The sequence below is a fragment of the Calliphora vicina genome, chromosome 5 (assembly GCF_958450345.1).
Source record: "Calliphora vicina chromosome 5, idCalVici1.1, whole genome shotgun sequence".
NCBI classification, from domain to species: Eukaryota; Metazoa; Arthropoda; class Insecta; order Diptera; family Calliphoridae; genus Calliphora; species Calliphora vicina.
The window spans coordinates 7949871-8067895 of NC_088784.1; the positions used below are offsets into that span (position 1 = coordinate 7949871).

The 118025-nt window shown below is 27.5% G+C and overlaps 3 protein-coding genes across 7 annotated transcripts; 2 read left to right on the plus strand and 1 right to left on the minus strand.

The window, feature by feature from the left end:
• The first annotated feature begins 834 nt into the window (after positions 1–834).
• dpn (deadpan) lies at positions 835–4146 on the plus strand. The gene is made up of 3 exons (XM_065512282.1): positions 835–1013; positions 1580–1675; positions 2957–4146. Exons 1-3 carry the CDS (start codon positions 852–854, stop codon positions 4115–4117), a joined length of 1419 nt encoding a protein of 472 aa, XP_065368354.1. The 5' UTR covers positions 835–851; the 3' UTR covers positions 4118–4146.
• A 5916-nt stretch (positions 4147–10062) lies between these two features.
• On the minus strand, positions 10063–10461 carry LOC135959851 (uncharacterized). Its single transcript, XM_065510946.1, has one exon. It carries the CDS (start codon positions 10459–10461, stop codon positions 10063–10065), a length of 399 nt encoding a protein of 132 aa, XP_065367018.1.
• A 22738-nt stretch (positions 10462–33199) lies between these two features.
• Positions 33200–106956, plus strand: Ehbp1 (Eps15 homology domain containing protein-binding protein 1). Of its 5 annotated transcripts, none has more exons than XM_065510773.1 (14): positions 33200–33433; positions 45586–46014; positions 80415–80622; positions 89026–89207; positions 89281–89480; positions 92249–93317; positions 97496–97698; positions 97807–98270; positions 98454–98546; positions 100338–100709; positions 100776–101481; positions 101996–102092; positions 102162–102350; positions 105276–106956. In XM_065510773.1, the coding sequence occupies exons 2-14, from the start codon at positions 45902–45904 to the stop codon at positions 105355–105357; spliced, it is 3978 nt and encodes a 1325-aa protein (XP_065366845.1). In that variant the 5' UTR covers positions 33200–33433; positions 45586–45901; the 3' UTR covers positions 105358–106956. The 5 variants fall into 5 exon arrangements, with proteins under 5 accessions (XP_065366845.1, XP_065366849.1, XP_065366847.1 ...); XM_065510777.1 differs by having other exon boundaries at positions 100776–100896; XM_065510775.1 differs by having other exon boundaries at positions 92318–93317.
• The last annotated feature ends 11069 nt before the right edge of the window (positions 106957–118025 follow it).

Genomic DNA, 118025 nt, shown 5'->3' on the forward strand with positions numbered 1-118025 from the left:
ATCACACATATCATAGTCAAAAAAGAACCACAGGAAACGCTAGATCTAATAAAAACTCAAGAGCTAAAGCTGGCTTCTTAAGAAAATATATTTTTAAAAATTTTTAAATAACAGAAAAATACTACTCTCTCTTATACTAAAGAAGAAACTTCCCTAAAACAAAGAAAAGTGCTCAATTTGTGTTTTATTTAATGTTGTTGCTTTTTACCTGATAAATTGAGTAGTTTTTAAAAGGGAATATTATGATGATGATCTCTACAACAACTACAGGTAATAATAAAAAGAAACTACAACAACAATGAACACAGTGTTAAGCGTGAGAATATTTAGTTTTGTGTGTGAAGCAAAAAGGATACTTTGAGTAGAACTGGAACTGTGTGTATTTGTATGAGATGGTGGTGTTTTTGAAGCGCTTCGTTAAGTAGCGACTTAATGTATGTCTCGGCCAACTAAGGATCAGTATCCTTTAGACGTTCATCCTGAACACACTAACGCGAGATCTTCGGGTTTTTAAGAAAACTAAAATTCTTAAAAATATATAAAAATTCGAAGATTTTTTAAAACATTTCTTGTTTTATTTAAATCTTTATAAAAAAAACTAAAGTGCAATTTTCAAAAAAGAACTATCTATCTGTTAACAAAAAAACCAAAGTTGTTTTTTATATCTATCTCAAAAAAAATCAAGTGTTGTGTTTGTTATAATTTAATAATACCTACAAAAAAACCTTATGGATTGCTGCTGTTATTGATTTTATTATCAATATAATTTGGATTATTTAACATCACCTACAAACATTTTTTGGATTATTAATTTTCTGTTGAACCTATAACTAAAACGCTACTTTATCATTATGGATTACAAAAATGAATTTCAATCTGATGATGACTTCGATTGCTCGAACAGTTACAGCGATAACTTCCAGCAACAATCAAATGGAGCGCAAAATCAATTTAATACCTCTCAAGGCCGTTTAAATAATGCCTCGGGTTTATCGAAAGCCGAATTGAGAAAGGTAAGAAGAAAGTGAAAGAAATTTTTTTTAAAAATTTAAATTTTTCAAAATTTTATATTTTTAAAAATAGCAAGAAATTCTATTGAAAAGCATATAAGTTATAGTTAAAAAAAATTTTAATTTTTTTCTATTAATATTTTTCAAAATTTTTTTAAACATAAAATTTTTCAAAATTTTTTATTTTTTAAGAAGATTAATAAATTCTATTGAAATGTATATAAAAATAGTTTAACAAAATTTTAATTTTTTTCTCTTAATATTTTTCAAAATTTTTTAAAAATTTAATTTTCCAAAATTTTAAATATTTAAGAAGAGCAATAAATTCTATTGAAATACATATAAAAAACAAAATTTGATTTTATTTTCTTAATATTTTTTTTTAAATATTTTTTTTTAATTTTTTGTTTTAATTTCCAATTTCATTTCTTTTATAAATTTTAAAGTTTATTTGTTATTTCCTGCTTTTAAATTTAAAATTAAATTCAAAAATTTATTTTATTTTTGTTTTAAAACTGAATTTTTTTTAATAAATTTATTAATAATTTTTTTTCTTTTAATTTTTTTAGACCAATAAACCTATTATGGAAAAACGTCGCCGTGCACGCATTAATCACTGTTTAAATGAATTGAAATCTTTGATATTGGAAGCCATGAAAAAAGACGTAAGTATTAAAAGAAATTGCAAAAGTTTTTATACAAAAACAAAAAATTCTTAACAAAAAAGTTTAAACTCCCTTTTTTCCTAAAATTACTTTCTGCCAATTCAAACTTAAGCGGCTTAAATCAAAGTGATCGACAACAACTAATAAAACAAGATTTTTTTTAAAAGTTTGTATTAAACAAACCTGTTTAATCCTGCTGAGACAAGCTTGTTTACACTTATAACCTTAAAAAACCCAACTCCAACGCCTCCCTTCTTCTTTCTTACCAAAAAAATGATCTGTTTTTGGTTTCTTTTCAACAAAAAAATATTAAAGATCATTGATCAATAAAAAAATATAAAAAAATTATGTTTTGTATAGACAAAAAACCTACCTGCGTGGGAATATATTTTTGCTGGCGATAATTCATTAAAAATCAAGAGTGTTGAAGCTCGCTATATTTGTACAAACATTTAAGATCATGCTGCTCATGATTGTCTGTCTGTCTGTCTATCTGTTGCTTGTATTATGAGTAACACGAACTGGGAATGTCTGCAAAGAGAGTTAAACAAAACAAAAATAAAAAAACGATCATCCATCCATTTATCGTTTTGGGATGATCATTTAAAGTAAAATGAATGAAATTTTTGCTGGTTTTTATATATATTCCCACCTTAAAGGTGGTTGGTTGTTTGGATGTTAAGCTTCTTTGGCAACAGATTTTGTTCTCATCACATTTACTGTGGCCTTAAATCCTCTTAAAACACAAAAAGTTAAAAAAAATCAGCTTCATAAACTTGTTGTCGGTATTGTGGTGGTGGTGTTTACAATCTGAGGATCTGTCTGCTTTAGTTTGTTAACTGATGTCTGGCCAATATATTTTTTTTCTGTTGTTAAGCCCTTTATTTTCTTTTTATTTCTTTTTACCAAGTTTTCGTTAAGAAAACAAATTGCTATCAATTAGATGTTTTCATGTTGCCTTGTAAAATGTTGGCAACATGATCATATTTTTTTTGTAGCATTTTTATCAAGGCAACAACAGTTTTGTTAGGTTTAAAGAGAAAAAATAAAAATGTGCGAAATTTTCTTGAACAGCGTGAGCAAAACAAAAACGAAACGTAACAAGTTTAAGAACTCAAACAGAAACAGGCGGCTTTTTAACAAAGACTTTGTGGAAGCCTGGGAAAATTTTCAGTTGAGCAAATATTTTAAGCATAGCCTCTAGCAATTAAGAGTATTAAGAAACTATATAAATTTACCAGATCACTAATTTCAATTTTTCTTTTCTCTCTCTCTTTTTAGCCGGCCCGTCATACCAAATTGGAAAAGGCTGATATCTTGGAAATGACTGTTAAACATTTGCAATCTGTGCAACGGCAGCAGCTAAATATGGCCTTGCAAACCGATCCCACCGTTATACACAAATTCAAGACTGGCTTTATGGAATGTGCCGATGAGGTGAATCGTTATGTTGGCCAATTGGATGGTGTGGAGGATGGTGTACGCCAAAGACTAAATAGCCATTTAAACAATTGTGCCACCAGTCTGGAACAAATCGGTTCTATGACCAATTTCTCCAATGGCTATCGTAATGGTGCTTCCAACAACTTATTTGGTAATAATATGCCTCTCAATGTACCCACCGCTACATCTCTGTTTCCTGCTTTGCCACAAGATTTGAATAATAATCCTGCTGCCGGCATACAAATGGGTGGTGTTCAATTGATACCCTCCAGATTACCCTCGGGAGAATTTGCTTTAATTGTGCCAAATACTGCTAACAATACTACTACAGTCAATGCTGCCCTAATTAACAACAATTCCAATCCTGCTTTTCCCGCTTGGCCATCTAATGCCTCCAACTCAGCCGCCACTTCTAACAACTCAGCACAAATCAATGATTTTGCCGCCAATTTTAAGAGACTAAGTGCTTTCTCTAAACCCCAAAATACGTTAATAAATCCTCTTAAAGCTAATGCTGTGAATAGCTTTCCTCAACAAACTTTAAACACCAATGCCAACTATCAACATCCAACACACAACCAACAGCATCAGCAAGCTTTCCACAGCACCACCACCACCAGTCCCCCCTTAAGTCCGATTTCTTCTGTCTCTAGTCATAATGAGGACTCTATAATGCATACTAGCTCCGATTTCGCCACTTCGCGTTCGGTTTCACCACGCCAGGATAAACACAACAATACCTTTTCGGGTGTCTTTGCCTCACCGCCCTCAAGTGCCGAGAATTCGTTTGTCTTTACAGCTGCTGGAAATTTGCAACAGCAACAGGTTTCCTCCACCAGCAGCAGTGATTTGAATACCAGCTCTAGTTCCTCATTGAAAAGATCCTTTTCGGAAACAGCCGATTCAAGTATTTGCTCGGAAGATGAGCACTCCAGCAAGAAATATCAAAAGCAGCAACAAGATGAAGAAGATCAGGATAGTATGTGGAGACCTTGGTAAAAACAAAAGATCAAAAATATTGACTTAAAAGACAACAATTACATTTGTAAATCATGAAAACTTTGCTATTTCGAAACCTTTTAAAAGATTCCTAAGATCGTTTGGGAAATTATTTTTAAAATTTTAAAATTGTTTAATTAATAATTTTGTTCAAAAACTTTTTAAATTTATTACATCCCTTAACTGTACATTATTACTAACACAGAAATCTATTATAATTTATGTTGAAATCTTACAAAATTATTAAGTTTATTTTAACTGTTTTTTTCTAACGATTTTTTTTAAGAATTTGTTTCTTTTCATTTTATTGTAATTATTATCTTATTATTTCCTTTTTTTATTAATTAATCTTTTTTTATATATATTTATCTGTGATTTGTACATAATTTGATTTTTTGTAAAAATATTTTGTTTAGTTATGTTTTAATTTTAATTATAATTATTTTTTTATTTTCATTTATAAAATTATAATATTTCTATTAAGTTTTTGTAATTTTAAGTATTTAAATTTTGATTTTCTTTTTTCATTTAAAAAAAATATTACAAGTTTTGTTTGTGCTCTTTTCGAAAAAAAAAAAATTATTAAAGTTTATAAAATTGTTTAAGTTTTTTTTAAAAAGCATAATGATGAAAAAAATATGATTGAAAATATGGCTGCAATTTTCTAATAGTTTAAAATAAAATATAAGAATATAACTGAAAAATAATTGAAAATTTTTTATTGAGATTATGGGAATTTTGGATTGTTGGGAGAGTAACGATGAAAGTGGTTGAACTCAGTGGTTGGCACTCATAGCCACCAGGGGCAAACCCGATATATTCAGTCGGATGTACACAACCCTTCACGAAATTATTCTTTAAAATAAAAATTTTAAATTTTTTTTGTAAGAAAAATGTTATTGCAAAAATTGTTTGCTCAAAATTTCTTCAATTTTTAAAAATTTATTAGTGAAAGCAATTTTATCACAAGAAAAAAGTTGTATGACAAAACAAGCAAGAGAGCTATATTCGGCTGTGCCGAATCTTATATAACCTTCACCAAATTATACTTTAAAATACAAATCTTAAATATTTTTAGGTTTACAAAATTAAAATTTCTTTTTCGAAATTGTTTTTTTAATTTTTTTTTTAAAATTTATTAATGAAAACAATTTTTGACAAAAAAAAAATTTTTGGTGAAAAAAAATTCAGGATAAAAAATTATTATTTTTTATTATGACTCATTGTAGTTCCAATGTTTATATTAATGTCTTTGTAATCCAGATATAGATACAAAAATCAAGGTTGTCCTGGTTTTTTCTTTATATCTCAGCCATTTGTTGCCAGATTTTCTCGATTTTAAATAGCAACTGAACTGGATCTTTAGCGGATATATTGATAAATGAATGTAAGTTATTTGAGGAGCTACAAAAAATTTAAACATACAGACGGACATGGCTATATCGACTATATCCAGAATATATTTACTTTGTGGTGTCACAAATAAAAAATGTAGAATTTAATAAAAACGGAATGACTTAATCTCAAAATAAGTTTTATGCTACTTTACAATATATTTGCTAATGGGACAATGTCTGTTTGTACCGGCCACCGATCTAAATAGATGTGTGAAGTCTAATAGGTTTTTGTTTCCAGTTGCTAAAAAGAAGCACTTTATTCTAAGCATTTTTTGAACACACCACTTTTTTGCCTCCATTTCTATTATTGGGAGCAAATGGCTTCCACAAAGCATCTCCATCTTACTCGGTTTGCTGCTGTTGTTTTCGCGCCTTTACACGTAAGATTGCATTGTCTTAGTTCTTGGAGTATCGTGCTCTTCCAGGTATTCTTGGGCCATGAAGATTCCACTCTAGCGCCATCCTTGTAATACTATCGGGCATCTTCCTGATAGTATGGCCGATCCAGCTCCATTTTCTGCGTTTGATTAGTTTCAGTATGGGTTCCTCATTGGTTAAGTTCCAGAGATCCACGTTGCTGATGGAGTTGGGCCAGAATATCCTGCATATGATTCTGAGGCATTTATTGATGAATAACTTCTGTTGTTTTCGCGCCTTCCCCAGTAAGATTGCATTGATTTAGTTCTTAGAGTATCATGCGTTTTCAATTGTTGTTAGGGCGACCACGGCTTCTTTAGTCTCAATGATTCAACTCTAGCGCCATCCTTGTAATATTATAGGCCATCTTCTTGATAGTATGGACAATCAACCTCCATTTTCTGCGTTTGATTTGTTTCAGTATTGTTTAGTTTCGGAGAGCCATGTTACTGATGTTGTTAAGCCAGAATATCCTCAATACGATTCTAATGTGCTAATTGATAAATACATGTAACTTTTTCATGATTCTGTCAGGTTTCACTTCAGAACAACAGATATTTGAGAGTTTCTCTATACTGCATCCAGTCATCCGAATGCCGCCCTGACTCTGTTGAGCCTGTTTCTGCTCCGCCATTTGTTGTTGCTATACTGCCTAGATAGTAGAAGCTATCTATGAATTTAACTGTTTCTTTGTAGCATGATGTTCTATATGCTAACATTGTAAATTCTCATGACTTTGGTTTCCTTGATATTTATCTCAAATCCAATATTACGCGCTAATCTTTCCAGATCTTGTAGTTTCATTTGCATGTTGGAGATTTTATGCGAGAGTAGTAGACAAATATCATCCAAAACCTCGTGTTGGCCTAAGAGACTGCATGTAATTCCTTTTCTCTCTAAATAGACTTCGCACATTTTATCATCCAGCTCGATGGTGATAAAGAGCATCCTTGTTTTACTCCAGCGTTAGTATGAAATGATTGAATGATGTTCCCATTGTGAAAAGTAGAGAGTTCTGGCATCCTCGTATATAGCTCTTATGATCGAATTATTTTCTGGGATACTCCTTTCCTCAATGCTTTTCATATGGTATCGTCTGAGGGTATCGAAGGCTTTCTTGAAGTCTATGAACAGTAAATACAGGGGGTACTCCATTCTATAGAATGCGTAAAGTATTGGCCTCATCTAAGCAGCATCTATTTGGCCTTAAACCTGCCTGTTAATCTCACAGATTGTTCTCTATTTTGTTTTTTGGATTCTTAAGCAGAGTAATTCTTCTGTAGTTGTTGCAATCTTTGCTATCTCCAAATTGGATGCAGACTCTCACACCATTAAGTCATAACAAGTTCATACCAATATACACGATCAACTTTAACTTTAACTTCCGGAATAGTTATATGACTAAGGACAGCAGATCGGGCTTTATTTCTGATATCCTTGCCCTGTTGGTATCTTTCAGGCTGCCAAATATATGAACCGTCTTCCGGGAGATATTTTACGATATCGCTACAACGAATACTTAAACATGATTTCGTGAAGTTGGCTATTGAATTCTTGGAGCAATGAAGTCAGTTTGCACATGCTGGGATCAAAATATTTCCTATCCATAGAATCGTTGGAATGTTGGGGTAAAGAGGATAACAACAATAGAAGGATTAGAATGCAAACTCTGACTTCCGGAATGATTTAAATACAAAAATGGCCAGCAGATCGTTTGTTATCGTTTATGACTTTGATATCTTCCAATCTGCGCAATACCGGCACCATCTTCCAGCAGCAAATGCACACCATCAATACAACGAATCATTGAACTTGATCTCACGGCTTCGATCATTGCACAGTGGGAGAAATGGCCAATCTGGTGGCGCTTTAATTATATCTTTACAATTACTGATCTGATCTATTACAAATGTTCAGTGAAATTATAGCCAAGGATATGCTCTTTCAAAAAAATGCATTGGTAAGAGCTGTTGTCAAAATGTTTATTTAACTGCATAAATACTCTGACCTCTATTTGGTATATCTACATTACCATAGAACTTTTGGGAGTCAGGATAATAACAAGAGATGTCTGGAATGTAAACTAAGTATGTCTTTCGGAACGTTTCTAAGATGAAAACGATGACTTTGTCAGTTTTGTAACTTCTAGACTGCCCAATATCTGCAACGTCTTCCAGCAAAAATTTTACATCATCAATTCAATGAAATATTTAACATGATATTAAGAATTCTAGTATTGAAATCTTCCTGGAAAGTCTTGTGCAAAAAAACTGCATTTATTCTTTAGTTAGTTTTAATTTCGGAACATTAATTGGCTCAAAAAACGTACTTATCCCTTGAATTTTGAATTGTGTTGAATAATTGCAAGTTTAAAAAGGACATACCACATAACTAGTTTAAATGTTATACTAAATAAATGCTGTTATACTCAAGATCTATATATAAAAGTGAATGTGGTTTCTAAGTATGTTTATTAGAGTTCGTTTGTGACCAGGTCACTTCATTTGTTTTTCGGGTATCATAATTTTTCTGAAGGTTTTTGCGTAAATAAAAATAATGGCGTTCTTTTTATACCCTTCACCTTCGTGAGAAGGGTATATATAAGTTTGTCATTCCGTTTGTAATTTCTACATTTTTCATTTCCAAATCAAATAATTCTGTCAGACATGCTTTCGAGAAGTTTGCTATTTAAAATCAGCAAAATCGGTCCATAAATAACGGAGATATGAGCAAAAAACCAGGACAACCTCGATTTTTGACCTATTTTTTAGCTATATCTGGATTACTAAGTCATTAATATAACATTAATAATATGGATATCTAATGATAGATATTTCAAAGTCCATTGCAACGATGTAGATAAGGCTGGACCTACAATGGGTCAAAATCGGAAAAAATATTTTTTGACCCGAATTTTTTTTTCATCAAAAAATTTTTTTTTTCAATAATTTTTTTTCCAAAAAAAAAATTTTAAAAAAAATTTCAAAAAAATTAAAAAACAATTTTGAAAAATAATTAAAAAATTAAATTGTGTTTACCTAAAAAAAATTATTTTAAAGTATAATTTGGTGAAGGGTATATAAGATTCGGCACAGCCGAATATAGCTCTCTTACTTGTTTTTTGAAAAATTTCTCTCCTTGTGGTGGTTCAACGCACCTAAAGACGCGGATTTTGAGCACATTTTTCTGTAGAGCAAAAATTGCAAATCTGATTTCACCAATGGATTCTGCTGCATCAAAAACTAATACAATTGATGTTTTTGAATCCTTAAGAATAGTTCCACAAACCCACTACAAGGGGCGCAAATCTCATAAAAAAATAATTTTTGTTTTTTAAAAATGCACGATGAAAAGGCATTGTAGCTTAGCAAAACGGCACCAATATTTCCTTTCTATCACTAACCATTAAAAAGTTATGAGCATACAAAATTTTTAGTATAACAGTATTCACTCAAGAAAATCCTCAGTATAACAGTATTTTCTATAGAAAATCTTGTGATTAACAGTATTTTCTATAGAAAATCTTGTGATTAACAGTATTTTCTATAGAAAATCTTGTGATTAACAGTATTTTCTATAGAAAATCTTGATTTTTTGTTTCTGAATGCCTGGAAGGAACTATAGCATTTTGTTTTGGGAGGCGTGGTACCTCCCATACAAAATGTTTAGTATAACAGTATTCACTCAAGAAAATCCTCAGTATAACAGTATTTTCTATAGAATATCTTGTGATTAACAGTATTTTCTATAGAAAATCTTGTGATTAACAGTATTTTCTATAGAATATCTTGTGATTAACAGTATTTTCTATAGAATATCTTCAGTATAACAGTAGGAAAATAAAAACTGTGGGTTATAAATTGCATAATATCAAAATCCTTTAAAATAAACACTTAATTTTCTTTAATATTGTTTCATACATATTGGATTTATTTTAAAAAAAATACACTTTATATACTTATATATAAAAAAAGACTATTAATTTAAATAAAAATAATTAAATACAAATGCTATTTAAAATTCAAAATTTCACATTTATTTTTATTAAATTAATAATAGGAACTAGGAATTTTAAATATCACAGTTTCTCTTTATAACAAACTTGACATAACTTTGGAATAAATTTTATTTTCAATTCTTTTCATTAACCTCCAACGTATAACCGAATAATTTCTTCAGCATATTATATAAAATCAGTTGTCTCGTTACCTCCGCCTCATATTTCATGTAATCCTGAAGTCTTTCCTGTTTAAACAACGAGTCCAATTGATCAAATAATTCCATTTCCAATTTACGCATGCGCATATCCAACTCGGGAGTATGAGTGCCCGAAAATAAGGCCTGCATATAAACCGTGGATATCTGAGCCAATGAATCATCGAGTTGATTTAAAGTAACATCATTGTTGGCATGCGAGCTCTTTAAAGGCAGCATTAGTTTGGGGGAGGCACGATAATTAAGTAAATCATTGCACTTGATTAAATTTAAACTAAAGCATATAGTAGACAATACAATTAAACACTTGAACATTTTGTTTAAAAAAATTTTATTGTTTTCTTTAAGATATTTTCTAAATTTAACGCCTGCTTTTTCTTTATTTCACACTGCGTTTGTTTGCTATTTTCTTTTTAAATTTGATGTGAAAACTATTGCAAATTTCTCTCTAGTTTTGAGTTTTTATAGCAAATTTTTTTAGTTAAATATTAGATTTATTTATTTATATGTATTTATTTATGTTTTGTATGTTATCAGCTTGTTGTATATAGAGTTTTATTATTTGTTTGATGAATTTGTTTGCCTTTTAATCATGCATTTAATAAAAATTTATTTTCAAGGTGATTTCCTTAATTGCAATTTACAAAATGTTTTATTGTGCTCGCGCGTTTATAGCAAAATAGCGCAAAATTAAACTATCACTATCAGTTAAGGTCATGTTTATGCGTGTGTGGTCATTCATTTGTTTTCATTTCCGATTTAGATGTTTGTTTGGAGATTTTCACTTAAAAGATATGAAAAACATCTGGCTGTAGAGGAATTTCTAGACTAAGAGACGACAAATGTTTTCTATTGAATTGATAATTAGCTTATTTATTTCTTATTTAGACACTGGACAATTTATTTCTAAATGGAATTCAGTTATAAGCTTTGTAAGTTCTTATACCAATTTTAGAGAGAAAAAAGAATTGATACAAAACACAACTCGTTCCTAAGTGGTTGTGGCCGGTTTTGATTACAACACTTTATATGAAGGGGGCCTGTCATTTCAACACGGCTTTGTTGTCTTTTGAGAGAGTTAACTGTCGCCACTTAAATATGCCTCCAATCAAAACTTAATGATCTTGTTACTATGATACTACTCTGAGTTATTTATGCAAGCATTCTTTCATAAATTGTCTATTTTTTAATACATTTAAACTAGTATCACGTAACCGTGCCCTTTTTAAACTTGGGATTATTCCAAACAAGTCAAAGGATTAGTTCATTTTTGAGCCAACTAATTTTCTCATCATGTCCCAAAATCCAAACTAATTAAAGAATAAATGCAGTTCTTATGGAAACTTGGAGACTTTCCAGGAAGATTTCAGTGGTAGAATTATTGATATCGTGTTAAAAATGTATCACTGTATTGATGACATCAAGCTTTAGCTGGAAGTCGTTGCAGATATTGAACATCCTGGAAGATACAAAACTGTCAAAGTCATCAGAAATAATAGCCGCAGCTGTGATGGTTTTCGTCTTAGAATCATTCCCGAAAACATACTCAGTTGGCATTAAAGACATCTCTTGTTAATACCTTGAACCCAAAGTTGGGCCAAAGTATAAAAGCAGTTAAACCTACGAAACAGGAGATTTGATTGTCCAAGCCTTGAGATCAAGTTCAATGATTCGTTGTATTGATGTCGTACATTTCCTGCTGGAAGACGTTGCCGGTATTCAGCAGGCTGAAAGATATCAAAGTCATCAACGACAATAAAATATCTGGTGACAATTTTTATCTTTAAACCATTACGGAAGTTAGCGTTTTCATTCTAGTGCTTCTATTGCTATTATCCTTATACCCCAACATTAAAACTGTTCTACGGATAGGAATTATTAAGACGCCAGCATATGCAAACTGAAAGATTTCATTGCAACAAGAAGTCAATAGAAAACGACTCGAAATCATGTTTCAGGATTCGTTGTTGCAATGACGTAAAATACCTCCTGGAAGACGGAATGATATTCACAGGACATGGAAATCAGAGATAATCCCCGATCTGATGCCCTTAGTCATAACCATTTCGGAAGTTTGAGATTACATTCCAGTCTACTCTTGTTATTATCCTGACTCCAAAGGTTTTATGGTAATGCAGATATACTAAAGATGGACCATAGTAAAAATGCAGTTAAATAACATTTTGACACTAGCACTTACGAAACGGGAGATTTGATTGTCCACATAGATCCATAGAGATCAATTTCAATGAATCGTTGTATTGCGCAGGTTGGATGATATCAAAGTCATAAACGATAACAAACGATTTGGTGCCCATTTTTGTATTTAAATCATTCCGGAAGTCAGAGTTTGCATTCAAGTCCTTTTATTGTTGTAATCCTTACATCAACATTCCAACAATTCTATGGATAGGAAATATTTTGATACTAGCCCGTGCAAACTGACTTCATTGCTCCAAGAAGTCAATAGCCAACGACTCGAAATTATGTTTAGGGATTCGTTGTTGAGATGGCGTAAAGTACCTCCTCCATATTTAGCAACCTAAAAGATACCAATAGGTCAAGGACATCCGAAAATATTGGTATATTGGTTCCATTTTCATATTTTTAAATAGATGCGTGCAAACTATCTAAATTGAAACTGTTAATATCTTTAGAATTGTTAGTCAGATTTTATCATCTCATATTAATCTTATATTAAAGCAAATGAATCGCAGATTTAAATTTTTTTTCCTTGAATGCTTCCGGAATGATTTAACCCTTTACATTCCAGTTCCACTTAATTTTAGACGAAAATAAGCTTGATATTAATTCAGGTTCTCCTTCAGCAAAATCAAATGGATTACGAAAAGTTTCAGCTAAAGAAATTCTAAATGAAACTAAAGCTAAAGGAAATTTAATAAACTAGCTGAACCGGTGCGCTTCGCCACCCTAATTAGAAGCAAGAAATAGTACTATTAAGTCTCACTTTGTGAATATAATTGCAAATGTCTAATTTCATATTTCTGAGTCCATTATTATAGAAAATGCAAAAGAAAGTCACCTTTTGTGAATTCAAATTTATTTCAATTTTTTAGGTTTATTATTATAAAATATTCGAAAAAGTACCATTGCAATAAAGAAATAGTACCATTGATTATCACTTTTGAATTTGCATTCAATAAACCATAACCCGTTAAGAAAATTCAAAAAAGTACCCATGAGAATAAAGAAAAAGTACCATGAAGTATGCCCTTGAATTTTCACTCACTTGGGAGCATATATTTCATATTTCTATGTCCATTACTACAGAAAATTCATAAAGTACCATTAAAAAGTACCAAAAAGCCCCCACTTATGGGTTTCCACTCACTCGGGTCCACATAAGCTTAATTCCATGTTTTTAGGTTCATTGGTGTAGACATTACAAAAAATACCATTCGAATAACTCACTGAGGACCACATATGCTTAATTTCATGTTTCTAAGTCCGTTGTTATAGAAAATTAAAAAAAGTACCATTAGAAGAATAAAAAAGTACCTAGAGTTCAATTCTCACATTTTGGTACCTAAATATAATCCCCTATTTTTAACACTAACCTCACTCAGATACATATCAGCTAACTTTAATGTCGATAAGTGAAATAATTTAAAATGTTAAAAAAGTACCATTAGGAAAAAAGTATTTTGCAAAAATTGTTAATGCTACAGACATATCTAAAACGATTAAAATCTGTGTAAATGTGCCCAAGAATAAATATGTTTTAAACAAAGTTACCAAATTGTTTACCCGGATTTGGCCCAATATACACCTTGGCACTCGAGTTCTAAATAACAACCTGTTAGTTAATTTTTCTATAAATCGAGGAACCAATGTTAAAAAATTAGCAAAATTGGCTCAATAATTAGCAATAAAATGTATTTTTCCGATTTGATCCCCTTTTTGGTGCCTTTTTTATCCCCATTGCGGTGGTAAAATTTTATTCAAATAAATTTCTGTATCGTGGTAGAAGCTCATAGTAAAATATTCGTATGGCTATGTCAAATTATAGAAAAACATATTTTATGAAAAAGTACCAAAAATAAACAAAATTTTTATCCCTTAAGGGTTTGAATTTCCAAAAAGTACCAAACTTGTATTTTTTATTTTTACCGAATTTACCCGTTTTTACCATTTTTACCCCCTAAACGTTCGAATTTCTAAAAATTCCTTCTTAGTGGATCCTTTTTTGGGAGGAAGAAACCCACAGTTAAAATTTCATGATTCTAGCTTCAGTCGTTTGGGCTGTGCGATGATGAATCAGTCAGTCAATCAGTAACGTAAGGTCCGATGTCTTGTCGAAAATGTTTATAAATCATCTGAGTCTAAAGGAATTTATAAATTTGTCCTCATACATAAAATAATGAAAATTGTTTGGAGTACTACCGTTCTTTTGAATATGAAACAGTAACAAAAAAAAATACAACATTATCAAATTTTCCATCCGTTGTTGTAGCTTTAAATTGTCTCGCATTAATATTCCGAGTGCTACTCCTTTGAATTCAAAAAAAGTAAAGGTTTTGGTATTCGCAAACAATTTTAACTTATTAAAAAATTTAAATAAACCAACAATTTTGAAATAGTTCAGATACATACTTCTTTCTTTTTAATAATGGTACTATTCTTCTTTCTTAAATTAATCTAATAAAAACAAAATTGTTTTTGTACCAAATTGTAACCACCTCAAATCCGTTGCAATCACGATTGTTAAACGTTTATCGTTATAATATCATTATTTAAACTAAATTTTGTTGTCTAAGTATCCTGGGAAATTCTCACAAAACTCTAAGGAAATAAATTTCCAGCAAAAAAAATATTAAAACAAGCGATAAACCGTAAAAATAACAACAACAAAGAAAACCAAAAACAAATCACTACACAAGAAAACGGCACAAAAACAATAACAACGAGATGAAGAAGAAAGAAAGAAATACAACAAAACTGCATACCAATACAAAAGGACCTGTAAATTTCACACAGCAAACACTTACTCACATACACTTGTTAATCAAAGAAAGAGTGAGAGCAGGAGAGGTTGAGAGTAGAGTGTAATAGAGCCAAAGGTTAATAAACGTAGAGCAAAACCAAAACAGACAAACAGACTGAAAAGCAGACAGTGAGTGGGACAAACAAACCGTCCAAACGTCATTGAGTCAGTCTGAATGCAAACAAAAGGTACAAAAACGAACGACTGACTGACTGCTATAATACAAATATATTCAAGGATGTGTGGGAATTTTAAGAAACAAGTGAAACGGTATTCAAAAATTACTACAACAAAAATCAATACGAATGAATATGCAAGCAGACAGACGGACAGACAGACATACATACATAAATACGATGAAGTTGAGAACACGATGATGATGATCGTGTGATTTTTATAAGAAACAAACAGCCAAAAGGATAAAATACACAATACTCGTTCGTACAACCAACCATATCTACATTTTTAAATAATAACAACAAAAATTATAATTTTTATTTTACTTTTGAGATATTTTCTTTGGTAGCGGGAGTTTCTTTCTCAGCTCATATTTCAAATGTGTGAGAAATAAAATTTTTTTTTTTATAAAATATTTTCGCATCACCAATAATGCTCCTCTTCTATGTATCTCTACATGTGTTAAACATGAAGGCGTATGTGAGAACATCAAGAATTTTGTTTGTATATAATTTTGAAGTTTTATTGTGAAATCAAAAAAAAGGATAAATCAGGTTTTGTTGTGTGTGTGTAAGTATAGTTTCGATAAAAAAATTACCCACGCAAAGCAAGCGACTGACACACGACTTTTTCCTTTCCTTAAGGATATGGAATTATAATTAGTTCCGTTTAGCAGGTTATTGTATTCGACAGAGATTCAGATTGCAGTTTTGATCAAGGTATTTTAATATTGTAAAGGGGAGAGATTTATGATAGTTTGGTTTTGTTTAAAATGTAAAAAGGGAGGGGTACATTTATAATTAGGAGTTGGTTTAAAGGATATTTATGAATATCACTTAAAACTGTTGTGAGAAAGTTATAAAAAAATTCAAAATAGATTTAGGGGATAATGAATGATTGAGGGAATAAAATAAATGATTTTTTGACTAACCTATAGAAGATACATATATAAATATATTTATAGGAAAGTAAAGAAAACACTTTTGAATTACAATTAGTGGATTCAGAATGAATGCATCCTATCATGAGAAGAGTCCTGCGCCGAACGCCTAAGAACCGGATAAGATGAGCCGCCTTGTCGTGAAATATTAGAATATTATGACATGATAAGATACCTTGTGAATTCACTAAATGTATTTATCATCATACAAACTGAAATATTTTCCGTAATCTCTCAGATCTCCTAATGGACATTTTTCACAAAATAACCTTAAATAATATTCTAGATAAAGCCTTGGGATAATTTCACACACTTTCGTCTCAGTTTGGATTTTTACCCCCCTTCAATGTCGTTGAAATTATATTCTTATCTGCATATTATAAGACGTATAAACTCATATCTAATTTGGTTTATATTTTGTTACCCTCTATTTCTTCAACATTTTGAGAATATCCAGTGATAATACCCATTTTCTAATTTTAGACAACATTGTGCTAGGAATATGTGTAAATATTTCTAAAGGGGAATCTAAATCCTTTAAGACAACACCACAATTATTAAAATCATATAATGCGTTCCAAAGTTATCCAAATAAGCACCAAAATTCAAGCACCTGAACATTTTGTTTGAAATTGAATTGAACTGAATGCAAATGTAATTATGTTTTAAACTTGAAAAATATTTGAAAAATTAAATATTTTTCAAACAAAAAACATATGGCTTTAATAGAGTTTCCTTTTTACTGGAGAATGCTATTGAAATAAAGTTCAAGGCTTGAATTACACTTGCTTTCAACTTGAATTCCAGTAAAAATGCTTATTGGGTATTCTATCCTGAACATTGATAATTTTACCTCAATTCCCGAGTTGTTCAACTTAGAAGTCAACACATTAATGCGCAGCTAAGATTAGAAATAAATGATCTAAACTTAAACTGAATCGAAAATTTTTGAATTTGAAAATTCTATTCTTTGGTTGAGGAAATTTGGAATTTCTCTTTGTTATTCATTTCCTTTTGATACAACAAATTATTTTTACGTTTATTTTAGTAGCTTTCCCCTTCATCCTTTCGATATCTAGTAGAATTATATTGATCCTTGTCATAAGTTTATGCTGAAGGAGGGATCAATAACTTCTTTACTGTTTAGAGTATGACTTAAAAATTCGAGATTTACAATAATAGATGGCGTATCTTTTGAACGCGATTTTTGTTTTTAATAATTTATATGTAATTTTGAAGGATACATATCTGTCATTTATTCTCACTTAGTTATTGAACATTTGGTAAGCAACACAGATTTTTTTGGTTCGAAAATAAAGAATTTTGTACCAACGAATCGTCATATGCGGGAAGTTTTGCTTTACTTCTTTAATTTGAGAAAAAGTGCCGCTTACCAAAGTTTATAGTGAATGTGTTCCTTAGGTTTCAACTTCCGAGAAATGGTTGGTTGGTTCAGAAGTGGTGATTTTGACACGGAAGACAAAGATCGCCCAGGCCAGCCAAAAAAGTTTGAATACCAAGAATTGGAGGCTTGCAAAGTCATTGTGAGCTACTCAAGCAGCAATTCCAAAACGTTTGCGAGCAGCAGGGAAAATGTGGTACCATACGAATTAAAGCCGCGAGACCTTGAAAGACGATTTTGCATGTCCGAAATGATGCCTGAACGCTATGAAAGAAAATTATATTTGCACGGAATCATTACTTTCGGTGAAGAATGGATCCATTAAGATAACCCGAAGTGTAAGAGATCGTATGTGAAGCCCGGCCAACCAGCCGAATCAAAGCCAAATATCCATGATTTTAAGGTAATTCTCTGTATTTGATGGCTTATTATAAGCTGCTGAAATCTGAGCAGACCATCACAGAGAAACTGTACCGAACGCAATTGATACGTTTGAAGCGAGCATTTGCCGAAAAACTCAAAGACTAGACATGAAACCAAAATATTCCGTATACCCTTCACCTTCGTAGAAGGGTATACATATATAAGTTTGTCATTCCGTTTGTAATTTCTACATTTTTTTAAGCCATGTCCGTCTGTCTGTCTGTTGAAATCAATTTTCTGAAGACCCCTGATATCTTCGGGATCGAAAACTTCAATAATTCTGTCAGACATGCTTTCGAGAAGTTTGCTATTTCAAATCAGCAAAATCGGTCCACAAATGGCTTAGATATGAGGAAAAAACCAGGACAACCTCGATTTTTGACCTGTTTTTGACCTATATCTGGATTACTAAGTCATTAATATAGACAATATGGATATCTAATGATAGATATTTCAAAGACCTTTGCAACGACGTATATAAGACCATAGTAAGTTGGGCCTACAATGGGTCAAAATCGGAAAAAATATTTTTTAATCCGAAAAATTTAAAAAAAACAATTTGAAAAATGTTTTTTCCAAAAAATTAAAAAACTGCAAAAAAAATAAATTTTGTTTGCCTAAAAATATTTAAAATTTTTATTTTGAAGTATAATTTGGTGAAGGTATATAAGGTTCGGCACAGCCGATTATAGCTCTCTTACTTGTGAAACAAATTGATGAATTGGTGCGTTGTGGCAACCAAATATGTTGTCAATCGAATGACGCGATTATAAAACTGCGATATAATTGAAACAACCTGTTTCTTGTTACCCTATAAAAACTGGAAATTTTGGTTATGAGGACTAAATCAATCGGTTGGCAACAAATTTGGTCACCTCGACTAATCTGTTTTCTCTTTGTACTGAAGTTCATTTGGTTCCAAGCAGACGCTGACATTTTGAGGGAAACATTTCCGTTTCGCTTTAATATCTCTTTTTGGTGATTTTATGTGGCCGGCAAAATCTCAAGATTTTATTCTTTAGTAGTTTTTAAAGTCACTGCCGAAGTTCTTAAAGAAAATAGGTGATAAGCTTGTGAGAACTTAGCGAGCGATTGAAAATGCGATAAAATGAGGTCAAATGGTCATCAACAATGGCGCTTGGCCCATTTGACCGATATTATCTTCAGGAAATAACGGAAAAAACTTAAAGATCCTAATGATTTTTAATGGTAATTTAGCAAAATAACAAATTAAAAAGTCACTTGTCACATTTTAAAAATATTACAAAATTACATAAAGTGAGTATTTTTGGGATACCTTGTATTGCATATATGCAAATTTAAACAAATTTATTATTTGGAAATTAACCCCTGAAAATTGAAGGTAAGAAAATTCATACTAGTTTTTGTCTTTTCTTTGATAAAAAAGTAAAATATAGAATACTTCTTAATAATGTTTTCTATTTATCATAAAAAAGGCGTAATAATATCCTGCTTTCATGTATTCCTATTATAAATTATATGTTAATTTTTAGATTATTACTCATTTCCAGTTAAAATGCGCAATTCTTATAATTTTTTTTTAAATAAAAAAACTAGTTTTTGTTAAAGGAAAATTGTAATAAAAAGGCACACGTGTTAATTTCTTAATGTTTTTCTTTTTTTGAAATGGAATATAAAGAATATTTGCAGGATTTGTTTAACAAAAGAATGATCTTTAAACATTATAAAATTAAAATCTAAATTTTCCTTTAAATTCTAGGAAATCTTTAGAAAAAGTAACCTTTATAAATAAATTTGTTCTAGAGAGGAGAGTTAAATGAAATACTCGTATTTGTGTTTACATAAGGATGGGCAGTGTAAAATTGATCTTTATATTTAACTAACTACTCTAACTCAAGTAGCGTGGGATTCAATTACAATATTTATTTACTTCGATCTTTAAGTAAAAGAAAAATCTATAAGAAAAGGATCCTTTTTTTGTCCTTGATATCTTCTTAACATAACCAAAAATCACACACTCTAGTATTTTCATAAATAAGATATGTATGTAAGTATCCTTCTTTCTTTTCTTGCCTCCATGATCAGCAACGATTTTCATTGGAAACATTTTTTTAGTGAGAAAATTTCCAACAAAATTGTAATTTAAATCAAAATAAATTTGAACAGGTATTCCTTTGAATTGAGAAATACAAACATATTCATACAATTAATTTTGCATTACAACAAAATTCCCTTTTGTTTAGAGACAAAAGGTTTGAGGTGTTTGTTTAACAAAGGAGTTGGTAAAAGGTTTTTCATATTTTTGAGCATAAAATTGTAAAGGAATTGGAAATCACAGTGTGACTTTTCAACTGTTGTTTTGAATTTTATTTAAATGTCTATTTTTTTATAACTATTGGGAAAATTGCTTATAGGATTCAAAGAGATGTGGGAGAATTTCTTAGAATTTTTTTGTAAAAATAACCTGTTAAAATGAACTTGTGAAAAGTAGAAGAAAATAAGAATAAATTGAAAGGTATTTCAAAATATTTAAATGGTATATTGTAAATTGCATAAGACAATAACTAAATCGTATTTAAATGTAAACAAATTTAGCTCATTTCTGTAGTTTAGGCCACAATTTGACGAATTTTATAAAGGCGAATCTAAAGTCCTGTATTAGTTCCGCTAATACAGGGTCTTCGGTACATAAAGAGATCCAATAGCATCCAGAAAGAGTCAATGTTTGGAGTGGAGTTTTGGATGGCGGCGTCATCGGTCCATACTGCGAGCACTATAGATAGAACTTTTTTGGCCCAAATTGGAGGAAAGAACGGCGCTACATGCCACACAGCTCATATCACATTAAATATTCTGCTCGAGCGATTTGAGGGCATGGTCATCTCACGTAGAGGTGTGGTGAACTGGCTACTGAAATCGTGCAATTTATACCCGTTAGTATTGCATCCTTTCTGCTGAAAATCCTAGAAAGGGTGATTGGCGTACACTAGAGAAGAGTAGATCGGTGGCAACAGTTTTATATTCGTTAGTTTGCTCCGTTGAAGAGTCGCTATCACAAAAGGAGTATTCATTTGATGCCTTCCTCGATATATAAGCAGCTTTTAATAATGTCAGGCCTGACGCCGAATAGTCGAAAAGATATTCGGTTATGGAGTCTTATATGCTGCATTAGTGTCTCAAAAGTGGGCAATCGTAGAACTTCGCGGGAGGTGTACTATCACCACTTCTGTGGAACATGGCTATGAATACACTGCTGCTCAAACTGAATATCAGAAGGATCAAAACAGTCGCGAATGTTGATGATGTTGCGATATTAATATCCGTAAAGGTAGCTGTATGGAATCCGTATTGAGTGAGTATAGTGTTTCGGGTGGTCTTAGTGTGAACCCCCAAAAGACGGAAATGGGTCTCTTCACTAGGAGGTACAAGCTCGATGACTTTAGACCACCTAGACTAAATGAAATCAGTTTTGAGATCAGAGATAATGAATGCAAAGTACCTTGGCATCATTCTAGATAAAAGATTATACTGGAATCTTGACATGCATTTCCATATTATAATCCCGAACAGGGATATATGGCTGCGTGGACTCTAACCCCCTGACGATGTCATATGGGTATATACTGACGGCTCAAAAAGGGGTAATAGGGTCCAACTTTAGGCTACCAAACTTCTGCACTGCTCCTCAACGTTCATCCAATTGGCGGAGGTATTGTCGAATATATGGGGACATATATAGCTAGGTTAACCGAGGAATGCCGATTATCCCTAAATGAGATAGAGAGACATTCTAGAAATACGATGGAAATCCGGATAATTATATAGCAGATGAATTGGCCGAAATGGATGAGGATAATGGATGAGGAGGCAATCGAACCCTTTCCTGGTATTTCCCTTGCAAAATGTAAGTTGTACAGCGGAGACTATATGAGACTGCGCAGGACAGGTGGACCAATGATCCTACCTATGTTATAGTCGATTTGGCCCCTATATGATGCCGGCAGGACGAATCTACTTATGTAATTCCGTAGTGAGCAAATAAGGCTAATTGTTTCCTTTATTACAGGACACGGTATAATTGGGACACATGCTAGAAGACTGGACCTACGGTACAACGACTACTGTAGAAGCTGTAAGTGTCCCTCTTATTCTGTCAATGCCCAGATCTGACTAACTTGAGGGAAAGTATCCATGGACTCCCATTCCTATCGTGTTTAGATGAACTATCAAGGATGAATATAAGACGAATCCACTTCTTCATCAGAGAATCTGCTTGGTTCACTTGAAGAAAACGGACGTATTATAAATACCTTGCTGTTTACTTCTTGGGTATCACAATGGGATCAGTTTCAAATAAGCCACAGACCACAGCGGACCTCAAAGCCAACATAACCCATGCGATCGGTCAAATTCAGCCAGATTTATGAGCCAGAGTGAAAAACCATTTAGTTTGGCATGGCGATGAATGATACTTTTTTGAAATTGTTACCTTAGCAATAATTTCTACGGAAGCGTTATGAATGCAGTACCCCTTCCATGGAACTAGTTCTTTAAATAATGATTTTTACATAAACTAGTTCTATGGAAGAGCTAAATGACTCCTATACTAGTTCGTTCCTATAACTAGTTCGTCGATCAATATTTTTTGTGCGAAACTGCCACAATCACGATATCACTAGTTCGATGGATGTTATCAAAGAATCTGAATAGGTTCAGGTTATATTCGTTCTAGAACTAGTGATTTTGACGTAAGTTCTAAAATGTTTGCTAAATATAAGACACAATTTAACTATTTATTTATTTCACTACAAATAATTTGAAATTGCGCTGAACTCATTGTTTTAAGATTTATTTTCCTTTCCAAAATTATTCAAATTCTTTATCATTTTACTTCCTTTCATAATTACTTCCGCATTTTTTCTATCATTAAACAAAATTTATATCCTGTTTTCTCTCCTCTCAACCTGTTAACATTTGTTTTCAAAATCCTTTCACTTCCTCTTAAAACTTTCATTTTCAAACCGTTAGACTGACTACTCCACCAGATGCTTGCTTATAAAGGACCCCTATAAAAAATGTTTATTGGAAAATAAAACAAATCACAAACTCAAAAACCAAATTTCTTTATTTCTTCTACAAACTGTGAACATATTGCGTGAAAAAAAGGATCATCGGTTTGGGGGAAAAAAACATTCATTCATTCATAATTTGGTGTAAAACGCAGCTAATTGAATACATCCCTTTTTTGTTGTTTGCTGTAGGAGAGATTTTTCTTTTCTATTAATTATTATTATTCCCAGGGATTAGAGAAAGTGTTTTACAAATTCTTATTTTAATACTGGTTTTTTTATGAATATAATAAAAAAAATTGTTTAAAAATCTTTCAAGTGTCTGTGGAAAATGTTGAGTAGGGTTTACTTCCGTTTTATCTTAATAGAAAATGAAAGGATTTTGATTGCTTTAAATATTAAGAAGGTGTTTTAAATCATTTAAACCTGTTGATTAAGAAATTGAATTTAAAATATCCACTAGCAAAAAAAATCAAACGGTTTATGAAATATTTGAATAACAAAAAATTTAGGGTCTCATTTTATACAACAAATTGTTTGCTTGAAAAACCAAATTTGTTTTTGATCGACTTCGAACATCTAGTTTCCATTGTTGATCAATGAAAACCATCAGAGAATAAACCTCATTTAGATTAGCCCCAATAACTTTAATACTTGGCTATAGTAATGGAGTTACCTCTACTGCTGATACCAGACTTTAACTTTAAGTTTCAAAACGTTTAGTTTTACAAAATCGTTCGATCTTGCCGACTACTGTCTAAATCGTCAAAAAGAGACATTAAACTCTGTAAACGCATTATTCTGAATGTCCGTTGTTGCGAGAGATGTGTGTTCAGTTGCAACTTACTGCTGGAACTATATATTTCCTTTTCATTTTGAACAACCGACAAATTCTTACACTCTTGTCATATATTCTCTTTGAGAGCTTTCAGAGTCGGTGGCTTGTTCACATAGATCAGTGACTTTATAAAAAATCTCAAAGAGTGGTCAAATTTGGGCACTGCAAATCATCAAAAACTGTCATTAGAACCTGGAGAATATCCATTCGCGAGATGTGTGCTCAGTTGCAACGTACTGCAAGAAACATATGTCCTTCATTGCTTATTAATAAATTTGCGGCAAAAAGCTTATTGCGATAAATTTCATACATCTAAACCAGGATTTGATCACAGGGAAAACCTAAATAGTAAGAGAGAGCGTAAGAGATTGTATGTGAAGCCCGGCTAACCAGCCGAATCGATACCAAAGCCAATTATCCATGGCGCTAAGGTAATGCTGTGTGTATTTGGTGGTACCAAAAAGGCTCTACCTATTATGAGCTTCTGAAATCTGGCTAGGGAACCTGTACAACTGGCCGAAAAACACCCAGAATATGCGACCAGACATGAAACCGTAAAATTCCATCATGACAACGCTCGGCCACATGTTGCAACATTAAAAACTATTTAGAAAGAAGTGGTTGTCTCCGTCCGACTACTGTTTGTTTCGATCGATGCAGAACGCTCTCTCTGGGATACGCTTCTTTTCAGAAAAGAGTATCCGAAATTGACTTGATTCGTTCTTGGCCTCAAAATATGAACAGTTCTTTTGGCGTGAAATTCATATGTTGCCAGAAAGATGGGAAAAGGTCATTTAATAAATTTATATTATAGCTAAAAATTGGATGCTGAATCTTATATTGAATGCTGAATCTTATATAGCCTTCACCAAATTATACTTTAAAATAATATAATTTTTTTAAATATTTTTAGGTAAACAAAATTTAATTTTTTTTTTTGTAATTGTTTTGGAATTTTTTTTTTTTGATTGTTTTTTAATTTTTTTTAAAAAGTTTTTTCCAAATTTTTTAAATTTTGTTTTTTTTTTGAAAAAAAATTCGGGTTAAAAAATATTTTTCCCGATTTTGACCCATTGTAGGTCCAACTTCTATAGCCTTATATACATCGTCTTTGGACTTTGAAATATCTACCATTAGATATCCATATTGTCTATATTAATGACTTAGTAATCCAGTTGTAGATCAAAAATGGTCCAAAAATTGAGGTTGTCCCGGTTTTTTTCCTTATATCTCAGCCATTTTTGGGGTCTACGGAAAGTTGATTTCAACATACAGTCGGATAGGCGGACATGGCTATATCGACTTCGCTATCTATAACGATCCAGAATATATATACTTTGTGGGGTCGCAAATGAAAAATGTAGAAATAACAAACGGAATGACAAACTTATATATACCCTTGCCACTCATGGTGAAGGGTATAATCATAGAGAAAACACATAGAGCTGAAACTCTCCTGTCAAAGACCTAACTCAGTTGTCAAAAACCTAAGTGGTGAGCATGTATTAGTAAAAAAAAGCTATGTGAAAACAAAAACTACACTCGTATGTGTAACTTGTTTGAGTAATTTTTTTGTTTGAAATGTATTAAAATACGAATGAGAAAATAATAATCCCCAGTCCCCGCAAAGTCCTTTAAAAATCCCTCTAACATTGGGGACAAATCCCCAAGTCTGTTATGACTGCATAGAGATAGACATAGAGAGAAAATTTTGTTGTCAAAATACTAATTGAGAGAATTTATAGTTATACAAATTGTATGAAAACAAACAATACAATATGTATTTTTGGAGTTTCCACTACATATGAAAAGATCAGAAACTCTCCTGCCAAAGACCTAACTAACTCAGTTGTCAAAAACCTAAGTGGTGAGAGCAGTAGTAAAAAATCTATGTAAAAACAAAAATAAAGTATGTGTGTGATGATTTTGAGTAATTTTTTTGTTTGAGTTTTTTTTATAGTTTCCGCTCTATGTGTATTTCTATATGTCTGTAATAAATAACACACGCAATTTATGCTTTAAAATAATTGTTAAAGTATTCTCAATTGAATAAAAAAATAATACAACAAACACTTCAAATAAAAACCTTTTTATACAATTAAATAATGAGTTATTTATTTATTAAATCCTCTGCTACATATTTGTTAAATTTCTTTAGTATATAAAATAAAAGCATTCGTTCGTTTGTTCGTGATTCACAACTAATAGCTGAACCACTATTTTATTGGATACTAGTTGATCGCCCCGGCTTCGCCTGGTAGCATTTACTAATGTTAGTTCTTCAAGTTTCTGCAACCCACATACACCTGCCAGCTCTTATTTATTTGCAAATGAAATATATACATATTTGTACTGCATACTTTAGGTAGCTTTTTTATTACTGTTGACTGGACTAAAAAAAAAAAAAATTTCGAATTTTACCCCGAATTATTGATCTCCTGAAAATTTCGAATCGAACAAAAAAAAATCATCCAAATCGCTCCAGCCGATCTTCAAAGATAAAAATGGTACTTTTTTGTTTCTTTTAAGAAATTGTCCCGTTCACAGTTAAAAACATTTTAAATACTGATAAATTCTTGTGAATGAAATAAAATACAAACTGAATCCGGTCGATGCCGGGTACAACAAAATCTGTTTAATAATAAACGATGCTTTGTTACCAGCAAAACATTAAACACATTTCGTCTATCTCTCCATTACAATCAGTCAGTATTCTTCAACAATTTACCATGAAATATTTGAAAATCGCTTTATTGCAATTCAACCAATGGTGTTGCATACTTTTCGGCTACACGGCAATAGTTTTTGATTTTAAAGACCTACGTTTAAGAAGCTACAAATTTATTAAAATCTATGTCTTATTGATAAGTCTACTTAATCTCTTAAATGTTTTTTATAAATTTTACACGTTAATAATAGATTTGAATTTTTCCCAAAGTGATATGCTTGAAATACAGTTTTTCTCGATGTTTTCGTTTGTTTTCAATATTGTGACTCGCTTAATATTGGCCATAGAATTCATTATGATGCGACCGAAAAGAGATAGAGAATTGGAACAGTGGCTGCAAGAAAGTGTGTCTTTGTATGTTAAATATTTCCAACAATTTAAGGATACTCCAAGGAATAATATGCTGTGGAAATTGTGGTTTTTCAATACATTGCTGTTGATACTGTATGCCTTAAATCAAGTGGTTTATATATATAACTTGTTACCCTTTAGGGAGTTTGAAACGTATATGGAGGTTATATTTTCTAGCAGCCTTTTGGGTATGCAACACTTGATATTATTACATCATACCGCTTTGTTGTGCTGCATACATGAGGGGTTCTCTTTAATTAACTATCAACTGCAAAACGAAATTCGCAGTGTTTTCCATTTAAGCACGATTTATTTTCGTCTTTGCAAGCAGCTGGAACAACTAAATGATATTTACAGTCCCATAATATTTCGCTCGCAATTAAATTTTCTTATGAGAGTTTCCACGGTGATATCTTCGATGGTCATTTTAATAACATTAAAAAGGTTTACTCAAAGAATCTTTTTCAATATCATCATGAGTAATTTGTATTTTTTTCTAATAATTCACATGTTTATTTATATTATTATATGCGATCAAGTGCATCGTATTAATGAGAAAACCAAAATGATATTGCAACAATTTACGGAAGCTGATCATAGCAAAGAGGTTGGTGTTTGTAAGTTCATTTATGTTATTATTAATTAATTAATGTTTAATTGCAGGTTGAACAATTTTCCATGAATAGAGGTTTGGTAATAATCGCCGTCAATATTTTTGGAACGTATAGCATTAATTTCAGTTTCCTATTTGATGTAGCTGCACAAATTTTGTCGTACATTATTATTATATACCAAGACTTTGTGGACTTGAATTAAAAATAAATAATACCTTCTCCTAGTTTTTAAATTCAAATAAATTATTACTGAATTTTAAAAATTTTTAGGAGATTTATTTACCTTTTTTTTCAATTTCGGTACTGTATGATAAGAACATCTTTTTAGACAGTAAAAATTGCAAAAGAAATTGTGAATGTTAGAAAACAATTTTAATGATAATTTGAGGAGCCGCACAGAACAAAAGGTACTTTTTCGCATTGGTTTTTTGGTATTTTTATAATATTTGGGTTGAAATCTTCTAGAAAACAAACAATCAAGTCAGCAAAATTTTTTTACTAAGTAAATGGGTTCTAAAATCGTACAACACTAACTAGTATAAAACGAAAAACAACAAAATTATTTAATTTAACTTTAACTGTCAAAATTCGAATATTCTAGATCTTACTAATACATACGCCATCTGTGGTGTACTTTCTACAATGTTCTTTAACTGAATATTCGAATTCGAATATACGGTCGCAGCAAACTTACGATCAAATCAACTGAAAGCTTTTATTTAATAATGCCCACAGATATGTTACAGTTTGCTATTACAGCACTGTTATTTGAAAGCATTATGCTACTTTTAAATAATCAGCCCTTAAAATCGTTATATTTGAATTCAAGTACAATTTCGTAACAATACCCTTCGCCATGAGTGGCAAGAGTATATAGTTAGTCATTCCGTTTGTAATTTCTACATTTTTCTGTATGTTGAAATCAACTTTCCGAAGCCCCCACCCAAATAGCATACAAGCATGATTCATACATGACTATATCGGGAATTCTCCCGGCTCTGTTGCTATTTAAAATGGAGAAAATCGGCCCAGGAGATATATGAAAAAAACTGGGACAACCTCGATTTTTGGGCATTCTGATGTATATCTGGATTACTAAGTCATTAATAATAACAATAACAATATAGATATCTAATGATAGATATTTCAAAGTTCATTGCAACAATGTATATAAGGTTATATAGTAATGTTTTTAACCCGAATTTTTTTACCAAACTACTTTTTTTGTCATACTAATAATAAATTAAAAAGAAATTTTTTTTTAAAAATTTAAAAAAACAACTTCGGAAAAAAAGTTTAAATTTTGTTTACCTAAAAATATTTAAAATTTCCGAAACCCCCAAATAACTTACTTACATACAGCAATATATCAGGAATTCTTCCGGCTCGGTTGCTATTTAAAATCGGCCCATAAATGGCTGAGATATTAGTAAAAAAACCTATTCCCTAGATGTTTGGCCTATTTTTGATCTATATCATCTGGATAACTAAGTCATTAATATAGACATTTTTAAAAAATTTCGAAAAAACAACTGGAAAACAAATTTAAATTTTGTTTACCTGAAAGAAAATATTTAAAATTTTTATTTTAAAGTGTAATTTGGTGAAGGGTATGTATATAAGATTCGGCACAGACGAATATACCAAGCAAAAATTTTGTGAATTTTTGTAATGCCAACTATTATTTTGTAATGAGTGGTGGTTACCCAGCTCATTATTTTATTTACTAGAATATAAGTACTTATTTTTATACCGGTTGGTAATTAAGTTTTGCATTTATCACAGCTATCTAGTGTGGTTTGACTGGAAAACGGGAGGTTAGTGGTTCGGTTGCTTCGCCACCTGTCAAAGCCATTAATTTTTTTGTTCATATCATATTCATATATGTTGATATGTTAAAACTATTATTGTTAACTTACAATAAAATAACTCGTACATGGAGCAGTGAGTTAGCAGCAGCTTGTCTATGAAACACTTTGTAAGCTTGATCATGATTTTTTTTAAAATCTCGAACAAAGTAAATAAAGTATTGTTTGTTGCAGTCAATATTATTTGCTGGCTTACTAAATAAGTAAAGTTTTTGCTAGCTCCCTTACTTGTTTAACAAAAGGTTGTTTTTCCGATATTAAAATGGTTTTACATCCTTAACATTTAATGTGATGTGACTTAACAGAAACTTGTTACCATTTCCAGGTTCATTCAGTTTTTTAAGGGGGCGAAATAAATAAAACTCATTTTCCCAAAAATTAGCATGTGCGAAAAAGTATCTTTTTTGTTCTGCGGCTTTCATTTATTTTACTATTTATGCTGCTATTTATTTAGAGTTATCCCATATTTAAGATCTTGAAATCATTCAGCCAGCCAGCTTCTCCCTAAAAATCCTCATTTTAATTAATATCACATTATTAGTTAGATTTATGGGAATGTATGATGATGTATGTGTAATAATATTTACAACATCATTCTTTCTTATTGGCAAAATCACATAAATTATTTTATTACTCTTTCTTTCTTACTCTACTACTTCAAAATAAATCTCAAATAAACAATTTTTCGATTTAACTAACTCTTATTTAGTGATGGGGTGCTTAATTTTATAAACAGTTTTTCTGCTTGTTAGTAGAAGCAACAACCGATTGCAAAATAAATCGATAAATTGTATTGTTGGTAACTCAGTTCATTGATAGCACAGTTCACTAAGTTGTTAGCACTGACAACCACCTCCATTTACCTGTTTTATCGACAATAATTATATTCACCACTGATAATGCAGATTTGAGATAAAACGGTGTCTACCGTCTGCGGAACTTTTCGGTCGATAATGCAGTTTATTTCGAATAACGGTTTTTGTGGTGAATAAAAAATATTCACCACACTTGGTGTGGTGAGTTTCTATATTCACCACACCAAGTGTGGTGAGTTTTTTATATTCACCACGACTCTATTTTTTTAGTGGAAGAAAAAAGAGGAGAGAGAGAGAGGAGGAGGAGAGAATGAAAGAAGAGAGGAGGGAGAGGAAAAAAAAGGAGAGAGGAAAAAAAAAGGAATGAGAAGAGGGGAGGGAGGGGGGTAAAAATAATTTTTTTTATTTTTATTTTAAAAATTTTTTTTTTTCTAAAAAACAAAAAAAAAAATTTTTTTTTTTTATTTTAAAAATTTTTTTTTTTTTTTATTTTTTAGAAAAAAAAATTTTTTTTTTCTAAGAAAAAAAAAAACAAAAAAAATAAAAAAAAAGGAGAAAAAAAAAGAAAGAAAAAAAAAAATCCTTTCTTCTCTCTCTCTCTCTTCTTTTTCTCTTTCTTTTTTTCACAAAGTTTTTTTTGGGTCGGTCGGTCGGTCCCCAACTCCATAAAATTTCGCAGTTTTTTTTTTTCTTTTATTCAAAAATTTCATAAACCGTTTGAGAATTTTTGTTTTTTTTTGTTGTTCGTTCGTTGTTTTTTCGTCCTTTACTTGGGGGTTACACGATCAAGTTTTGCCTTTCAAGTTTTAATACACTCACACTTTTTTACTAACTAATACACACACTTTTAAGAATTGAAACGAACTTGCAATTCAATTTCACATTCAAGTTGGTGTTCAATTTTTCATTCAAGAAAACAGCTGATTACATTTTTATGTCCAATTTGTACTAAAATTGTTTTCAAGTTAGTTGCGTGCTGCCTACGTCACCGCTTTCAATTTTTATAAATTTTGACAAACAGTATATGTAAAAAAAAAAGACTATCAAGAAAACTTGATCGTGTGGCTGCAGTGTTACAAGGAGGTTTTTGGGGTTGCCAGATTTAACGATTTTTGTGAGTTACCATTAAAAGAGAGTTGCCATACTAGTAAAAAAAAGAGTTGCCTCACCAAATGTGGTAATGCCGGGCACAAAAAAGTTGCCAGACGACTGTATTTGTTTTAGCGATTTTTGGGTTGAGGCGATTTTTTAACAACCAAAATTCGAAATCGCGACTTTGCCAGAAAAAGTCGACATCATCATCATTCATCATCTTATCCCAAAAGTCGAATGAATGAAGAAGAATGAAAATGAATGGTAGATAGATAAATAAAAATGTTGTTTTGTGATTGATTGATGATTGATGTTAAACAAAATATTATTTTAATTACAAACAAAAATACACTTGCTTGCTTGCATTTTAAGTAAGGTTGTTTTCTAAATAAAACTTTTTTTTTTACACATCTAATTATGAATGAATATAATTTTTTATTGTTGTTGTGCTAAATAATAAATATAAAAACATTATTTACAAATAATTAAATAATAATGTAGAAAAAACATTTTTATTTTACAGAAATTTTGTAAAAAGTTTTAAAAAGTCGGAGTCGAAAAATCGAAAAGAAGAAAAGAAATAAAAAAAAACATAAGTAAAAAAATATATATATATAAAAATAATTAATAAACTAACTTTCTTTGTTTTTCTTCCTTTTTTTTATTTTATATTTATTTTTTTAGTTTTTTTTTATAAAAATTAAAAAATTTGTGTTTTTTTGTAAATTATTAAGATGTGGGTGGGTGGAGTGAGTGAATATGTATATAGAGAGTGAGGGAAGGAAGGAAGGGGTAGGTGGTTTTATAAAAAAAACTTTTGAAAAAATTAGAGAAAAAAACATAAACAAACCAACAACAACAACTGTCAAAAATTATTCAAATTATTCTTCGATTTTTATTATTTTGCATATATATATATAAATTAATTATTGTAAAAAAAATCTTTTTTTTTAAATCGAGAAATTTTTTTTTAATTTATTTATATTCGTTAAAAAAAAATTGATAACCGAGAAATTTTTAAAAAAAGATTTTTATAATAATGTGTGAAAGAGAAATGAAGAAAGTACACAAAAATTTAAAAAAATTAATAATTCAATATAATTAATTTAAAAAAATTCAATAATAATAATATTTTATTTTAATGTAAGTAAGAAAAGAGAGTAAGTAGGTGATCTCCTCGACTTTTTTCAAATGATTTTTTTTAGAAGTAGAGAGTTTGGCAACCATGGTGGAGCTGCCATAAATATCAAAGATAAGTTCTAGCGATTTTTGAGGTATCAAATAGCTGCCAGATTTAAAAAATAAGGAAGTTGGATTTGGCGTTTTTTAATAAAAAAAATTCATCATTCATATTCTATTCACATTATTTTTACTTTGAATGTTGTTGCTTTTTTTAAATTATATTACAAATAAAATGAATAAAAAACAATTACATAATTTTAAACAGATTTGTATTTATTTAATAAAATTAATTTTGACTTCGTTCGTGTCTCTCAAATTAATTATCTTCTCTGACCGAGAAAATATAAAAACACAAATATGTATAGATAAAAATATATATTATTCTATAATAATATATATTATTCGTCCCATCCTATCAATCTATCTTTAAATTTTTTTAGACGATTTTATATTTTTTTGATTTTTAAAAAATCGTATAAATAAAATTGAATTCATCTGGTAGCCTCTCTACTATTTTCACAAAATAAAAATTTGTTGTCTTCTTTTTGCTCAGTAAATTATGAGCAAGCAAACGAAGCGGTTGGTGTCAAATTGTTAAAGCGGATGGATATCGGTTTTCTCCAATAAATAAAAACAAGTAAAATTTTGTGAAGCAAAATAAATAACAAAAAGCAACAACAATAATAATATTACTGTTTTTGTTGTTGGCAAAACTCTACACACTTTTATTAATTCGTATTGTGGTCTCGCTCTAACGCATTCATTTCAAACGTGGTTTTTACAAAGGTTTGTGCAAAAGTGGTCAGTGTCTTCTTCTTTAAGCAAAAAAATAAAAACGAAGGAAAAAAATTTACACAAATACGATAAAAAAAATCTAAATAAAAATTTGTTTGTTTAATTATAAAATTTTATCAAAAAAGAAATTATAGTGAAAACTTTAAATTGAAAAAAATACAGTGCAAACAATTAATGGTGTGCAAATTTAGGAAAAATGTATAGAAAACAACAAAGTGACGTCATTGTTTAGTTAGACATTTTACTACTAGAACAAAAACAAGAAAGAAGAAACATTCGTCATCGACACTGTTATTTTTTCTATGTGTAGTGTTGTTGTTTTTAGTTTTTTGTTAGTGACACCTTAATACAACAACCAAATGGGGTGGTAAATAACAACAACAAAACGGTGGTGCAAAAATTACAAACATTTTTATCAAGTTATTAAAGAAAAAATATGTTTAAATAGAAAGTGTGGATCTTAATAAAATTAAAATGTGAATACTAATTAAAAATTTACAATTAAATGACAGTTTTCTAAATTTTATTGTATTCCTGGTAAAAACGGTATAAAGGTCAAAAAGTTCATAAAGAAAATAACAAAAGAAATAAATTCTAAAGAAATTTTACAGAATGTAGACAACAAAGGAAAAAACCAACCACCAAATGAACATTTTAATAAATTATTTTACAATTTTATTAATTAACAAACAATGAATATTTATTTATAAAAATTCATTGAAATTTATTATATTTTTTAAAGTAAACAAATTATTTTAAATAGTTTCAATAGTTGAGATAAACAAATATCTTTTGATTCAAAAGCAACAACAACTACAATAAATAGTAAAATTACCAAAAACATCTTTAGACAAACAAAAATTATTTGCAAAAACTACTCAAGGTTGTCGTCGCCTTTCGTTAAAGTGCAGCAAAAAATGTCAAAATAAAAAAAAATACAGAAACAAGTAAAAAGTGGCAGAAGACACAAGAGAGTCGTCGTGCAACAAAATGTAAAATAAATAGAAAAACAACAAAAAATATATAAATTGGCACATTGGTGACAAGGTTACAAAACCAACAACAAATAATAGTATCTTTTTTGTAAACTAGAAAATACAATTTAATATTTTTAGTAGAATATAATATTGCCCCTCAAAAGAGGACTCGTAGTTTTGAAATACAATAATTTTCAGATAATTAAGGTTAAAAATTTTAAATTTCTTTTACCTAGCCCCCATACAAATGTCCCCGAGGAATACTATTTGAGCAGTCATAGTTCTAAGTATGTACTCTTAAAATATAATGTAAACTATGATGAAAATCGGTCAACATTTTCCCCTAGACCCCACCCAAGGTCCACTCATAAAATGACTTGAAGATTCATAATTGCTTTATAATAAATAAGTAATATCATGAGGAAATTGGACAAAAACAAGTTTTATAATAACCTAAATCTTTCTACCAACTTTAGTGAGGATCCGTCCATAATTGACCCTATCCCCTATATAACCCCAATATTAGAAAAATATTTTATTGTCAATTCAAAATATTAACCGAAGTTTAAACTTACATATTTTCAATGATTTGCGACTTTAGTTAACTAATCGATATCCATCGAAAGAAAATATTTGTGTTTCAAGTGAATTGTTTTGGTCAAAAAAGGGGGTTATTCACAATTTTTATTTCAGACTCAATGCTTTACGACTAGGGTTTTTATCCCGGGAATTCCCGATACAAATTTCCCGGGAATTTTGCCAATTTTTCATTACCCGATTCCCGAGATTTTTAGTCGGGAATCCCGGGAATTAAAAACTGACGAAAATACATTGAAACAATTTAGAACTCTTTTTTCCCCCCAAAAACAGTAAAATTTTTTTACAGATTTTTGCTTATATCTTGGAAATAATAGACCTATTATTATTATTTATTTGGTGTTTTTCGTATGAAAAGTTAAAAAGAGAATTCATTATTTATAGAATTTATTTCTATTGAATCATTCTAATTTCTTTAAATTTCTTCTTCAAATCCATAACAAAATATGTAGCTTCAAAAATTTATTAAATGATTAAATGTTTTTTCAATTAAAATCTAGTACAAAAAGGTTTAAGACAATTTTTTCAATTAATTTTGTAAATGATTTGATTTAACAAAAATTCAATCATTCAAAGTTTGAATAAATTCGGTTATTAATTAACTTTAAAATTAATTCAGTTTAAACAAAGGCTTTGGAATGAATCTAAAAAATTTAATATTAGGAATGGATTTATGGTATGAAAGGCTTACATTTTTAAATTACGGATTAAGATTTTAGTGAATTAAGCTCAAATTTCATTAATTAATTCGAAGCTCTGATATTTAATAATTATAACACTAAGTTCTTTTATATATAAATATGCTATAATATTCCTAATTTACATATTCCTAATTTACAATATACCCGGGAATGTAGAAAAAAATTTCCCGATTCCCGGGAATCAAAAAAGGTCGGGAAATTAAAAACCCTACTCACGACCCATGAAATCGTGTGAAATATGGACATGAGACTATGCTTTAATGTCTGAAGGAATCCCGGACAATATTGATTACTTTATTCCCAGAATTTCCTCGACAGCGGTTTTTTTCTATGTAAATTGCGACTGGACAAAATGTAATAAGAGAGTTCCCATATGAAAGAATATTTGACTGACGATACAGAGATGAGGGAAGGTATATTGCACGGACAAAAACTCATGTGTCTTTTCCAATTATTTCGATAAATGTAGTGTTTTTCAGTCTGAGATTTTATCCAAAAATTGTTCGGGTCTATAGCCAGCCAGCCCAGAAATTGATCAATGTATCTAAACGATCTCTAATTTGATGCTTGAATCTAAGTTGTAGGAATGTATTGTCAAAAAGCTCTGATATTTAGAATTCTTTTTAGAATGGCCTAATCGCAAGTTAGTTTCCAATTTAAAAAAGAAATAAACTGTCAGCATTGTGCGCCAAAAAAATTTAAAAAATTTTCTAGCTTAGGACTCGATTTATTATTGAGTGCTTGCCACGATCTCATTAAGATCATTTAAAGTAACAAAATTCGATAATTTTGGACAAAAGACTTATAAAAATGCCCAAACTAAGACTATAGCCGATATTTCAATCCTAGGCATTTATGTAGTACTGCCTCAATCGAAAAGTCTTTATGTATCTCAAATTTAGCTTCAATTGTAGGATTTTACGAGCCCAATTTTAGCTTCAATCGCAGAGACTTACGTAGTCCAATATTTAACTCAATCAAATGCTTTTTGTGGCTCAATTTCAGGATCTATCGCTGGTATTTTGTATCTCAATTTCGAAATCGAAGGTTTTTATATAGCTTAAATTTAGATTCAATATTTATTTAGCTCAATTTAAGCAACAATTCAAGGTCTTTATGTAGCTCAATTTTAGCTTCAATCTCTTTATTTTGTTTAATTTCAGAAGGGGTTTTTGTAGCTCAATTTTAGCTTTAATCTTTATGTAACCCAATTTCAGCATCAATCCAAGGTTATTATTTTGTTCAATTTCAGAACGTCTTTATGTAGCACATATTTAACTTCAATAGTAGATCTTTTGTATCTCAATTTCTACATCAATCGAAGGTCTTCACGTAGCTCAATTTTAGCCCCAATCGCAGAGGTTTACGTAGCCCAATTTTTTTGTCTCAATCTACTTCTTTTTTATAGCTAAATTTCAGCATCAATCGCAGGACTCTTTAACTTCTAACATTGGGTTCATTTTAGATTCAATGAGTCTATGTAGGTCAATTTCAGCATCAATCCAAGGTCTTTATTTTGTTAAATTTCAGCTTCAATCGTAGGTCTTATACGGCTCAATTTTAGCTTCAATCTTTATGTAGCCCAATTTCAGCATCAATCGAAGGGCATTATGTAGCTCAATTTTAGCTTCAATCTCTTTAGTTTATTCAATTTCAGAAGATCTTATGTAGCTCAATTTTAGCTTGAATCTTTAGGTAGCCCAATTTCAGCATCAATTCAAGGTCTTTATTTTGTTCAATTTCAGAAGGTCTTATTCAGCATCAATTCAAGGTCAATTTAGCTTCAATCGTATGTACTTATGTGGTCCGCTGGAAGAGTCAAACCTAGGGATTTATGTGGTCCACTTGAAGTTTCTATCGTAGTTCTCTATTTGCTCAGCTTGTAGCTTCTATCTTATTTGTGAATGTGGTTCACTTGAAACTTCAATCCTAGTTCTTTATATGGTCCGCTCAATATTTCTATCACAGTTCTTTATATTGTCCCCTTGTTTCTTCAATCTTAGGTGTGAATGTGGTTCTCTTGAAGCTTTAATTGCAGCTCTTTATATGGCCCGCTTGTAGCTTCCCTCGTAGGTATTTATATGGCCCGCTTTTAGCTTCCATCGTAGGTCTTTATGCGACCCGCTTATAGCTTCTATCGTAGTTCTATATTTGGTCCGCTCGAAGCTTCTATCTTAGGTGTGATTCTGGTTCACTTGAAGCTTCAATCGTAGTTCTTTATATGGTCCGCTTGTAGCTTCCCTCATAGGTCTTTATGTGGTCCGCTCAATAATTCTATCACAGTTATTTATGTTGTCCCCTTGTTTCTTCAATCTTAGGTGTGAATGTGGTTCACTTCAAACTTCAATTGCAGCTCTTTATATGGGAAGCTACAAGTTCCCTCGTAGGTATTTATGTGGTCCGTTTGTAGCTTCAATCGTAGGTCTTTATGTGTTCCGCTCGAATTTCCGATCGCAGTTCTTCATGTTCTTTCTTTTTTCACCTCCATGGATCCGCGCCTGATATAGCTTCATTCGTAGATCTTTATTAACCAAAATTTAGTAAGTCAAAATTTAGCTTCAGTAATTCATCATTTTGTTAAAATTTGTGTTCATGATTTTTTAATTTTTAATTCAAATTTTAGTACAAAATTTTAAAATTTTTTTTTTGAATTTTTTAACATTTTTTTAAATTTAGTAGTGACAATTTTTTTTTGTTAAAATTTTTTTTTTGAGGAAAAAAAATTCGGATTGAAAAAATATTTCTCCCGATTTTGACGCATTGCAGGTCAGACTTAATATGGCCTTTTATATCTATCATTAGATATCTATATTATCCATATTAATAACTTAGTAATCCAGATATAGATCAAGAATAAGTCAAAATCGAGGTTGTCCTGGTTTTATCCTTATATCTCAGCTATTTGTGGGTCGATTTTCTCGATAAATAGCAACCGAACCGGGTCTATATAGCGGATATATTAATGTATCAATCTTGTATGTAAGTTACTTGGGGGATACGGAATGTTGATTTCAACATACAGACGGACATGGCGATATCGGATTCGCTATCTATAACGATCCAAAATATAGTATATACTTTGTGGGGTCGCAAATGAAAAATGTAGAAATTACAAACGGAATGAAGTTAGTTTTTCATGAGGAATGAGAGCTTCGAAAAAGATGAAAACAATTTGCTCATATACATAAGTATCTAATTGTATAACCTTTGGCTCAAAACATAGGTAGTAAGCCTCTCATATAATTTTTGAAAAACTCAAGTTATATTTTTAACTTAGCTTTACTTATTCCAATATGTTATTCCTATATCTGCTTTAATTACTTTTTCACACTAAATTAATAATTTGCATAATCTTTACTATTTTTGCCAACAAATCCCCTTAACTAATCCTAAGCCAGTTCTTGCTTTTAGAACCTTTTATGAGCAGCATTTTTACTGACAAAGGCACTCTATTCCATTTTTAAAGAATTATTTTCCATTTTTCTTATTTTTTGTTCTTTGCTGCAATAAATGTCTAAAACCCACCTGTCTTTTTAGTTGATGTTTATTTGTTGTTGTTTTTGTTGTCATCGCCGGCCATATCCTGCCCACTTTAATGTCAGTCAAAGAAAACCTAAAAAAAAACTATTTCAAAATCCAACCAAAACCGGCTACACTTTGTTAATACTTACTTTACTCTCTGTATCAATTTGAGTGTTGTCGTCGTTGGTACTTACCAGAGATTATTACAGCCAAGAGTTGAGTTTCTGTGTGTCTTGCTAAAAACACAAATCCATAAAATACAGCATCTGCAAAATGCAGCAGCAGCCTGTTGTAAACTTATAAACAAATATATAAAACAATTTTCGATACATTTTATGTGTCTTTTGTTTTTGTGTTTGGTATTTACCTTTTTTTTGCTTTGTGAAATGGTTACTTAAATTACCTTCAAGTAAACAGTTGATGAGCGAGCATTTGAGACTTTAGGTTTACTAAACAGGGTATTGCAATAGAAGGTTGTAATAGAGGTTTTAGTATAAGAAAATTAGATTTAATTTAAGTAACAGCTGCAATTGACACACTCTTTACATTATTTTATCATACATATTTAAAGCATGTGCTGCCTGCTGCTGTTGCTCTGGACTGACTGACTGACTACCTATCACAACAACACCTTGATAGGGAGAGGGAAGTGTAACGGGGCAAAGAGTATCTAAACACAACAGCAAATTGTATTTGCTGAAGATGATGATGATAATGATAATTATAAAGCCAGAGACAAAGATGAAGACCCCCTTGTGATTTAACATTCTTCAAATGTCTTTTACAAATCTACACATGTGCCAGCGGTCGTGATGGGTCGGTTGGTTGGTCGTCTGCTTAAAGAAGGGCAGGGCGGTATAGTCATTTGTCTGTGCATTTGTACAAACAAATAAATACAATATTTTCTTTTGGTTTGTGTTATTATTGTTGTTATTTTGTTTTTATAAGTTGTCATGGTTTTCAGTTTATAATTCTACATTATTTTTTAATACAAACATTTACTACACCATCATTGTGTTGTTTTTTTTTCTTCAGTTGTCAGCTACTTCCAACTTTAAATGCTTTTTTACCCACTCCTCTATTCATTCATTCATTAATTTTGTCATTCAGGGAAGTTTATTGAATATTTTTTCTGTTAGATTACACAGTACAACATTTTTCAGTTCATTGCTTTGGGACTCAATTCTGACAATTGCACGTGAAAGTAGCCCTAAAAATAGAACTTCTGCATCATTAGTTTTGTCAAGTTGGCTGCCGTATTAATTTAATGGCCATACGATTTTTTTTTCCTCAAGGTGGATTTTTATCACTTTTTCTATATTTTAGCACGGTTATATCTCGTATACGGAATATCTCTTTTGTGGCTGAAGCAATGTTGTAGATATTGAAGAGTAGAAAAAAAGTACGGAACATACCTACCCGAAAAAGGTGCATCCAGTGCATTAAAAATCGCAAAAATTACCATTTTTTTTAAATTTTCAACCAATTTTTCACCTTTTTTGCTCAATAGCTGAATTACAAATGCAATTATGGACTGATCACCATGAAATTAGGTCGTGTGATTTGTGTCTATATAAAAGTTATTTATCATGAATTTTGTATGTATACCATCATTTTTAACAGATTTATTCACTTTAAAGTGATTTTCGGAAGCTGGTCTTATATGGGAGCTATGAATAATTATGGACCGATCATAATAAAATTTGGTGACATGAATTTTGTATATATGAAACTTATTTGGAGCGAAATTTGTGTAGATACATATATAAATTAAACATTTATGACCGATAAAGTCCAATTTCGGGAGGACATTTGTATGGGGGCTAGGTGAAATAATGAACCGATTTCAGCCAATTTCAACAGTTTTCGTCCTTGGGCCGAACAAATTATATGTACCGAATTTTTTTATGATCGGTCCATAATTATTCATAGCTCCCATATAAGACCCGCTTCCGAAAATCACTTTAAAGTGAACAAATCTGTTAAAAATGATGGTATACATACAAGATTCATGATAAATATATAGACACAAATCACACGACCTTATATCATGGTGATCAGTCCATAATTGGATTTGTAATCCAGTTATTTAGCATAAAAGGTAAAAAATTGGTAAAAAATTTTAAAAAATGGGCATTTTTGCGATTTTTAAGGTACTGGATGCACCTTTTTCGGGTAGGTATGTTCGTACTTTTTTTCTACTATTCAATATCTACAACTTTGCTTCAGCCACAAAAGAGATATTCTGTACGGTATACGAGATATAACCGTGCTAAAATATAGAAAAAGTGATAAAAATCCACCTTGAGGAAAAAAAAAATCGTATGGCCATTAAATTAATACGGCAGCCAACTTGACAAAACTAATGATGCAGAAGTTCTTATTTTTGGGGCTACTTTCACGTGCAATTGTCAGAATTGAGTCCCAAAATCATGTGTTGTACTGTGTTATTGTTGTATATGTTTTGTTTTTGTTTAGCTTGTGAATTTCCTATTTAATATTCCAAACATGCTGAAAAAATATGTTGATTAAATTTTCGTTAAAGAATTTTTGTTATTTTTTTTTTTTGGAAAATATTCATGATTTTGATGAAAGTTTGAGTTTAGAATATTGAAAAAAATAATTAGTTTTTTAGACTTTTTTTACGACGTTGAATTTTTTTCATATTTTGGAAAGATAAAGACAATTTTCAGGAAATCTTTTTTATAGCAATAATTTTAGAAAGTTTTTTTCAGTTCTTGTTATTAGCCTTCACCAAGAGCTAAATTTGAAATTGTTCTCTAAGTTTTTATTTTTTTTAATTATTTATAAAGAATAGGCTTATGTACAGAGAATAACTCAGCGGGCTACTGGTCTCCATGGATTTGCTGGCATATACTTTTGTCAAAATTGTCCATGACATTTTGCATAAATGTATCTGAATTTTATTGAATGTACAGGTGGTTGTGAGCTTGTTGGCATAGAAATTTTACTTTAAATAATCCAAAACGAGAGAATACACGAGCAGGAAATAACTCTTCCAGTAATTTACATACATGATTCATACAGCAATTTATCTAATATAGACTCGCCTCGGTTGCTATTTAAATCGAGAAAATCGGCCCACAAATGGCTGAGATAAACAGAAGAACCTAGATTATTGACCTATTTTTAATCTATATCTGGATTACTAAGTCATTATTATAGACAATATGGATATCAAATATTCAAATATTCAAATATTCAAATATTCAAATATTCAAATATTAAAATATTAAAATATTCAAATATTCAAATATTCAAATATTCAAATATTCAAATATTCAAATATTCAAATATTCAAATATTCAAATATTCAAATATTCAAATATTCAAATATTCAAATATTCAAATATTCAAATATTCAAATATTCAAATATTCAAATATTCAAATATTCAAATATTCAAATATTCAAATATTCAAATATTCAAATATTCAAATATTCAAATATTCAAATATTCAAATATTCAAATATTCAAATATTCAAATATTCAAATATTCAAATATTCAAATATTCAAATATTCAAATATTCAAATATTCAAATATTCAAATATTCAAATATTCAAATATTCAAATATTCAAATATTCAAATATTCAAATATTCAAATATTCAAATATTCAAATATTCAAATATTCAAATATTCAAATATTCAAATATTCAAATATTCAAATATTCAAATATTCAAATATTCAAATATTCAAATATTCAAATATTCAAATATTCAAATATTCAAATATTCAAATATTCAAATATTCAAATATTCAAATATTCAAATATTCAAATATTCAAATATTCAAATATTCAAATATTCAAATATTCAAATATTCAAATATTCAAATATTCAAATATTCAAATATTCAAATATTCAAATATTCAAATATTCAAATATTCAAATATTCAAATATTCAAATATTCAAATATTCAAATATTCAAATATTCAAATATTCAAATATTCAAATATTCAAATATTCAAATATTCAAATATTCAAATATTCAAATATTCAAATATTCAAATATTCAAATATTCAAATATTCAAATATTCAAATATTCAAATATTCAAATATTCAAATATTCAAATATTCAAATATTCAAATATTCAAATATTCAAATATTCAAATATTCAAATATTCAAATATTCAAATATTCAAATATTCAAATATTCAAATATTCAAATATTCAAATATTCAAATATTCAAATATTCAAATATTCAAATATTCAATTATTCAAATATTCAAATATTCAAATATTCAAATATTCAAATATTCAAATATTCAAATATTCAAATATTCAAATATTCAAATATTCAAATATTCAAATATTCAAATATTCAAATATTCAAATATTCAAATATTCAAATATTCAAATATTCAAATATTCAAATATTCAAATATTCAAATATTCAAATATTCAAATATTCAAATATTCAAATATTCAAATATTCAAATATTCAAATATTCAAATATTCAAATATTCAAATATTCAAATATTCAAATATTCAAATATTCAAATATTCAAATATTCAAATATTCAAATATTCAAATATTCAAATATTCAAATATTCAAATATTCAAATATTCAAATATTCAAATATTCAAATATTCAAATATTCAAATATTCAAATATTCAATTATTCAAATATTCAAATATTCAATTATTCAAATATTCAAATATTCAAATATTCAAATATTCAAATATTCAAATATTCAAATATTCAAATATTCAAGTATTGAAATATTAAAATATTACCTGATAGTTTTAGGCCCGTTTTCTTAATGTATCGACAAAACTGCCTGTTACTAAATGTCGGCATAAATTTATAAGGCCGATAAACTGTCCGTTAACAATTTTGGTTTTCTCAATATAAAGACAAAAAACATTATTTTCAGATGGCAATACCTCTCAAAATAGATGTGAAAGTTGGGAATCCTGCTTTCAAGTGACAACATGTTTACATAAATCAGCTGTTTAATATGGCCATCGACAGCCGGAATCTTCTGAAAAATTCATTATCCTGCATGTCTACCAGGTAGTTAGGCCTGGCATGATAAACTTTTTCAGCATTCACTTGGAACTCATTTTCTTCGAATTCATTCTCCATCAAATTAATGTTAATTTCTCTATTAAACTTTTTTTTATAAAATCTATTTAGTTTCGTTTACAAAAACACATAAAAACTATGAACAGCAGTCAGCTGATTGAATTTATCTGTACGATAAATAAATAATTGGCAGATGAGGTTGGGTTAGCTTTGCGACAGAATAGAAGCAGATGAGATCCGCCGAATTCCGTTAATATAAATCTGTTAACAAATTATATTTAGCAAATTTCTATTATATTTTTTTTTTAATTTTAAATAAATTTTTAAACGCCTTTATTCATATTGCTAGCAAATATCTAAAAAAAAAATATTTTAAAAATAACTTAAAATAACGGCTGATGACTGTTTGTATTTATAGGAAATTGCATTTTTTTTCAACCAAGAACATGATATGCGGTAGAGAGATGTAACAAATCTTATTTACATACATGTACCGCAAACATTTTATTGAAATATTGCAAAATAAGGCAAAGTAGGTTTTTGAAAAAAAAAAATCTCAATAAACTGGAAAAAATTCAACTGAGCAGCTTCTTTCTGTGTTAAAATATATCCAGGAATAGAATTTTTACTGAACCTTAAGAGTTAAGGTGTCAAAATTATTTTTTTTTTTTTTGGTTGGTGGCAAGTTCAAAATTTGCCTTTATAAAAAAGTCATTACTAAACTACTTCTGAGTAATGCTGTGTATAAGTCATTACAAAATAAGCTAATCATTAATGAAAAGTTAAGGTAGATATCTTATTTGTTGTTCGATTCAAAAGAGCACCAATTAATATTTTAAATATAATGAGAGTGAGATAATAAAATGAGAGAATTAAATATCAGCTTTAGTTTCTCTTTCATGCTTACATTTTATTTAGTTTAACTGATTATAAAGCGTGTTACGGTTTAGTTGTTATTACTGCTGTTGGAAATGTTTTTGTTAAGCAATAAATTTCAATAAATAAATATGTAATTACATATTTATTTAATGAAAGCTTTTGATATATATTTTTTGAGAATAAGTTTTAAAATCACCTGGCTTTTTGACCTTGCTACACGTAATAACAATAATACACAAACATTTGCGGACTGTCAATCTGACTTATCATTTTATTGAAACAAAAAAAAAAGAAACGTTATCATTAAGAAGTATTTAAAAAACGAATTAATAAATAAATATTAAAATGTGAATAAACAAATAATAAAAATTGATATAATATAAAATAATAATAATAATAAATAAATTTTTATAAATTACAGATTAAAACAAAAAACGGTGCTGAAGTATATTCCTTAAAATAATAAAAAAAATCTATCATGGAAATGGTTTAATAAGCCAAAATCTATCTGTGTAATAAAAACGCACAAATGTTTTATGAAATCTATAAGTGTTAAAGAATAATTTGGTTTTTTGTTCTAAAAAACCAAAAACTAAAATTAAATTAAATAAAAAACCAGTTACATTAACAAGAAAAAAAAACCTAAACAAGGTTTTTACACAAAATTAACAAAAAAAAGATTTAAATTTTAACACTTATTAAGAGGAAGAGGAGAGAACAAATTTAATTTTTTCAACATGCCAGCCATGGGTAGTGTTTGGAAACGTTTACAGCGTGTTAATAAACGTGCTGCCAAATTTCAATTTACCGCTTCATATCATGAACTACACCTGGAGACCACCGCCAAATGGTAAGTTTTATCATGTTTTTATTTTAACATTTAAATTTGTACATAAATACAAACTAATTATTTTATATTTCGTTTTAATTGCTTTAATGATTTGTCCATGATTTGTTTTTGTTTTCATTGTATTCGAAACAAAACAAAAAAATATATAAAAAATAAGTTTGTTTTTAATCATACGCTTATTTGAAGTTGTTTTATTTCTGTATAATTCGACTTTCCGGTTTTTTGTTTGTTAAATTTTTATTTATATTTATAATTCCATGAATCATTGTGGCTGCCACATTTTATATATTGATATGGTCAACCTCAAACCTAAGGTTTTCCATTTAAACACAAACTGTACTATTTAGAGTTTTAAAATTGAAAGTTTCTTTGTTTTTATGCTGCTGTATTTCATAAAACTGTTTTGAAACTACTACTAAAATTGTTTAGTCTAAATATGGTTGGAGTTGTTTTGCACTTTTTTTTGCCTTACAACAATTATATGTTTGACCAAAAATAGTATTTGGGTTAATAAACTGAATTTTAAACCAGTACTTGAGCCCCATGACGTATTTCAATCACTTTTTTTTTATCTCATTCACATTCACTTTATTGCGTAGTTTTGTTTTGATTGTTTTTCTTGATAATCAGTACTTTAGAAAATATTAAAAAAATTGAAGTAGAAAAGAGAGAGGGACACGGAAGACAAATATCGAACAGGCCAGTCTCCATGAAATAAAACAACAAGAGCTTGCAAAATCATTGGGAGCTACTCAAATTACAATTTCAAAACATTTGCGAGCAGCAGGATTCGTTTTTGGCTTCAAAATATTATTTTTTGTCACGTTCGGGATATCATGTTTATTGCTAATACATATATTCAAATATTGAAATATTCAAATTTTTAAATATTCAACTATTCAAATATTGAAATATTAAAATATTAAAATATTAAAATATTAAAATATTAAAATATTAAAATATTAAAATATTAAAATATTAAAATATTAAAATATTAAAATATTAAAATATTAAAATATTAAAATATTAAAATATTAAAATATTAAAATATTAAAATATTAAAATATTAAAATATTAAAATATTAAAATATTAAAATATTAAAATATTAAAATATTAAAATATTAAAATATTAAAATATTAAAATATTAAAATATTAAAATATTAAAATATTAAAATATTAAAATATTAAAATATTAAAATATTGAAAAATTTTCAAAAATAATTGTTTCCCAAAAAACTATAAAACTGCAAATTTTCTTATTTCTAAAATCACATTTAAAACAACTGACAACTATCTAAACTATTTCCTCTTCCCAGTAGTCATAAAATCATTTCCTCCCAAAAAATATTGTGGTTTGTAGTCTGGCGCCTTTATTGTAATTCATCTCATTCGTAGATTTCAATATTTTCTATTTCGCCACAATTATTCTGGAATTTTTAAACTCGTGTTTATTGCTTATATTGTGCTTGTATTACGGTTTAGTTTTTATTTTTTTGTTTTAAACTAGATCAAACCACATAATATTTGCTAATAACCTTCTCACATACTTAAAAGAAAAACTGAAGTGTAAAATTATAAAAAAAAAACAAAGCAAAAATCTATAATATTGTTAATTATTTGTTGTTAGTGCAGTTGTTGTTTTAGTTGGTATATTAAAAATACAATATGTAAAAGAAAAACTAAAACAAAACAATAGACAAAAAAAAGCCATTAAATAGAGGTTAGTAGTAGTTAACACTTGTACAACGTGCATATGTCTATGTCAGCAAGACAAAACGACAGATAGACACATGGACAGACAATCAGACAGGCAGCTAGCTATACAATGCAATAACATTATCATTCAAGTATTAACACTAATACTGGCCTTTTTGTACTATTAGTTTTCATTCGAATACAAAAAGTTCATTTGTAATGATTTTGCTTTTATTTTTGAAGCGTAACATCAAAATAGAAAAATAGAATACAGAATAATTACAATTCCAACGACAAACTGCTAAATATTTACCACTATATGCATAAGATTATAAAAACAATTAAAAAATATAGTTTTTATTTTATATTTTTCACATATTGCTAACGGTTTTTTAATAGTGATATGTGGCCTGTCGTTTTAATAATAATTGTATCACCCTCGTGCAAATTGTCTTCTCAGTTTTTGATCACAACCCAACTGTAGTATGTTAATGCAGCAGCCTCTGGCTGGGTAAGCTATTGATGCAATCTCTACTACAAGTTATTGATATTCATGGAGATGTTGTAACACAGAAGCTCATTTGCGTTTTTTACAGTTTATTCAGATTTTTTTTTTTCAAAAACCTACTTTGGCTTATTTTGCAATCTTTCAATAAAACTTTTGCGGTACATGTAAATGAGATTTTTTGTTGCAGCTCTCTAGCGCATCGTCTCTTGGTTGAAGAACAAAAAAAAAAAACGCAATTTCCTATAAAGACAGACAGTCGTCGTCGGCCGTTATAGAAAAACAAAATGCGCATATTAAGTTATTTTTAGTATAAGTTGTTTTTCGGTTTTTGCTAGCGATATGAATAAAGATGTTTAAAATTTTATTTAATTTAAATAAAAAAAGATAAGAAGATTTTCTTAATTCGTTGTAATTTAAATTTGTATAAACTTCACCAGTGTGGTGAGCAAAGGTTCGAAAGAATTAATTTTTAATTAAATTTTCTAACCATTCCTTAAATGGATGCATTATGAATTAATTCATAGGCTTAATTCCAATGTACTTCAAAAGTATGAAAATAATTCATTTCATAATTCGTTCTTTATAGAATTAATTCCTCATCATTCAAATTTCCTTTAATAAATCCATTAAGAAATAGCCTTAAAATGTATTGAATGATAAAATTTTACTTTTACAAAAAGTCTTAATTAAGAAAATTTTTTTAAATCATTATGTAAATGATTAAAATCAAAACCAAAATAAAACTGAATGAAAAAACATTTTAATTCAATTTGTATTAGATTTGAATTAACAAAAATTTAATCATTCAAAGGTTGAATGAATTATGTTAGGAATTAATTCAATGAGCAATGAATGCTATTTAAATAAAAGCCCTTGAATAAAAGTACTAAGAATTATATATTGGGAATGGCTGACAGTTCTTAATTCCGAATTCAGATTTTAGTGAATTAAGCTCGATTTGAATATTCGAATATTTTAATATTTCAATATTTCAATATTTCAGTATTTCAATATTTCAATATTTCAATATTTCAATATTTCAGTATTTCAATATTTCAATATTTCAATATTTCAGTATTTCAATATTTCAATATTTCAATATTTCAATATTTCAATATTTCAATATTTCAATATTTCAATATTTCAATATTTCAATATTTCAATATTTCAATATTTCAATATTTCAATATTTCAATATTTCAATATTTCAATATTTCAATATTTCAATATTTCAATATTTCAATATTTCAATATTTCAATATTTCAATATTTCAATATTTCAATATTTCAATATTTCAATATTTCAATATTTCAATATTTCAATATTTCAATATTTCAATATTTCAATATTTCAATATTTCAATATTTCAATATTTCAATATTTCAATATTTCAATATTTCAATATTTCAATATTTCAATATTTCCTTTAATAAATCCATTAAGAAATAGCCTTAAAATGTATTGAATGATAAAATTTTACTTTTACAAAAAGTCTTAATTAAGAAAATTTTTTTAAATCATTATGTAAATGATTAAAATCAAAACCAAAATAAAACTGAATGAAAAAAAATTTTAATTCAATTTGTATTAGATTTGAATTAACAAAAATTTAATCATTCAAAGGTTGAATGAATTATGTTAGGAATTAATTCAATGAGCAATGAATGCTATTTAAATAAAAGCCCTTGAATAAAAGTACTAAGAATTATATATTGGGAATGGCTGACAGTTCTTAATTCCGAATTCAGATTTTAGTGAATTAAGCTCGATTTGAATATTCGAATATTTTAATATTTCAATATTTCAGTATTTCAATATTTCAATATTTCAGTATTTCAATATTTCAGTATTTCAATATTTCAATATTTCAATATTTCAATATTTCAATATTTCAATATTTCAATATTTCAATATTTCAATATTTCAATATTTCAATATTTCAATATTTCAATATTTCAATATTTCAATATTTCAATATTTCAATATTTCAATATTTCAATATTTCAATATTTCAATATTTCAATATTTCAATATTTCAATATTTCAATATTTCAATATTTCAATATTTCAATATTTCAATATTTCAATATTTCAATATTTCAATATTTCAATATTTCAATATTTCAATATTTCAATATTTCAATATTTCAATATTTCAATATTTCAATATTTCAATATTTCAATATTTCAATATTTCAATATTTCAATATTTCAATATTTCAATATTTCAATATTTCAATATTTCAATATTTCAATATTTCAATATTTCAATATTTCAATATTTCAATATTTCAATATTTCAATATTTCAATATTTCAATATTTCAATATTTCAATATTTCAATATTTCAATATTTCAATATTTCAATATTTCAATATTTCAATATTTCAATATTTCAATATTTCAATATTTCAATATTTCAATATTTCAATATTTCAATATTTCAATATTTCAATATTTCAATATTTCAATATTTCAATATTTCAATATTTCAATATTTCAATATTTCAATATTTCAATATTTCAATATTTCAATATTTCAATATTTCAATATTTCAATATTTCAATATTTCAATATTTCAATATTTCAATATTTCAATATTTCAATATTTCAATATTTCAATATTTCAATATTTCAATATTTCAATATTTCAATATTTCAATATTTCAATATTTCAATATTTCAATATTTCAATATTTCAATATTTCATTATTTCAATATTTTAGAAGATATAAGGTTACCGAATTTATCCGTTTTTAAGCCAAAAACTTCGAATTTCCAAATATCTCATCTTAGTGGATCTACATTGGAATCAGCCAGTCCCTCAGTAACGTTACTCTATTAGTTATATAGGTTTTAATCTGTTACATCTTCCAATAACGCACTCCTTAGTTGTTATTATAAATTTTCAAATGGGAGCCATAATAAAATTTAGTTTAGAATACTTTTGCCAACACAATTGTTAGCGTTTTATAAAGAAGGAGGTGGGCTTTTTAAAAGAAAATGGTTTAATTGCGGAAAATTTAAACCCATTTCGCTCCGAGATAAAATTTTTATTTTTAAACTTTTTTAGGGTAATTATGATTGCAAATATCTCGTCAAAAAAATTTTCCGATTTTTCGTTTTCTCAGAAAAGCCAGTTCAAAATTTCGAACAGTTAAGTTTAAACATATGTGATGTCCCGCATTTGCATGTAAATCATGGTTTTCATGTTTTTTATTTCAATTTTGTTTTTTTTACTATTTTTAAAAATTAATTTAAAAAATGTCTATTTTTAGACACTTTTTTTAAATGTAACTGTAGAAATTTGCCCCTAGCAAAGATGACACTTAACATTCATACCAACATTTTTCAGAAATTCCTCCTTTTTCACATATAAACATTTTTTGAAAAATTTAATTTTTACTGTTCGAAAAATCGAACAGCGGAGCGAAATGGGTTAAGGGTTGTCAGTTACTTCAATTAAATGCGTATGAAAGTAGATCAATGGCCTTAACAAGCGTGGGCTAAATTGACCTTAAATATGAAAAATTATTTGGCTCGAATAACAAAAAATTAAGATTTTAAATAAAATTTTAACATCAATTCAATATTTCAATATTTCTATTTCAGTTTTTTTCAATACATAAGTTTTGCAAAATTTAAAATTTTTGCAAATTTCTATACTTAAATTTATGCATATTTGTAACTTAAATTTTAATATTTGAATATTCGAACATTTGGATAATTTAATTTGTGGAGTAGTTGAAAAATTTAATATTTCAATTTGGTTCCAAATATTGCAAAAAAGTACCTATAGCAATCAAAAAAGATAATTATTAAAAGCTGACAGATATGATAATTTCAACTTTAGAATAACAATATAGTGACAATGACAACAATATCTTAAAGTAAATAAACCGATTTATCTAATCTCTTTGCTGAAAAAATTCAAATAAAATAATATTTTTATTTGAATTGCCAGCTCTAATTTGTAAAATAAATAAAACTAGAAAATACAAATTAAATTAAATCTAAATAAACCTACATAAAAAAAATATCAACAATTTGGCGTCACCTGTGTGAATTTTAAATACATAAATATAAAAAATAAACAAAATTTTTCAAATAATTTTTGTTTGGCGTTTTGTGTATTAAATAAAAAGCTTTTATTAAACCCAAAAAAGAAAATAAAATCAGCATCACGTATAGTATAGACAAGAAAAAGTATAAAATGTGATTAGCTGAAACAACAACTATACGCCATATATCTATCATATAAAATACATATATCATCATCATTAAGAATAAAATTGTTGTATTCCGTATTAAAAATATCTACAATAACAAATGCTAGTGGTTTTTGCTATAAACATTTAATGACATCATTGCAATATTTTGCTACAATTCAATAAATTGTCTATACTCGATATAGAAATATTTATTTTTTTATTTTATTTTAAATTTATATTTAGAGTATTTGTTTGTTATTTTTATTTTTATACAAGATCGTATAATAATGTTTTCATTAACAAACTAAACGATTTATCCACACATCTTGTATTAGCCATGAACAAAATCAAATTTATGTAGATAAATTTTAACAAATTCTATATTATGTAGTTTAATTTTCGAAAAATGAGAGATGTCACACTCTAACAAAATTATTTTTCAAATTGATTATGGCTTTTATGTAAATGTTAAGAAACAAATAAAAATAATTTATACACTAGTTTAACACTCACGTGTTATTTGTTGTGTATATTAAATCTGTGAATGTTTAACACGGCTATTTATTTATATACATATTTGTTGTTTTTATTTTCTTTATACTTATAGTATAATTTATTTTTATAGCATTGTTTATTTCTTGTAAATGCCTTTCAATGTCAAGTTCATGTGAAATTATTTTGAAAAATATGTTTTCAAAATTATATTCAAAATTTTGACAAATTTTTAATATTTTTAGATGTCTAGGCTAAAACGTAATTGAATTTTTATTAAGAAATTTTCAATGCTAGAAAACACATTAAATTCTGTTCCAGTTTCAATACTTTTTAAATACTTTCTAGTATTTTTGACGTCATCGTATTAATAGGTTATTAACCTTAGCCTATAATTATTATCATTATGTGTTGTATTGTGTTTTTTTTAAAACATAAACAATTGATGTTAAAATTTTATTTAAAATCTTAATCTTTTGTTATTCGAGCTAAATACTTTTTCATATTTATCTGGCACCTTTAAGGTCAATTTAGCCCACGCTTGTTTAGGCCATTGATCTACTGTCATACGCATTGTTTGGCAATATTTTTGTTTAAATCATTTTCTTTGCCTTTTTTTTAAAGACATATTAACTCATTATTCTGTTTGTCTCTTTTGAAATTTAAACTACCAACAAAACTGCTGTTGTTACACATTTTAACTGTAATCAAAATTTAATTAAGTTCAAGTAACTAACAACCCTTAAGTAATAAAATTTTACGCAAATAAACCATTTTCTTTTAAAAACCCCACCTCTTTCTTTATAAAACGCTAAAAATTTTGTTGGCAAACTAAATTTTTGTATTACTCCCATTTCTAAAATTTATAATAACAACTAAGGAGTGCGTTATTAGAAAAGCAAAGCTATATAAATAAAAGTGTAATGTTACTGAGTGAATGACAGATTCAAAATCGATTTTGATATTTGAACTATAGGCTTCCCTCTTCAAATATTGAATTATTGAAATATTGATATATTGAAATATTGAAATATTGAAATATTGAAATATTGAAATATTGAAATATTGAAATATTGAAATATTGAAATATTGAAATATTGAAATATTGAAATATTGAAATATTGAAATATTGAAATATTGAAATATTGAAATATTGAAATATTGAAATATTGAAATATTGAAATACATATTGAAATATTGAAATATGTATTGAAATATTCAATATTCAAATATTCAAATTTTCAAATATTCAAATATTAAAATAATCAAATATTCAAAATATTAAAATAATCAAATATTCAAAATATTCAAAATATTCAAATATTAAAATTTTCAAATATTAAAATATTCAAATATTAAAATAATCAAATATTCAAAATATTTAATATTCAAATATTCAAATTTTCAAATATTCAAATATTCAAAATATTTAATATTCAAATATTCAAATATTCAAATTTTCAAATATTCAAATATTCAAATATTCAAATATTCAAATATTCAAATATTCAAATATTCAAATATTCAAATATTCAAATATTCAAATATTCAAATATTCAAATATTCAAATATTCAAATATTCAAATATTCAAATATTCAAATATTCAAATATTCAAATATTCAAATATTCAAATATTCAAATATTCAAATATTCAAATATTCAAATATTCAAATATTCAAATATTCAAATATTCAAATATTCAAATATTCAAATATTCAAATATTCAAATATTCAAATATTCAAATATTCAAATATTCAAATATTCAAATATTCAAATATTCAAATATTCAAATATTCAAATATTCAAATATTCAAATATTCAAATATTCAAATATTCAAATATTCAAATATTCAAATATTCAAATATTCAAATATTCAAATATTCAAATATTCAAATATTCAAATATTCAAATATTCAAATATTCAAATATTCAAATATTCAAATATTCAAATATTCAAATATTCAAATATTCAAATATTCAAATATTCAAATATTAAAATATTCAAATATTCAAATATTCAAATATTCAAATATTCAAATATTCAAATATTCAAATATTCAAATATTAAAATATTAAAATATTAAAATATTAAAATATTAAAATATTAAAATATTAAAATATTAAAATATTAAAATATTAAAATATTAAAATATTAAAATATTAAAATATTAAAATATTAAAATATTAAAATATTAAAATATTAAAATATTAAAATATTAAAATATTAAAATATTAAAATATTAAAATATTAAAATATTAAAATATTAAAATATTAAAATATTAAAATATTAAAATATTAAAATATTAAAATATTAAAATATTAAAATATTAAAATATTAAAATATTAAAATATTAAAATATTAAAATATTAAAATATTAAAATATTAAAATATTAAAATATTAAAATATTAAAATATTAAAATATTAAAATATTAAAATATTAAAATATTAAAATATTAAAATATTAAAGTATTAAAATATTAAAATATTAAAATATTAAAATATTAAAATATTAAAATATTAAAATATTAAAATATTAAAATATTAAAATATTAAAATATTAAAATATTAAAATATTAAAATATTAAAATATTAAAATATTAAAATATTAAAATATTAAAATATTAAAATATTTTAATATTAAAATATTAAAATATTAAAATATTAAAATATTAAAATATTAAAATATTAAAATATTAAAATATTAAAATATTAAAATATTAAAATATTAAAATATTAAAATATTAAAATATTAAAATATTAAAATATTAAAATATTAAAATATTAAAATATTAAAATATTAAAATATTAAAATATTAAAATATTAAAATATTAAAATATTAAAATATTAAAATATTAAAATATTCAAATATTAAAATATTAAAATATTAAAATATTAAAATATTAAAATATTAAAATATTAAAATATTAAAATATTAAAATATTAAAATATTAAAATATTAAAATATTAAAATATTAAAATATTAAAATATTAAAATATTAAAATATTAAAATATTAAAATATTAAAATATTAAAATATTAAAATATTAAAATATTAAAATATTAAAATATTAAAATATTAAAATATTAAAATATTAAAATATTAAAATATTAAAATATTAAAATATTAAAATATTAAAATATTAAAATATTAAAATATTAAAATATTAAAATATTAAAATATTAAAATATTAAAATATTAAAATATTAAAATATTAAAATATTAAAATATTAAAATATTAAAGTATTAAAATATTAAAATATTAAAATATTAAAATATTAAAATATTAAAATATTAAAATATTAAAATATTAAAATATTAAAATATTAAAATATTAAAATATTAAAATATTAAAATATTAAAATATTAAAATATTAAAATATTAAAATATTAAAATATTAAAATATTAAAATATTAAAATATTAAAATATTAAAATATTAAAATATTAAAATATTAAAATATTAAAATATTAAAATATTAAAATATTAAAATATTAAAATATTAAAATATTAAAATATTAAAATATTAAAATATTAAAATATTAAAATATTAAAATATTAAAATATTAAAATATTAAAATATTAAAATATTAAAATATTAAAATATTAAAATATTAAAATATTAAAATATTAAAATATTAAAATATTAAAATATTAAAATATTAAAATATTAAAATATTAAAATATTAAAATATTAAAGTATTAAAATATTAAAATATTAAAATATTAAAATATTAAAATATTAAAATATTAAAATATTAAAATATTAAAATATTAAAATATTAAAATATTAAAATATTAAAATATTAAAATATTAAAATATTAAAATATTAAAATATTAAAATATTAAAATATTAAAATATTAAAATATTAAAATATTAAAATATTAAAGTATTAAAATATTAAAATATTAAAATATTAAAATATTAAAATATTAAAATATTAAAATATTAAAATATTAAAATATTAAAATATTAAAATATTAAAATATTAAAATATTAAAATATTAAAATATTAAAATATTAAAATATTAAAATATTAAAATATTAAAATATTAAAATATTAAAATATTAAAATATTAAAATATTAAAATATTAAAATATTAAAATATTAAAATATTAAAATATTAAAATATTAAAATATTAAAATATTAAAATATTAAAATATTAAAATATTAAAATATTAAAATATTAAAATATTAAAATATTAAAATATTAAAATATTAAAATATTAAAATATTAAAATATTAAAATATTTTAATATTAAAATATTAAAATATTAAAATATTAAAATATTAAAATATTAAAATATTAAAATATTAAAATATTAAAATATTAAAATATTAAAATATTAAAATATTAAAATATTAAAATATTAAAATATTAAAATATTAAAATATTAAAATATTAAAATATTAAAATATTAAAATATTAAAATATTAAAATATTAAAATATTAAAGTATTAAAATATTAAAATATTAAAATATTAAAATATTAAAATATTAAAATATTAAAATATTAAAATATTAAAATATTAAAATATTAAAATATTAAAATATTAAAATATTAAAATATTAAAATATTAAAATATTAAAATATTAAAATATTAAAATATTAAAATATTAAAATATTAAAATATTAAAATATTAAAATATTAAAATATTAAAGTATTAAAATATTAAAATATTAAAATATTAAAATATTAAAATATTAAAATATTAAAATATTAAAATATTAAAATATTAAAATATTAAAATATTAAAATATTAAAATATTAAAATATTAAAATATTAAAATATTAAAATATTAAAATATTAAAATATTTTAATATTAAAATATTAAAATATTAAAATATTAAAATATTAAAATATTAAAATATTAAAATATTAAAATATTAAAATATTAAAATATTAAAATATTAAAATATTAAAATATTAAAATATTAAAATATTAAAATATTAAAATATTAAAATATTAAAATATTAAAATATTAAAATATTAAAATATTAAAATATTAAAATATTAAAGTATTAAAATATTAAAATATTAAAATATTAAAATATTAAAATATTAAAATATTAAAATATTAAAATATTAAAATATTAAAATATTAAAATATTAAAATATTAAAATATTAAAATATTAAAATATTAAAATATTAAAATATTAAAATATTAAAATATTAAAATATTAAAATATTAAAATATTAAAATATTAAAATATTAAAATATTAAAATATTAAAATATTAAAATATTAAAATATTAAAATATTAAAATATTAAAATATTAAAATATTAAAATATTAAAATATTAAAATATTAAAATATTAAAATATTAAAATATTAAAATATTAAAATATTAAAATATTAAAATATTAAAATATTAAAATATTAAAATATTAAAATATTAAAATATTAAAATATTAAAATATTAAAATATTAAAATATTAAAATATTAAAATATTAAAATATTAAAATATTAAAATATTAAAATATTAAAATATTAAAATATTAAAGTATTAAAATATTAAAATATTTAAGTATATTTTAATATTAAAATATTTAAGTATAAATATTGAATAGTTAAAATATGTTTCTATACTCGGGTTTTTCTCTTAATTGGGAACTAATAACCAACAGATTTAAAAATCCCAAATATATTTTGATCTGGAAAATTTTGCTATATTTTTTCGAAAAGAAATAGTTAAAACTTATGTTACTTTTCTAAATATCACACTCCTTACAAAGTATATTCATATAAATGATTAAATTAGCTTCTGTAAAAAAGTGATAGTGAATGTATGTCTGACTAAAAGTGAGCGTATGTAAAAATGTATATTAAACCCTTTACAATTTGCTTTATTAGTTATAAACCATTTAATAATTGCCAGATGGCGCCTAAAGCCAATTTACTCGGAGAAAACCCCCCGAAAATAAAAGACAAGCACATACAGCAAAAATAACACACACTGTATTTCAGGAAAAATAACAAAAAGGCGGAGAATGAGCAGAACGATACTGAATTTTTCATATTCATTTATAAAAATAGAAGGAGTTGGATAATTTTGAAGATGATTTTGCTTTAGCTTTAAAGAGTTTCAAAGGTGGCCTGGTAACAAATTGAAATAGAAACTTAATATTCCACTAAAATAAATGTATACAAATAGCATAGCATAGCAAACAAAAAATCTTCTTAACAAATTATAATTGAATAGAAAAACCGAAAGAAAAACAAGTAAAAAATATTGTGCAATAAACTGCAATTACTAACAAACATGTGGTATAAATTGGTTTGTTTGTTTTTTCGCTCTTAAGAAATCAAGTTAGGAACACAGCAAACAACACTTGATTTTTGACGTCAAAATGTCTACAATATGAAGCTGGCAGGCAGTGCAGTAATTTGGGGGGTAAAATGTTGCACATGTTACAGTTTGATTTGTATTATGGATGTGTATTTCTTTTTTTTTTGTAAGGTATTTTGAACCAATCAATGCCAATATAAAACAATAATAAATAACATAAAAAGAAAAAAGGTGGTCGTCGTTGTCGTTGGCTGATTTAGTTTGCTGCATTAGCAAAATTCTATTTAAAGAGATTTTAAATTACTAAAGTCAAATTGAAATTCTTGAAATTGTACTCGAGCAATTGCCATGAATCATATGGTTTTTAAATAAAATGTTGGGTGTTTTTTTATTGTTTATATTGATTTTCTTCTTATATGAAACGTTTTAAGTGTTTTAACAACTGTGGCAGCGAAGTTATTGTAGCCTACAGCTTAGGATGTGTTGTAGATTTATTATAAATAACTTTAATGTCAAAGATGTCATTATTTTTTTTTAAATTCACAAATTCGAATCAATTATTCATAATACTCTGACTGCTTTTATTTTGGAAATTATATGTATGTTTTTCTGTGTTTTACATTTTCTCTTTCGTAAATTCGATGTTTTTGATTTTTTTTTCAAATGAAAGTCATTTTTGATAATCAAAATTTATATTTTTCAGAAAATTCTGAAAATGTGTGTGGAGTTTTACTATTTAATGATTTTATGCCTTTTGAAAATTAGAACTTGATTTGGATCTTTTTAATTTATGTTCGAAAATTAAAATTATTAATTTCAATAAATTTTGATGTTTTATTATTTTATTTATTTATTTATAAATTTATTATAATTTAAATTACAATAAATCTTAAATTCTAAAGCACTAGCAGCTAAGGCTATCGGCTTGATGTTTTATTATTTTCGAGTCATGTTCGAAAATTCGAACTTAATTTCAAAATTAGTTTTTAGTATTTAGTTTAGTATTTAGTTTTTATTACCATTTATTTTCTTGAATTTAATTGAATTTTCAATATATTTTGAAGTTTTACTATTTTCGAGTCATGTGCGAAATTTTGATCTTAATTTCGAAATTGTTAAATAAACTTGTTATTATTCGAAAACCCGACTTTTTTTTTGTTTGTTAACACAAATTCTGATATTCGATTTGTTTTCAATTTTTTTTGGTTTTTCGAAATTATTGATTTTAAGCAAATTTCAATATTTTTTACCATGGAATAGAATTTTCAATAAATTTTGGTGTTTTATTATTTTCGAGTCATATTCGAAAATTCGAACTTAATTTCGAAATTGTATATTCAAGTTTTAGTATTTCTCTACTTTATTTTTATGCTTTTTCGATATTCCAAATTATTTTATTTTATTATTTTCGTACTTAATTTCGAAATTGTTAAATAAGTGTTAAATAATTTTTAGTGCAAATTTTGTTGTTCGAAATTCAAAGATTTTTCGAATTTTTTAGTTTTTCGAAAATTTTGATTTTAACCAAATTTCAATATTTTCTTTACCATAAAATAGAATTTTTTGAAGTTTTACTATTTTGGAGTCATTTTCGAAATTAATTTAAAATTTGTTAATAAACATTTTTATTATTCGAAAAATCGTTACCACAAATTTTGATATTCGAAGGTCTTTTAAATTTTTTTTCTCGAAATTTTTTTGTTTTTCGATATTATTATATTTGAGCAAATTTATTATTTTGAAAATATTTGTAGAGATTTAAATTTTTAATATTTTTATGCCATGTTTGAAAATTTGAACTTGATGTCACCTTTTTCGATATTCGAAATTACTAGTTTTATTTTTATGCTTTTTAGAATATTACAAATATTTTTAATTGAATTTTCTTGAATTTTCAATATATTTTGCAGTTTTCCTATTTTTGAGTCATGTTCGAAAATTCCAACTTATTTTCGAAATTGTTAGAACATTTTTATTATTCGAAAAATCGTTTTTTTTGTTTGTTAGCGCAATTTTTGTTATTCGAAATATTTTTTTTTCAAACTGTTATTTTTTTCGAAATTTTTTTGTTTTTCGAAATGATTTAAATTAAATTTTTTATATTCGAAATACAAAGTTTTTTCAAATTGTTTTTTCGAAATTATTGATTTTAAGCATATATTGAATATTGAATATTTTTTACCATATTTTTATTTAATATTGAATATAAGTTAACGTTTTAATATTTTCGAGTCATGTTCGAAAATTCGAACTTAATTTCGAAATTGTTAAAATATTTTTATTATTTGAAAAATCGATTTTTTCTGTTTGTTAGCGCAGGTTTTGATTTTCGAAATAATATTTTTTTTCAAAATTTTTTAGTTTTTCAAAATGATTAATTTAAATTTTTGATATTCGAAATACAAAGTTTTTTCAAATTGTTTTTTCGAAATTTCATTATTTTTTACGATATTTTTATTTAATATTGTATAAGTTAAAGTTTTAATATTTTCGAGTCATGTTCGAAAATTCGAAGTTAATTTCGAAATTGTCTAATTTAAGGTAATTACCTTAATATAATGATAAAATTACAATAAAATAAGTTTTCCGAAGTTTTCTTTTTATTAGACCATTTTTCGATATTCGAAATTTGAAAATTTCACAAAATTTTCGAAATGTTAAAAAATTTTGAAATTTTAGTTTTTCGAATTTTTCATTCAATTTCATATCTGTTGTCTATATATCCATTTTAACATTCCTAACTCCCCAAAATCTCCCTCCAATTAATGACTTCATAGGTACGTGTTTCAGAATATCATATCTATGATTGCAAATAACAATGTACAACCATTAAAAATGTACCAATAAAAACGCAAAATACAATCAAATTTCTTAAGATTGATTTCATGTTTATCTCTTTCCCTGTAAATACGATGTAAATAAATGGCCTAGGATCATATAAAATCAAATTGTTTCCTTAATAATACTCCTCGTATAAAAAAAAACATAATAAACATTGTTGAAATATAAAGAACGAAATGAAAAAGGAGGAAGATTGCATGAGGTACTAAAAGCAAAATAATAAACCAAAGAAAATAATTTGAATCAGACTTTCCTTGCCTCCCAACTAAAAAAAATATAAGCTTATGACTGACATTGACTTTTTCAAGGATACAAATATACTAATACAACCACGTAAATATGTTAAAATAAACACTCATATATGTATATTAAATGTGTATGTAGGTATGTGTTGCTTTGTACAATTTCAACGACTATTTTGAATTTGATTATTGCCCATCAAAATAAATAGTACTTACACAACCCAGCAGTTCTGGGTGAATGTCGCGAATTATCTATCACTGGTTCCACAATTAGCTGTGTGAATAGATTACAGAAATTAAAGTCCAGATTAAGAAAGGACACTTATTGACAATTGACTCCCCAATAGATTACTTGTGGTGGGTAAAATAACCACTTTGTAAAGAGCAGTGCAAAGAATGTTTAAAGCGACTACATTATTGATTACTTAGATATATTAAAGTGACAATTGACTTCCAGCTAGATTACCTGGGAGGTATAAAGTAACCAATTGACTTCTCTTTGCATTACCAAGAGCACATATGTATCAAATGATCACCAATACATAAATTGGAATCAATACTTATAAAACTGCTGGGAACTACATTAGATATTTATAAACGGCAGCTAGGCATAGAATAGAAATCTATATTGTGAATATATACAGACTAAAGTCTCCTCCAACTATGTGTGATTTTAACAAATCATGAACTCAAGTTCAATTACACAAAACTTTTTTTGTGTTTTTTTTTTTTGTTATTGAGCGGTTTTGTTACAATTCTCTCTCTCTGTTCCCTTTCAAATTCACAAAGAAACTTGTATTTAAACAAAAAAGCCCGTAAGGGTTGTTTTCGTTATGTATTTTAGTGGAAGGGGTATCATGAAATACATAGCCGGGGGATTGTTATACGATAGTTAAGGGGTTTTTGTTAAATGTTTACTTGTTTTTCGGTACATAGACAAACGGCGTCATTATGTGGGTGTTATTTATAATTTTTTTTTGTGGTAAAATGTATTTTAAATGGAAAATTTAATACTTATTTTGTTTTTTTGTAATATGGGGGAAGGAGAAACTAGTTATTATTTCTAAGGTACATTAAGGAAATTTGTCGTTAATTTGTTTATTTATATGAAGTAAATATAATATTGTAGTTATACTTTATTGATTTGAGTCACTAGATACTTTTATGAAATTAAATTTATCAATTGAAAACAAATATAGTACATTAAACTGCCATTAAACTAATAAACCAAATTGTTTTTGGAGAAACCTGTTGAAATTACATTTCAAGCTTCAACTTTTAATGTGTACAAAAACTTTATTTTGTCGTTTTATTCTTAAATTTTGTGTTATTCACGTCCTACTTTTGCTTTCAGTTAATTTTACTTTTTTAATACTACCACTACCACTAGTAAAATTTACTTAAAACTTGTTTGCAATTACTTTTAAATAACTTTATTTTGTATTAACCGTCTAAAACATAAAATTGTGTATGTGCTCTTTAAATATATTAGAGATTTTTATCACCAACAGACAAGTTTGTCATCTTAAACATTTGGCCCATGATATGTTTAGTATAATGTAATGCATTTGTGGCTTTTCTAATTAAGAAGAAAAAGTTGTCATCATATAATTTCCTTTTTTAATAACTTGCATGTCATTTTGAAGGGTACATATCTGTCATTTATTCTCATTTAGTTATTGCACAATATAGTGTAAACAACAAGTTTTTTTTTTTGCTTCGAAAATATCGAATTTTGTTCCAACAAAGTGGGAAGTTTTGATTTACTTCTTTAATGTGAAAAAAGTATAGCTCAAGCACACCTATTGCTCACCAACGCTTATGGCGAATGTATTTCAACGTGCGAGAGATGATTTGTTCGGTTCAGAAGTGGTGATTTTGACACGAAAGACAAATATCTCCCAGGCCAGCTAATAAATTCTGAAGACTTAGAAAATTGAAGGCATCACTTCATGCAGATTGTTGTCAAACTCAACAAAAGCTTGCAAATACTTAAAATAAATTCTGCTATTTTGAGTCATATTCGAAAATTCGAAAATTTCAGTATCAAAATTTTCAATCTATTTTTAAAATGTGACTACTATATTTCAATATAGTTTTCACAGTGTTTTAAAATTCTGTTTGAAAATTCGAACTTTTTTCGAAAATTTTAAAATACCAATTTTAATTTTTTTTCTATTTTTCCATTTTTGATATTCGAAATTGAAAATTTTCTGCATTTTTAAAATTTAGCTTTATTGAAATAATAATTTCTATATTCGATTTCGAATTAATTTCGAAAATTTGAATATCACATTACATATTCAATAAATTTTTAAAATTTCACTTTATTTCAATATAGTTTTCAATGTGTTTTAAAATTTCCACATTTTCAAATCATGCTCGAAAGTTCTAATTTAATTTCGAAAATTTCTATATTAAGATTTTCAATAATAAATTTTAAAAATTTTACTGTATTTCTACTTTTTAAGGTATTCTAAAATTTCCATATTTTTAAATCATGTTCCAAAATTCGAACCTAATTTCGAAAATTTCAATATCAAAATTTAAAAAATTTCAAACATTTTACTATTTTTTACGTAGTTTTTAACTTAAAATTTCCATATTTTCAAATCATGTTTAAAAATTCGAACTTAATTTCGAAAATTTCAATATCAAAATTTTAGATAAATTTTTAAAATTTTATTTTATTTCAATATTGTTTTCCAATCATGTTCGAAAATTCTATTTTAATTTCGAAAATTTCAATATCTACATTTTCGATAAATTTTTTAAATTGTACTTATTTCAACATGTTTTAAAATTTTCAAATTAAGTTCGAAAATTTCTATATCAAAATTTCTAAAATTTTACTATACATATTTCAATTAAGTTTCCATTGTGTTTTAAAATCTTCATATTTTCAAAATCATATTCGAAAATTCTAACTTAATTTCGTAAATTTCAATAAATTTTTAAAATTTTACTTTATTTCAATGTGTTTTAAAATTTCGAAAATTCGAACTTAATTTCGAAAATTTCAATATCAACATTTTCAATAAACTTAAAAATTTTGCTATATTTCAATAAAGTTTTCAACGTGTTTTAAAATATTCATATTTTCAAATCATGTTCGAAAATTCAAACTTAATATCGAAAATTATAGTATCAAAATTGTCAATAAATTTTAAAAATTTGACTACTTCAATATAATTTTCAAAAAAATTAATTAAAATTCGAACTTAATTTCGAAATTTTTAAAATTTTACTCTATTTCAATATAGTTTTCAACGTGTTTTAAAATTTCCACAAATCACGTTTGAGAATTCGAAATTAATTTCGAAAATTTCAAACATTTTACTATTTTTTATGTAGTTTTTTACTTAAAATTTCCATATTTTCAAATCATGTTCAAAAATTCGAACTTAATTTCGAAAATTTCAATATCCAAATTTTAGATAAATTTTATTTTATTTCAATATACATACACATATAGTTTACCAATCAATCATGTTCGAAAATTCTATTTTAATTTCGAAAAATTCAATATCTACATTTTCGATAAATTTAAATTGTACTTTATTTCAACATACACATCTGCTCAAAATAATAGATACACCAAAATTTATTTTTTAAAAACGAAAAAAAATAATGGTATATTGTAAAATTATAAAAAAAATTCAGTCGATTTTTATTTATAGTTAAAAGGAGAGTAAAAAACAAAAACAAAATATTTCATAATTAATAATAAATATTATAAAGTAAATTAAATTTCTTAAATTTCGAAAAATTTGGTGCTCATAATAATAGATACATTTTTAAAAATTCTTATTAAACAAAAGCTAATAAATTTTATCTTAAAAAAATTAGTTTATTATTAAAGTAAAGCTAGTATCCAGTATATCCACCTTTGTTTTGTAAAACTTTCTCCACTCTTCTGGGCATACTGGATATCAAGTTCTGACACTTCTCCAATGGAATCTCGTACCATATTTTTTGCGTTTTCTCCCATAAATCGTCTTTATTTTTGAAAACTTCCTTCGAAAGCCTTATCTTTAATTCACTCCACAAGTTTTCTATTGGGTTTAAATCAGGGGATTGGCTGGGCCAGCTTAAAACAGGTACGTTATTCTCCAAGAACCAGTTTTTAACTAATCTTGAACTATGTTTTGGGTCGTTGTCCTGCTGGAATGTCCATATTAATGGCATATTTTCCGATGCATATGGAAGCATTACGTTTTCCAATATGTCTCTATACCCACTAGCATTCATGGTATCTTCTATTCGGAATATCGGACCAACACCATTCCATGAAAAGCAACCCCAAACCATTATGTTTCCCCCGCCATGTTTTACCGTCTTTTTTGTAAATTTAACGTGGAATTCTTTTCCTTTTGGTCGGCGTACATTTCTTTGGCAGTCGTTTCCAAACAAATTTATTTTTGTTTCGTCGCTCCATAAAATATTTCTCCATTTTTTTTCGCCTTCACACCCGGACCATTGTAAGTGCTCTTTAGCAAATTCTAATCTTGTCTTGATATTTTTTTGGCGCATTAGTGGCACTTTTCTGGCAATTCTTCCCGGCAATTTAGCTTGTAAAAGACGACGACGAACTGTTTGTGGACTGATTTCGTTACATAGCTCCGCAGAAATAGCTTTCGATGATATGAAAGGGTCTTTTTTAACCATAAGGACGATCCGCCTATCTGTTTCTGGACTGGTTTTCTTTGGTCTACCGCGAGTTTCTCTTTTTTGTTTTTTAGATAAAGCATATTGGACAAAATGTAAAGATCTTCCTATGCTCTTTGCTATTTCCCGTAATGATTTTCCTTGATTTCTCATCGTTTGAACAATTTTTTTCTCATCTTCGATGATTTCGTCCCATTTTCTTCAAAAGAGTCCTATTTTTTATAAAATTGTTGCTAAAATTTAAATTATACTTACTGTTTCACGTAAATAGGAACAAAAAATTGCACAAAAAAAAAATTGTATATAAACAAATTACAAATTACTGATGTGTATCTATTTTTATGAGCAAATAATTTTTTGTAATTCAAATAAATTCGTTTTTAAAAATCAACATGAAAGCAAATAGTTGCCAGATTTTTGACTGACATGACATTGCCAGATAGAAATTTTAATAATATGATGTATTCTTAACGCTTGCGAGGAAATTTTCATTGTTACCGCCATTTAAATTTTTTCCAATTAGGTGTATCTATTATTTTGAGCAGATGTGTATTTTAAAATTTTCAAATCAAGTTCGAAAATTTCAATATCAAGATTTTCAATAAATTTTTTAAATTTTACTTTATTTCAATATAGTATTCAACTTGTTTTAAAATTTCCATATATTTAAGTTATGTTCGAAAATTCGAACTTAATTTCGAAAAATTTCAATATGTATAACAATTTTTAAAATTTTACTATACATATTTCAATTAAGTTTTCATTGTGTTTTAAAATTTCCTTATGTTTTAAAATTTCCATATTTTGAAATCATGTTCGAAAATTCGAATTTAATTTCAAAAATTTCAATATCAAAATTTTCAATAAATTTTTAAAATTTTACTTTATTTCAATACAGTTTTCAACGTGTTTTCAAATTTTCATATATTCAAATAATGTTCGAAAATTCGAACTTAATTTCGAAAAATTTCAATATCAAAATTTTTAATAAATTTTACTATATTTCAATTAAGTTTTCATTGTGTTTTAAAATTTCTATATTTTCAAATCATGTTCGAAAATTCTAACTTAATTTCGAAAATTTAAATATCAAAATTTTTAATAAATTTTAAAATTTTACTATATAATTTTCATTGAGTTTTAAAATTCAAATATTTTTAAATCATGTTCGAAAATTCGAACTTAATTTTGAAAATTTTGAAATTTCAATGGAATACATTTGGTCAATTCACAAAGTCTCTTATCAGTCATATTATCATAATGTCCTAATATATTACGACTCGGCAGCTCGGCTTAACCGACTCTTAGGCATTCGACGCAGGTCGCTGCTGGTTGGTTACGATAACACAATAAACATAGCATACAGAGTAGTATTGTTTTAGGAAATTTTTTGCTTGAAAAACAATAAAAACCATTGTGAAATATTAGGACATTATGACAATATGACATGATAAGATACCTTGTAAATTGACCAATTGTGTTATGCTAAATATCAAATAATAAAATCAAATGTTTTTACAAGTTTTTAATGCAAATTAAGAAGTCTCTATCAAACATTCTTAATAATTTATTAATTTTAAAAAATCGAAATTACCATCATACTACACTTTGTTTCAAAAACTTTTATTTAACTACAATAATTAATAAATCTAAATTATATCCCATCGAAAGTGTTATTAAATTTTATCTCTATATAAACTTTTATGCAAATTACAAAATTTTATTTCATAAATACGAAAAACTTTGTTAATTCCCACTTAGACTGCCTTGAGCCATAAATTTGTTTTCAAATACAATTTAATTTGAATTAGTTTTTCTTCGTTTTTTTTCCTACACTATTTTTTAAATAATATTATTGCTCGCCAGCGTTGAAAGATTGAGCATTATTAACTAAAGAAAATAATATATGTACATTTAGTTTGTTTTTATAGCAATTAATATTGTTTGCTAGAAGTATGTACTACTAGCGCCAGTTTTAAAAAACAAAATACAAATAAAAATAATTATAAACAAAATTAAAGTAAGAGAAACTAAAATAGAACAAGTAAGAGTACTATATTCGGCTGTACCGAATCTTGTAAACCCTTCATCAAAGCAAAGGAAAATATTAAAAACTATTTAGGGTGAAAAAAAATTTGGGGGGAAAATAGGCGAAACAATCGAGGTAGTCGCGGTTTTTAGCTTATATCTCAGCCATTTGTGGACCGATTTGCTCTATTTTGAATAGCATTCTAAATTGGACTTTAGTGGAAATATTGATGCATCAGTCATGTATGTTAGTTATTTGGTGGCTTCGGAAAGCTGATTTCAACATACAGACGGACTTTATGAAAAATGTGTAAATTACAAACGGAATAACAAACTTATACAAACTCTCGACACTCATGATGAAGGGTATACTTAGTGATTCTTTATATTCAGAGCATAAATATGAGCACAAAAGTTGTATATAATAGAGTGAACTAATTTACTGTATTTTAAATTTGAAACTAATGTTTTAAAATTAATTTTTTGTTCAACATGTTGCTGTGTTTTGTTTCCCTGTTGTTTCGAAAATTGTAGTACGTTCACGACTAGGTTTCTTTTTCTATTCTTTGTTTTTTTTTTTTTAATTTTTATGTATATTTGATCTTTGCAGAAGAGTGATTAATGTTCAAAATGAACAGCCCAAATCTACAAAAATACGAAATGTTAATGAGTAAAAATAGTTTAATGAACTTTTCCATATTACATACACCGACTGTTGTTGTAGCCAGCTTGTTTTTATTATTTTTTTTCCACTGATTTATGCTGAAATGCACAACAACAAAAACCGTATAAATTTCAAATTTGCCTAAATTAAACTGTTAATTTGTATTTATTTTTTTGCTTTGTGGCGGTATATGAAACCTTTTTATATGGTTCTATGTAATTTATTTTTTTTCAAAGGTTTACATTAATTAAAAACACCAAAAATAAACTGAACTAATGATAAAAAATGAGGTTAACCTGAGTGAAATTGTATGAAATAGTAAGGGTGTTCAGGGTAAATTATTGAACTGGGTTTCAAAGAAAATATAAACAAATAAATCGTTTCAAACTCTTTCTCCTCCAGTCGACAACTTTTCTATAGAAAAGTCCTCCAGTCGAAAAATTTTCTATAGAAAAGTCCTCCAGTCGAAAACTTTTCTATAGAAAAGTCTTCTAGTCGACAACTTTTCTATAGAGAAGTCCTCCAGTCGACAACTTTTCTATAGAGAAGTCATCCAGTCGACAACTTTTCTATAGAGAAGTCCTCCAGTCGACAACTTTTCTATAGAGAAGTGCTCCAGTCGACAACTTTTCTATAGAGAAGTGCTCCAGTCGACAACTTTTCTATAGAGAAGTCCTCCAGTCGACAACTTTTCTATAGAGAAGTCCTCCAGTCGACAACTTTTCTATAGAAAAGTCCTCCAGTCGACAACTTTTCTATAGAAAAGTCCTCCAGTCGACAACTTTTCTATAGAAAAGTCTTCCAGTCGACAACTTTTCTATAGAAAAAATCTTCTAGTCGACAACTTTTCTATAGAAAAGTCTTCCAGTCGACAACTTTTCTATAGAAAAGTCTTCCAGTCGACAACTTTTCTATAGAAAAGTCTTCCAGTCGACAACTTTTCTATAGAAAAGTCTTCCAGTCGACAACTTTTCTATAGAAAAGTCTTCCAGTCGACAACTTTTCTATAGAAAAGTCTTCCAGTCGACAACTTTTCTAGAGAAAAGTCTTCCAGTCGACAACTTTTCTATAGAAAAGTCCTCCAGTCGACAACTTTTCTATAGAAAAGTCCTCCAGTCGACCACTTTTCTAGAGAAAAGTCTTCCAGTCGACAACTTTTCTATAGAAAAGTCCTCCAGTCGACCACTTTTCTAGAGAAAAGTCTTCCAGTCGACAACTTTTCTATAGAAAAGTCCTCCAGTCGACCACTTTTCTAGAGAAAAGTCTTCCAGTCGACCACTTTTCTAGAGAAAAGTCTTCCAGTCGACTAAAATTATAGTTGAAAATAAGCGGTGACTTACCACAAAACATATAATAGTTTTAATCAAAACTAGTTATTGTGAACTATAATGTGTGAATAGCCCTGATTTTATAATCTACAATTTCTATTTTTAAAAACCCTTAAGTTTAAGTTTGTTGTTTTTTTTTATCAATGTTTAATGTCTAAACAATTTTGCAATATACATAGTAAATATACTCATACTCACTCACTATCTTACTACTTATTAAACAAATACTACGGCAATAACAAAAAAAAAATATATAAATAAAAAAGATAAGAAATAAAAAGAATACTCCAACTTTTTCAATGGTTCCATTAAATCAATTTTATGTTATTATTATTTGTATACCCTTCATCAAAAAGACTATATAAGTTTGTAAATAGATTTGTAATATCTATGATTTTTACTTCAAATTCTATAATTGGCTCAGAAACGGCTTTCTTATGATTGAAAATCCTTAGATTTCAAATGTTTAGGACCAACAAGATGTTGCGCAGATCTTTTTTAAGTCAGACCAATGGCTGAGACATAAAGTTGAAGTGTTGTGACTTTTTTATAGAAAAGTTGTTGACTTGATGACTTTTCTATAGAAAAGTTTTTGTCTTGATGACTTTTCTATAGAAAAGTTGTTGACTTGATGACTTTTCTATAGAAAAGTTGTTGACATGATGACTTTTCTATAGAAAAGTTGTTGACATGATGACTTTTCTATAGAAAAGTTGTTGACATGATGACTTTTCTATAGAAAAGTTGTTGACATGATGACTTTTCTATAGAAAAGTTGTTGACATGATGACTTTTCTATAGTAAAGTTGTTGACATGATGACTTTTCTATAGAAAAGTTGTTGGCATGATGACTTTTCTATAGAAAAGTTGTTGACATGATGACTTTTCTATAGAAAAGTTGTTGACATGATGACTTTTCTATAGAAAAGTTGTTGACATGATGACTTTTCTATAGAAAAGTTGTTGACATGATGACTTTTCTATAGAAAAGTTGTTGACATGATGACTTTTCTATAGAAAAGTTGTTGACATGATGACTTTTCTATAGAAAAGTTGTTGACATGATGACTTTTCTATAGAAAAGTTGTTGACATGATGACTTTTCTATAGAAAAGTTGTTGACATGATGACTTTTCTATAGAAAAGTTGTTGACATGATGACTTTTCTATAGAAAAGTTGTTGACATGATGACTTTTCTATAGTAAAGTTGTTGACATGATGACTTTTCTATAGAAAAGTTGTTGACATGATGACTTTTCTATAGAAAAGTTGTTGACATGATGACTTTTCTATAGAAAAGTTGTTGACATGATGACTTTTCTATAGAAAAGTTGTTGACATGATGACTTTTCTATAGAAAAGTTGTTGACATGATGACTTTTCTATAGAAAAGTTGTTGACATGATGACTTTTCTATAGAAAAGTTGTTGACATGATGACTTTTCTATAGTAAAGTTGTTGACATGATGACTTTTCTATAGAAAAGTTGTTGACATGATGACTTTTCTATAGAAAAGTTGTTGACATGATGACTTTTCTATAGAAAAGTTGTTGACATGATGACTTTTCTATAGAAAAGTTGTTGACATGATGACTTTTCTATAGAAAAGTTGTTGACATGATGACTTTTCTATAGAAAAGTTGTTGACATGATGACTTTTCTATAGAAAAGTTGTTGACATGATGACTTTTCTATAGAAAAGTTGTTGACATGATGACTTTTCTATAGAAAAGTTGTTGACATGATGACTTTTCTATAGAAAAGTTGTTGACATGATGACTTTTCTATAGAAAAGTTGTTGACATGATGACTTTTCTATAGAAAAGTTGTTGACATGATGACTTTTCTATAGAAAAGTTGTTGACATGATGACTTTTCTATAGAAAAGTTGTTGACTTGATGACTTTTCTATAGAAAAGTTGTTGACTTGATGACTTTTCTATAGAAAAGTTGTTGACATGATGACTTTTCTATAGAAAAGTGGTTGAATTGATGACTTTTTATAGAAAAATGGTTGACTTGATGGCTTTTCTATAGAAAAGTTGTTGGCTTTTCTATAGAAAAGTTGTTGACTTTTCTATTTAAAGTGGGTACAAGATTCGTTACAACTCAATTTTTTAATATTATTTGTTCCAGTTCTAATAACAATAACAACAATTCACCTTATTATTATAGACTTAAGGAAAAATATATTTATAAACTAAATTTTCTTTCGTTTATTATTAAAAACGAACGAACAATGATTTATTGATTTTTAAGTACTTTTATTTGTATGCGGCTTATAAAAATGTCTATTACATATTGACTGGCTGTATTTGTTTAACATATTAAACTCCCATTCAGCCCCTCTATCTATCAGCAAGATATTCCCTTTTGAGCAAACAAATTCTAAAAAATATTTTCTATATTGAGGTGGCTTATTGTAAGTAGAAATGTACTAGTATGTGGTGCGTGTATGTTAAATGTTACTAAATACTTTTCATGTCATTTTCAGTTCTTGTCTAAGGACTGTCAGGAAATATGACAAGACAAGAAGCCTTAATATTGTGTGTACAAGTAAAACCATAACTAGGGATTTTCTGTTTTCAGATTGTGTTGTTGCTGCCTGTTATCATGTTTATTTAGTACAATATGTTTTTCATTTAATATTTTGTATGAACAAAAAAAGTACCAAACATAATAATGAACAACATATGGAATAATGGTTAGGGGAATAGTACAAAATGTCCAAAGAAATGTGTCTACCAGGCAAGAAACAGCAAAAGCCAACAGTGTTTTTCATATCTACATGTTTGCTAAAGAATTAAGATTTAAAGATTTGTTACTTGAGAGCCGATAAGACAGCAATAACTTTAAGTGTTTTTCTTTAATATGTTTAGAGATTTGAAAGTCCCTTAAGATTTTCTTAAACTATTCTGCTTAAATGTTTTATCATTTGTTCATTTGTATAAAAGTTCTGTATTAAGATAAAAATAAATTAAATCAACGTTTGTTTGTAATAAATTAAATAGTAGCAAAATGATTTTAAAAGAATATAAAAACTTGAACTCAGTCATTTTTAAAACAAACTTAGCCATTTTGCAATCTCAGCTTTAAATAATTTTATCTCTAATAGTACTTCGTTCTCTTTTCAAACTAGTTTGCTCTCCTCCCTCTCACTCTTAATAAATTCTTGATGTTTATTTTAATTAAAGACATTTCTATGCTAATCTGTTTTTAATATTATTGAATAAACAAATAAATCTCTTTCATTCCTACCCCAACTTATTTCTGCTTATAAATTCAAGTATCTTTTATATAAACTTTCCAGTGAGTTAGAGATACTACAAACTAACAAATCACTGTCATCATCAACATCAACTCAACATCGAGATACAAAATCTCTTAATAAGTTTTAATCATAAAAGTAAATAAAAAACATGTGTTGTGAGTAACAATTGTAAATTTTGTTGGTTTATGGCTGTTTTTCTATTGTTTACGCTTTCTAAGTTTTTTTTTTTATTATTATTTATTTCCAAACGAAATTACATTCATTACACATTACAAAAGTCAAAATATTTTTCTGTTTACGTTTTGTTTTCGGTTTAATGTAAAGACAAATTTATGCAAAAATGTTTAAGGAATTTCATAGGAGCGAAGAAAACACAAAATAAGAAGTTATAAAAGAAAATGTTGAAACAAAATTCATACATAATTCATATTTGCAACTAATATTGTAGCAACAATGTTTATCTTGATGATATTTTAGGGAGTTTCTTTTAAAAAAGTTTTTTATTAAAGAAATAGATAAAAAAAAACTTATATTTTAGGAGAAAAAACTTACAAACTAGGGAAAACAGAAGTTGAGCTTGCAACCTGCTCCAATTTAGCTGCAGCTCCAAATGAACCCAACTGTTTTAGGAAAGTGAAGGTGTAGAAAATTTGTTGACTGGAGGACTTTTCTATAGAAAAGTTGTCGACTGGATGACTTTTCTATAGAAAAGTTGTCGACTGGATGACTTTTCTATAGAAAAGTTGTCGACTGGATGACTTTTCTATAGAAAAGTTGTCGACTGGATGACTTTTCTATAGAAAAGTTGTCGACTGGATGACTTTTCTATAGAAAAGTTGTCGACTGGATGACTTTTCTATAGAAAAGTTGCGAATGGATGACTTTTCTATAGAAAAGTTGTCGACTGGATGACTTTTCTATAGAAAAGTTGTCGACTGGATGACTTTTCTATAGAAAAGTTGTCGACTGGATGACTTTTCTATAGAAAAGTTGTCGTCTTAATGACTTTTCTATAGAAAAGTTGTCGACTGGATGACTTTTCTATAGAAAAGTTGTCGTCTTAATGACTTTTCTATAGAAAAGTTGTCGACTGGATGACTTTTCTATAGAAAAGTTGTCGACTGGATGACTTTTCTATAGAAAAGTTGTCGACTGGATGACTTTTCTATAGAAAAGTTGTCGACTGGATGACTTTTCTATAGAAAAGTTGTCGTCTTAATGACTTTTCTATAGAAAAGTTGTCGTCTTAATGGCTTTTCTATAGAAAAGTTGTCGACTTGATGACTTTTCTATAGAAAAGTTGTCGACTTGATGACTTTTCTATAGATAATTTTTCTATATAAAAGTTGTGACTTTTCTATATAGAAAAGTTGTGGGCTTGATGACATTTCTATAAAAAAGATGTTGACCTGATGATTTTTCTATAAAAAGGTTGTCGATTTGATGAGTTTTCTACCAAAAATTTATCGATTGCATTCGTTTTTGTAGAGAAAAGTTGTCGACTGTTCTGTAAAAAAATTATTTCTTAAATCATCATCTTAATAAAACCTGAACTTTTGATAAATTTTAAGTCAAAAATAATGCAAACTCTTAATCTATAGCCAGTACTTCCGTTAATTAATTTATTTTATAATCGCCCCAAAAAATTGCAGTTTTAACAACTTCTCTTACGATGACAAAATATGTTGGAATTTATAAAAAGTCATTTACTTTCCATTTTTATCAACCATAATATTTGGAATTTTATTTTTATAAACGAAAAAATGTAACTCATGCCATGACACAATGTTTAATATCATACGATAAATAAAAACATGATACATATTATGCGGGCTTTAACATAAAAACAGGAAGTTCTTATATGAAAAACTGAAGAATAAATGGAAAAAAATGTAAATGTAGTAAAAGTGTTTATTACAACTGATGCTGATATGGCAGATTTTTTACAATTCATTATATTTTATTATAAAAGAAAAGTAAAAAGAAAATAAAAGTTAAAGAATAAAATGGAAAAAGGCACTTAATCAGCAACATTGTTAAAGTAATCTTTGTTTTTTAGTGTTTAAAACAAAGACATAATTGTGTTAAGGAAAATGCAACATTGCAGGAGGGAGATTTTTCATAAAGGGTTTTAAAAAATAATATTAAAACTGATTTCTATTTGCGTAATTGAATGATAAAAAATTTATAGAGATTTCTTTGAAAATAATACAGTTTTTAATGACAGATTGTATTTAATTTCCATAAATTATTATTATTGACAAAAGCTTTCTTTGACATTTACATTTTTTAAAATTAAATATTCAAAATACATACATGCGTTTTGTTTAACAATTTAAGATATTTGTCTAAATTTATGTAAACATTTCCTACAAATATTGCGCTAATGCATTTAATTTTTCAAAAAATCTGTTTATTTTTGGGCTCATTATTTGACATTTTAAAATCATTTATAAATATACTAAACAAAATCTAGAATAAATTTTAAATAATGACAAAATTATTTATTTCTTGTACAAATGTAAGACACAAAAACAGAGTCAACAAAACAATATCAGCAGTAGCAACAAGAAACAAAATAAATTGCTCATTAATATTATAAAATAGTAATAAATTCTGTCACTTAAAAAAGCATTTTATGTAAATAGTACGTTGTAAATAAAATGCAAAAAAGAAGACATATAAATTCAAACAGACGTTTGGTTAGACAGACGGACAACTAACCAGCCAGACAATTTTTCATTTAAATGACAAGTGTGAAGAGAGCGGGTGCCATTAATATATAAAAATATACATAAATATTTTACAATTTTTATTAATGAAAAAATGCAAAAATCTTAGAGGAAGTTAAGTATTGTATTTAAAACGAATCACATGAAATATCAAAACAAAAATATTAAAAACCGCACAGTGTGATTCTGATTATACTTAAACGAGGTGAGGAGAAAACAGGGAAGGAAAGCACTTTAAAAACAAATTATCAAAAAAACACGTACTTACCAAATAAATTATAATTATTTTAGGACTTGTGTTTAATATTTTTTTGTAGAATATTTAAGGAATTTTCACTTTCAGTTGAAACAAAAAGTTTTAGTTGCACAAAAAGTTTTTGATAGATTTCATAAATTTTCTGTAGAAAAGCCAATACGAAATCTTTTTATAGAAAAGTCATTTGACAAAAATTTTTTTATACAAATTTTCTATAGAAAAGTTATCAAGTCGAAAAGTTCTATAGAAAAGTCATCAAATCGACAACTTTTCTATAGAAAAGTCCTCTAGATGACAACTTTTCTATAGAAAAGTCCTCAAGTCGACAACTTTTCTATAGAAAAGTCCTCAAGTCGACAACTTTTCTATAGAAAAGTCCTCAAGTCGACAACTTTTCTATAGAAAAGTCCTCAAGTCGACAACTTTTCTATAGAAAAGTCCTCAAGTCGACAACTTTTCTATAGAAAAGTCCTCAAGTCGACAACTTTTCTATAGAAAAGTCCTCAAGTCGACAACTTTTCTATAGAAAAGTCCTCAAGTCGACAACTTTTCTATAGAAAAGTCCTCAAGTCGACAACTTTTCTATAGAAAAGTCCTCAAGTCGACAACTTTTCTATAGAAAAGTCCTCAAGTCGACAACTTTTCTATAGAAAAGTCCTCCAGTCGGCAACTTTTCTATAGAAAAGTCCTCCAGTCGGCAACTTTTCTATAGAAAAGTCCTCCAGTCGACAACTTTTCTATAGAAAAGTCCTCCAGTCGACAACTTTTCTATAGAAAAGTCCTCCAGTCGACAACTTTTCTATAGAAAAGTCCTCCAGTCGACAACTTTTCTATAGAAAAGTCCTCCAGTCGACAACTTTTCTATAGAAAAGTCCTCCAGTCGACAACTTTTCTATAGAAAAGTCCTCCAGTCGACAACTTTTCTATAGAAAAGTCCTCCAGTCGACAACTTTTCTATAGAAAAGTCCTCCAGTCGACAACTTTTCTATAGAAAAGTCCTCCAGTCGACAACTTTTCTATAGAAAAGTCCTCCAGTCGACAACTTTTCTATAGAAAAGTCCTCCAGTCGACAACTTTTCTATAGAAAAGTCCTCCAGTCGACAACTTTTCTATAGAAAAGTCCTCCATTCGACAACTTTTCTATAGAAAAGTCCTCCATTCGACAACTTTTCTATAGAAAAGTCCTCCATTCGACAACTTTTCTATAGAAAAGTCCTCCATTCGACAACTTTTCTATAGAAAAGTCCTCCATTCGACAACTTTTCTATAGAAAAGTCCTCCATTCGACAACTTTTCTATAGAAAAGTCCTCCATTCGACAACTTTTCTATAGAAAAGTCATCCAGTCGACAACTTTTCTATAAAAAATTCATCATGTCGACTTTTCTACAGAAAAGTCATCAACTCGACAAATTTTCTATAGTCAGTCGACAACTTTTCTATAGAAAAGTCACGCAGTAGACAAATTTTATACAGAAAAGTCATGCAATCGTCAACATTTCTATAGAAAAGTCATTCAATCGACATCTTTTCTATAGAAAAGTCATCCAGTCTACATCTTTTCTATAGAAAAGTCCTCAAGTCGGCAACTTTTCTATAAAAAAAATCATCATGTCGACTTTTCTACAGAAAAGTCAATAACTCGACAAATTTTCTATAGAAAAGTCATCAAGTCGACAAATTTTTTATAGATAAGTCTTCAAGTCGACAACTTTTCTATAGAAAAGTCACGCAGTAGTCAAATTTTATACAGAAGAGTCATGCAATCGTCATGATTTCTATCGAAAATTCAGTCGTCAACTTTTCTATAGAAAAGTCATTCAGTAGTTATCTTTCCTATAAAAAAGTCACGCAGTAGACAACTTTCCTATAAAAAAGTCACGCAGTAGACAACTTTTCTCAAGTCGACAACTTTTCTAGAAAAGTCATCCAGTCAACAACTTTTCTATAAAAAAATTCATCATGTCGTCTACTTGTCAATAGAAAATTCATCATGTCGTCAACTTTTCTATAGAAAAGTCATCAAGTCGACAACTTTTCTAATGACTCTTCTAATCGACAACTTTTCTTTTGAAAATCATTAAGTGGATAGATAACTTTTGTATTGAAAACGTTTCCAGTCGTCAACTTTTCTGTTGAAAAGGTCATCATCAACTACTTTTTCGTCCTTTTTTGCCCTCGTTGATTATTTTTTCGACTATTTTTCATTAAAGAAGTCATCACCAAAAACTTGTTTTTAAAAAAAGTCGTGGAAAACTAAAGAAAAAGTCATCACCGACAACTTTTCCAATAAAAAAGTTCATGATATTTATGTTTGCTTAAAAGAAGTCATCGAAAACATTTCTTTAGGTATCTGCATGTGTGGTACCATATATCAAAACATAAGTAGGAACCCTCGTATACCAGTTTTTTAATTACACTGCATATTGCTATAAAACCATTAGTGATGAATCACATTTTGCAAATCAAACAAAAAAATCACACAGTTTTAAAAGAAAATTGAATTGATGTTATGAAAAAAACCACAGTTTCTTAAACACTTTAAAATAGTTTTTTCTTCATGTTGTTATTATTTTAAAACATGATAAAAGCAAGTTTTTAAAAGCCCCTGCTGCTTTATATCCCAAAGAGATTGAATTGATTTGAAAAGTTTTCTTCAAAATAACAAAAAAACCCTTGGAAGTGATTTCTTAAGAAAATTTAAAAGAAAAATTCAGCAATATTTTCCATAAAAACTAAATGTTTAAACAAAAATTATAGTATTTGCACTATATACGCTAAAACTATTCATTCATATTGTTCGAGTAAAATGATGACCCAGTTTAGCTGAAGAAAAAGAATATAAAAGTTTATATTATACAAAATATACATGTCACTTTTATACGCAAAAAAATGGTAGAAAAAAAACATATAAGGAAAAATAAAAGATGTAACATTTTTATTTCTAACAAGCAGCTGATGCTTCAAGCAATTTATTTTATTTTCTTTTTATAGTTTAATATTTATGTATGTTAAACCAACATTTCATAGTATTTTAATGCTGGAAAATGCAATTTTCTTGAACATTTTAATACTTTCATAAAGATTTATTTCCGACTAGATATAAATTTAAATTAATGTTTATTTTTTCAATTTTCTTTCGTTTTCTTTAGGCGTCCTTCAAATTTATCAGTTGTTTGGACTAGACGTTCACGTCGCGTTGCCTCGGCACCGCTGCCTTGGGAACCCGATATGATGAATCCGCTGGTCGGTAATGTCTCTTGGCCAGTTCCCGATAATCATTGTATAACAGTGACTCTCTTCAAGGATCCCCGCACCCACGAATTAGAAGATAAAGATTGGACTTTTGTCATAGAAGATGTAAGTATTCTTCCTTCAAACTTAATTTTTTTTTTCAAATTACTTTCTTTTGTTATTGTTGCTGTTGTCATAATGACAGCGAAATTATCTGAATGCACTTTCCATTGCTATTATATACTACTATATGCAAGTGTGTGTCACTGTACAATATTTGACCCAGTTTTCAGTTTGGTTTTTATTACATTTTACATTGTAAATAGAATTGTATACAATAACACATAGAGAGTACATAAATATTTATTTATTTATGTATGATTTCATGTGTTTTACATTCGTTGTCTATCATCATGAACTGCTTAAAACTAGATCATCAGGCATAATGACAGACAAAAATGAAAATATTAAATGAGGTTTAATTTTGGTCTCATCATAATCGTTTAGAATTTATGTTGCTTTAAGTGCTTAAACTGACTAAGTATGAAATAAAGGTAATTATGGTTATATAAAGGGAACTTTGGAATTGGTGTGGAATAATGACTGAGGAGAAGTACTTAATTTCTTAAGAGACTGTTTGCATAGTGCAGAGTAGTTTAGTTTTGTAATAAACTAATTTCAGGGGAAAATATATATTGCATGAAAGAGTATTTTCTATAGAAATGGCATCAAGTTGAAACATTTCTATAGAAAAGTCATTAAAACAAAAACATTTCTATATAAAAGTCCTCCAGTCGACAACTTTTCTATAGAAATTCCTCAAGTCCACAACTTTTCTATAGAAAAGTCATCCAGTCGTCAACTTTCTATAGAAAAGTCACCCAGTCGACAACTTTCTATAGAAAAGTCATCCAATCGACAACTTTTTTATATAAAAGTCCTCAAGTCGACAACTTTTCTATAGAGAAGTCATCCAGTCGACAACTTTTTTATATAAAAGTCCTCAAGTCGACAACTTTTCTATAGAGAAGTCATCCAGTCGACAACTTTTCTATAGAAAATTCATTCAGACGACAACTTTTCTATAGAAAATTCATTCAGACGACAACTTTTCTATAGAAAATTCATTCAGACGACTTTTCTATAAAAAATTCATTCAGACGACAACTTTTCTATAGAAAATTCATTCAGACGACAACTTTTCTATAGAAAATTCATTCAGTCGACAGTTTTGCTATAGAAAATTCATCCAGTCGACAATTTTTCTATAGAAAATTCATCCAGTCGACAATTTTTCTATAGAAAATTCATCCAGTCGACAACGTTTCTAAGAAAAGTCATCCAGTCGACAACTTTTTTATAGAAAAGTCCTCAAGTCGATAACTTTTTTATAGAAAAGTCCTCAAGTCGACAACTTTTTTATAGAAAAGTCCTCAAGTCGACAACTTTTCTATAGAAAAGTCCTCAAGTCGTCAACTTTTCTATAGAAAAGTCCTCAAGTCGACAACTTTTCTATAGAAATTCCTCAAGTCGACAACTTTTCAAGAGAAAAGTCCTCAAGTCGACAACTTTTCAAGAGAAAAGTCCTCAAGTCCACAACTTTTCTATAGAAAAGTCATCCAGTCGTCAGCTTTCTATAGAAAAGTCACCCAGTCTACAACTTTCTATAGAAAAGTCATCCAGTCGACAACTTTTTTATATAAAAGTCCTCAAGTCGACAACTTTCTATAGAAAAGTCATCCAGTCGACAACTTTTTTATATAAAAGTCCTCAAGTCGACAACTTTTCTATAGAGAAGTCATCCAGTCGACAACTTTTTTATATAAAAGTCCTCAAGTCGATAAGTTTTTTATAGAAAAGTCCTCAAGTCGACAACTTTTCTATAGAAATTCCTCAAGTTGACAACTTTTCAAGAGAAAAGTCCTCAAGTCGACAACTTTTCAAGAGAAAAGTCCTCAAGTCCACAACTTTTCTATAGAAAAGTCATCCAGTCGTCAACTTTCTATAGAAAAGTCACCCAGTCGACAACTTTCTATAGAAAAGTCATCCAGTCGACAACTTTTTTATATAAAAGTCCTCAAGTCGACAACTTTTCTATAGAGAAGTCATCCAGTCGACAACTTTTCTATAGAAAATTCATTCAGACGACAACTTTTCTATAGAAAATTCATTCAGTCGACAGTTTTGCTATAGAAAATTCATCCAGTCGACAATTTTTCTATAGAAAATTCATCCAGTCGACAACGCTTCCATACAAAAGTCATCCAGTCGACAACGTTTCTAAGAAAAGTCATCCAGTCGACAACTTTTTTATAGAAAAGTCCTCAAGTCGATAACTTTTTTATAGAAAAGTCCTCAAGTCGACAACTTTTTTATAGAAAAGTCCTCAAGTCGACAACTTTTCTATAGAAAAGTCCTCAAGTCGTCAACTTTTCTATAGAAAAGTCCTCAAGTCGACAACTTTTCTATAGAAATTCCTCAAGTCGACAACTTTTCAAGAGAAAAGTCCTCAAGTCGACAACTTTTCAAGAGAAAAGTCCTCTAGTCCACAACTTTTCTATAGAAAAGTCATCCAGTCGTCAGCTTTCTATAGAAAAGTCACCCAGTCGACAACTTTCTATAGAAAAGTCATCCAGTCGACAACTTTTTTATATAAAAGTCCTCAAGTCGACAACTTTCTATAGAAAAGTCATCCAGTCGACAACTTTTTTATATAAAAGTCCTCAAGTCGACAACTTTTCTATAGAGAAGTCATCCAGTCGACAACTTTTTTATATAAAAGTCCTCAAGTCGATAAGTTTTTTATAGAAAAGTCCTCAAGTCGACAACTTTTCTATAGAAATTCCTCAAGTTGACAACTTTTCAAGAGAAAAGTCCTCAAGTCGACAACTTTTCAAGAGAAAAGTCCTCAAGTCCACAACTTTTCTATAGAAAAGTCATCCAGTCGTCAACTTTCTATAGAAAAGTCACCCAGTCGACAACTTTCTATAGAAAAGTCATCCAGTCGACAACTTTTTTATATAAAAGTCCTCAAGTCGACAACTTTTCTATAGAGAAGTCATCCAGTCGACAACTTTTCTATAGAAAATTCATTCAGACGACAACTTTTCTATAGAAAATTCATTCAGACGACAACTTTTCTATAGAAAATTCATTCAGACGACAACTTTTCTATAGAAAATTCATTCAGACGAAAACTTTTCTATAGAAAATTCATTCAGACGACAACTTTTCTATAGAAAATTCATTCAGTCGACAGTTTTGCTATAGAAAATTCATCCAGTCGACAACGTTTCTAAGAAAAGTCATCCAGTCGACAACATTTTTATAGAAAAGTCCTCAAGTCGATAAGTTTTTTATAGAAAAGTCCTCAAGTCGACAACTTTTCTATAGAAAAGTCCTCAAGTCGACAACTTTTCTATAGAAAAGTCCTCAAGTCGACAACTTTTCTATAGAAAAGTCCTCAAGTCGACAACTTTTCTATAGAAAAGTCCTCAAGTCGACAACTTTTCTATAGAAAAGTCCTCAAGTCGACAACTTTTCTATAGAAAAGTCCTCAAGTCGACAACTTTTCTATAGAAAAGTCCTCAAGTCGACAACTTTTCTATAGAAAAGAACTCAAGTGGTCAACTTTTCTAGAGTAAAGTCCTCAAGTCGATAACTTTTCTTTAGAAAAGTCATCCAGTCGACAACTTTTCTATAAAAGTCATCCATTTTAAATTACTCGCCAAACTCTAGTTCATTACGTGCATTGGATTAAAGGACACATCCTGTTAAAATAACACACTTCCTTTGGAAATGACAACCATGCGGAGACTCCATACTGAATGCATCAAAATACTTTTCTTACAATTTAAATTGTTTGCTGCTGTTATTGCAACATAAAGAAAATAATTAATTATAAAACTTTGCAAACAGTTTGTTGCAAAGAAAACACTTTATTAAAGAGACCATTAGCTGTTCAAGCAAACTCTACTAATTTAAATTATCTAATGACAACAACTCGTTGTGTTGCGTACGTAAATAAATAAACAAATAAAATAAAATAGAATACTATACTTAAAATTCTAAGCAACATTGTTCAAGAAGGCATTGTTAAAAAAGACTTTCATTGCTTGCTTTTATTTAAAAAGAATGAAAGAAAAGAAAAAGATGGTTCTTTCACTGTTGAAAAGGTTTTTTTCTGTGTTTTCTTAAGCACCTTTTACATTTCAACAGTTTCTTTCTTAAAAAATTGTTTAAAGGTCAGTTGATTTTAATGCAGTATGTTTTAAACAATTGTATCCTTTTTTTTGCATAATGTATAAGAATATTTTGTAAATTTTATATGACTGATTATTGATTTTCTGTTTTTTTTTTCAACTCAAACAAAATATATTACCTTGAAATATTGTTGTTAACAATATAATTTTCTAATTTTCTTGTCAGCAACTACATTTTACACTTCACAACACCGACCAAAAACCTCAAAACCACAATTAAATGAATAATTGTTTGTAAAGGTTAAATCCCCCAGTGAAATCGTTGAAAAAAAAATGACTACAAATGACTTTCGAAAAAAAAGAAAAAAATGTAACAAACATTTTAAAGGACGAAAATCTATACTTGACAAAAGTTTTGAATTTCATCATGTGACCTTGGTTATTTAAAATTTTTCCAAACATTAATGATTTCTAAGAAATGGGGAAATACATTTGTTTAGCTTTTGTTTAAGGGTTCATGTCTCAACTAAATAAAATTCTTTGTTTGTACTTTCCTTAATTGTATGATTAATTTGTTTTTATAATTTTCATAACGTGCAGTAATTTAATCATACTTAAAACTCATATATTCAGAAATACATATATATGTATGTATACATGTGTATATAATTGAATTCCTTAATTAATAGTGACATTTGCAGACACAAAAACGCCTCCACGCATTAATTTGTTTTTGTTGAAGATTTCTTCAACACCAACTAAAACGTATGCGAGACAAAAAACCATCAACGAAATGATATGAATAGCGGAAGGACTGTTTATGATTAAATGAAAGCAAAAGTACTTTCGATTAAATATGAAAAAACGTACATGAAGGTGGTGTGCTTGATTAGTTTTAATAGGGGCCTTACTTTTCTATAGAAAAGTCATCAAGACGAAAATTTTTCTATAGACAAGAACTCAAGTCGACAATTTTTCTATAGAAAAGTCATCAAGACGACAACTTTTCTATAGACATGAACTCAAGTCGACAACTTTTCTATAGAAAAGTCATCAAGACGACATCTTTTCTATAGAAAAGTCATCAAGACGACATCTTTTCTATAGAAAAGTCATCAAGACGACATCTTTTCTATAGAAAACTCCTCAAGACGACATCTTTTCTATAGAAAACTCCTCAGGACGACATCTTTTCTATAGAAAAGTTCTCAAGGCGACAACTTTTCTATAGAAAAGTCATCATGTCGACAACTTTTTTATAGAAAAGTCCTCAAGTCGACAAATTTCCTATAGAAAAGTCATCATGTTGACAACTTTTCTATAGAAAAAGTTAACAAGCGACAACTTGTCTACAGAAAAAGTCAGCAGCGACAACTTGAATGAATGAAGTCGACAATTTTTCTATAGAAAAGTCCTCAAGTCGACAAATTTTCTACAGAAAAGTCATCATGTTGACAACTTTTCTATAAAAAGTCATAATGTTGACAACTTTTCTATAAAATAGTCATAATGTTGACAACTTTTCTATAAAAAAGTCATCATGTCGAAAACTTTTCTATAGACAAGACATCATCTCGACAACTTTTCTATAGAAAAGTCCACAAGTCGACCACTTTTCTATAGAAAAGTATCAAATCGACAACTTTTCTATAGAAAAGTCATCATGTCGACAACTTTTTTATAGAAAAGTCCTCCAGTCGAGAACTTTTCTATAGAAAAATCCTCCAGTCGAGCGGCCGAGTTCCTTTGCTAGATTACTTCAGAGCCTTAACTTTCCCACTCGACAACTTTTCTATAGAAAAGTTATCAAATCGACAACTTTTCTATAGAAAAGTCATCATGTCGACAACTTTTTTATAGAAAAGTCCTCCAGTCGAGAACTTTTCTATAGAAAAATCCTCCAGTCGAGCGGACAACTTTTCTATAGAAAAGTCATCAAGTCGACAACTTATCTATAGAAAAGTCATCAAGTCGACAAATTTTCTATAGAAAAGTCATCAAGTCGACAAATTTTCTATAGAAAAGTCCTCAAGTCGACAAATTTTCTATAGAAAAGTCATCATATCGACAACTTTTCTATAAAAAAGTCATCATGTCGAAAACTTTTCTATAGACAAGACATCATCTCGACAACTTTTCTATAGAAAAGTGCTCTAGTCGACAACTTTTCTATAGAAAAATTAACAAGTGACAACTTGTCTATAGAAAAAGTCAGCAGTGACAACTTGAGTGAATGAAGTCGACCACTTTTCTATAGAAAACTCCACAAGTCAACCACTTTTCTTAGAAAAGTCATCAAATCAACCACTTTTCTATAGAAAAGTCATCAAATCAACAACTTTTCTATAGAAAACTCATCATGTCGACAACTTTTCTATAGAAACGTCCTCAAGTCAACAACTTTTCCATTGAAAAGTCCCAGGTCGACAGCTTTTCAGTAGAAAAGTCCTCCAGTCGACCACTTTTGTATAGAAAAGTCTTCAAGTCGACAACTTTTGTATAGAAAAGTCTTCAAGTCGACAACTTTTCTATAGAAAAGTCTTCAAGTCGACAACTTTTGTATAGAAAAGTCTTCAAGTCGACAACTTTTCTATAGAAAAGTCTTCAAGTCGACAACTTTTCTATAGAAAAGTCTTCAAGTCGACAACTTTTCTATAGAAAAGTCTTCAAGTCGACAACTTTTCTATAGAAAAGTCTTCAAGTCGACAACTTTTCTATAGAAAAGTCTTCAAGTCGACAACTTTTCTATAGAAAAGTCTTCAAGTCGACAACTTTTCTATAGAAAAGTCTTCAAGTCGACAACTTTTCTATAGAAAAGTCTTCAAGTCGACAACTTTTCTATAGAAAAGTCTTCAAGTCGACAACTTTTGTATAGAAAAGTCTTCAAGTCGACAACTTTTCTATAGAAAAGTCTTCAAGTCGACAACTTTTGTATAGAAAAGTCTTCAAGTCGACAACTTTTGTATAGAAAAGTCTTCAAGTCGACAACTTTTGTATAGAAAAGTCTTCAAGTCGACAACTTTTGTATAGAAAAGTCTTCAAGTCGACAACTTTTCTATAGAAAAGTCTTCAAGTCGACAACTTTTGTATAGAAAAGTCTTCAAGTCGACAACTTTTCTATAGAAAAGTCTTCAAGTCGACAACTTTTCTATAGAAAAGTCTTCAAGTCGACAACTTTTCTATAGAAAAGTCTTCAAGTCGACAACTTTTCTATAGAAAAGTCTTCAAGTCGACAACTTTTCTATAGAAAAGTCTTCAAGTCGACAACTTTTCTATAGAAAAGTCTTCAAGTCGACAACTTTTTTATAGAAAAATCCTCCAGTCGAGAACTTTTCTATAGAAAAATCCTCCAGTCGAGCGGCCGAGTTCCTTTGCTAGATTACTTCAGAGCCCTAACTTTCCCACTCCTGCATTCATTATTCATAACATTCACTTTTTCCTAAAGACACCAACAACTACAACAACAAAACATTACACCACATTTCTGCATGTGCATATTAAAAAGTTGCAGCATGTGTGTAGGTGTTAAAATATTATTACTTACATTTAAACTTGATGAAAATCAAAATTGAAAAGCGGAAAATTTTCACATGTAGAAATGAATTGAAAACTCATGTAGTTTTTTTAAACGCTTTTATTACTTTTTTGCTAAAAATAAAATACAGAAAAAATGTTAACAACAGCACGTTTTATTGCGAAAAATCGATTTTATAAAATATTTTCTTTCCAATAGAATATCTATAATTTTTTTGTAATTGTTGTAGTAGTAAAACTGAAATTGTATTTGGTTTGCTGGTGTTGTTGGTATTTGTATTGGCCATATTTATAAACGGCTAAAGTTTTAAATGTAAATGTTGTTTCTATGTTTGTTCGAAGATTAGTTTTGGTCACGCACCAAACATTTAAAACGGAAATAAATATGTAGCGAAATACAGACATACAAGTTTATGCAACATATAGCAGTGGTCGGCAAAGGGAGAACGTGGAATATGGATTATAATATCCTGTTGTGGAATTTCTATTTCTGGTGATTTTGGTATCTTAATTGATAATTTGTATGGAGTCATTGCTTACCGCCCCTGGTGGCTATGATTGCCGATCACTGACAATATACACTTTGTGTGATAGTTTGAGAGTTTAAAACATTTTAGTCAAATTGGAATACAGACAAATACAAATTGTGTGTAGATTTAAACTGTATTACTGTAATAATGAAACAAACTGTTAAATACATTTAAATCATACATATGAAGCCAGTGTTTATACTGTTATAAATTATGATTTTAATATGGAAATAATAATTCATTTTTTTTTGCATTTATTTTAGATAACTCCAATGGGTAAAAAGCGTGTTTTAGCCAATGCCAATATAAATATGCGTAAATATGCCAGTATTGAGTCAACGCAACAAAGTTTTACCTTAAGTCTAAAACCGGTATCACGTAAAGTGACTGCTGCCGAGATAGAATTAACCATTAGCTGTGTATTTTTGCGTGAAGGCAAAGCTACGTAAGTTTGTTAAATAGCATTTAAATTAAATTTTCTTTTACATTAAATCTTTTGCTTTATTTCTCCTTTTTAGAGATGAAGACATGCAAAGTGTGGTCTCCTTAATGTCTGTCAACAATAACTGTGATGTAGCACCTTTGGATGATTTGGAAGATATTCCAGATTTAGAAAATTCAGCCGATATTTCTGATCATTTGTATGATTTTACGCAGCAATTGGAACAAATGACTACCAGTCTAAATGGTTGCATGGATTTACCAACGCCTTTGAGTGGTAAGTTTTCGTTGTTATTAACAATTAATTGTTTTGTTTATAAATGTTGAACTTATAACGTATTAATATTTGTATACATATTTAATAACAACTATAAAGTAGTATGTATTTAAACTATATTGAATATTTAATATATTTATGTATACATGATTTTTTATTGTAGTAATTTGTAGTAAATGAGAACAATTGGTTTTGGGTGTTTAAAAAGAACCTAAAAAGAAATCGTATGACTTTCTTAAAAAAGGTTTGTCTTTGAGATTTGCTAAAAAAATCATTATAGAGTAATAATTGATGTGTAATGAACTTGCTTTGAAGTTTTTATAAATTCTGCTTTGTTGTGAAAGTCTTTTTTAAACACTTCTTTTTAAGTTTGAAAGCAAATAGTATTGGCTTAAAAACAAATTTTATTTCGAATTGCGCTTCAGAGTAGCTCCCCTGGATATTTCAATTGGTTCTGTAGATGTTTACAGTCTTATGGGTCGATTATGGATGACAACCGATTTGCCAGAGGGCAGCCAACTTTTCGAATATCCAAAACAATTCCGATCAAAAGTCCCTTGAAACTCTGCAGTTCATTCAAATATAACTGAGTGATAGTAGCTGAGTGGTGGATTCACCGAGCTCATCTTGTTGCCTTCAATATTTCAGTGTCTTAGTACCCAACATATTCTTACCCATTCTTTGCTCTCTTACAGTAATATATCAACCCTATGACCCTCCATAGCCTTTATCAACATTGAAAGTTATATTATTACAACAGTTTACACTTTCCAACGCAAGATCTGAAGCTTTTAAGACTGACAGAATTTTCAGCTAAAAGTGTTCATCTCAACTGTTTAAATACCAAAGCCTTTTTGCATAACCTTTGTGTAATCTAACGGAACTCTTCCAAAAACATCCCTATTGGGGATTTCTATAGGGATATTTCCTACCGAAGTTGATTTCCATTATCATGTTGTCCGAGATAATCGTATTTTCGAGTATCCATTTGTGAAATCAAAATTCTGATAAGATCCGTTTCCCTAGGCCTCAGCAGAGCTGTCTTGTAAAGTCTGAGTAAACCTCTTTTCGTCATTCCCATTACACAATCATCCCATCGTATAAATGAGTGTCTGTGGTGTTCTTCTTATGACTATTAGTAAATTAGACGTTTCTCAGACGTTCATTCATTTTCAGTATAATTTACTGCCCAAGTTAACTCCGAAATAGTACATCAGTTACAGTAATTTCCGTTCCTTTGAGTTTCGATAGAATTTAACGTTTCACTTTATATGCTTTGGTGACGAGAACAAGTTCTGTGTTTTAGGAAGTGATCTCCAATACTTTGTTTTCGGCCCATGAAAATTTATCACTATGAACCATTTAACATGATGTCACTGATGATGGGAAGAAAGAAATCAGTACCACTACATCATCATTGCCTAAGTAACTGTCTTCCGACCGCGTTCCTCGCAAAGATAACTAGCCCATCTAGATCCGCGCCGTAATACCCAGGCGCGGATCTAGATGGGCGGGGGGCAGAAATAGGAATTTTAAAATCGTTCTTGTATAAATATTATCCTCTCCACACCTCTTGGGGTACCTCCTATAGATGTTTTCTAGATAATAAGGTCGTCTATATTTTGCTAAGAATGACCAGGAAGTAGGACTGCGGTGATTTATATCAATCGAATGGTTGTAAACTTTTTGCCCCAATAGTTCAAGTAATCAGTCCTTTTTTCACAAGTCTCGGATAAGTTAGGCCATTAAATCATTACTAGAGACTAGAAATAAAAGAAAGCCCAGACTTTTTTCTGATAAGAATTCTGCAATGTCAATATCACTTAACAAAAATCATTATTTAAATATAATTGGTCAATTCACAAGGTCTCTTATCATGTCATATTGTCATAATGTTCTAAAATAATACTACTCTGTATGCTATGTTTATTGCGTTATCGTAGCCAACCAGCACACACCTGTGCCGAACGCCTACGAGTCGGTTAAGCCGAGCTATTGAGTCGTGAAATATTAGGACATTATGACAATATGACATGATAGGAGAGCTCAGGCTAAAAGCTTTTTGATAAATGTATTATTTTGCTTTGTTGTGCAAAAAAATTATGTTTCAAATATTTGCTTCTTATGCTTTACATGGGTTTGGAATATTATAGAAAATATGAAAGAAAAACTATTAGCTTTATTATTAACTGATATTTAATGGATATGGAAATGTACCTGTTTCTATTTTACATCTTAAACTTAAACATTTATAGATGAAGTTCTAGGAAAATATTTTTTCTTAAGTAACCAATTGTTCTCAGACAAAATCTAAAATTATTTATATGAACAGTAGTTTATTTATGTAAAATAAATTTTATTTTGTGTAGTTTCTTCTGTAATAACATAGATAAACATATTTAACATTATTAATTTGTTAATTGTAAACTTGTTCTACTTTTTTATTCTCTTTTATCCCTTTTATAAATAATATTTAAAAATCGATATCAAAATTTCCAAAAAAAAACCCCAAACAATTTAATAAAACAATATCAATCTGGCCTCTTTCTACATTATCATCATATATTAACTTGTTTTGTTTATGTGTTTGTGTATTTAAACGTAAAACTGTTGTCCTGTATTAAATTAAACTATATAATCATGTAATAAAACTCCCTCCAAAACAACCAAACCATCCATATAAAAATCCATTAAAAATCAAATAACTCCCACAAAACAATAAAAAACCACACCATTGATGTTACATTGTGTGTATTGTGTGTATGTAGTACCTTCTTTGTCAGAAGATCCAACTCCATTGGCCGAAGTTAATAATTTAAATTTTGAACTTGAATCAGATAAATATCCGTATTCGCCCATGAACGAGGATAATGGTGATGATTTCAATGAGGATCTATTAAAAACACCAAGTGCTGCAGCAGCAACAACAACGGCAGCCGCCACAACACTGCCGACAACACAAACAGTTCCTAGCGATGAACAATTAGCGGACAAAGCAACGAAATTCGATTTTAAGCCAGCTAAATTGGTAACCTCAACACCCATAGCCAAAGTTAATGACAAGAAATCGGAGGAAGGCGGCCTGATGAAGACAGAGCAGCGTGTACGTAAAGGTTTAAAATTCCCCGAAGAATATGAGCAGCAACCACAACTGAAAACACAACATGAAACCAAAGAATCCTTCACACAGAAACAAGAGCAAGATTCATTTAACTCGTTGGAGTATTCATTTGAGAAAATGAAATCTCCCGATTCTACACTAAATGAATCCACAGTAACCGCCTCGGAAATTTCCATAGATGAGAAAACTAAAACGCCTACTACAATTCTAATGACTACAACAACAACTACTACGAATAATAAAACTCAGGACACCCCCAAAACCACAACAACATCAGCAACAACAACAACGTCAAAAGATAACGATTTATGTAAAGATTCTCACAAGGATATGGCGGCAATTAATCAAAAATCCGAAAATAAACGTCCTGAGTTGCAACCTTTGAACCTTAAGAAATCCTATGAATCTATAGAACCATCTCCTGTACCCGCTCCAACCACTAACAATAACCATAATAGCAATTCCAACAATTCGAATGGCTATCTATCGGTGAACTCACATCATCTGCATAATAACACAACCAACACAAATAACTCATCATCGAAACCTGTCGAAAAGATTATACTCAAAGAGAATACTCCCGGTCAAGATTTACTGGAATGGTGCAAAGAAGTTACCAAAGATTATCCAAATGTTAAGGTTACCAATCTGACGACCAGTTGGCGCAATGGCATGGCCTTCTGTGCCATTATTCATCATTTTGAACCAAGTTTAATGTGAGTAGAATTTTATGTAGCAAAATTAAAATTATTTAAAAGAACAGTTAGTTTTGTTCATTTTACAAAAATAGCATCTTAATAAAATTTCACAAATTCATATTGTTTTAACACTTTTTATACCCCGTCAATATGAGTGGCAAGGGAATAAATACCCCACAAAGTATATATATTCTGGATCGTTATAGATAGCGAAGTCGATATAGCCATGTCCGTCTGTATATTGAAATCAACTTTCCTTAGCCCTCAAATAACTTACAAACATGATTGATACATCAATATATCGAGAAAATCGGCCAACAAATGGCTGAGATATAAGGAAAAAACCGGGACAAACTCGATTTTTGGCCTATTTTTGATTTATATCTGGATTACTAAGTCATTAATATAGACAATATGGATATCTAATGATAGATATTTCAAAGTCCATTGCAACGATGTATATAAGGCTATAGTAATTTGGACCTACAATGGCTCAAATTCGGGAAAAATATTTTTTAACCTGATTTTTTTTTTAACAAAAAATTTTTTTGGCATAAATTTTTTTTCAATATTAAATTAAAAAAAAGAAATTTAAAAAATTAAAAAAAAACAATTTCGAAATTTTTAAAAACAATTTTGAAAAAATAAATGTTTAAATTTTGTATTTTAAAGTATAATTTGGTGAAGGGTATATAAGATTCGGCACAGCCGAATATAGCTCTCATACTTGTTTTACATTCAAACTCTTCAACAATTTATATTTTTTCCAAGTGCTGTATAATCGGCAGTTTATTTTAAAATGTCTTTGTAAAATCAACAAATAAACTGCTTTCATTTTCTTTCGATTATAAAATTTAAAATTTGTTTATATGTATTTGATTTATGAATATGTGTATGTTTTAAAGAAGTTTTTTCATTGGATGTGATGCTCGTATTTAATATAGAACTTATATTGGGAGCCTGAATTTAGTGACGTATTAGAGACTAAATTAAGTTACGTTTGAGCATTAGTTAAACTAGCAAACATTTCATATTGCATGATAATTTTTAAGATATCAAATCGCCCAGTTGTTAATTCATTCGGGTTTAACTTATCAACATTTTATGAATGCCTTCTCTTGGACTTTTGATGAGGAAGAATAATCATTGCGGGAATCGCGTTTCCATTGTTTTTCTAATTCAATTGGATTCTTTGTTCGCTAGAACTGACATTGAGAGACTGAATTAGTTCATCTTGCAAACATGTAACGTAGCTCGATAATTTTTATGAAATGACCCGATAGGCAATTTATTCGGTATTAACTTATCAACGTTGTGCTGGAGAAGAATCATTGTAGGCACCGTGTTTTTCTATTGTGGGGAGGGTATAATGCGTTTGTGCAGATGTTTGAAACGCCCATAACGCCCATGAGTAGATTAAACGATGTCCGTCCGTCCGTCTGGTTGGCTGTCCATGTAAACCTTGTGCGCAGAGTACAGCCAGCCAACCAGACGGTTTCACCTAGCCCCCATACAAATGTCCTCCCGAAATTGGACTTTATATATATATATCTCCACAAATTTCGCTCCAAATAAGTTTTATATATACAAAATTTATATCACCAAATTTGGTTACGATCGGTCCATAATTAGTCATAGCTCCCATATAGACCCGCTTCCAAAAATCACTTTAACGTACATTAATCTCTTAAAAATATTGGTATACTTACAAAATTCAACATAGTTAACTTTCATATAGACATAAATCACACGACCTAATTTCATAAGGCCCACTTCCGAAAATCACTCAAAAATATAAATTATTGAAATTTTAAAAGAAAAATGTTTTTGCTCTTTTACTTAGTGTAGGGCATTATATAGTCGGGCTTGACCGACCATACTTTCTTACTTGTTTTTTTTTAATTCAATCGGATTCTTTGCTCAACCCGCTAAACATTTGCTCTACCCGCTAAACATACTACTGATATTGAGGGACTGAATTGAAAAACGAATTACAATAAAGGTAATTTAACAACATTGAGCAGGAAATTTATTCAAAGCTTTGACCTTTTCCATTGTTAGCTTTGACCTTTACCCATATTTCTGGCAACATATCGATTCCGAGCCAAAAGAACGGCTCATCTTTAGAGGCCAAGAACGAATCGAGCTAATATCGGATACTCTGTTCAAAAGTGTAGCGTATCCCAGAGAGAGCGTATGCATTAGGGATGCCAAACGGGACTGGGTTTTACAAATCCCGGGATTCGGGATTTTAGAAATGTAAATCCCGGGATCCCGGGATTTTTCGGGATTTCGGGATTTTTCGGGACTTCGGGATTTTAGTTAAACGTCAAAAACATCAAATTCAACAATAAAAACTATTATGTCATTAATATATTTAAGTAAAAACATAACAAATCAAAAACTAATGCGTTAAATTAAAATAAAATGGTCCATGATTTCCCCTAGCTCCATACAATTGTCCCCCGGAGTACTGTTTGAGCAGTCATAAATATCTTGATTATGCGGCAATCCTTATAAAATTTTGCACAAAATAAGTTGTAAATACTCTAAAATTATACTGTAAAGTACTGCGGAAATCGGGCTACATTTGCCCCTAGTCCCCTTTAGAAAATAACTTGAACATAAATTTCGTAAAAGTGTAAATTGTGTAAAAGCCTGTTAATGCAAGGGAGACGTGCTGCTCTCCGATTCAAATGAAAAAATCTGTCTGCGTTTGGATTTGAAGCGAGATTAGTATTATAAAAAATATGGTGAAATTTAGCTTTCTAAGTATTTTGGGTGCTTCAAAAATCTTCCTAAAATATCAAAAATCTCATAATATTTCGGGATTTGTTAATCCCGAAAAATCCCGGGATTCTTTTTCACAAATCCCGGGATTCGGGAAATCCCGATCCCGAAAAATCCCGGGATTTTCGGGATTGGCATCCCTAGTATGCATCGATTGAAACATATATAAGTTGGACGAGGCATGGTCTGGACTATAATGCGGGTGAGGCAAAACTTCTCAACCACTTCATTCTAAATACTTTTAAATGGTATTCCAACAAGTGCAACATTATGAAATATTACTGGTCACATATTCTGGTAATTTTTCGTCCAATGCTTCAAACGAATCAGTTGCATTCGGTATAGGTTCTCTGTAATAGTCTGGCCAGATTTCAGCAGCTCATAATATATAGGACCTTTTAACTCCCACCAAATACAGAGCATTACCTTTGCGCCATGGATATTTGGCTTTGGTGTCGATTCGGCTGCTTGGTCAGGCTTCACATACGATCTCTTACGCATCGGGTTATCGTAATGGATCCGTTTTTCATCGCAAGTAATGATTCGGAGCAAAAACGATTTTCTTTTATAGCGTTCAAGCATAATTTCGGACATGCAAAATCGTCTTTCAGGGTCTCTTAGCTTCAATTCGTATGGTGTCCAATTTCCCTGCTTTTGGATGAATCCTGCTGCTTGCAAACGTTTTGAAATTGAGGTTTGCAACAATCTTCATGGAGTAATGGCTCCAATTCATGATCTTCAAACTGTTTTGGATGGCTTGGACGTTTTTTGTTTTCCATGTCAAAATAACAACTTCTGAATCGCACAACTATCTCTGGCACGTTGAAACCGATGGAACACATTTACCATAAGCTTGGGTGAGCAATCGGTGTGCTTCAGCGGCACTTTTTTCAAATTAAAGAAGTAAAGTAAAACTTCCCGCATATGTGTTTGTTGTAACAAAAATTACATTTTTACAACCAAAAAAATTTGGAAATATTTCACCCAAAATTTGTTGTCAACAAACATTTTTTTCGATCTAAAAATGTTTTTCACTCAAAAAATTGTTCCACCTAAAATTAGTTTTTACTCAAAAAATATTTTTGATTTTATTTTTATTTATTTTAAAATATACTTTGGTGAAGGGTTTATAAGATTCGACACTGTCGAATAACCACTCTTGTTTTGTATTTGGTTTGTACCCAGTGGAAAATCTGCCTCCAAAAATTGTTTGAAACGATTTTTTAAAAAAATGTTTTTCTCATCTCGCATTTAAAATTTTCCCTACATATTTAAAGCACTTTAATTTTGCAAGAAAATTTTATTGTCAGTTGTTTTTTTTATAAAGAATATTGAAACAAATTGTTTTTTATTGACGACTATGTATTTAATTTTGTATTTTTATTCATTTCTTTACCCAATTACAGAGACATGTCTAAACTTACACCTCATGATGTGGTGGGTAATTGTCGCATAGCATTCGATGCGGCTGAATCATTGGGCATACCACGTGTCATTGAGCCACGTGATATGAGTTTATTGGCCGTACCCGATAAATTGGCAGTCATGACGTATTTACATCAAATGCGTGCTCACTTTACTGGCAAACAACTGCAAATTGAACAAATTGGTAATTAATTGAAAGGCATAAATAAAATATACAAAACTATAACTATAACTAAAACGAAACAAACAAACAAATTAATAAAAAAAATATATATTTTTGCTCCCCCCCCAGGTCCCACATCCGACGAATCTAGCTATGTTATTGGCAATTATAAAACTGACAATCTGTCATCACAAAATTTACTCAATTTATCACATTTGAAAGCACAACTCTTACATCAGAATTCTTTGGATGACGATATCTTTGGCCTCGACAGTAATAAATCACAATTATCGCCAACGGTCAAGAAAGATGTTAAGAATTTAATATTGTCCGGTTCAAAGAGTATACTGGGTAAGGTGTTGTCGCCCACCAAGGATAAAAATACCATAAATGCTTCGCAGCATTCTAATTTGAGTAATATGGCCGTGACCACACCCTCTTCGCCTTTAATCGAGGATAATAATGTGGCATTGGATGATGCGAATGAAATGGAGAAATTAAATTCTTCGAATCAAGAAAATATCTCCTTTAATGCACAACAACCGGTGAAGGAACCCTCCTCACCCACAGCTTTAGATCCAAATACTACAAATGTAAGTAAAGGGAGTAATAAAGGAAATAATTTTTATTTTTATTTAACTATTTTGTTTATTAATTGTTGAGTTGTTTACAGCTTAGCTTTATTAATTTATTGTATTGAGTTTTATTTATAGCTTTTGTTTGGCTTTAATTTGTTTTGTTTATTTTTTTTTTGTTGGCGCTTATTTTTTTTTTAGAAAATTTTATCACGTCATAAAGAACAAAGTGAAAAGGCTCGTATCATGATGGAGAAATTAAGAATTTCTCAAAATGATAAAACTAATCATGATGTAAGTAGAATTAATCTCTCATTATCATTTCATTTAAATTTGTTTTAATTATTTTTAAGTTGTTTTTGAAAAGCTTTAATTTTATAAAAAAAAAATTATTTTATTTGAGTTTTTACAAGTTTCTTTTAACAATATTTTAAAATGTAAATATTTTTTAATAACGAATTATAACAAATTGGTTTATTCTAATTTTGTGCTTGCAAGTGTTAAGCAAAAGTTTTATATAAAGAGTTTTCCCAAGAGGTCGGATCTGTGATGACAATCCGATTTTTAAAATTGGATAAGTTAACAGATTTCTACATATTTTGAAAATTTTTCGATTTATGATTTTTAACAAATTTAAATGTGATATTTTAAATATGTTTATGGGATTCTGTAGATTACAATTGTAGCTATTATAAAACAAAATCAGTTTTTCATTATCACATTTCCTACAGTAAAAAAAGTTGAGTCATATTTTCTTTTCTAAAATTTTCAAAAATATTTTTTAGTTAAATATTTTTTTTTTAACAAAACCGATATTGAATATATGTTCGTATAATTTTTTAGCTTGAACATTAAGCTATTAGAAAATACTATTTAATTGCCATTTTTATTCCCCAAAAATTTTTTCACAGTATAAAAGGAAATTACTTAAATAATTGGTCATTAATGTTTAATACCTTTGAACAAGTATTAATTGTTTTGTGTCTGAATTAAAAAGCAAACAGATTCTAAATCGGTAATTTCTACTTCAATGCATATGATCTGATCAGATTTGGTTTTATGCGATTAATTCATTGAGGATCTGGTGAGGGTGAATCTTAGACACATCTACTCTTTTATCAGAAAATCCTGTCGGTTCGATATAGAAACGACTGAGAGACTTGCTTTGATTTATTTTGGACGGACCCAAGTGAAGCTTTAAATGGCTGGCCTAATATTTTTAAATATTTTTTTTTAGTTTTAAAAATTTTCAAAATTTGTGATTTTTATAAAACTAAATGTGATATTCTAAATTCGTTTATGTGATTTTGTAGCTTATACTTGTGGCTATTATAAAACACAATCCGTTTTTCATTATCGCATTTCCTGCAGTCCAATATGTTGAAACACTTTTATTTATTTGTTAAAACTTCAAAAATATTTTGAGTAAAATATTTTTGTAATACCAAAACCGATAATAAATATCTGTTGTTATAATATTTTAGCTTGAACATTAAGCTATACAAAAATATTGTTTAATTGCCCTTTTTATTCCTTAAGCAATTTTTCCTAAAATAAAAGGAATTAAACTTAAAATTTTTGTTCAAAAATCTTTTAACACTTTCAATTATTTTAAAACTGAATTCAATATCAGCCCAATAAGCAGATTTACTGCAATTCAAGTTGAAAGCAAGTGTAATTCAAGCCTCGAATCAATAGCATTATCCAGTAAAATCGAAACATAAATTCAAGACATTTTTGTTTGAAAAATATAAAATTTTTTCAAGTTTAAAACATAATAATATTTGCATTCAAGTCAAATTCCAAACAAATTTTCAAGTGCTTGAATTTTTGGGGCTTATTGGGAAACTGATTCCAAATGTACACCTTGTTTTATGCGATTAATCCGTTAACCGAATTTGCATAAATCGAACCTGTCTTCATATTAAATCTTCCGATTTGTTCCAGAATTCAAAAATGGTTAAATCAAACCTAAGAATTAAGACGTAAAGAAATTTACATTTCCCAGAAAATTATTATTACAATCCCAAAAAACCGCTAATTTGAAATTGTAAAACTAAAGATAAATCTTTTGAAATTTCACAGGAGGAACGTCAGCAACGTTTAAGAGAACAAGCCAGACGTTTAATACTCGAAACACGCAACAAAACCTCCAACAACAGTAGTTTGGAAAGTCCCACATCACCCACAAAACCAAAACGCTACAATTTCACCTCAGAACGCACGATTTCGCCGATCAACAATACGCTCGAGTTAGATGAGAATGTTTCCACATCGCCGAAACAGCAATTATCGCCAACGAAGAGAATAACACCACCACGTGATAATGACAACAGTAGTAGTAGTATAAATAAATTAAGTCCTAGTCATAGATTAAGTTTAACCAACGGTGGCAGTACTTTACAATCCTTCAATAATGTTATGGATAGAATAGCAACACCAAAGACCGAAAATATGGTGAGTACAGAAAACAAAATCATTTTGATTAAAGCAAAATATAACATAACTTTTATTTTATTGAAGGGCGAAAAACTCTCCTATATACAATCCGAATTGGAGGCCCTGGAACGTGAACAGGTGGCGGTGGATCAAAAGGCCAACAGTTTGGAGAAGAAACTGCGCGCTGTTATGGGCGGCAAACCAAGTAATAATAGAACTAAACAAAATTCATTTATTAGATTAATACGCAATAGTATTGGTGGTGGTGAAACTATACGCATTAAACTGTTAGATATAGAAAATGGTGAACTGTCGCTTACGCCCACGGGTAGTACAGATTCATCCACAGCTTCCTCTTCATCCTCTGTTTCAAGTGATGATGATGATGTTCATTTAAGACCTCATGTAGTTGGTAATACCAGACGTTTGCGTAAACGTCAACATCCCCATATTAAAAGACAACGTTCACAATCATGTGTTGTTGAATTGGAACATCACGAAAAAGATTCCACAACTGCAACCACACATAATATACATCAAAATAATAATAGTAATTGTAAAAACAATAATAATAACATGAACAGTAACAATAATCATAATACATCATCAATGATAACTGCTACCTCAACACAGCCCTATAGTATATTATCCTCAGCTTCGTCCAATCATTCCTCTTGTGATAATTTCAAAATCTGTAGTGATGAAGAAGAACAGCAAGTAGTCAAAAGACGTCATAGAAGACGTTCCACATCTCAAAGAAGATCAAGAAGTAGAAGCAAATGTGGTGGCGGTAAATGTTTTTCATACTGTTTACACAAGTTACAGTTGTTCTAAGCTGCTTTGCTTTTTTTTTAGTAAAACTAAACTAAAAAAAAAATAATTTAAAAACAAAAAACAAATCTAAACCCAGCAAGCTTAAAGCCTGCACTAAAACTAAAACTTTAAAACAAATTTTTTCAGCTTTTCGCTGCAGCCTTTAGTAGTGTCCTGACAAAACAAGACATTTTAAACCATAACATACCTTTTTTTATTACATATTAATTATTTCGTTGTATCAACTCATTAATACCATTTCAATGTGTGTAAATTAACTGCGTTCTTTTGTTTACGTTTCTTTTTTGTAACTCTCTAATAAATATAAGTACAAACCACTAATCAAACTCATCATTAATCAATGTTTTTTTAACATGCCTAAAAATGCTTTAGTTGTTGATCAATTCTTTTGTAAAGTTCTTTTAGAAAAGATGAAAAAAAAATGTATAGTTTTTAACTAATTTATTTATTTTCTATTTAAAAACCTTTAGTTACCGAAGAAACGGAAGAACAATTATTATCTCAATGGTTTACTTTGGTTAACAAAAAGAATGCTTTAATACGCCGACAAATGCAATTGAATTTACAGTAAGTTTAGTTTGTTTTGATTTTAGCTTGATTTAAATTAATTTATTTTCTTTTTTTATGTTTTAATAGCGAAAAAGAATGTGAATTGGAACACAAGTATAATCTGCTAAAGGAGGAGCTGCGTGCTGCTCAATCGGTGGAAGATTGGCGCAAAACCGAAGCTCAGCGTGAGAAGGAACGTGTGCTTTTGGACAAATTGGTGGCAATTGTGGACAAACGTAATGAATTGGTGCAGTGTTTACACAATGAGGAACAAGCGTAAGTTTTTTTGTTATTTAAATTTAAATGTATTTTTTAGAACACAAATTTTTCGCGGAAATTTCACGTTTTATATTCATTTAGAATCAAAGATAAATGTTATTTTAAAGTTTTTTCAAATTTTGATTAGTTACCGATCTTACTATTGGGTTTACTTTCTTTCGAGCTATCTGTTATCTCAGCATGGTCTTTCTTGTAGAATAAAAGACTAAAATTTTTTAAATTAAAAAAAAAGAAATATTTTATAAATTTTGAAAATTAATGATTTTGTACTAAACTAAATGCGATATTTAAAATTAGTATATATGATTCTGTACCATATATTTATAGCAATTATAAATTATAATCGGTTTTTCATTATCCCATTTCGTACAGTCTCAATGGTGTGGACCACTTTTTGTTTTAGAAAAAACAACAAACCTATTTTTGAGTTCATTATTTTTGTAATAACAGAACCGATATTAAATATCTGTTTTTATAATTTTTTAGCTTGAACATTAAGCTATAAAAAAATTATACTTAATTGCCCTTTTTATTTCCCAAAAATTTCTTAAAAGTATAAAAGGAAATTACATACCTTTTTTTAAAATTTTTTTTTAACTTTTTTTTGATTTTATAAATTTTTACTTTTTTTTACTAAATTCAATAGAAATAAGATCCAGAATAACACTTTGTTATATTAGAAATCTTAAAATCTGCATAATTTTCTTGCTTAGAAATTTGTAAATATTATTGGAGTAATTTTCACATAATTTTATAACTATTTACTAAACTAACTCTGATATTTAATTCCTGTACAAGTATTTTTGATGCTTATGTTTGTTGTCAACATAAACCACAGATAGTTTTTTATTATCATATCTCAAAAAGCGTTTTTATTATTGTTACAAAATTTATTATATAAAAAAACTGAAAAATAACTTGATAGCTGATGTTTTTAATTCCACAGGCGATATTGAATAATGTCCCGCATATATGTGTAGCTTAAATGTAAAACTATTTAAAAATAATATTTAGTTTTACCATTCATCTAAGAGAATACATAATTCAAATTTTTGTTCATTAAATTGTAGTTTTAAAAGTATTAAAATATCAGGCTGGTTTTGAAATAGTACATTATGTAATTAATTCAAATTGATTTTGGTAACTAAAATATTTGATTCGTATTTGATATCCTGAAATCACCTTTCACCTTGGTACATGCCATTTGCATATCTCTTAAATAAATCTGACAATATAGTGAATTTTAGTTTGACAAATCGGTTCAAGGATGGAATACAGGATATTGACATAAAAAAATTTACATTTTACATAAAGGAAATTTGAAATCATTTTTAAATATTTAGGCCCTAATTTTGTAAATCACGTCACCAAAGTGATATTACAAAATTTTAAAAACTTTTAAAAATTTATTTATTAAAAAATATATTTTTTTAATTTTCAAAAATATTTTAAAAAAATTCTGAAATGCTTTTACTACTGTAAAACTATTTAAATTTTCAATATTTTTTTTAAATTCTCAATATTTTTTTAGAACTATTTTTTATTCTAAACTTCACTATTTTTTTTTAATTTTTAAAATTTTTTAAAAAAAAATTTAAACAAAATTTTAAAATAATTTTACTACTGTAAAAAAGTAATGATTTCTTCAAAATTTTCAATATTTTTTTAATTTTCCCCATTTTTCATATTTTTTTTTTTTAATTTTCTTTAATATTTTCTATATTCACCCTCTATTTTTGATTTTCACGAAAATGACTTTTTGATGGTAAAATGTTCAGTAAAACAGCCCTCATATATGTTGTGAATTTATAACAAACATGTTATTTTTTGCTGTTTTATTTGCACTTTTGTTATTTCTCTATCTTACACATATAATTTTTCTGAAAGCAAAAAAAAAATCTTTTCAAAAAAAATAATTTTTAAATATTTTTTTGATTTAAAAAAATTTACAGAAGCAAAATTTTTTGTTTAATATTGTATTGAATCTTAAATAAATCACGTTAAAAACTGACAGATTGCATAAATGAAATCTAAATAATAAATGTTTATTAAATTGCAAAACCCTCTATCTGATCATTCATACATACACATTGAATATTTTTGAAAAGCAAAACCCTCTATCTATCATAAAGTCCACAATAATGCAAAATTTTAAAAAATGTGAGATTTAGTAGCTGCTTTAAAAAAATATTGTATAATACCGAATTTTAATAACTCAAGTAATACGCGAAAAACAATTTTTTGGCTCTACTGAAAGTGAGGGTTTTGAATATAGGCCCTCGATATTTTCTTTTAAATTTAATTTTTTTTTTTACTTTTAAATTTCAAATATTTTTTATAAATTTTTTTAATTAATATATTTTTACATTTTCAATATTTTTTAAAACATTTTTGAAGTACATTATTAAATATACATATTTTTTTTAAAAATTCTCCATATATTTCTTAATTTTCTAAAAAATCTTTAATATTTTGAATATTAAAATTAATATTAAACAAATAATCTTTGTTATTTTCCTTTAAATTTTCAATAGTTTTTTTTACAGTTTCAATATGTTTTTAAATTTAAGTTTTTTAAATTTTCAATATTTTTTTAATTTTGCCATATTTTTTTAAAATTCTCAAAATTTTTTAATTTTCGAAAAAAAAAATCTTTAATATTTTTTGTAAACAAATAATTTTTGATATTTTCTTTTAAATTTTCAATATTTTTTTTTAATTTTCAATATTTTTTTGTTTAATTTATAATAATTTTTTAAATTTTCAATGATTTGTCATACAATTTTTCAAATATTTGTTTCTTATTAAGGGTATATATTTCTTCATTTTTTTTGAAATGAATACCGTCACTGTAATAAAGTGTTCAATTAAAATCTTTATATAAAAATAATTTAAATCAAATATCCTCTTCATTATTTTCAGTATCGAGGATGATCATGAAATTGCTCGCAATCTGGAACAAGTGAATATAAGTGGCAATAATGAAAAATGTGTAATATCTTAAAGAGCCAGCCGTCACTTAAGCTAAAAATAGAATCGAATAAACCACAAATATAACTACAACAAAAACAACATCCAAACGGAACTCAAGAGACTTCCATGACTGTGTGTTAAAACCAAAACAACCAAACAACAACAACAACCGCATCAATTTATTTTTTTTTTTTAAACAAATGACAAAAACGGCGTTTAAATATTGAAAACAAACCAGCAAAACAAAATTAACTTTAAGTTTCTGTCTTTTTTTTTAAAACAAAACAAAACTAAGCGTGCAAACAAAATGTTCACAGATTTCCAAACGAAATGAAAATCTTTATGTGTCTAGCTTTATATATTTTATAAAATATATATATATATATATATATACTTATATATTTAATCAATAATAATTAACAATTAAATCATCATTTAAAAGAAAAATTATTTACGAAACTCTAAAAAGAAAGTATAACGATTTATAAACTACACAATAAATGAACAAAAAAATAAAAACAAGGATTTGAAAAAAAAAAATAACAATATTTTGAACAGTAAACATTAAAAATACCAAAAATTAATACAAAAAAGAAAACTATTTTGAACATAAAACTGAAAATAAAGAAACACAAAAATATTTTTCGGTAAAAAGTTTCGGAAACCAAATAAATAAATAAAAAAGAAATCTATAAAACCTAAAGTTATAAATGAAAAACAGAATTTCAAACATATATATTTAAAAACATACGTCCGTTAGCTATTTAAGTCTTGAAAGAAACAAACAAAACACAGATACTTACTTACATATATCATGATATTTAATTATAAACCTATATAAAACAATAAAAACCGTTTTTATTTTATCTTTTTTTTTAATTTCTCTTTTAAATTTAAAAGAATTGTGCCATTTTTATTTCTTTTTTTCGCTCAACCAGATACTCACTTTTAAATTGTTTTATTTTAAAATCCCGTTTTTTCAATAATAACAAGAAAAATAATTTAAAGTTTTGTACATTTTGTTTTTTTAAAAAAATAATTTGCTTCTCACCAAATATTTTATGTTTTGTAAAGAAAGTAATGAAATAAAAATATAAACAATTATATTTAAGTTTAAGTTTTAATTTTAGTTTAAGAAAAACTAACTATCATCTGTTAAAAGAAAACTAGAAACATCTAACTAAGTGTGATCCTATTTATAATTCGTGTTTATAACAAATTTAATTTATTTAACTGATTTTATTTGGTACCTTTATTTTTAGTTAATTTTAGTTTTAATTTATAGTTAGTTATTCCTAAGTTAAGTTGTGTATATTTTTTTTTTTTTATTTAATTTTTCGTGTATAAAATGAATTCTCTCCTGCTTTTTTATGTAATTTATATTTACATTTAATCATTTTTTTATTATTCCTTAAAGAAAATTAATTTAAATGAAAGCATACATAATTTTTAGCGTTTCTTAGCTATGGTATAACTTAAAGAAAATACAAAAACAGTGTTTATTTCGCATTAATTAAAACAAGAAATTAATAATAATTACAAAATTATCTGACAAAAATAAATGAAAAAAAAAAACTGAAAACTGAAATAAACCAGAAATTATATTTATCAAATGATAATAAAGAAAGAATTAAGGTGTTTTATTTCATAAAGATTTTCCTAATTTTGATATGTTACTTTTTAGCTGTTAAATTAAAGGAACCATATTTGTGACTCATAGCAACAGTTCCTGTTATTTTCTAGAAGTGTTTCGCCACTTGTAATTATTAAATGAATTATGTCTATTATATTGTATTCAAACAAACTACTTAGTCACTAATTAATAATAAAAGATGTTTATCTTAAACATTTAGTATTTCGTGTAACTCTCTTTTAACGTTAGTACACTTTTACCAATCACCATGAATCGTTGGAAATACTGGTTATTACAATTCGCCCAATGGCAGAGTATCCTATTGGGTTATACCGCAATCGTTATTGACTTTAAAAATATCCGTTTAAAATCCAATAAATTCATTAAAATCTTTGTAAATATAATCAATTTACTAAACATAGTTTTAAATTTAAATTCAATATATTTGAATTTGTTTCTATCACATATCAATGATGAGGATCTAATTATGTATTTTTGCATAATTTTTGCGGCAGTGTTACGCATAGTATTGTCCATATTGGTCATTACAAAGCGGCCCAAAAGAGATTTGGAATTAGCAAAATGGCTAAAGAAAATGTTGTCATTTCATGTGAAACATTTCATTAGATATAACAATACTCCCAAGGATACTAGACTAAGAAAATGGTGGATTTTCAATGTGTTGCTGTTTATACTGCATAGCATTAATTTGATGGCATATATGGTTCCCGTAATAAAAAACTCCCAGTGATATTTGATAATGGAAATATATTTTATTTGCAGCCTGATAAGTGTGAAAAATGTGATAATCTTACAGCATGCCGCTATATTATGCTACATGTATGAATCATTTTCTATGATCAATTATCAACTGCAAAATGCAGCTGGCTCTGTGGATAATTTAAGCCTGGCTTATTTTCGTCTTTGCCATTTTTTGAAACAAATAAATGTCATATACAGTTCTATAACATTTAGCTTACATGTCAACTTTATTATGACAATTTCCCTAATGTTCTATTCTTTAATTATAATAACTGTCTACGGTTTTTTCAATAGTCCCCTACAACTTCTTCTCAACTTTAATTTATATGTTTTATTTACAATTCACATGTGCGTATATTATATGATATGTAATCAGGTTTGGCATTTGAATGGGAAAATCCAACTGATATTGCTGAAATTTTCGGAAGCTGAACACAACAAAGAGGTTAGTTATTAGTAAGTCTTTCTCAGGAATTGTTAATAATTTTATTTAATTTTTTTATTACAGCTTGAACAATTTTCTTTGGGTCGCACTTTAGTGCAAATTACTGTCAGTGTTAATGGAATGTTTGATGTCAATTCAAGTCTCTTATTTCAAATATTAGAGGAAATTTTGACATCCATAATTGTATTAATACAAATCGATTTACAATCCGCATGATAAATGAAGTGACAACTATGTATGTAATCAATGTAATCCAATTAACATTTTTCAGTAAAAATATAAAAATAAAATTTAACAGTTTATGTTTTGAAGTCCACAACAGCGTCGCACAGTGGGTTCATAGATTCATAGAAGCCGTAGTTTTAAAATATTATATTTTTTTATTGATGAGTTATTATAAGCACATAAAAACACAGCATTTTAGAAAAAGGTTATTTTTTTTTAACCCTTTAAGCGCATTATTGTTTTTTGGAAAAAATACCTTTTCTCACAATTTATGCTGTAACTTTGGAATGGAAAGCGATAAATTATTGAATAAAATTGGAAATTAAAGCGTACTTAATGTGCTATTAAAAAATTCAAAATATAAATTTATTGTATGTATTTATATTAGTATAAATTTAATTTAAAATCCAATTTTTGTTTTACACAAAATTGTATAAATTTACAAATTTTTTCAAAAAAGTCATAAAAGAGAATATTATTTTTCGTAATGAATAATCATAAATATATAAAAACACAGCATTTAAAATAAAAAAAGTAAAAAAAAATTTAACCCGTTAAGCGCATTTTTTTTTTTTTTTTGAAAAAAAACCTTAGTTCACAATTTATGCTGTAACTTTGGAATGGAAAGCGATAAATTAATGAATTAAATTGGAAATAAAAGCATACTTAATATGCTATTAAAAAATTCAAAACATTAATTTATTATATGTATTTACATTAGCATAAATTTAATTTAAAATCCAATTTTTGTTTATCACAAAATTTTATAAATGTACAAATTTTTTTAAAAAAAATCCACAAAAGACAATATTATAAATTTTTGAAATGAACAATCATAAATACATAAAAACACAACTTTAAAAAAAATTTAAAAAAAATTGTTTAACCTGTTTTGTATCAGAATATGTTTTTTAGCAAGAGGAGTTCTTTCACTATAACTTAAATAAGTAAAAAACCTCAATAAACCCGCACGATTTTTTTCTGTATATATAAGCTGAAAGTTCATATTTTAAGAGCATTTAATGGAATTTATCCAATCTCGCCCTGAACTTTTTTAAACTCAATCTATATATCGAAAAAACCCCAATAATGGAGAACTTTAAAAAAAATCTTAAAAAATATTTTCAAAACATTTATCTAAACAAAAATTATTTATTTATGTTCTCAAATACCTGAAGTTGATGGTTCCATTTTAATATTTCTACTTTTAACAGATTTAACAAAAAATATAAGCTCTCGAAATATCACAATTTTCAATTTTAACCACAAATTTTCCATTTTAACACCACTTTTGCGCTGATAGCCTCAAATGAATGTTTTGTTCTTCAAAATGTTTCGTCCTGTGTAATTATTAAATAAATTAAGCCTATTATTATATCAACAAACCATGTACTTAATAATTAATTAATATTAAAAGATATTTATCTTAAGAGTTTAGCATTTTCTTTAACTCTCTTTTATTGTTAGTACACTTTTACCAATCACCATGAAACGTTGGAAATACTGGTTATTACAATTCGCTCAATGGCAGTGCATACTTTGGGGCTACACCACAATCGTTATTGATTTTAAAAATGGCCGTTTAAAAACCTATAAATTTGTTAAAATCTATGTAATCATCATTAATGTGATGAATGTAATGTTCAATTTAAATTCAATATATTTGAATTTTTCGCTGCGTAATGTAGCCGGTGGTGATTTAATAACATTCTTTTCCTACACTTTTACTGCCATGTTAAGAGTAATACTGTCAATGGCGGTCATTATAAAAAAGCCTACAAGAGACAAAAACTTAAAAAAATGGCTAAAGAACATGTTGTCATTATATTTTAAACATTTTATTAAATATAATAGCAATACTCCCAAGGATACTAGTCTAAGGAAGTTGTGGATATTCAATACTTTATTGTTTATATTGCATAGCATTAATTTAATGGTTTATATGGCAGCAATAATAAATATTAGACCTTTCTATTTGGTAATAGAGCTTTATTTTATTTGCAGCATTACCGGCATGCAACATTTAATAATGTTGCATCATGCCGCCATATTATGCTATATAACTGAATGTTTTTCTATGATTAATTATCATTTACAACATGTAGGAGATAAAACTTTTGGTAATTTAAGTATAACTTATTTCAGTCTTTGCCAACTTTTGAAACAAATAAATGTTATATATAGACCCATAACATTTGGCTTACAGCTCAACTTTCTTATGACAGTTTCCCTAATGTTCTTTCTTCTCATTAATTGTAATAACCACAAAAGGATTCTTTCGAAACAGCCTAATGTTTACGGTCACCTTTAATTTGTATTTTTTCTTCATAATTCACATGTGTGTTTACTATATTCTATGTGATCATATTTGGCATCAGAATTGGAAAACCCAGATGATATTGTATCAGTTAAAGGGAGGTGAAAACGATAAAGAGGTTAGTTTTTATTTTGAATAAGATTTTTTTTTATTTATCTCTTTTACTTTTTATTGCAGATTGAAAAATTTTGTTTGAATCGTGCCTTAATTCAAAACATCGTTAGTGTTAGAGGAACGTCTAACTTTAATTTAAGTCTTTTATTTGAAATATTGGCACTAATTTTGAAATATATTATTATATTATTACAAATCGATATAGAAATGGGAAGACGTAGAATGAGTACATAGAAGAGAAGAACAGATAAATTTAAAAGAAAAAAATTAAAACAAATAATAGTCGGATAATACCGACCATATGATACCCTACACCTGTTACAGCTGTGTACAATGTACATTTATAATAATAAACGTCATTATTAAGAATTTAAAGATATTTAAATTATTTTTTTGGGATAAGGCCCACTATAATGGTGCTATAACTAATTATGGACCGATATTAATATACGAGGACGGGCCAAAAAGTTCGTGAATTTTTGAATGAAACACAGATTTTTGGATAATTAATCATTTTATTTTTCAGCATAGTCCCCTTTGAACTCTCGTCCATCGTTTATCCAATTCTTTTTCCCCTTCCAACAAAAAAGATTTTTTTGTGAGATTATTTCATCCTTAGAGTCAAATTGCTTTCCGTCGAGCCATTTCTTCAAGTTGGAAACAAGAAAAACTCACTTGGGGATAAATCTATAGAAAAATGATTATATAACAGTTTTTTCTCTTTTGTATAACAGTTTTTTGTAGTGGAAAACCGTGGAACTCCCTTCTATAATTTGATACTCACAAACTATTATAACAGTTTTTTTCTGTAGAAACAGTTTTATCTAAAGAAAAAAATGGTGTATAACGGTTTTTTTTATGAAAAATGCGTGTACAACTGTATTTTCAATAGAAAATTTGTTGTATAACATTTTGTTCTATAGAAACGTTTGTGTATAACAGTTTTTTTATACCCTTCACCTTCATGAGAAGGGTATATATAAGTTTGTCATTCCGTTTGTAATTTCCACAATATAATTTTCCGACCTTATAAAGTATATATATTCTGGATCCTTATAGATATCGGAGTCGATTAAGCCATGTCCGTCTGTCTGTTGAAATCAATTTTCTGAAGACCCCAGATATCTTCTGGATCCAAATCTTCAATAATTCTGTCAGACATGCTTTCGAGAATTTTCCTACTTTAAATCAACAAAATCGGTCCACAAATGGCTGAGATATGAGGAAAAAACCAGGACAACCTCGATTTTTAATCTATATCTGGATTACTAAGTCATTAATATAGATAATATGGATATCTAATGATGGATATTTCAAAGACCTTTGCAACGAAGTATAAGACCATAGTAAGTTGGACCTACAATGGGTCAAAATCGGAAAAAGTATTTTTTAACCCGAATTTTTATTTCACCAAAAAAACTTTAAAAAACCAAAATTTTTTTTAAATTTAAAAAAATAAAATATGTAATTCGAACCATTTTTTTTCCAAAAAAAATAAATTTTGTTTACCTAAAAATATTTAAAATTTGTATTTTGAAGTATAATTTGGTGAAGGGTATATAAGATTCGGCACAGCTTGTTTTAATATAAAAAAACCCTGTACTGATTTATAATACTACTTTAAGAGAGATAAAATCGTTGCATCAGAAATGTGCTTTTTAACAAAACCGATTCATGGTTCAATCTTATTTGAATCTATGTTTTTCCAATTGTCTGTGATCATGTTAAAGAGTGGTATTTCTGGAGATGCGATTAATTGCTTAATCTTGGCTTCATATACAGTTCTAAGAACAAATTCGTAAACACGATGCCGGCAAGCGAAAAGCACCAAGTCTATCTCTAAACTTTCTTCCAAGACAGCACAAGCTCCATTAAAGCGGCTAGTGTTCGTTAATGTTGTATCACAACAGATTATTTGCACCTTATCAATCAAATCACAGTAGAATGTTTGTTCTATTTAATGAATTTTTCCAGATGAAGTTTTGGAACAGCAAGAAGTTGTTGCTTGTCGCTATATGTAATTGGCATCCGCTCGTTTTCTCGGCTTCTCACCTCTAAGCCAATGTTAGGCACGTTGTTCTTGAACTCAGATTTAATAGTTTCAGGCCTGGATTTTCTCATATGTGCACTAATTCGCTGAATTGAAGATTTATATATATAAAATTCATCGCAGCTCAGATCCAGTACTTCTACGACCGCCTGAATAATAATACATAGAAACTCTGTGCTCCAGATCATAAAACTGCTGATAATTCTTTTTGCCTCAATTTTCTTCTTTAGAATACTAGACTTCATGTTATATTTTTCATAAGTTTCATCAAAATCGACCTAAAAATATATAACATTTCGCCATCTTTCCATTAGAAATTCCAAATTTGACCTTTGACCTTCACGATTTAAGGGTTAACGTTTTCCACCTTTAGTAAAACTTTCAGAGTATATTTAGAATTATCTGGACTATAATGTTCTGAATAGGTTCTACTTAAAATTCATTTTCAAAATATGGCCAAATAATTATTTTTTTTTTTTTTTCGAAAATTGCAAAATCTAAATCGCAGGTACGAAAAAACTATAGGAGGTATTGTCATAATTTTTTCATATTTTTATTCTATATTATGTTGTCAATAAATCCCAATGTGATGATAAAAAAAATTCTGAAATTAGTTTAACAAAATTTTTAAAAATTTGAAAATGGAGAAATGCGAAAAGATTAACGGTATTTTATGAAGCCAAAAATTCATATACAAGCGTGGATATATTTTAAGTAAAAATTAGCTTTTATATGAATATTTCTCAAATTTTTTTTAATTTTGTTCCTACATTTCTTGTTCTAGTGGCCTGAGACATGTTAATGGCTTGGGGAATTTTTAATAACTTTAAAATTTTTCTAACCTATTTTTGTCTTTTATATCTCATTACAACTAGAATTACGTACACATATCGATTCTTTTATATTAAAATGCTAAAGTAATTTATAAATGTCAAAAATTTTACAAAAACTGAAAAAATTGAATTTTTTTCTTCTTGTAGATGCATCTCAAAACTTCAGAGGTCTTAATCTCAACTGATTTATCTAAAATTTTTCAGGATGTTTTTTTTACTAATGTTCACCATACTGTCGGGGTGAGACTGGCCAAAATCAAACTTTTGTTTATTCAGGGCCATCCTAATGTATATATTACATCTTGTATATGGGGGATTTCACGTCAAGTGAGCCAACTTTTAAAATCGATGACTTCCGATCGGGATGAAATTTACACCAAGGTTAGACCTATTGAATAGTAATTCAGACACCATTTTCAAAACAAAGTTTTTGATTTTGCAAAAAAAGTCAAAAATTTCATGTTTTGAGTTACAAAACATTTTTTTGATAGATATCAAACTTGCATCCCACTAAGCGACCAAATAGGTCTTCAAGGAAAATATATAAGCTTTATTTTAAGAAAAAAAAGGCCCATTTTAAAAAAAAATTTAAAAAAGTTTTTGATTTCGGAAAAAAAATATTAAAATTTTTTTTATTTTTTTTTAATATTTTTTTTCGAAAGAATGAAGAAATAGCTATCTAAACTATTTGGAACACATTTTGCTAAGAACAATAGGTAATAAGTAACATTGATGAGAAAAATCACATGTTTGGCCAAAATGTCAAATTTTGACCCCCTCTAACTCAGAGAATTCTGGACCGATCTTGTTGAAAAATTGTGTGTGAATTACTATTTAATAGGTCTAACCTTGGTGTAAATTTCATCCCGAAGACATCGATTTTAAAAGTTGGTTCACTTGACGTGAAATCCCCTATATATTTAAATGAAAAACGTTCCAATTATGTTAATATATTATGCTTAAACAAACTATACACGTACATACTTAACAACTAATCAATATTAAAAGATGTTTATCTGAAACTTTTAGCATTTCGTGTAACTCTCTTTAATCGTTAGTACACTTTTACCAATCACCATGAATCGCTGGAAATACTGGTTCTTGCAATTCGCTCAATGGCAGTGTATCCTATTGGGTTATACCGCAATCGTTATTGACTTTAAAAATATCCGTTTAAAAACCGATAAATTTGTGAAAATCTTTGTAAACATAATCAATTTACTAAACATAGTTTTAAATTTAAATTCAATTTATTTAAATTTGTTCCTAAGTCATTTAAGTGGTGGCAATTTAATTATGTATTTTTCCTTAACTTTTACTGCTGTTTTGCGCATAATATTGTCCATGGTGGTCATTACAATGCGCCACAAAAGAGATTTGGCATTAGAAAGATGGCTTAAGAAAATGTTGTCATTTCATTTGGAAAATTCCTTTAGTTATAACAATTCTCCCAAGGATACTAGACTAAGAAAGTGGTGGATTTTCAATATGTCCCTGTTTATCCTGCATATCATTAATCTCATGGTATATGTAGGTTTAGTAATAACAACCTCGCCATTGTATCTGATAATGGAAATATATTTTATGAGCAGCCTTATAAGTCTAAAAAATGTGATAATGTTACATCATGCTGCCATATTATGCTATATCTATGAAAGTTTTTCTATCATCAATTATCAACTACAAAATGTACCTGAATCCATGAATAATTTCATCGTGACTTATTTCCGTCTTTGTCAGCTTTTGAAACAAATCAATGAGATTTATGGTATCATAACGTTTTGCTTGCATCTAAACTTTTTTATGACAGTTTCCACAATGTTCTATTCTTTAGTCGTTATAGTAGCGAATGGATTTTTCAATAGTCCCATACAATTTGTGATCACCATTAATTTATATATTTTGTTTATAATTCACATGTGCGTGTATCATATGATATGTAACCAGGTTTGGCATCTGAATGGGAAAATCCAACTGATAGTGCTGAAATTTACGGCTGGTGAACATAACAAAGAGGTTAGTTAGTCAGTCTTACTTAGGAATTTTTAATATTTTTATTTCTTTTTTCATTACAGCTTGAGCAATTTTCTTTGAATCGCACTTTAGTGCAAATTACTGTCAGTGTTAAGGGAATGTTTGAAGTTAATTTAAGTCTTTTATTTCAAGTATTGGCGGAAGTTTTGTCATACATTTTTATATTAGTGCAAATCGATTTACAAACTGGCCGATATCTGAAATGACAAACCAATTAATATTTTTTTCCTGTAATAAAATTAAAATGTTAAATCCGTTTTATTAGAGCATATTTAATAAAGTGTTGTTTTAATCTGTGTATATGAGCAATAACGATTTTCTTTTTAAATTTCAATAAGTCCGTGAGTTTTTGAATGATACACAGGTTTTTTAAAAAAAAATTCTTTTAATTTTTCAAAATAGTCTCCTTTACACTACTGTGTCCAACGTTTCTCTTATTTTTGTATCCCTTCCAAAAAATAAGATATGTCGAACAAAAAAATTTATAATCTAAACTTTCAATATTTTTCTTTTAAATTTTTATTTTTTTTAATATTTTTGAAATTTTTTTAAAAGTTTTATTAAATTTTCAATATTTTTTTTTTTAAAAATCTGAACTTTCAATATTTTTCTTTTAAAGTTTTAATTTTTATAATATTTTTGAAATTTTTTTTTAAAAAATTTTATTAAATTTTCAATATTTTTTTTTAAAAAATCTAAAATATTTTTCTTTTAAATTTTTACTTTTTTTTTAATATTTTTAAAAATTTTGATTTTTTTTTTAAATTTTATTAAATTTTCAAAATTTTTTTCCAAAAATATTTGTTTTCAACTGTAAAACTAATGATTTCCTTTAAATTTTCAATATTTTTTGAAAATATTCAATATATTTTTTTTAATTTTCAATATTTTGTCAAACTATTTTTTAAATAATATTTTTTATGTAAAACTAATAATTTCTTCTAAATTTTCAATATTTATTTATTTATTAATTTTCAATATTTTTTTTCAAACAATTTTTGAAATACAAATAGATACATATATTGATTATGCGGCAATCCTGATAAAGTGTATCACAAAATATTTCTAAGTACATACTCTGAAATTATACTGTAAAGTATGGCGAAAATCGGGAAACATTTCCGCCTAGTCCGAATGTGAGCAGCCATCTTGGGGAAAGCTTTCTCATACCCATACTCATAGGTGATCATTCAAAAAAGAAACCACTGAGCCATGTGAGGTGCCTATTGCATCCACAATCTTTCATCATCTGATCGGCCAACATCGTATCGCGTTTTTTTTTCAATTGTTTCGGGTGTAGAGACCTTAACTGGGCGTCCAGAATGTTCGGCATATATCCGTGTAGTATTTATCAAGCTTATAATTTATTTGAATGATGTTTTTTTCAGCAAAAAATAATAATTACTGAGCAGACGAAATTCACTTTTATCCAATTTCTGTTCAAGTCACGCTGTAGTCTGCTATCAATGGCTGTCAATAGTCAGCTGACTGATGCCTGTTGACAGGAGCAGTGTTAAAAGCCCGGACTTATTGACCCATCCTCGTATTTCGTTTTCAAAAAAAGTTAATCTATACTTCCAATATTTTTTAAAAAAAAAAAAATTTTAAATAATTTTGAAAATTAAATTTTTTTTTTTTAAATTTTCAATATTTTTTTTAAAAAATTTTTAAATAATTTTGACAATTAAATTTTTTTTTTTTTTAATTTTCAATTTTTTTAATAAAATTTTTAAATAATATTGAAAATTATTTTTTTTATTTCTGTAAAACTAATGATTTCTTCTTAATTTTCAATATTTTAGTTTTACATTTTCAATAGTTTCTTAAATTTTCAATATTTTTTTTTTGAAAATGCTTAATATTTTTTTAAATTTTCAATATTTTAGATTTTCTAATGATTTATATATTTTTTTTTTTAATTTTCAAAATTGTTTCTAAATATTTTTGAAATATTCCTGCTACTGTAAATTTTAAAATACTTTTTTTATTTCTGTAAAACTAATGATTTCTTCTTAATTTTCAATATTTTAGTTTTACATTTTTAATAGTTTCTTAAATTTTCAATATTTATTTTTGAAAATGCTAAATATTTTTTTAAATTTTCAATATTTTAGATTTTCTAATGATTTCTTCTAAATTTTCAATATTTTTTTTTTTAATTTTCAAAATTTTTTCTAAATATTTTTGAAATATTCCTGCTACTGTAAACTAATAATTTCTTCTAAATTTTCAATATTTGTTTGAAATTTTCAATACTTTTATACTCACCATCAAAAAAGGTTTGTC

Excerpts from the sequence above, each read along its gene's own strand:
- LOC135959851 (XM_065510946.1), bottom strand. The coding sequence starts at position 10,461 with ATGTTCAAGTGTTTAATTGTATTGTCTACTATATGCTTTAGTTTAAAT.
- dpn (XM_065512282.1), top strand. The coding sequence starts at position 852 with ATGGATTACAAAAATGAATTTCAATCTGATGATGACTTCGATTGCTCG. Across the intron at positions 1,014-1,579 it reads CGAAAGCCGAATTGAGAAAG|ACCAATAAACCTATTATGGA; the intron begins GTAAGAAGAAAG and ends TAATTTTTTTAG. Across the intron at positions 1,676-2,956 it reads TGGAAGCCATGAAAAAAGAC|CCGGCCCGTCATACCAAATT; the intron begins GTAAGTATTAAA and ends CTCTCTTTTTAG.
- Ehbp1 (XM_065510773.1), top strand. The coding sequence starts at position 45,902 with ATGCCAGCCATGGGTAGTGTTTGGAAACGTTTACAGCGTGTTAATAAA. Across the intron at positions 93,318-97,495 it reads CATTTTGAACCAAGTTTAAT|AGACATGTCTAAACTTACAC; the intron begins GTGAGTAGAATT and ends ACCCAATTACAG. Across the intron at positions 97,699-97,806 it reads ACTGCAAATTGAACAAATTG|GTCCCACATCCGACGAATCT; the intron begins GTAATTAATTGA and ends CTCCCCCCCCAG.